Genomic DNA, 127657 nt, shown 5'->3' on the forward strand with positions numbered 1-127657 from the left:
CTCTCCGTAGGCACATCCCCATAAGGGAAGGGAAAGGGAAAGGATCTTGACTCATGGTGGTGGGATTATTGTCCCTTTATGCCAAGTAAAGTACCAAGTGGACATGGCTAGAGATGCGTGTTCTAGCATGGCTATCTTTGAGAGCCAATGCCTAACTTATTGATGGACAACTAGACATCTAGGCTAGATGCATGAAGTCAATCCGTCATTTTTCTGCATAGCTCTCATAGATGCACATCATTTAAGCTCAAAATGCTATTGAAAATGCTCAGAAGTTCCCATCTTGCAAGAACAAGTCAAATCACGGGAGGCTCAGATACATGAGACCTTGAAGTCCAAAGACGCTCAGATACATGAGACCTTGATTGTGGAAGGCTTAGATACATGAGACCTTGAAGTCCAAAGATGCTCTACTTTTAACTATTTGGGACATGGAAAGGACCCACTCACAAGCCCAATTATAGAAGCAGAGTTGGATAGGCTCACATCACAGCTCATGGCTAATCAATCCATTCTTACAAAGAAAGACATGACCAATGGCACTCTACAGAAAGAAAAGGAAGCCATCATGGCATTGTTAGGGCAACAAGCTAAAGTGAGCCGCATTAACCATGACACTAGTGCACTACATGTAGTATAAAGAAAGATGCCATTATCAGAGAGTTGTAGTAGCAAGAACTTGCAAAAAGAACGGGCTCAAGAGCCAGCAAAAGCTTGGTCTCAGTAGAGTCAAGATAGGAGCTAGTGCTGAAAAGGACTGATTGATCCTTGAGCGGTGTTGTTAAACTTGCCAAATCTATTGTTGCAACACCATAGTCCCGCCCAATACCTCCATATTTGGCACTCCAGCAACAAGCAGGTGATATCCCACATGTTGCTTATCTTTAAAGGGGACATTTACCTAGAGCAACTAGCAAATATTTACATTTAAAAGGTGCACCCTATTATGGCTAATTATTGATCATGCAGAGAGCTGGGTGCATGGAGAAAGACTTGCCCTCATGCAAGAAACCTACAAAGTGCTTCAAGCAAGTCCATTGGCTTACTTATTATAACCCCATGTGAGTAACCTATGAAGTGCTTTAGGTGACTCCATTGGCTGCTACCTATAACCCCATCGACGTTGCCCTTTTCTTTGCTACAATGCAAGTTTCTTATTCAACATTTGATAAGATGGAAGGGGATGATGAGCTAGATAAGCATAATTATTTTTATAAGTACCATAAGTTGAGCAGATGAGGCTCTGAAGGCTCTAGAGCAAGGATGTTGAGGATGCAAGTAAAGCTAAAGAAGAAGGAGACATAGAGGAGCCTCCATCTGGCACTATCTCATGGAAGAACAACAAAAAGATGGATACAAGGTGCTACCCTCTAGCACTGTCTCACAAAAGAACATCAAAAAGATGCCAAAGCATTCTAGAGAGTTGAGTATAAAGAGATAAGCCCCAAGATGCAGACTTTCCCAATCTTAATGCCGATGCTTTTGAGGAGCCACCATAGCCACAAGATGGCAATTAGCCAACAAGAAGGAGGTGAGGTCTCGCCAAACCCGAATTAGAGGACCACACCACAATGGGCACGTGACCCCCTACCTGGCACTTTTAATCCCCCAACTTGTTTTTTGAAGAAAAAGAGAGATTTCCATAGGTTATCCCCAATGATCTCTCACACGTACCAGCCATTCATGATTACTACGAAACAATTTACAAATCTGGCAAAGAGTTTTTCCCATAGAAAGCCTATCCATGGAACTCATAGCCTCGAGCTCCTAGTGATGGGGATGTACTTAGAGCAACCCTTCACAGTGGGTTGGAGAGTATCCAATCAAAGAGCGAAGTGGATAATACAGGAGGCTGGCTGATGTGATAAAGCCTTCAATAGTGCCGAAATGGAGAACCAACCCAATTGGCTGCTTTGCTATTTGATTGGGTAACCTATTGTGCAATGCCTGTCAATTAGTAACTTACTCCTATGTACATGCCACTATGCAGGTGCGTGAGGTGAGTATGAGGCAAAGAAGAAGATCAATCCTCTACCCCTCAACTTTTTGGATTTCGAATCCCTGCCCTTTGGCATGATCTCAACTCAGGAATGATCCTCACCCTTTGGCATGATCCTCACTCAGGAATGGATGTGTGGGCTTATTGTACAATTCATCACTTCCTTCCTCTATCAAGAATCCCCCACATGTCGCAATCCAAATAGCCATCAAATTCCTAGATACGATCAAAATCTATTTACAAGACTTTAAAGAAGAGAAAGGCCCCATGTAATGGTACAAGTAGTATGATGAATCACATTTGCAGGACCTTACCTTTGATATCAACATTGGGCACACACTGTACTCATGCAAGGTTGCCTGCAATCTTTTCTTCATGGTCAAGGAGATGGCTATCTTGGCTTCCTCCCCTTCTTCTTCTTCTCAACTCTGACAGTCCTGGGTGTATTCTAGCAGCATCTCCCCCTTTCCTTGTGGTCCAGGGGCAACAATACTCTGTGCCATGAGCTACCCACAGATACCAGCGAGACGAGTGGTAACCCAACAAGGTAACACACAAAAAACTCTTTGCTCTCTCAAACACCATCTGCAGCAGCCCTATTGCCATCGCCATCACTTCGAGAGCAATACCTTTTTAGCCCATTGTCTCAACACAACAAGGATCATCCTGCAGATTAGCCGCCACCACTGGTTCTTGATCAACTACACCATAAAAATACCAAATATGGCTACTGCAGTCGGTGCCATGCACTGCCAACCATCGTCACATACTTACTAAACATGGCCAACACCCACATACTATAGGCGCCAAAAAACGACATCCAAAATTAGCCCAGGATCAACCAGCCATCATGCCAATTGTAGTTCCCATATATTTCCACATGGAGGCATTACCACCAAGAGCTCTTAAAAGGGCATGAAGCCACCCTGTTCCAACATACATGCATCAAAGCCCAAAGGCTGCCAACATCAAAGGCCTTTCGTAAGCTTTCCACACATTGGAGACCAATCTTCCCCAAGGCCATACGCACAGCTACAATGAAAAAAAACTTCAAACCTCAAGCACCTGCTCCCAGAAAAAAACCATGCATGTACTAGCCTACTACAAAGCCATCCACTCTGTACACTTGCCAGCGCATTCAGGGTAAAGCTTTTTGCATGCCATGCATCCCATATGTACACAAGCCCAAAACACTTTTACAAAATTTTGCCTGTGACAACACTAGAATATATAAAGCGGCCTTACCTTGTGCTTAATGTCAAATAGGGTAAGTCTACGGACTTCGTGCTTAAAACTAATAATAGAGACCATATCATTTTTAAGTTATCGACCTAGTGTGAAAATTAGTCACTTGTATATAAGTCATTTTTTACAAATAGGGAAAGTCTACAGACTTTGCGCTTAAGAGTAGTAATAGAGGCCGAATCATTTTTAAGTTATCAGCCTAGTGTGAAAACTAGTCACTTGTATATAAGTCATTTTTAAGTTATCAGCCTAGTGTGAAAACTAGTCACTTGTATATGAGTCATTTTTGTCAAACACAATCATTCCCTTACAATAGAATACTTGTGAGTCTCCCTTGCTTGTGCTTTATTGAATCCTACACTTGATGGATAGTTCCTAGATAGGCTCTATTGAATCGTGCACTTAATGAATAGTTCTTAGATAGGCTTCTTGTAGGTTTTCTTCTTGCATGAGATTTGTCTTCTTGCTTAAGACTAGTAATAGAGGTCGAATCATTTTTAAGTTGTCAGCCTAGTGTGAAAACTAGTCACTTGTATATAAGTAAATTCTGACAGTACACAATCATTCCCTTGCAATAGAATACTCGTGAGCCCCCCTTGCTTGTGCTCTATTGAATCGTGCACTTGATGGATATTTCCTAGATAGGCTTCTTGTAGGTTTTCCTCTTGCATGGGATTTGTCTTCTACCCATGACTTTGTAAGACAGAACCATAATAAAGGATCGTCTCTAGTTGCCTCCATTAGTGCCAAGAGAGCTCTCCCTTCACCCCATTGGTAAGGAGCATTCCGTTGTGAGACAACAGAGTGAGGATGCCATATAGGTGAGATAGTGCACCCACATCGAGAAGCTCTAATTGTGGCTCTAAGGCAAGTCCCAAATGACACAGGCTTAGATAAGGCTAAGGTAAGCTCTTGACTTGAACACCATCCAAAACGTTATATACTTCCAAATATGCAATTGTTAATGGCTCACCCTAAACCCCCTTGAAACACATCCATCAAAAGATTACCTGGTGAACCGCAATTATCGTGAAGATCTTTCCAATGTCGAGCTGGTAACCCTTGAGGTCTCCAAGCTCTACAACTCCTTGAGAAGATATTCCACCACGTCTCTCGCGAGATGAGCATTGTCGCTCCGCTACATTGCACTACGTGTACTCGTCCCTCGTCTCACCTCACTTCACTCACACACACTCACTAGCATGCATTAGAGAGAGAGATTAGCAAGAGGATTCATAAGAGCAAGACTCTATTGCACAATGGAAGAGTATCCTTGTATTATGACAGATATTCACTTATATACATGTCCATAAGTGTTTACACTCTCTTAAACTTTGGCTAACCGGGCACTTTAGGCTCATAAGAGGCCTAATGTTATTACAATGACTACTCTCATTATATATCCATGAAGTACATCACTTGGGACTTCATCCTAACTCGGTACCACATGCTCTTGAAGCGGTAATTGCCTTAGGTATTCCATCGGACCATTACAAGCACTCGTCCAAGCTATAGATTTGGACACCATTGCTTCATATATTGAATGTATGACCTTTTGGTGTATCTACTTTGACTCCTTGATGTAAGATAATGGTGGTAGCTCTTGTTAACCCTAGGCATGGGTTAATATTCCCCCCGTCTGATGCCAATCGCGTCCTCGTGATCACGTTGAAGACCTTTGTGTGGGGAGAATTGATAAGCTTGTAGATGGCTTTGATGTTGAGTGACATCCAATGGTCGTTGTTCCTCTAGAAGGAATAAGAAAGGCGAGTTAGTAAAGGAAAAGGTTATTAGTTTATTGGGAAATCCTAACGGGGTGGGGTTTTTGCGAATGATTGCATTTTATATTTTTAAGAGCTTTTTTTTTGCGAATGATTGCATTTTATATTTTTAAGAGCTTTTTTTTTTGCTCACTTTGTTTTTGGCAATCATAAGCAGGGTTACATGTGATTTGTGTTAGTGGGAAAGCTAAGAGATGTTAATAATGAGGGAGAAGAGAAGGAAGGATCCAAAGGAAAGTAGACAAAATCATCAAAACTAGATTACGATTCTCAGTTCCTCATTTGATTCATTGAAGCGACATTCATCATGTGAGTAATTTAGCCTTCAATGAAGTCCCTTCTTGTGGCAGGATTCTTGCCAAATGTTGTTGAATAGGACATGTTCTTGCATACTTCTTTCCATGTGCTTTTTATGCTTTTATGTATATTTAAATGCTCTTATGAAGTAGATATACATGAAGTACAAGATTTAAGTTAGATACACTCTTATTGAGCTGCTCTTATTGAAGTAGCCACTTGTTGGTGAGGTTTGAAAGAATTACGTCAACTTGTTGAAGTCGCCACTTGTTGGTGAGGTTTGAAAGAATTACGTCAACTTGCAAGGCTTTGATAGATATCTTCACTCATGAAGGATTATATATCATTGTGTTGTGAAGACTCTAACTTCGTTTGGAGAGGTTTGCAATTTGAAAGAAAGTGCCAAGCGATGGATTGAACCATTGACCTGGATTTCGCCCACCATAGCCCCCCTATCTAGAGATGTACCTAGAAGTTGTCGATGGTGGTAAGGCATTGGTGCAATTGTCCTCTAGTGCATGAGTATGGATATGTACTCATGGAGCAGCTTTTTCTACATTAACTCAGCCCAAAAGAATAATAAGCTATAAGCTTAACAAAGATGTAATGGGTATTAAAGATCGTTGGAGTTGCTTGGGATATTCCACCATTTTTAGGTAGGCCATGTGTGTGACTCCCTTGTGTGTTTTTTTTTAAATTCTTTTCTTTTCTTCTCTTCTCTTTTTTTTTTCTACCACCCTGCAAGCAACAGGTTCTTTTGGCTACTCTCTTTTATGAGAGAATGGATTCTTAAGTCTGTCGCGTAGCTTCTACACATGCTTCACATCCATAGGGGTGAAAAGAGCATTGTGAGTTTTTCTTTGATGTGCTCATAAGTCTCCATTGTGCAAATGTAGGAATTGATTCTTGAATTTGTGGTTCAAGTGTTATCGAGGCGATAAGTAAAGCTTCTAGTTGGTTATTATTGGGGTTGATTGAACACACAAGCTCTTGTGTATTTATTGAGTGGCTTTCTTAGTGTTGCTTGGGTTTCCATTCTTATCGAACTTTAGGTGAAGCTATTGGGGTTGAAGTCGATGGCAAGGATTTCTTCACTTTATTTGATTTTGGCAACCAAATGAAGGTATTACCATCATAATACCTTTGATGTTGAAGCATACTCACAGCAGCAGGCACCCATCTTTGATAAACATTATAAATCGGTGGCAGGTGCCTTTGGTGCTGAGGTTTCTTTCTTTGTGCAGGCTTAGGGGACTTTTTGATGCGCTTGGGAACCCAAGCTCTGGTATTACCTTTGTAGTACCCGTCTGTTGAAAATACAAGTGAATAGGGTGTGTGCGAGAACAAGCCCTTGGTTAGAGGCTGTAAAAGAGAATGAGTAAATGTGAAAGAACCTGTGAAAAGGTGAGAAGAATCTACTGGGAGAGAATAAAGGGTAGCATGAGAAGATTTAGGAAGTGTGGAGATATTCTGGGAAGTGTGGAGATATTCTAGGAAATATTCTGGGAAAAGTGAAGAGGTGGAGAGAATCAAGGAAAAGAGGTGGAGTGAATTATGGAGAAATCAGTGGGATTTGATGCTTGATGTAAACTCTATAAATTGAGGTATTGCCCTAATGAGAATTTGCTGGTTTTTGAGTATCCAGGCTTACATTAATCTATTTGCTAATTACCTACTAATTACGTCTTAATTATTTACTAATCACTTTGTTAATGATGTTGATTCTAGTGTTTGATCCACCATAGCTCATCACAATGCTCAAATTTCAACATGGTATCAGAGCCATGCCTAGAATCCATCAAATTTATGAGCCCATTAAATAATTAATTAGGATTAGTAGATAATTAGAAAACAATCAAAATTTTAGTTATTTTTCACTCCACCTCTGTACCCCCAGCTAGTGGAGGAGTCCATTCACCTTGCACACTCACAATTAGGGAAACCCTTCTAGCATATGGTAGCCACTTCAATGCTCTTCAAGCTCATCAAAACGGCGCAGCAAACCACCAAAGAAGGAGGAAGGACCTTCACTTGCCACAAATGTGGAAAGCCAGGACACATGGCGAGAGACTGCTACAGCAAACCCAGTGGAGAAGGAACGACATCGGCAAACTTCATGGAGGCTCCAAAGGAAGTGGAGTCGGATCATCTTTTCTGAGAGAGAGAGAGAGAGAGACCCCACAACCCAATGTAACCTGCCCCAACAAAGTAAAACCACCTCTGAGCCACCAATGATGTAGGCCACGTGTTAGATGTATGTGTGAGCACTTTAGTCAAGGTCACGGGCACTTATAGTAGCCTTTGGACACATAGAGAGAGAGAGTGTCAAGGACTATGGAGTTTAGGGACTTGAGGCACTAGTCGCGGACTGTCAAGTAAGAGAGAAACTTGATATAGGGTCCAGGTGTGCTAAGATAACTTGAGGGGAGGAGTAGACATTGGTCGCGGGCTATCAAGGGCTATCAAGTAAGAGGGAAACTTGGTATAGGGTCCAGGTGGGCTAGGATTATTCATTTGAGGGGAGGTGTTGAAAATACAAGTGAATAGGGTGTATGCGGGAACAAGCCCTTGGTTAGAGGCTATAAAAGAGAATGAGTAAATGTAAAAGAACCTATGAAAAGGTGAGGAGAATCTACTGGGAGAGAGAATAAAGGGTAGCATGAGAAGATTTAGGAAGTGTGGAGATATTGTGGGAAGTGTGGAGATATTGTGGGAAGTGTGGAGATATTCTGGGAGATATTCTGGGAAAAGTGAAGAGGTGGAGAGAATTAGGGAAAAGAGGTGGAGTGAATCATGGAGAAATCAGTGGGATTTGATGCTTGATGTAAACTCTATAAATTGAGGCATTGCCCTAATGAGAATTTGCTGGTTTTTGAGTATCTATGCCTACATTAATCTATTTGCTAATTACCCACTAATTACGTCTTAATTATTTACTAATCACTTTATTAATTACGTCTTAATTATTTGCTAATCACTTTGTTAATGATGTTGATTCTAGTGTTTGATCCACCATAGCTCATCACAATGCTCAAATTTCAACAGTCCTTTTGTTGACTTGTTGGAGGTCTTTGAGGAACTCGCATAGGCTTTTGTGGATGGTGTTGTGGAGTACTTGTATTTTTCCTTAGCCTCTGAGTGCTGCATTGAGGAAGAGGCTTTGATGATTGAGGCACCCAAATTGGATTAGTGCCTTCGTAGTAGCCTTGGGCTACAAGTAATTGCTTTTCTACACATAGTTTGATACCATTAAGATACCATGATTTTGGTTATCTTGGTGGAGTTTTCTTTTTGGTGGAAGTGGAAGGTTGTGGGCCCTCCTTCATAGTGGTTGGCTCTGACATTACGGGTTTGAGACTCATGGGCATTGTTGATGATGAGGCTAGAGTCTCATGCAATGTGGCTTTTGATAATGAGGTTTTTGAGCATGCATCCGTCTCCTTTGGTCGATGAAGAGGTGTTGGCTTTGGAGCTTTTTCCCTTGAGTTCCTTGTTAGATGGTTTCACTTGGGGAACTTCTTTAGGAATAGATGTGGATTGTGTGGTTGTGGTATTGGACTTTGTTGGCAAGGATGGAGCTGAAGGGGTAGATGCTTTCTTGGAGTCGGTCATTGATGCAGCTTGTAGTTCATTGTGTAGAGGGGCTTTTGTGGAATGTAATTTTTTGCGTTCAGCATCATAGAAATCCATTAGGGTTGGATCTTCTTTTGTGAAGTATGGTACTGTCAACTTTTTGTCATTGACACCATCATGATTACCCTATCGCTAGCGAAGCACAATGGTGCTTGGGGGCAACAATAGTGCATTTATTCCCTAATATCATATCTTCTTCCAACACATGCTCAACCACAAAAAACTTGCAAGTAAGGGGGCTAGTTTCATTATACATTGTATGTTCAAAGTACCTCAAACATGGCATGTTCAAGTCTTCTGTGAATGTAACTCTTTCAGGATGAGCCATGAGTGTTGGTTGACCTAATAGATCCCATAACTCGAGGGTCATGAGCTTGTGTTCTCTTTGTGGATAAATATGTGCTTAGATTGTGGTGATTTTATTGAAAAATTCTAGTCGAACCATAATTCTTGGGATATTCTCCCCGTAAGATATTTTGGAAGTTCCAACTCTTCCACCAAGGTCTCTTCCTCCCGAAATAGCAATTGCGGAGAGGAGTGTTCAAGGTTACTATTTGCATGGATTCATCAATTAAATACAACGAGTCACTTACCCAAGTTCCACCAAGGATGATATCACACTCAAGGGGATCTTGGGTAACATGGAATCTAAATTTCACATCTCTCTCGAGTAGCATAGCTAAAGTATCCTGGAACTTCAATGTTTTGTCCCCCATTGGGATCTCTTGCAAGACCATTGTCTTTAGGTATGATTTTAGGTTATCCCAATGACACACAAGTATCTATTGTCATGATGCTATGACTAGCTCGAGGGCTAATCAATGCACATTTCTGCTTAACATCATTGCCTTTAGGGAAATCCAACCATACTATGATAGGATCTTCAAGTGGAACCATGGATGTTTCAGTTTTTAATTCAGCTTCAGATCCCATTTTTGTTTCATATTCCCATTCACTTTCATCCTCTTTTTGGCTCTCAGCTTTTTCAAGAGTACCCAATGTGTACAATGGCACACTTAGTCCTCTAACAATTCTAACTGAGGTCTGTTTGGAGACTTGTGAATCCTCATAGTCTTGTTCTATGGAGCTCTTTATGTCGGTATAATTCATATTTAGCCTTTAAAGGTGCAAGTGCTGATGCTATGCTAGCTTCACCATGAGAGAAGAGCACTCCTCCAAATGAGGATTTGAGAGACTGCTTTAATTTCGTGAGGGATTCATCGAGTTCCTCACGTACTTTTTCAATTGCATAATTCTTGCAATCTTTCTCTAATGACTCTTATGTAGAGAGTATGTCTTCCTCTTGAAAGGGGAAGCGGTACTCCTTTCGGGTTTTGTATTTTGGTTGCTTTTTCAAGATTGGCATTATGAGGTTCAATCACAATCGGTGATCCTATATGACACTCAACCATGCTAAGCATGCTCTCCTAAGCTTGCTTTTTACATTCCTCATATGTCATGTGATCATGATTTTCAATTTGGGGTGGTTGGGCGGGTTCTAGTATCTTGATTGGTTTGTGAGGTGCACCTAGTGCCGAGTTAGAACTTGTTTCATCCACACTTAGCGACGTACGAGAACTTGTTTCATCTTTTGACTTTCTTTAGATCGTTGGGTTTGCATTATGTTTACCCATGCGACGAGAACTAATTTTCTTTCGGGCTTTTGTATTCTGTGTCGCACATATGGTGTTGTGGTTTGTGTGGTAGCCTTTGAGGTGGATGCTTCTGCATCATGTGTATCTTTTGGCTCTTTTGGGGCTATATCCTCCATAGGCTCTTTTTCCCTCCTGTCCTTTATTTTAGCTTTGGTTTCGATAGTTTGCTGCCCCTTGTCCTTCTTGGATTTAGAAGGTTTTGCCTTTTCTTTTGGTTCATGTTTTAAAGCATGTTCTTCTACCCATTTTGAAGTGTTTACTTTTGCATTCTTTTTTACTGTCTCTTGTGCCTTGGCTTGTAAGCGTGTAAGCACATTCAAGGGTACCGTGGAAAATTGCCCGTTTTGTACATTTAAGATGTTAAGAGTTGTATTTTGTGAGACAAGTTACATTGAAGCAACTCGCCTTGGGCAATCTTGGAATATGTGGTCAATGTTACATCGTTCACATCATTGATCCCAATGGCTCGAAGATGTCAGCCATTGGGTTCAGTGAGGGTGTCGTCCCACGTAGTCCCTCTATTGTTACCATGTCTGACGCTACCAATTGCTCCTTAATGAGAAAGCACACTCTTTTTCTTTTGGCTTTTTAGGATTTATGACAGCTTGTTTACAGCCCGTTACAGCCTCAGGAGGCCTAGCGTATCCTTCGTTGGGTTAAACGAGTATCTATTTGCCAAAATTAACTTAGATACTACACGCACATGAACTTTAGATTATTTTTCAAAAAAAGTGCATGATGGTAGCATTCTAGATGGAAGAGGAGGTCTTAAAACCTATTTTCCATCACTATCTAAAGACCAAAAAAAATCAAAAATCAAAATTTTTTTCTCTGTTTTCGAGCCTGTTTTTTAAGGTGTTCCAAAAAGAATTTGGAAAAACTGTGTATGAGAGAGTTGTAGTCTTTTTAGAGTACTACAACATTGTCTCTCTAAGTTTTTTGTGATTTTGTCATTTAGACCCTCAAAAAGTAACCCGAATATGGTCCACAATCATTTTCGTGCTGTTTTGGGTGATTTTTGTGCTTTTAGGGATGTTTTTTGCCTCGATTTTCGGGTCGAATTTTGAGGCGGTTAAAGGCCAAAATAATGGACTTTTCCCTCGGACCAATTTCGAAGAGCTTGTTGTTGGCTTTCCAATAAGCACTAGAGAGCCTTCAACGGATTCACAGTTTAAAAGATACGATTCTCCAAACATGGCTGTTTTCTAGATTTGATTTTTTTTTTTGGCCAATCAACCCCCTTTTACATCATGAAATAGCAGGGCGCAGTTCACGTCATGAAATGGACTTCATGAAAAGAATTAAATTTGATTTTTTTTTTTGCGGGGATTGTTTCACACCATGAGATGCTTAAGGGTTTCACGCACCCTTAAGGCGTGAAACAGACTTCACGAATTTTATCCAAAAAAAAAAAATTGCGTGGGGACTATTTCACGCCGTGAGACGCTTAAGGGTTTCACACCGTGAACCCTTAAGGCGTGAAATGGACCTCGCGGATTTTGTCATATATTTTTTGGCATCTAGAGGGAAATTCGAGTTTCCTTGTGTGGGGGGGATATTTTTTGAATTTTAAATTGAAAAAATATGGAAATTTTTCCAAAAAGGCAAGTGAAAATAAAAAAAGTCAACCTTTTTATTATGACACCCCCTTACACCCTTCATAAATGACTCTTAAAATGGACAATTTGACAACTCATTGGCATCTTCTCATTCGATGCTCATTAGTCTTAATGAGTTATGTAAAAAAATATTTAGAAATTAATCAAAGATTAATCCTTCCCCCTTTTAGACTAATCAAGAGCTCTAAATAACCACTAATCACTAATTAATTCACACCATTGAGCACATCATTAGATAGAGCATAAAATTGCTAAGGTATATGCATCAACAAATGTGTAAATTAATTAGATATTAATTAATCTCTTATCTTTAAGCAAAATTAAGCAAAAGAGAGGGAAATTCATCCAATTGATGAAGAAAATTATGTAATTAGGTGTTTTGATGCATCTAGATGCTCTCAAGATACTCAAAAACAGAAAAAATTTCAACAATTAAGCTACTCATATTGCTTGCTAACACTCTAATGCATACAATTCAAACAAAAAACACACAATTTAAGTAAAAATTAATGATTCTAGCTCTATGTTTAGCTCTAAAGTGAGCTAAAAATCACTAAAAATTGCACTCCCTCTCTTCATTCTCTTTCATTGCTTGAAGCTCCTCCTCGATTTGTTTTTTCTTTTCGGCATCTAGCTCCCTTGATGAACCGAAATCTGACATATACTCCCCCTTCAAATGTTTCAAATATGCCACCTTCTCCTCCTCAACACATGATCCTTTTTCCATGTCTAACCACCACAGGAATTTTCTCCTTTCATAATAAATCAACAAAAAAGTCCCATCCGGCTGACCATTCTCTCTAAAAATAGGCGAAGTGTACATACAAAATTGGGGAGGCTCATGGTTTGTCCATGGCTTACAAAACTTAGGCATTTTTATATTATGCTTATTGTCAATAAGATGCATTAAGAATCTGCACTCCAAGATGAGTCTAAACTTTAAATGAAATAATAGCAAAGATAAATGATGTCAACACACAATATCATAGAGTATTGGAAAAATATATTCTCCATTGATAGCAAAGTCATGTTATAAACTTACCTATACACCAAGTATCTAGCTGAATTTTGCATATCCACATGATTAGCCGTGGGAGTGGCCACATTTATCCATATTTCAAATGCATGAAATAAGACCCCTCTATACCGCACTACTATGTCACGGCGGTAGTATCTATCAAGTGAGGGCTCTTCTGGCAACACAATAGCAATGTTGGCCACCTTTGAGTTAGTAACCTATGAGAGCAAACGATTTGACTCCTCCAATAATTGATATGTCCAAACCTCTTTTGTAATATGTAAGGAAAGAACACATGATCACCCACCATTGGCCTCCCAAAAGACTCTCATATTCTCATCCATCCCAAGGAGAGTAAGCAACAGCATTTTCAACCCTTTTGATAATGCCGCTGGATGAAATGGAGTAGAGTTTCTCTATGGTAATCCTAAACTCTGTGCTTTCAAATGGTAGACCCCAAAGCACCTCAAACTAGTCATCCTCGTTTGAAGGGTTCACCCCACAGATAAGAGCTACATTCAAAATATGTTCAATATAATCAATTAAATCAAAGCTTGATTACCTTAAGCATACCTTTTAATTTTGACTTACTGAACCATAAGAAGATCTCAATAGGAAACCCAATCCACATACCCTTGTCATCTTTCGGGTGTAAGATCTTGTGTGTGTCTTCTTTGCCTTAACAGCTTGTCCAACATACTCTTCCTTTGGAAGTCCTTGAGGTATTTTTTTTGATAAGAGCATCAAGATCAGCATCCCATTTACCCTATGCACATACCCAGTATGCCAATGAGAATCCATTTCATCATTTATGTGAGAAAAAATATCAATCTATTTAAACCAACTTACCACCGAAAAGACTAACTTTCCAAGAATAGCTCGTGTCAATGGATACCAAACTTTTTTTCCAAGTTTTGCCTCATTCTCTTTATGTCTCAATCTACTTCTTTTCTTGTTCACTACAACTAGCCGAGGGGCCTCTCATCACCCCATGAGCAAACAATCATAGTGTGATAGAGGTAATCCTTTAAGTTTGCGGTCACAACAATGGCCTCTTCATTCATGCTGCAACAAAAACCACAATTGAAAGAGAAAGCCATAGAGGAAGCATTACCACATAAGAGGAAAAATTATTAGAAAGATACCACAAAAAGGTCTACACAAGTTTAAAACATTTGCAAGAGACCAAAAACTTACATGTTCAAGTGTTGAAGAGATGCCATCAAAACCAACTCTTCCTCTTTACTAGGTATGATAAAACCCGCTCGAACATAAGGATGTTTGGCTCTATTATTCTTGAACTCTTCTTCTATACACTCCATCCATGAAGCAGTTCTATGATTACCTTCCCACATGTACAACATTTTACCTTGAAGCATACACCACTCTTGAGGCACCATTGAAACATGTTTGTGAAGGCTGTATTTTGGGCAAAATGCAGCATTCTGCGTTTCCAAAGGATGGTTCTGTGCGGGCCACTCGCAAATTGCAACTTGTACATAGTGATGTATGTGGGCCTATGCAAACTCCGTCATTTGGTAAACACTTGTACTTCGTGACTTTCATTGATGATTACTCAAGGCATACATGGGTATATCCACTGAAGGCAAAGTCCGAAGTGTTTTTGTGCTTCAAACAGTTTTTTCTTATGGTTGAAAATGTATCCAATTGTACTGTGGGCACCCTCCGTACTGATCGAGGGGGGGAGTACATGTCTAAAGAGTTTGATGCATTTCTGGCTAGTCGTGGGATAAAACACCAATGTACAGTGCCGTATACCCCTCAGCAAAATGGTGTTGCTGAGAGGAAGAACAGGTCACTTATGGAGATGGCACGATGTATGGTCAAGAGCCAAGCTTTGCCACATGCGTTTTTGGCTTGAGGCTGTCATGTGTGCTGCATATGTACTCAACAGGTGTCCCACTAAGGCCTTGCAGTCTATTACTCCATACGAAGCTTGGCATGGCAGGAAGCCTTCTATTGGTCACTTGCGTGTCTTTGGTTGCTTGGCCTATGCTTTAGTGCCTGTGCAACAACGTAGAAAATTGGATGATAAGGCTGTCAAATGCATTTTTGTTGGTTACAGTGCTGAGAGCAAGGGTTACAGATTGTATCATCCGCAGTCAAAGCGTATCTTGATTAGTCGAGATGTTGTTTTTGTGGAAGATGCTGTGCAGCCTTTGTTATCATGTACCAAAGAGACAGGTGTGAGCTCACGGGATGTATTTGATACATTGTTGCCTCTATTTACAGGTGGGAATTCAAATGTAAGTCCTAATGAGGCAAACATTCAGCCTATGCAGATTTCAAACGACATCATAGATCAGCCTATTTCTGATGCAGATATACAGGATATAATTCATGAGGATAGGGCTGAAAATGAGCAGGCTAGAAATATGCCTAAATGGCTGGTGCAAACCTTGCGTGATAGTAAAATTGATGCACCTATATCTAGTCGTACTCGTTCAGGTTTTCAGCATGCCTCTGATGCATCAGATTGTTATGCTTTGGCTGTGTCTAGTATGTGTGAAGAGGAAGAACCTCTTTCATTTGATGAGGCACAAAATTCAGAAAATTGGTTGGCTGCAATGCAAAGTGAATATGATGCTATAATGAAGAATGGTACATGGTCTTTGTGTGATTTGCCTATTGGTAAAAAGGCCATTAGATGTAAGTGGGTTTTTAAGTTGAAACGAAAGCCAGATGGTAGTGTTGATCGCTATAAGGCTAGACTTGTTGCAAAGGGTTATGCTCAAGAAAAGGGCATTGATTTTGATGAGACCTTTGCTCCCACTTGTCGTATGACTACCATTCATAGCATTTGTGCATTGGCAGCTCATAATGGTTGGAATGTACATCAGTTGGACATCAAGACTGCATTCTTGAATGGAGATTTGCATGAGGAGGTGTATGTATCGCAGCCTCGTGGTTTTGTTCAAAGAGGGCAGGAAAACAAAGTGTGCAGGTTGAAAAAGGCTTTATATGGTTTAAAGCAAGCTCCACGAGCATGGTATGAAAAGATACATGCATATTTGACTGCACATGGTTTTCAGAATAGTCCAACAGAAAGCACTTTGTATGTTAAAAGTGTGGATGGTGTACATCTAATCATTGCTCTCTATGTCGATGACATGCTGCTCACAGGACCAAATGAGAGTCATATTGCTGATTTTAAGGCTGACTTGAATGCCTCTTTTGAGATGTCAGATTTGGGGCATTTGCATCATTATTTGGGGATACAATTTAAGCAGTGTGATGGAGGTATTGCTTTGTGTCAGACAAAGTATATTGAGACATTGTTGCGGAGATTTGACCTTGAAGACTGCAAACCTATTGCTACTCCAATGGAGACAGGTTTGAAGTTGAGTCTTCATGATGCTGGAGATCACTTTGATGTCACACTCTATCAGACAGCTGTTGGTTGCCTCATTTATGTATGCATTACGAGGCCGGACATTTAGTTTGCAGTCTCACAGGTGAGCAGGTTTATGCATAGCCCAGGGTCTCAGCATTGGAAGGCAGTTAAACGCATCTTTCGCTACTTGAGTGGCACCATACATCTTGGGTTGTTTTATCCCAAGGGGGGATCATTGCCGCCAGATTTACATGCTTTTTCGGACTCAGATTGGGCTGGTTGCTATGACACAAGAGTGTCCACAAATGGTTTTTGTTTCATGCTCGGTAGCTCATGCATATCTTGGTTGAGCAAGAAGCAACCTACTGTGGCCACTTCTAGTTGTGAAGCTGAGTACAGGGCAGCTTTCACAGCTACGGTTGAGTGTGTGTGGCTCAGACGGCTTATGGCTGACTTGGGTGTTGGACAGGAGTCTGCCACCTCTATCTTCACTGACAGTCAGAGCGCATTGGCAGTTGCGAGAAACCCAGTTTTTCATGCTCGCACAAAGCACATTGAGGTGCATTATCACTATGTCATGGAGAGACTCTCAGCAGGAGAGATCAGCTTGGCCTATGTGCCAACACAGGACAACCTCGCCGATCTTTTCACAAAGGCGCTTCCTCGTGAGAAGTTCGAAGCTTTCCGCAAAGCTTTGGGCTTGCTCCCCTTTGTGGATTGATCTACTTCGGGCATGGCACTCCCCTATACATGAGTGCCAGCTCTTGTTCACACCATCACTCCCAGGGGGGATTTGTTGCCATATACATAGGCAGTGATGTGTGTGAACACACTTAGGACTGCCGGGGCACTTTTTCCCTCTTTAGAAGGTTTTTTCCCCCGGCTTGTATATACGCCCATCCTTCTAGGGCTAACTTATCTTTTGTATATTGACACAATCTAATACACTTTGTGTTGTGTGCATTCTTGCTTCTTCTTCTTCAAGCTTTGTGTGCTTTCCTGCAACCCTAATTCCAATACCTGAGCAACATCATTGTGTTTTCAATTGTGTGTGTACATTGGCTTTAAGATTAAAAAAAGGTGTTGAAAACATTAGTAGTGTTGGAACCTTGTAATTTGTCATGATTTTGTGCAGCTCTAGAAGTGCTTAAGTTGCATGCACAACTTCCTCTTGTGGTGTGTGGCATAAGTGGACCATGATAGCTAGGACTTAGAGAGATGATAGTTTGTAGACACCTCTTGTGTGTGGACCATGGCTTGCACAAAAATGGTATGGCATAGTAATTGTGCCAAGTGTGGTAGGATCGTTCAAGCATGCCTAGCAGAGTTTCCTATTGGTGTGTTCGTCTCTGTGGTTGATTTTGCAGCACCTTCAAAATTTTTCAAGAGATACAATCTGAGTATTAGTTCTTGAAGCATGTAATTGTTATATTTCATAATATTTGTTTCAAGTTTGAGCTATATTACATAATTGATTTTTTGTGTCCTAATTATCTCTCTTCCTTACCTCACGAGGTTGTTATTATGGTCCACACAAGCTATCGACATGCAGATGGGAGGATGAGTACCCCCGAGGCCCATGGTATTATTCAAGAGTATCATTTCTATATCAGTGTGATGATCGTTCACATTATGCACATTTCTATATCAGGGATGATTGTGGTTTTCAAAAAAAAAAGTAAGCTAGGAGTCTTCTTATTGTGGTTTATATCAATACTCATGGGATTACAAAACCAGTTGGATGGGTTTGATCCATTTAAATATCCACGTCTTCCTAATGACTCAAAGGATCAGATTACAAAAGTTTCCATCAAGAAAGCATGCAGTGACTCACTTGAAGTAGCCCATCTTATTGAATGCGATGCCTCTTTTTCTCTTAATTACTTAAATGGATGACATAAACATAGAACAAAAGATGAACATATTTGTCTTCAGAAAAAAGAATTATGATGTTGCTACAGTGTTGCTAATAGCCATTAGAAGTATCTTAGCAAAATGTATATTAGCTAATTAGTTGTCGCTCGATATAAGATATTTCATTAAAATGTATATTATATATTTTATTAAAATGTATATTAGATATTCCACTAAAAAGTTTCTTTACTAAATATCTTAGCAAAACATATATTAGATAATAAGTTTTCCATGAAAGATATTTTATTTAAAAAGTTTATTGATATTGGATATATGTTTAAAATCATTTTTGACATAATTTATAAGTAAAATAGTTTGATCAAATTCTTAACATGCTTTTTTTAGAATACTTTTCATTAAACTCGTGAGTAATATTGTTGATGCGATATCTTTGCTACCATCATTACCATCAATGTACAAAATAATTTGATAGATTCACCTCATTGCCATTATTACTAATTCACAACTCATAACTAGTTATGATTAAACCTTTTTGGTAGAAGTTTCAGTTGGAGTTTCTGTCTTGGTTAGCAAAACTATGGAGTTTTCTCTGATTAGAGATGAAAAATTAAATAAAAGAGATAGAGATTGCTAAAGAGTTGACCACAATGAGCAAACAGTTTCTGTGTATCAATTAGTTGGGGGGGAACAAGATGGATTTTCCCACGAACTTCCTAGAATCAATAAAAGCTCTGGGGGTGCTTTCCACTTAGACATCTAGTTTGGTAGGTGCTTCATTGTCTTCGGGAAAAAGTTTCTTGTAAGTGATGGTTACAAGGTGGAAGCAACGTAAGGATGAGGTAACTTTCAAGGTAGAGATTGGAGAAAGCAGCAACGCCAATTGGGTTTGCAACTTTGAGACCAAGGAGGGTTTCAAAGCATAGGAAACATGCATGGTAGAAAATGAAGGATATTTAGAGTCATTAGAGAGGCAAGGAGTGAGCAGTGTGGGCGGTGGTTCAAAGAGTTCATACTTAAGTGTTGTGAGTTTAATTAGAAACTTGCCCAAGAAAAAAAGCCTCCTTTTAAGCGTCCTATTAGTAGGCAAGATAGAGCAAGTTTCATACTTCAGTGTTGTGAGTTTAATTAGAAACTTGCCCAAGAAAAATAGCCTCCTTTTAAGCGTCCTATTAGTAGGCAAGATAGAGCAAGTTCAAGAGCTCCCGTCTAGGTATGATGGGAATGTGATATTTGAGCTTCCTTCGATCAAAGAAGGGTGAAACACATTAGGGATGGAGACCAAGTTTGATGGGAATGTTTGGGTTAATGAGGTCACCTCTAATGTGTCAAGCTTTCAAGGCAAAGTGAGAATAAGAAAATGTGATCGATACTTGCAATGTACAAATGCTTCTTGCCAGGGCTTTCAAAGAACAAAAATAAGAAACAAAACTCATTGGGTTGGCTATCTGTCCAAGGTTTGTCCTATTGGTGTGTCTATGGAGAACTTTGGAACTATAAAGTGCTTTTTCTATTGTGCCCCTCCCAAATGTGTGTCTGAGTGTCCTTGCAAGCTTATTCTATGCTACCTAAGGGACATTGGTGAGCACAAGTATCACGTGGAGTCATCGATATTGGGTTTCAAATGCGTCCGGTTGCAGAGGGAGATGCCAAGAGCTTAATGAATGATGTAAAGAGTAGAGTAGAGAACATGGTGAGAAAGGAACTTCAAGGGCAACCAAAGGCCATACAAAAAAAACTAGCAAAAGAAGTAGTAGTGGATTCAGCTTTGTTTGGAGATACATCGGGTGGCAAGCAATTGTCTAACAGTGTCTTGGCTGACACACTTGCTAGGCTTATACCTCTGCTCGGGTGGAGGAAAGAAGCAAAAGTAGAGAGGGGCCAGAACTTTGGAGACATGGAAGCAATATTGGACATGAAGTGGCAGTTTCTCTTTGACTTCTTCAGAGCATGGTGTTTCCAGGTCAGTTGGATTTTTTTTCATTCTAGAGATGTCATGTTTTCAAAATGTCTTCTTAAGGGCGTGGAAATGGAGTTGAACTAGTAAACAAAATGAGACCTAAGGGAGAACTAGGAGGTTGTTGGATCTTTTTGACTTTGTGAAGAGAATGAAAGATTGGTCAACAATGATGCCAAGTTTACAATCCTTTTGTCCAAGAGATACAAACAATAACCATTGAGGAATTCAAAGTAGAGGACACTAAAGCACAAACATTGTTTTGAAGCTTCTTAAGCAAGTCATGGAGCGAGAAGGATATAAAAAGACACGATTTAGGGGGTTTATCGGAGATGAAGCTCAAGCAAACTGGCATGCAATAAGAATAGTGTTTAATGGTGGCCCAGGCAAGGAGATGAAATGAAGAGAGCACTCTTCCTCTTTCCATTGGGAACAAAGTCTTCACAAACATGTAATTGCATGTATTCCACCCCATTTGCAAAAAGAGTTCAAATTCAAATTTCGGTAATGGAAGGTGAACCATCGGAATAGGCCACAGAATTTGAACTTGATGGTTTGAGGAATTGGCTAAGGAACGGGTATGTGGACAAATCAAAGATAACCATGTTGGAAACATAGCTTGTGTGGTGGTTGGCTAGAGTAGCACACTAGGGAGAATACATGGTTGAGGTAATGACACAAGTTGCTATGCATTCAGATTATTGTTTGAGAAACATGCATGTATACTTTATGAGTTTTTTATTTTTTTTGCAAGCTAAGAAATACAATGACAAGTTTTTGGTGCCTTGGGCTAATCTAGCGAAGCTAACTAGCAGCAAATGATGGTGTGAAATACATTACACTATTTGATGCCTGTGAGAATGACCTCACTGCTTGCCTACTACTGCAGAGTATAGTAGATGATGCTTATTTGAGAGGTGGACACTAGGGTATAAGGCCACGTGTTGAGAACCTAAAAAAAAAGGAGAGCTTCTACAGAGTCTACCTAAATTACGCCTCATATAGTAATTGACCTCACTAATGAAGTGTTAGCACTAAGTCCAACTTGTAGTCCCTAGCCTTTTTAATTATTTTACATAGGATATATTTTAGTCTAAGATCAAAGATGTAATCCAGCACCAAATGCCATAGCAGTGATGTCATCCTAGAAATGTATCTAGTCATTCTATTTATTTTCTTTTGGAGTTTTCTATTTTCTTTTTGGAGCACCCACCATTTCCAGTTTTGGAGTTTTCTATTTATTTTCCTTTTGGTTCCTTTTTGCAGCTCCACCAACTCCTTTTCTATTTCCTTTTTACAACATGTGCCCACCATCACTCCTTTTTCTTTTCTTTTCTTTTCCCCTTGGACTCTTCTAGCAAAAGCGTGGAGGACTGCAGCCCCTTTCGTTATGTGCCAACCCATATACTGCACTTACATGCATTGACTGAAGCTCCTCTTGCTATGCGTGGGCACATCGACTACTCATCTATACTCACTGCCCTGCTGCATTACAAGCCAAAGATGAACAAGCCTTGGGAGTCATCATCACATCATTTGAAGATAATTTCGTACACTACATAGATGAAGTCAATACAACTTCCAAAGCTTGGGAAACCCTAGAGAGGATATTTGGAGCTAAGTCTAAACATTCCAAAATTAGCCTTAAAATGCAACTTTATGGGTTAAGTATGGAAGCTAATGAAGGCATATCTAGTGTGTGTTGTAAATAGTCTCAAGAGCCTTATGACACAATTAGTGTATGTTAAATCACCTATTCCAGAGGAAGACGCCATAGCAATCTTACTCAAAAGCATGCCTCCCACTTTTTCTCAAATTGTGACCGTTCTAAAGGAGCAAGAGCCCATCCCTTCTTTAGAAAGTATTATTAACTCTTTACAGGAAGAAGAGAAGAAGGCTTCACATATCATAGAAGGGGCATATGCTATGTCCCACTCCAATAAGAAGAAATCTGCTCATTGTGGAAAAACCAATCACTTATCCAAAGACTACTTCATCAACAATACATAGTCCGATTGTGGGAAAACCAACCACTCATCTAGTAGGTGTTACCTCAAGGAAAAGCAAGAGAAGAAAAAAGAGACATTGTTGAGGGAGAGGAAAGACACTATGGCATTGACGATTTTGATGATTCTTATGCATTTTAACTCTTTTGTACACTCCCTTTTTGGATTATAAGCCTTTGTTTTTATCCATTCCTTTGATTATTGTAAGAGAAGAGTACACACATCCTATTGTTATAAAAAGAGAAGGGGGGGGTCTATCTCATTGTTTCAAGAAGGATAGTTGTAGGGTGTCTTTCACAAGTTTGGCTTAAGGGAGGGTTTGTTGGCAATAAGCCCAACTTGTAGTTCCTAGCCTTTTTAATTATTTTGCATACGATATCTTTTAGTCTAAGATAAAACCAAATGCCATAAGCAATGATGCCATCCTAGAAATGTATCTAGTCACATTGAGTGTATCTCTCATGGCTATATAAGCACTATGTACAAGATCATTTGACAATGGAATCATATCCTTTTTATCTACTTAGAGAGGGTACGAAATGTGACAAGGCTATTGATGGGAAATGGAGAGACAGTTTGGTGGGTGTACCAACACACCGTTCTTCGAGGGACTCATTCTATTTCCAGGTGGTGTTTGAACGTAGATTGTGTGGTTTTGTGGTTACAATTTGCGTCGCATTGAGAAGTGTGCTCTAGGTCGACAGAGTGGCTACAAGCACAAGGCACAAAACTTACAAGGGCAGAGATTGAAGGTTTATGGGATGCACGGTTTAATTTATTGAATATTGGTCCTTCAAGGGGAAGGGCTATTGGAACAATCCATGACGCAATGGAGGGGGAAGCAGGAGACTTGCATGGTATGGATGTTAGACCAACACGTTGTGGAGGTAAAAAGGTTGTTGTTTCAAGGGTCATAACAAAAGATATGGGCGCAAAGATGATCCTGGCTGCCAGCCCCGTCAGTGTCAAGTTATTGAAAGGAATGTCATTCAAGCCAATGAGGACGTGGAATTTCTAGTATCAACCCCAGGAAGTGAGGCTTGTGGGAAGACATATAAGGTGAAAATTTGTGCATTCCCATCGTGCAAGTGTGAAGATTTTAAGTTTAGGATGGATAAGGGCAAAAAGTACGTGCCTTGCAAACATCTGTACTACATATACACAAATGAACGAGGACTTCAAGTGGCTATGCATAGGTTTGTTCACCAGGTAGCTTTAACAAAGAGGGAGTTGGGGCAGGCACTCAAAAATTTCGTTTGGGACAAGAGAGAGTGATGGGTAATGGAAATCTTTTGGGATGGTTTTTGTGTGTCTTTTTTGGGTTCATGGTTTTGTAGAAGCTGAAACAATTTATGTGCGCATGTTTACGTAGGTTCATAAAGATTGGACTACAAAGATACAAGTTTTTGCTTACGAAGTATGCATTTTTTGTGCACATATTTGAACGATGGTGTGGGGTCCTCCAATGTAATGAAAACTGATTTCTGTATAATCCATGCAGAAAATTATATTTTTTTCTCAGCAAATATGATTGGTTATATACAATGGGTGTGCTAGAACATATGTGGTGCTACAATTTTGTCTCTTTGTTCTTAATTGCATGTTTCACTTGACTGCACCATTGTGCATAATAAAGCATAGCCATGCTGAAGGTTTTTTATTTAAGATTTCTTGTAGGGGTGTTTCTCCAAGAAACTACAATAAATTGGACTATTATTTTTCCATGTGTGGCTTTTGCATGCATTTTTTTCCCCCCAAGCTCGGACGATCGGAGGTTTTTGCTTGGAAAAATGGACATCCCCACTTGCTCTTATATCTCCAGCAACTTGATGCTCTATGTTCTTGAAAATCTCATAGAATATAGTTAATGGAAATGCCAAAAATATTTTGGTGCCATATGGGCTTCACTTTGATGTTTTAGCAATTTGATGAGGCTTTTGGTTGTACCCTTTGGAAACATTTCAGCCTTTACACCCTAGATGGGTCATGATGAGGCTTCTCTTTGCAACCTTTGAAGTTTGGAACCCAAAATGCTGGATGGCCTCATCGTGCCGTCGGTATATCCCCGTATCCATATATAAATTGAAGTTATGAACTGGAGATTCTGCCGCAGTAGTACTAGTCCGACACTCCATGGCGGAGCTTACCGGAAAGTAAAACGATGAGGTTTTCGCGGAGGAAGAGTAAAGCCATACAGCAACATTTACATGCATGCTAGTGGAATCTCAGAGAGCCTTTGCGGAAGAGGGTTCTTCTTCTAGCTCACTGGACGCCACAGAAAGCTGCAATCGCCGGTTGTTGTCCTGGCCGAGTCAGCAGCGCCCACATCAGAGATTGCACGAATCACCCGTTAGAAATACGGCAAATCAGCAGCGCTCGCATCAGTAGTTGGGCCAATCAGCAGCGCCCACATCAGTAGTTGGGCGAATCAGCAGCGCCCAGATTAGATTTTGGCGAATCTGCAGCGCCCACATCAGAAAAGGCGCCCCCCCCCCCCCCCCCCGCGCCCACACACACACACACAATCAGAAAAGAGGTCAGCAGCGCCCACATCAGAAACTTGCGTTGAAATAGCTCGATTTCTGTGAGCAGATCAAGGATCCCTCTGCAAAGTTCGGGTTGCATGCAGGAGACCCCACAGTGATGAGAGAGCTTGGTGGGCGGCAATGGATTCCAGAGGTGCTGCGGGTGCTGTAGTTGACTATGTGGTAAAGCTGGACCAGGTACCCCGCTGGAGTGATGCAGATTACCATGCCCCTGATGAGCTCTCCTCTCTGGTAGGTGATCCTCTTTCTTCCAGTTCCAATGGGCTTATTGAAGTCTCTAGTTCTAGGTTCCCCCTTGACCATGCCATCAACTCCAAGCTTTACCTCTGGCGCGGTCACCCTTGGAACCTCGATGTCGATGCTGTTGTCAATTCCTCCAACGAGGTACTGATATTCCCACTCTGTTGTTCTTGCTTCCCAACTGTGAGTTGGCAACTGCCATAGTTGCTTTTTTCAATTGGATTTGTGATGATGCATTTGAATTATCATAGCAGCATCCATCAGTGTAGGTTTTGATTGTTACAGTCTTTAGAAACATTCACTGAATAATAGCTCGCTGGAAACATCCAAGGGTTGTTTAAAATTTTTTTTTTCACCTAGAATTTTCATAGCTAGTTTAAGTGGAAGTAAAGTTGTTTCTAACCTATGAAAGTTGGCAATATCAACAAGATAGAGCATGGATGGTAGTAAGCACTTATGCATGTTGGGCCATGTAATGAAGGGAGTAGCAGCTGGAGAGACAGGAACAGAATATGGAGGCGGAAATCTAGATGAGAAACACGCTTTTCCACCAAAAGAAAAATTCACGACCTCAGCTCCTTCGCAGTTTGTTCATGCAGATTTGTGTGAAAAAATGGAGACTCAAGTGTTCTGAGTGTCAAACTACTTCCTATGGTTGGCTGACGTGTACAGTAAGAAGATTGGTGTATACTTCCTCAAAAAGTCACAGGCATTTGGAAAGTTCAAAGAGTGCTAGGAATGGTTCATTATGAAACAAGCACTGTTCAGTTATGTTCATTATGAAACAAGCACTGTTCAGTTATGTTCATTATGAAACAAGCACTCAGATATGTTCAGGATAGGGAGAGGAGGAGAATTCACCTCAGAGGAACTCATTCATCATTGTAAGGGGTGTGGTTTATATGGCAATAGACAACACTTCATACCCAGAGTGCAAGAATTGAGCAATCAACGATATAACGAGGAGTTTGCTTAATGAAAGAGGACTTCAATCTTCCTTTTGGGCCAAAGCAATTAATACAGCAAGCTGCAGTCTCAGGTGGTGTGTTGATGAAGATGATCAAGGGTATGGTGGTGTCTATCAAGGAACATTAAGTATTGACGCTAATGGCTAGTGAAGAAAACATAGCGGAAGACTAACCCTATGACTAACTCCATATTACTAAGTTAGAATTTGTGCATCTCAGTGTTTTGGGATCTGGACCTTTTATCTGGACACATGTATTTTCTCATGTTTGTCTAAGCCATATGTATTTTTGCTGCTGTTGGCGAGCTCCTTGAGGGCAGTCGGCCAGGTTTACTTCTCACTATATAAAGGGCTCTTCCGTTCATCATTTGTAGCTCAGTTCATTCATTCACAGGCACTTGTTCTACATCATCTACTGGCTGGTATTTCCATTGTAAAGCCTCATGCTACATAATAAGACGTTCATTGTTTGATGTCTCTCTCTCTCTCTCTCTCTCTCTCTCTCTCTGTGCCTCGCTCCCTCTCTCCTATGTTTTTCTTCCGCATTGTGCAACTTTATCATGGTATCAGAGCACTAGGTCCCTGCTGCCCACCTCTGCATTTTACTCCCTCTTCTGCGTTTTTTCGCGGAACTCTTGCTTGAGAATTTTGTTACCAAAGAATCCATGAGTGCTTAATGGATAGGATGGACTGTACTGCTCTTCTTCAACCTTGCTCTACAGGTGATGGAAAGATAGCTGCAGCTTGTAGTGAAACATTTGATGAGGTCTTGCCAATGTAAGGAGCCCAAAGGAGGGGGACGAGGGATTTGGACTTTTATTAGACAATGGTCAATGTGGCTTTCAGTGGCAGGCGATCTACTCAGTGAAGTGGCTTATTGGGCTGGTTGGGTTTTTGTCATAATCAAATCTTAAATGGTGTTTCATGTTTTTGGTAAACAGAATCTCGATGAGATGCACAGTAGTCCAGGCTTACATGCTGCTGCAGGACCTGGGCTTGCCGAGGAGTGTGCAACACTGGTTAGTTGCATGTTGCCGTGTTGGAATTATACATCTTTAAGTTTGTGCATAATAAATTGAAACTTTGTAGACATCTATCAAAGAACTTACAGACATGATAAATTCAAAGAGTTATAATGCTTGTCTCATCTTTTAATAACAGGGTGGTTGCAGAACTGGTATGGCCAAAGTAACAAATGCTTATGACTTGCCCGCAAGGTAAGAAGTCACACATTGCTTGTTTGTTGGCATGCAAGGTACTTTGCAGAATGCATGTATTTATGTCATAGTAATAGGAAACAGCCATCTCCTAGCCAGAATTTGTTTCTCCGGACGTGCCATTTTCGTTTCTTGTTTCCTAATTGTATTTAAAATTTATTCCACATATTTCCTCAAAGTTTTTTTTGGGAAAAAGATCCTTTTATTAGCTAATGAAAGATTGCCACAAAGGGCTAGATACAACCATGAAGGGCTAGATACAAACTCACCTCGTATAAGGGCGGCAATCCAATGATCATAAGGGGAAGAGACTTCTCCTCCGGCTGGCCGCTCTGTGAGGAAAAGGCTATCTCATACAGGGGGAGGGGGGTGGGGGGAGGAACCAGTGGGGTCACCACCTCTATCTGTGAGAAATGGGCCAGGCCTCCGGAGCCTCAAGAAAGCTTCCCGCCACTTCCGCATGCGGTCAGAACCTCCCTGTAACTACCCCCCACTGACCGCGGAGGGTGTGAATGATGTCGAGCCAAATGCTCCTGATGGACTCAACAGGCGGAGTGCGGGTACCCTCGATGGCCTCGCTACATCTAGCGCGCCAAATGTGCGATGCTACTGCAAATCTCCCATCTTTGGCATGAGCCTGGTCGCCAATGGTCAGTAGGTGGGGCTGTGATTGGTAATGCCGAAATACGATGGTGAGAGACCTAAAGGGCTAGCCCTCCCCCATCCTCCTTATAAGCCCTGACCACTCTAGCCTTTGTGGCCCAAGCGACAGTGTCCCATGTAATGATCCGGGTCGAGGCCCTGTCCATAGTGAGGATGCGGAGAATCCGTTGCCAAATCTGCTGAGCCTTTGGGCAATCCCAAAGACAATGTTGCTGAGACTCCTGAGGGTGGCTGCACCGTGGGCAAGCTGCTGGCCAACCTCCAACTGCCAGTCAAGTAGTGATCGACAAGCTCCTGTGTGCCATCAGCCAAAGAAAGAGGGTGATCTTTCTAGGCCTAAAATTGTCCCAAAGCCTCTTCTAGAAATCTAAAAGAAAATGTTGTGAGAGGCCCTGTGATTGCCAATGTGTTGCTGTGTTGCCGGGGTGCCATCAATCTTTGGCATTTGGATCCTGCGGCCTAGCCGCACTGTATATGCAAAGAAGGGGGCATCCAGAGTCTCCTCCTGATCTGTGGGGTCATGCCAAGTCCACTCTCCCAGGTCCCACTGTAGGCGCGTGAGAGGTCGGCACTCCCATATCCATAGCCGCTAGAGTCTCTCCCTGGCCACCTTGGTTGGTGGTGGGTCTATGTGCCACTCCCATACCCAAAAACCAATCACCCTCACCCTTTGCAAGGTGCAGCCCATTGAAATCCTCTAAGGGAAGCTCCGATCTCTCTAGTCTGCCATGGGATCCAATAGAAAAAGTGAGCAGACCACTGCCCTCATCTGCTCCGTGGACCACCACGAGAATATCATGTTTGGTAAACACACCTAGCCACACTAGGGGAGTTGGGTTTGGGATAGGGGTCAGCCACTCTCTTGAGGGATAGCTGAGTCGATGCTGATGCTAAGTTGTCTCTACCTCGGACTCCTGCCGGGCCTCTCTCTTGCACCTCCGAGAGTAACTGCCTGTGTGCGATCCAATCTCCAAGGGACTTGGCTGGTCCTATGCTCAAGGCGCCCCATGATACATGAGGTCGGGCTCCCAACATGTGACCACTGGGTAAACGGATTAGGGGGTTCCAGACCAAAGGTTGCCGAAGCTGCTCCTCTGAGGCTGCCGGAGCTATCTGCCTAAGGGCTGGCCTGAGGCGATCCCAAGCTTGAAGTAAGCTACCTGCAAATTTGTCCTCAAAAGGTGGGCGAAAACCGTGGGCCCGCATCTTTGTGAAAATCTATTTGGTACTTTGCGACCAAGGGTCCCCTAGACTCAGGGTGCGGGCTGAAATCCGGGCCAAGAGGAAATCCTTCCAGGGCTCACCACTCGAAAGAAGTCCTCTAATGATCAGCTTGCCCAGCAAGGCACGATTCTGAATAGCGGGGTCAGTGAGGCCTAGCCCCCCTCTACACGTGGCTGAATGATCACTCTCCATGCCACCTTGGCCCTGTTTGGCCTCCCATTGCTGTCGGCCCATAAGAAGTTCCTGATCAACCACTGTACTCGGCCAATACATGCCCGAGAGAAGGCCCTTCACGAAGTGATGTATCACATGGTGGCAAGAAGAACCTAATTTGCCACCACCACTCTGCCTCCTAGGGAGAGCCTCGCAGAACTCCAGTATAAAAGTTTTTTCCGAATACTCAGAAGAAGAGGAGCGGGGTGCTGCTTAGGAGAGATGTCAATGCCAACCTAGCAACCAAGATAGCAAACTGGAGTGCCCCTTGGGATCCACTGGAAAGCCTGAACAGGGTGTCAAGTTGAGGTGGGTGCAAAGCCTAACCAATAACCACATGACTTGTGCCAGCCTGATGCGTTGCAAAAAACCTTGATCGCCTCTGCGAATCTTTGGAGATTCCCCACATCACCGGAAAGGAAAGCTGCTGTGTCATTTGTAAACTGAGTCAAGCAGCTCCTCTTGCATGCAGAGGGGGAGACGCAATCCCTGAAATCCGGTCTCCTGGGTTGATAGAAAACTACTCATGGCCTCGACGACGAATAAGAAGAGGTAAGGTGCCAAAGGACAGCCCTGCTGTACCGAACGGGAAAGGGGAAATCTGTCGCCATGGGCTCCCTGAATGAGAACCTGGTTGTGCGAGGCTGAGTAAAGTCCTGACACTCCACGAATCCACTCCACGGGGAATCCCATCCGGCTCATGCCCTCCAGAAAGCTCCAATCTACCCGATCATAAGCTGTCTCAAAGTCTAGGGGTAGCACTATGAGGTCTTGTTGCCGCATCTTGACCGAAGTTGTCGCCTCCGAGAAGGTGAAAATGTTGTTCAGAATACTTCGATCTTGAACAAAGCCGGTCTGAGTGTCATGAATCAAGGGGTGAAGTCTCCTGCTTATGGCCTTGGCCAGGATCTTATAGGCGGTCCCTAGAAGAGTGATGGGTCTCCATTGTCGGATCTCCAATCTGTCACCACCCTCCTTAGGAATCGAGTGTATCAAACCCTCTGAGAGCCTCTCTGGCATTGCACTTGCTATCATAATCTCATTGAAGGCAGCTCGAAGGTCGCCTTTCAAGAGGTCCCAGTGACAAAGAAAGAAAGAGACTGGAAGCTTGTCCGCCCCCAGGCATTTGCCCTTGGGTAGTGCCGTCACTGCCTCTGCCAACTCCTCCACAGTGAATGAAGTCAATAAGGAGGACCGAAGAGAGGGGGGAGCCACCTCTCTTGTGTGCCGCCAGACCCTCTTGCGCGCGTCCATCACCTGTGGGGATAATGGGGCACGTATGAGAAGAGATTTGAAGAAATCAGTGGCGATGGCTCTCACATGGGGGGAATCAGAAACAATAGCTCCATCTTGGCCACGTAGCCTACGAATACCATCTCTCCTCCTGTGGGGGCCGGCTAATCAAAGAAATCCCCTGTGATTCTGTCACCAGCCTGAGTCCAGAATGAAGCTCTGGCGTGGTGTCCTCCACCCTTTGCTCCTCAATGGATCTAATCTCCGTGCGGGCGGCAGCAAAGTGACTCTCAATCCATGGGCTTCTTGGGGAACGCTCCTGAAGCTGTTGTAACGAGGCCAGACCCCTCCTCAGACTCCACTCTTGCTCCCAAAATCCCTCCAATCTGCTCTAGGATGCCTCTTGCAAAAAACCATTGATCTCCCTTAGGCCAGCATCCAATGTGCACGCAGCAGAGCTTGTGGTAAAGTCCAGTCCCGCCCAAATCTGCTCTATCCTGTTAATCTGCAGATCTTGGGGTCTTGAATGGGGCTGTCCGGAATCCTAGAGCTCGCATGCTTGTCATGCCTCTAGGGGTCCTCTAGGGACATAATAACTGGGGCATGATCTGAAAAAGTAGTGCCTGCCAAGATACCAATCATGGCCCCACGGCTCCAAGCCCACTCATCAACGTAAAACCTGTCAAGTCTAGAGAGGTTGGGGCTGGTGCTTCTCCTATCTGATCGCGAGAAGCTAAGGCTCCTAGGGCTATGTCCAAACTTTGGAAGATGCCAAGGGTCCTGTCCCCTAAGTACCGGTATCATCTCCTCCTAGGCAGAGTACTCTGCTCTTGAGATTGCGGCCGTGTCTCCTCCAAGTCTGTCTTCTGCTGCCTCTATCATGTTGAAGTCACCATCCATGCACCAAAAGTCAGCATGGGGAAGGGTCTGCCGGATTGTGCTCCAAAAGTACCTGCAGCGGAGTTTGGGGCATAAACATTGAGGAAGCCAACGCTATCCTCTCCAATCAAAATGGTAACCCACTGTGCTCGCCCCGGGGCTATAACTCCTAGGCTTGTCACTGTCGGCAAAAGCTGCTCACTGACAGAATTTGAAACCGGCCTTCAGAAACTTGACGGGCGGTGATACAAACACTCGCACACATTGTATAAATAGAGGCCAAGGTCCTTGTATTCAACAACATCATCTTGGGTGAAAGCTTGAAGGAGATCTCTTCCCCGTGGATCAAGGAAGAATCTTCTCGGGAGTTGTGCAAGGCTACGCCGACTTTGAATAATAAATAAATACCTGCGGGGGCGCCACGCTTTGGGACCAATTGGTCTCTTGTGCAGGAGCACTCTAGCTCCACTTAAATATTTTCTTTTACTTCCAAATTTATTATTCCAGTTCATAAAGTGATTAAAGTGTGATTAAGTGTGTTCACCGCCCGTCAAGTTTTCTGAAGGCCGGTTTCAAGGTTCATTGCCGGGATACATCGTCAACTTTTTCAAGAGGGCGAGCTTTGGTCGACACATTTAATCTTATGGCTGGAACTAGTGCGGAGATGAAGGATTTATCTTCGGAAGAGGACGACTACTACTTTGATGAAGACGAGGAAAGCGAGCAAGAAATACCTTCCGATATGCCAGAGCTTGAAGATGATGATGCCACCTATGAAGCAAAGATGCAGAGTTTGATGGAGGAATTAATGGAACTCGCGAAGGACTCACGTTTTCCCCGAAACTTCAAAGTTGATTCCAAACCACGGAGGCAAGGGTCTGAGAAGAAAGCTAAACCTCAACATTCGACTCCCATCCACCCAAATTTTCAGCCATACCCTGATTCTTCTTCTTCTTTTCCCCCACCTATCCATGGGAACCCTTTCAATACTTCTCATCTTGGTTACTTTGGCGGAGGCTCTGTTTTTCATTCCATGAACGGGTGTACCCAACATGGGTATGACTAGGAGCTATGGCATGCAACCAGGTATGCATGGAGGTATATATGGAGGTATGCTAGGAGGTATGTATGGAACTTATGGTGGCGGTGGTGGAAGTGCTTTTGGTATGCCTGGTATGGGAAGTGGTATGATGGGCATGGGATCTAATGCTGTGGGCAATTCTTTTCTCAAACCACATCCCTATAATAATCTTGTTCAAGGCGAGAAGCCAAAAGATTATAAAGAGGGTGGTGCTGTAGGAAAGTTTGATACTTTTAGTGGTGCAAAGGATCGTTTGAAGGCCCTCACCTTCATTCAATAGTTTGATGCGGCATTTTTTGGTGGTAACTTCATTGAGACATCTAAGGTACAAAAGGCAGCTTCTTTCCTAAAGGGTAATGCTCTTCAATGGTGGTCGACACTTCTTCATCAAGGAATAGCACCTAGCACTTGGGTGGAATTCAAGCAAATGTTCTCTTCCTTATGGTTGACACTGACTTTTGAGGTGGATGTTATGACAGCTTGGCATCGATTAGATTCCAGAGATTGCAACAATCTGGAAGAATATAACAAGAAATTCTGGGATGCTCTGCTACCGGTCACATCCTTTAGGCCTGTGTCACTGGTTGAGCAGATAGAGACTTACTGCTGTGGGTTACCCAAGGAGCTTCGAGATTATTGCATCAAAACAAAGGTCATTAATATGACTCAGATGATAGAAAATTCTCAGACTAGATATGCCATGCTTACTGGTCAAATGTCTGGATTCAAGGATCAACGTCTCTTCTCCAAGAAAGCATCAAAGGAATCAAAAGAGACCAAAAACACTGAACCACGAGAGAAGGGGCAATCCAAGAAGAGAAAATTTCAGCCTTTACCTCAAAGGATAGATGAAGAAAGAAAAGAGCTTATAGCTGGCAACAAATGTTTCTCCTGTGGAGAAGCAGGGCATCGGTATTATAGGTGTCCGAAGAGAGCACCTAAAAACGCAGATGATTCACAGGAAGAGCCTAAAGCAAAGAAACAGAAACTGTCTGCCGGACTAGTACCTGACTTGATAGGGATGAAGCAAGGGGATGCATCTTCAGAGTTATGCAGAGCATGGGGAAGACTTCGAGATCAGGAGGTTTTGATCCTCTTCGATCCTGGGGCTCGTGCAAACTTTATCACCCCCGAGCTTGCAGCAAAGTTGGGCATTAAACCAGAGGAGATGGGTGTGTAACATGAGGCTACTTTGGCTTGTCCTGGACATTCGATTGAGGTTACACCGATCATTGGGAAACTGCGTCTCAGTGTGCAGACTTACACGGACAGAGAGGATAACTTCTTTATTATGCCATTAGAGGGTTGTGATGTTTTGTTGGGTATGCCTTGGTGCCATAAGGTTAAAGTGGTGGTAGATACTTTCAACAGGAAAATCTCTCTCACTAATAGGAATAAGGAACACACTCTTGATGTAAAGCTTAAAGGGGAATCTATTCCTGTTGTATCGGCCTCGGCCATTTCTCGTCTAATAAAGAAACATCTTTCTGTTTACTTATTGTTTGTTAAAGAGAACTAGGATACTATGGATTCTAACTTATCTGAGTTGGATAAGGAAAGACTGGATTTTCTCAAAGGTTTTCAAGATTGTTTTTCAGAGGCTTTGCTAGGGGAATTGCCACCTGCCAGGCCTGAGGATCATAGGATTGATTTGATTCCTGGAAGTTCACCACCGAATAAGCCACCCTATAGGGTGAGTGTAGCCCAACAAGAAGAGATTATGAGCCAAGTGCGTGATCTGTTGGACAAAGGGTTGATTCGGCTGAGCTCTTCACCCTATTGTTCACCAGTGCTTTTGGTACAAAAGAAAGATGGTTCTTGGCGGATGTGCATTGACTACAGGGCACTGAACAAGATTACCATCAAGAACAGATTCCCTATACCTTGAATCGATGATATTTTGGATCGATTACAGGATCAGCTTACTTCAGTAGCATTGATCTGAAGAGTGGATATCATCAAATTCGCATTGATCTGAAGAGTGGATATCATCAAATTCGCATCAGGCTAGAAGATGTGCACAAGACAGCTTTCAGGACAACTTTTGGACTTTATGAGTTTTTGGTCATGCCTTTTGGTCTTACGAATGCTCCAGCGACTTTTAACAGGATGATCGATCGGATTTTTCGACCCCACCGTTCTTTTGTGGGCACTTTCTTTGATGATATGATTGTGTTTTCTCACTCAGCGAAGGAGCATCGGGAGCATTTGACCAAAGTCTTTGAGGAACTCAAAAAACATAGGTTGGTTGTCAACGGAAAGAAGAGTGAATTCTTCATGCAGGAGATTCACTTTCTTGGGCACATAGTGTCTAAGGATGGCGTCAGGATGGATCCAGCAAAAGTTGAAGCAGTAAAGAATTGGCCGGATTTACAGAATATTCATGATGTGAGAAGTTTCTTAGGACTTTGTTCATATTACAGGAGGTTTATCCGATTCTTTGTAGAAATTGCTTCACCTTTACATCACCTGACCAAGAAGGATGTAAAATTCCGATGGACAGTAAAGGAAGTGGAAGTTTTCAACAAGCTTAAGGAAAAACTAACCTCTGGTCCAGTTTTGGTTTTACTGGATCTTCATAAACCTTTTGTGGTACAGTGTGATGCATGCGAGAATAGCATTGGAGCTGTTCTTATGTAGGAGGGACATGTTATTGCTTATGAGAGTAGAACTGTGTCACCAACAGAAAGGAATCTACAAGTGTATGAGAAGGAGCTTCTTGCAATTATTCATGCTCTTTCTACTTGGAAGCATTACCTTCTTGGGGCAAATTTCATTGTTCAGAGTGATCATCAGACTCTTCGATATTTCCTTACCCAAACGAAGCTCTTAGAGAAGCATATGAGATGGGCAAACTTTTTGTCCATGTTTCACTTTCAGATTGTTCATGTAGATGGCAAAAAGAATGTGGTAGCGGATGCCCTGTCTAGGAAACCACATGTGGCCGCCGTCTCCATTATCTTCCATCATGAACTTGATGATATGCGAGAACAGTATGCTAATGACTCAGATTTTGAGCGGATTTTTGATCGTTTGATCGAAGGAGAGCGAGTTGATCATTATTCTCTCAAGGAAGGATTCTTGATGATGCATGACAAATTGTGTGTCACATCTCAACTGAGGCAGAAGGTTTTGACAGAATACCATGCTCCGCCTTATGCAGGCCATCGTGGTATTGAGGCTACAGTGAAGGCTTTGGTGGCATTCTTTTATTGGCCTACTATGCGCAGGGATGCTGATGCTTTTGTTCATGATTGTATCATTTGTCAGAAGGTGAAGTATGACCGACGAAAGACACCTGGGTTACTTTATTCTTTGCCTATTCCAGATAGACCGTGGGACAGTATTGCTATGGATTTTATCTTTGATCTTTCTAGAACAAAGAGTGGGAATGATGGCATCTATCTTCCAGATAGACCGTGGGATAGTATTGCTATGGATTTTATCTTTGATCTTTCTAGAACAAAGAGTGGGAATGATGGCATCTGGACTATCATAGATCGTTTCAGTAAGCAGGCTCATTTCATTCTAGTTACGAAGAAGATTAATGCAGAGCAAATGGTGAGGATATTTTTGACAAATATCTTCAAATACCATGGGATGCCCACATCTATTGTCAGTGACCGAGATCCTCGAATGACGAGTTTATTTTGGAGAGCATTGTTCGAGAACATGAAGACTTCGTTGAAGTTCTCATTGTCTTTTCATCCACAAACAAATGGGCAATCAGAAATTGCCAACTCAGTTGTATTGGATCTTCTAAAGTGTTATGTTTTGGATCATAAAGAACAATGGGAAAAGTATCTTCCTTTGGTGGAGTTTGCTTACAACAACACCATTCACACTTCGACAGGAAAGGCACCTTTCGAGATTGTAGAAGGCGGGAAGAAAGTACCTCCGATCCTGCACACAAAAGATAAGATCTTCGAGGCAGATCGTTTCGTGGAGAATATGGATGAGGCGTACAAAAAGGTCAAAATGGCTCTTCAAAGGACTCGAGAGAAACAGAGAAAAGTAGCAAACCTTCACCGTCGATCATTGGTTTTTGATTTGGGTGATTGGGTGCTTTTGAGATTTAAGAAGGCTAGACTCAAGAAAATGAAGGGTAAACAGAGCTTATATCCTAAATTGAGTATGCAGTACTATGGGCCTTTTCAGGTGATTGAGAAGATAAGTGATGTTTCCTATCGTCTTCAGTTACCAGATCTTTGGAAGATTCATAATGCATTCCATGTGAGTCTTCTTAGACCTTTCAGAGGTGTGGTGCCTACAGAGCAGGTTGATGAGCCACAACCAGTGGTAGAAGAACTTGATGAGATTCTTCAACCGGAACAGATTTTGGCACATAAAGAAAGAAAAGTCAGAGGGAAAGTTTCACGTCGATATCTGGTGAAGTTTGTGAACTATTCACCTATGGATTCGAAGTGGATGGAGGAGGGTGACTTGGCAGATTCACCGAGGGTACTACAACTTTACCTCGAGCCTACCTTACAAAGTGCTTCAACAGGTTCAGCTATGGATTCTGGAGTACTGCCTGTTACTCAAGAGGGGGGTGACTCCGCTCCTTTGTCACAGAGTTCATTTGGATGAGATATGGAAGTTGCTTGGTGTTCTTATCAGCACACCCGAGATACTGACCTGACAGTATAACTGCCTACGGGATTTCTACGATATGTGTGTACTAGTCACATGGTTTGATTCATGGATATACGAATATCTTCAGAGAATGGGGATGCCTATTCTAGACTTTCGTTTGATATGCATCAGTGTTTATGATGTATTGCTGATCGTGGGTCCTATGGGATGGCCATGAGCGGAGCAGGTAAAGCATCCAAGGGGACATGACTATTCACGAGGTGGATGCTCTTGATTTATGTTATTCGGATGTTCTGTTTCAGTTGGCAAGACATAGTTTTCTCGTTGCTCTCTTGGGTTCTGTTTTAGTTGGCAGATCCTTTGAATGAACAATCGAGGACGATTGCTTTGTTTTAAGAGGGGGGTATGTTACAAGACTGAGTATTTTACCTCTTTATCTTAAGCATTGTAATTATGTTTTAAGCATGTTTAACAGTCACTAATCATGTTTAATCAAGTAAATGCATGTGTGTAAGTTTGTACACGTGTGTGGATACAGATACATGTTTGGTGTGTGTGTGTTCATGTGCATGCTTTTGGTTTTTCTCTTACCTTGTTGCAGGAAATAGTAGTTGAGGCACCTTGTGATTCAGCCCAATCAGCAACTGACACATGGCACAAATGACGCAGCTGACACGTGTGCAGGTACAACAGGCTGCACAGGCTGGACTGCACGTGTGGCTGGCTGTTGCTCAGGAGCTGAGGCGGCTGTAGGTACTGCCACGTGGGCAGCCAAGCATGGGCAGCAGCCAAGCGCCAGGAAGCAGCAGCAGCCAAGCACAGCAGTAACAGCAGCCAAGCGTGGGCAGCAGCCAAGCACCAGGCAGCAGCCAAGCAAGCGCAAGGCGGACGGCTGGCTGAAGCGATGGCAGCTGGCTGCCACATAATCGGGCAAGCGCACGAGCAAAAGAGGAAAGCAAGGAAATGCGATGGGCATCCAGGCGGCAACTAATCGCACAAGGAAAAGCGAAGAGAAGAAAACGCCGGGCAGCCCAAAATTTTTTTATTTTTTGAAAAGAAAAGCTACTCGATGGTTTATGAATAAAAGCCTCTCTAGTAGATTTTTCTAAGGGGAAATCCCCCAAATTTGTATAAATAGAGGCCAAGGCCCTTGTATTCAACAACATCATCTTGGGTGAAAGCTTGAAGGAGATCTCTTCCCCATGGATCAAGGAAGAATCTTCTCGGGAGTTGTGCAAGGGCTACGCCGACTTTGAATTATAAATAAATACCTGCGGGGGCGCCACGCTTTGGGGCCAATTGGTCTCTTGTGCAGGAGCACTCTAGCTCCACTTAAATATTTTCTTTTACTTCCAATTTTATTATTCTAGTTCATAAAGTGATTAAAGTGTGACTAAGTGTGTTCACCGCCCGTCAAGTTTTCTGAAGGCCGGTTTTAGAGTGGGAACCTGAGAAGATCTCCTCAGACCGGATGAAGGAGTAGAGACCTGGTCATGCAACTGACTGTCAGAAAGGCCAGAATCTCGAAGTAATTGCTGGACCCAACGGGGTGGACCAGCCCTCCTCACAAATGTGGAAGAGGAAGTATCCGCAGCTGTAATGGACGCACCCGGGGTAGCCGGGGATGAAGAAGGGACGTCCGAGCGTGTGGGAGATGATGTAGAGGCTGTCTAGACTGGCTAAGAAGTTCCGGAAGACGGTCCAGCACTCTGTATGGGGCTGGAAACAGCAGAAACAGGGGCTGAAACAGTAGCAACAGCGGGCTAAATCGCTGCCGAAGTCACCGGAGGCACCGGGGGTGATGAAGTGCCTGATGGGAGCAAAGAAAATTCACCGATATCGGGCGGAAATGGATCAATATCCTCAGAAAACTGCATGGGTGAAGAGGAATCAAATCCAAAGAGGGTCTCATCAAAGCGAGCATCACGAGATATGATGATGTCCGCCAACGCAGGATCCCAAAAGCGGTATCCTTTCGACTTCAAACTATATCCCGTAAAGATCATCCTCTTCGACTTCGGGGAAAGTGTAGTCCTCTTTTGACCTGGCACATGTACAAACGCAACACAACCGAAAACTCGTAAGTGAGAGACGGAGGGCTTATGTCCAGAAAACGCCTCCTCTGGTGTCTTCCCATCGACCGCCGTTGTGAGAGAGCGATTGATGAGATAAACTGAGGTAGCCACAGCTTCACCCCAGAAAGAGGGAGGAAGACTTGCATGATGCAAGAGGGATCGAGCCATCTCCTTCACTGTTCGGTTCTTCCGCTCCACTACTCCATTTTGCTGAGGAGTATAAGGAACAGTCGTCTGCCGTTGGATGCCTTTAGAAGTAAGAAACTCATCAAAAGGTACAAACTCACCACCATTGTCAGTTCGTAAGAATGAAACGTTGCTTTGAGATTGGTTCTCAACCATTGGAAGCCAAGACCTGAAATTGGCAAATGCATCAGATTTGCGTGCCAAGAAACACACCCATACCTTCTGTGTGAAGTCATCCACCAAGAGCATATAATAAGGGGCCCTGCCAAGGGACTGAACCTCCATAGGGCCAGCCAAGTTTGCATGGATCAACTCAAGTCTCCGAGTAGCTCTGTGTGTAGCCTCTTAGCCTCTTCTGGAAAGGACTCCCTATGATGTTTCCCCATCATGCAAGAGGAACAAATGTGTGGGAGAGCTCTCAACTCTGGAAATCCACTAACAAGTTGCTTGGAATGAAGCTTTTGTAGAGCGGCAATAGGCACATGACCAAAACGTGAATGCCACGAAGTATCTGCAATAGAAACTAAGGCATGGGAGGGAGAGAAAAGTTGATGAAGATGAGATTCCGAGGAAGCAGTTTATGGATTGGGTTGTTGATCGAGCTTCCATACTCCTCAAGCTGCCTCTTGATTCTTGTGAATTCCCCAATCTTATCAATGATATTATCTGAGTCACTGATGGTAATCTTCTCAAGATCCGCCTCCAACTTAGCAATCTTCACAGAAGATACTCTCTCGAACCTCCTCTGAATCTCATTCCACATCTGACTGGCATCACTCCGGGAAGATATGAATTGTGCCTGGATAGATGGTGTCATACAATGGATGATTATGAGACGGGCCCGTGCATCGAGAACTCCACGAAACGCGGGATCCACCAAGTGAGGAGTGGTATGGTAGTTGGTAGCAGTCAGCTTCATGGAATCACTCACTTGAGGGGGTGAATAGGATGGCACATGGGAAGGGGTTGGGATGAGGGTTTGTGGGAGGGGAGTAACAAGAGAAGTGATGGTGGCGGGGAATATGGAAGGAAAAGAAACAGGAATCTGGGAATAAGGTAGAGAAACAGGAAGCTGGGAAGAAGAACCCTGTGAATTTGGGGCTTGGGATCGGGGAGAAGAAAAGAGAATCCCCGAGTGAGAAGAATGACTATGACCAGAAGCCATATCTCCGATAATGCAGCAGAATCCTCCTCTTCAACAGAGCTGATCAGAAAATCAGCAAACTCCTCCTCGAAAGCTGAGTGCAGCAAAGAGAAAGGAAGGAGAAGAAAGGGATGGGAGGGTGGGAAACCAAAAGGAGAGGTAAGAAATGACTCCCCTGGGTTAAAACCCTGTTGTAGCACCAGAATACGGGGTTGAGATCTGAAAACGCAGATCTCAGGCTGAAAACGTAGCACCTCAACAGAAAACGCAGCTCCTCGGTGGAAAATGCAGCTCCTCAATGGAAAACGCAGGTCCACAACAGAAAAAAACGTAGCTCCTCAGTGGAAAACGCAGCTCCTCAATGGAAAATGCAGGTCCACAACAGAAAACGCAGCTCCTTTGTATATGTAGATGCGGTGGATCTTTGCCTACAGTAGTAGATGTAGAAAACGCAGGTCCCTTTGTAACACTGGGCTCAATTACCATGAAAGAATGGCTGTAAATCAGAAAAACAGCAAATAGATCTTGCAAAGAAACACACGTGCAAAAGAACTGAAGTAGAAAACTTGTTATTTGCTGAAGTAGAGCACGAGGGCTGCCCGTAGGTGCATACAACCAATAGCAATAGCTGAATAATGATGTGCTAATGATGCTAACCCAAGCCACCTATTTATAGGTTGGACAAGAGCTGGTCGGCCAGTATAAAAACAGTGGGCTGGCCGACTATGCAAAAAATACTAGAATAATGTCTAAAAAATAGACAAAAATAGCAAAAAAATATCTAAAATAAGATGAATGCATGGCCTCATAATTGTGGCTAGATACAGCATGAAATATGCACATATATGCCCAATCTGGAGATGATAATGCCAACAAAAATACCTATTTACCATAGAACATATGAGGGCTGTTTTCCATGAAACTATCATCATGTTTCCACATGGACCCTCTTTCCTGTTTCAATATGGAACTCATGAATACACCATCCAAGAATGGTGCCAAAACAAAGTTGTTTTCCATAGCACCAAGTGAGAAAAATAGAGAACCTGTAAGCAAATCCGTGAACACATAAGTTCAACAGGAAGAGAAATCACACCATCTCTCCCATGAACATCGTCCCGTGCATCTATAGCTTGTTCTCCTGTTCAAAGTCTCTCGTACTTCCATGGCACACAGAAGAGAAAACACGCCAGGCCCTTATGATGAGAGAGAGAGGTTATACAGTGGTCGGCTGTCTCTGTCCAGCAGCGCCCCCCCCCCCCCCCCTGTTTCTCCTGCAATCTGCCACCTTCCACGAGAGATAGAAAGCGTGAGAGATGTTCTATTCGCTGTTCAGAGCTGCCTGCAGTTCTGCACCTCAGCAGCCCAGCCCGCCATAGCCTTCCAAAGCAAGAGAGAGAGGGAGAGACTGTGTGCGCTGCAGCTCAGCCTCTCGCAAGTGAGAGAGAGAGAGCATAGTTCAACCTTGCGCTCCTTGCTGAGCAGCCCACCTCCTGCAGTCCAACCCGCCTCCTGCAGTTCTGCGCCACTTTTCACGAGAGAGAGAGAGAGAGAGAGAGAGAGAGAGAGAGAGAGAGAGAGAGAGAGAGAGATGAAATGAAATGAAATGTTATATTAACGTCTTCAAAAGGCCATAATGACCTATGAGACCAAAAAGTTACATCATGGTGGATGTGATACAATGTCTGGATAAAAAACCAGAAAATGAAAAATAGAGAGAGAGAGAGAAAAAGGCCAATGCAGTCCAGCCCGCCTTCCACCAGAGAGAGAGAGAGAGAGCGCCGCCCTGCCTTCGGCTTCTTGCAAAGGGACCCTTCCCGCCGTGCTTTTTATCAAGAAGGAAGTCTCTTTCTACAGCGGCCAGCCCCTCCATAAGCGTGAAAGTCCAAGATCTCCTCTCCCCTTTTAACCAATAGGGAGGCGCCTCAAAAACGGCCCGCCACCCCCCTTTTCTCGTAAAAAAAACTAAAGCAATAGCAATAGCAAAAAGAGCATCCTCCAAATTAGCTTCTTTTTAAATCATCAAAGGTTATAAAACCTTATAAATTAAAATCTCTTTGTACCAAAGGTTATAAAACCTTTAAACTTTAATTCTCTTTGTCCGCTTCACACTTGGGGTTGTCCACACATGGGTTTCCTTATCAACTCCAAACCAATGCCATTCACATTGTCCACAATGTCCCCGTGCCCACCTGCATACGGTCCAAAGAAAAACACAGGGTCGTAACACTGCGTCCCTAAAGGGCTGAAGGATGGAGACCGGAAAGTAGGACTTGTGCTTGGTAAAATCTTCCCACATTGGCGGGTGCGCCCCTCAGAGAGGTGATGCTCATAGAGGAAAAGAATGTCGATAGGTCCCCCCACTATGGTTCTCCGAGGATGCCTCGTCTCTGAAAGCACTGAGGCCCCCCTAAACCTTGTATGTTCCAGGAGACTATCCGCGAATCAATCTCTGTGTGAGGCGGAACTCGCGGAACTACCATCCACTCGAAGAGTCTTGGGCGAGGGTTTAGACGGGGAATAATCACAATCCGTTCTGGGGCGAAGGTGCGCCAAGTGGGTGCGGATCCCGTCCTCCATGTAACGCCACTTTGTCCGAGCGTGAGAGTATGCGTACTCCGGACCCCATCGATCACAATGGAGGTACTTGTAAGAAGGGGCAAGAGGTATGCATGAACACAAAAAGCAGCACCTCCAGGCTGGAGGCCACCATCTCCCCATCCTGGTCTTTGTGGCGTGAGCCTCCAAGCTCCATCCTAGCCAATGGCCTAAGATGGGTGAGTACGTCAGTGATGCGAAAGTCGTGAAGATGATGGGAGAGCTCAACCGCCTGACCCTGGATGGCGGAAATCACCGACTCTGAGTCCCACTCCGTCCTCGAGGCTGCACTCAAAGGGAAAGAGAAGATCATCGCGCCATTCTCTGGCGTAGAGGGTTTGGAGTGGTGAAAAACCCCACACATATCCGAATAGGTGCTACTGTCTCCTCAAACATACCTGTCCCTTCCGTTGGAAGACAGATGATGGGAGAGCTCAACCACGTGACCCTAGATGGCAGCACTCACCGACTTTGAGTCCCACTTCGTCCTCGGGGCTACACTCAAAGCGAAAGAGGAGATCATCGCGCCATTCTCTGGCGTAAAGGGTCTGGAGTGGTGAAAAACCACACATACCCGAATAGGTGCTACTGTCTCCTCAAACATATTTGTCCCTTCCACCGGAAGACATTAGAAGAAACTATAATCCACAGGCTGCCTCAAGATCTTAGGGGGCCCACCTGGGGACTCTGGCGAGAGAGCCCTAACCGGGGAGGTGGCAGTGGTCATCTCCACTGGCTCGGAGAAGTGGTGGACGGAACTTGCCGGCTGCCTCCACTCTAGGTCGGGGGCTGTTGGGGTCGGCAAGAGTGCTCTGAGAGGCAGAAAGGGGGGAGGGGGAGGGCGGGCTCTGATGTGGAGGATGGGGCGAAAGACGGGGGCAAGGATGGAGGAGGGGGGCGGGGATGGGGGAGGAGGTGGAGGGGGTCAGGGGGGCGGAGAGGCCTGGAGGGGGGCGGGGCTGGGAAGGATCCATCGGGGAGGAAGGGTGTTGGGACAGGCACATCGGGGGCTCAGTGGGGTCTCCCGGCATCAGGGGGGAATCTTGACGGGGAATCGGCCGCCAAAACGGAGGGGTTGGAGGGGCTTACTCAGCGACTAGAGGGGGCCCATCGCCAACGGGTGATGTTGCGATAAATGCTCATTACGGTTCTTTGACAGAACTGAATCATCATGTGCTTTGCCAGCTTGGCACGCACGGTGATGGCGCTGAACCCTGGTGGTCGGTTGATGGCCCGCCGAGCGCGGGCCAACTGTCCTTGGCACTCTCCGGCAGCTGTGTCGTCCGCGGTTGGGACCTAGTGCTCCGCTGCCTGAGAAACTTCCTCTCTCTCTACCCCGTGTGGTGAGGATCTGAATGGGATTCAAGGGGGAGGGGGGGGGGTCTCCTCGATTGACGCCGAGGGCAAGCTCTGGCCAGATCGCCCATCTGCTTGCAAATGAAACATTGGCCTTGAAGGCCTGAATATTCCACTCGCTGAAGGATGGGATCTCCCTGCATGGGATAGATATAACATGTGGCAGTGAATCTGACGATGCAACATAGATCCCGAGGGATGGAATCCCAGCTGCCCACGCAAGGGCCGAGGCAACAGTTGGGGGGGGGGATTCCATCACTCTCTTGATGGCACCACCAATCACTGGGAGAAGAGGAAGGCATTCCTTCCTAAGACCTGGGAAGCAAACTGTCACTAGGAAGCCCGACACGCCAACAAGTGGGTCAGATGCAGGGTTGAAGCCGTGCTTCCACCGCACAAAGAAGGCCTGCGCCATATGCAATGCAAGGGGGCTCAACGTCATGACTCGGGGTGACGCCGCTGGCCAGTTGAACTCCACCTAGTAGTAGCCATACCCTAGAGGGTGAGTGTCTGTGATCTTTGTAGGCTCACAAATGAGGCTCGCCTGTAAAAGATCTCTGAGTTGTCCGCGCGCGGGGTGGCTACCAACAATTTTGCAAACGAGGGTGGAGGCCTCTAATGCTGCAACAGTCGTGGCGAGAATCTGAAGGTCCGCTTCGGAAAAGGATAAGCAAACAACGGCGGCCTAGGTCGGGGATGACGGAGCGGCTGCCATGGAGTCCTCCTGGGAGGGGGCGGTGTCCTCGACTGACGCTAAGGGCAAGCTCTGGCTAGATGGCCCATCTGCTTGCAAATGAAACATTGGCCTTGAAGGCCTGAATACTCCATTCGCTGAAGGATGGGGTCTCCCTGGAGGCATGGGATAGATATAACATGTGGCACTGAATTTGACGAGGCAACATAGATGTCGAGGGATGGAATCCCAGCTGCCCACGCAAGGGCTGAGGCAGCAGTGGGGGGGGGGGGGGGGGGGGGGGGAATTCCATCATTCTCCCGATGGCACCACCAATCACTAGGAGAAGAGGAAGGCATTCCTTCCTAAGGCCTAGGAAGCAAACTGTCACTGGGAAGCCCGACATGCCAGCAAGTGGGTCAGATGCAAGGTTGAAGCCGTGTTGCCACTGTGCAAAGAAGGCCTGCGCCGTATGCAATGCAAGGGGTCTTAGTGTCATGACTCGGTGTGACGCCGTTGGCCAGTCGAACTCCACCTGGTAGTAGCCATGCCCTAGAGGGTGAATGTCTGTGATCTTTGCAGGCTCATAAATGAGGCTCGCCTGTAAAAGATCTCTGAGTTGTCCGTGCTCGGGGCGGCTACCAACAATTTTGCAAACCAGGGTGGAGGCCTCTAATGCTGCAATAGTCGTGGCGAGAATCTGAAGGTCCGCTTCGGAAAAGGATAAGCAAACAACGGCGGCCTAGCTCGGGGATGACGGAGCGGCTGCCATGGAGTCCTCTTGGGAGTGAAGACCAGAAAATGCCGAAAACTTGCCGAGATGAGAATGCCGCAAAGATCTTGAAACTCTACTTGTGGGAAGAGGGAGAGGAAAGAGAGAAAGAAACAGACATGGAGGCGGGAAAATGGGAAGGAAAAAGAGGGGGGGGGGGGGGGGGGGGCTGGGAGATGAGAGGGGGATGGGGGGCAGCAAAAAGGAAACAGGGAGAGGCGTGGGGCAGACACCACAAGGAAAAGGGGGGCAGGGCGCCAAAAGGGGCAGTGAAGGGGAGGGGGAAGCGGGTGAGGTTGGCGCGGGAGGGGGGGGGTTGGCTGGCAAGGGGGGGCGGGGCAGGCACAGGGAAAAGGGGGGGGTGGGGCAGGTACAGGGAAAAGGGGGGGCAGGGCGGCAAAAAGGGCGGTGAAGGGGAGGGGGAAGCGGGAGAGGCTGGCGAGGGGGGGCTGAGAAGAGGCAGGGCAGGGGCGTAGAAATGAAGGGGGGTGAGGCGGGCTGGACAGGTGGGCGCAAGGGAGACACAGCGGGGGCACAGAAAATTGCGAGGGGAGGGGGAGGTGCAGAGAAGTGCGAGAGAGAGGGGGGCGGCGGGCGCAGGAATCGAGCAAGGAGGGGGGGGGGAGGGGGAGCGGGAGCTTAGAGAGAGCGCTCAAGAGTTTGAACACCATCATTATATTTCCTCAATTTTCCTTGTTCTCTCTTTCAAATTATGATCTATCCTCTATTTCTTTCAACTTTTCTCATCATTTCTATTTACATCTGCTTTATAATGTTAAAGACGACTGTTTCTTAGTTGTTTCCATTTCCTAGTTTCAGGCCGTTTTCGTTGCAGAGACGTCGTCGTTTCTGTTTCTTGAAACTATGATTTATGTACGTATGTATGTATGCATGCATGTATGATTCCGTCAGCTGATAAGATTTTGATGCATCAAAATGTTGCACATTGCTTATTACTGGCAGTTATGCAAGGTTCTTTGCAAAATGTATGTATGCATGCATGTATTTAGGTAGGTCAGTATGTATGTATGTTTGCTTGTTTGTTTATTTGTATGTTTGTTGAGTGTGTATGTATGTTTGTTTCTTTGTATGTTAGCATTTTTATACGTATGTATGTATATTTTTTTCTTTATACGTTTGATTTATTTTTAATGTATGTATGTAGGTATGTTTGGATGAATGGCACATGCATGTTTCTATGTATGTATGAAGTTTTGTCAGCTGGTAAGCTTTTGCTTCATTCTGTACATTTTTGCTGTAACAGGAAAGTCATACATACTGTGGGTCCGAGATATGCCATGAAGTACCATACAGCCGCAGAAAATGCCTTGAGTCATTGTTACCGATCTTGTCTTGAGGCTTTGATTGACCTTGGCCTTCAAAGGTACCAGTGTTTGTGTTCTATCTGGTTGAAGGGAATTTTAGAGAGATTGAATCTAAAAAGTTTTCCCCCCCTTTGAGTGAAATGTTTCTCCTTTGTGTTTCCTTCAGCATCGCTCTGGGGTGTATCTACACAGAGTCAAAAGGCTATCCTCGTGAACCAGCTGCTCATGTTGCCATAAGTAAGGGTATTTTCAATCAAACAGCTGTGCCTGTGTTGCTTGCTTGCATTTATGGGCTGATTTATGTGATTGGAATTTCTTGACTGAAAAATATTCCAGGAACTGTACGCCGATTTTTGGAGAAACATAAAGGAAGGGTCTCTGCTGTAGTTTTTTGCACGTCTACAGCATCTGATACGGAGATTTACAAAAGGTGACATGGCACTGAAAGATTTAACCATATACATACATGTGTGTGTGTACATGTACAGATACATATTCGTATACATACGTGTGTGTGTGTGTGTGTACATGTACAGATACATGTGTGTGTGTGTGTTTTATCTTTTATGCAGCTGAGTTCTTTTTCTTCTGTTTGCAGGTTGCTTCCTTTATACTTCCCCAGGAACAAATCAGAAGAAGAGATGGCTCACTCAAAGCTGCCACAAGATGTAGGGGACGAGAATGGAGAGACGAGCATCTTGGAGCGCAGAATAAGAATTACAGCTCTTCCATCAGTTCCCGTATCAACAGCTTGTGCAAGAAATATGTCGACTGTAAATGATGGTGAAGCCAACGGAAACGATTTACAATTGGTTACTACCAGGTCTGCGCTCTAAGGAGGTTGCAAAGGACTTTTAAAAGCTGGTAGAATGTGAGTGTTTTGGCTGATGTGCGGGTTGTTTTGTTTCCACGTGTATGCAGATCTTTATCATTGGATAATTTGATCGATCCTTCGTTCATGACGATGACCAAGGACCCTGATCAGAGGCGTAAAGAGCAGTGGGAAAGAGTTGCACAGGCACAGGCAGGCTGGACATGGGCGAAATGGCTAGGTTTGGGTAGCATCGGAGGGCCTCCTCTCACGGTGGCAGAAGAGGATTCCCTTCACGCTCGATATCTTGCACGGTCTAATGCTGTCAACCTCATAGAGATTGCAGAAATGAAGATCTTGTGAGTTACCTTTTGTTTGTGTGTGTACATCTGTTCTTGATGGTTTTCTTGGGTGTGAAGTAGGTGCTCATCGCACAACTTGGTATGTTTCTTCTTGCTGGTGTTGTCTTTTAGCTATTATCGTACTCCCAAAGTATGGGGATTGATTGAGATAAGCAGAGCAGTACACTTTTATCAAACTCATTGTGGGTGGCCTTGTTGGAAGTATCTTCTCCCTTATCAAGTCATCCGATGCATGCCTGCCTGGCAAGCAGGGGATGCGGGAACCCCTCCTAAGAAGATTTCTGAGAGGGGCAACTCCTTGTGTGGAATGAGTCCAGCATGTGGCTATGTGCGATAGTCCATGTGGAAAACCTAGTTAGATAAGACAGACCGATGCCAAGGATGATCACTCAGGTAAGTACAGCTCCTTCCTATCAGACCGGTGGGCAATGAGGCAAGCTTTGTTATGTAGACTCTCCTTCTGACATGGTATGTAGTTCTTCTTGGTGGTTGCCTCATCAGAGATCGACAGTGTGATCCCTGGATGAAGAGGTGCCTACAAGATCTTTCAGACTATTCCCTTCTTTGGTCATACAGGCAGGCCAGTTTCTTGGAGGAGATCCCATTGTGAGAATTATCACATTTCTAGAGCCATGTAGGGGCCCCTGAAGGTGGCTATGATGCTATGGTATAAGCCAAAAGGGGTATGTAGGCATAGAAAAATTTAAATGCAGGCAGGCCAGTTTCTTGGAGGAGATCCCATTGTGAGAATTATCACATTTCTAGAGCCATGTAGGGGCCCCTGAAGGTGGCTATGATGCTATGATATAAGCCAAAAGGGGTATGTAGGCATAGAAAAATTTAAATGCAACCAAATACTCGTACACTCATTCTTTTGCTTGTTCAAGCCTTGTGTTGTGTTTCATCTTTCACTGCTCCAGTTTGACATTGTTCAAGCCTTGTGTTGTGTTTCATCTTTCACTGCTCCAGTTTGACATTTCTCAACAGCATATGAGGGTTGTACCCAGCACTTTTGAATGCCTGGAATCTTGAGGGTTTCTATAGATTATGCATGTATATATGTGTGTATGCGTACTAAAGTGGCTACTGCATGGTTCATTTACCTTTATCTGTTCCCTCATTAGAATGTTGTTATATCATGCTGCCACGTTTCTTTTCATTCACCAAAGATGGTCAATGGATGAACCAAGAGTTATTCTTTTTATAGGTATCATGGTGGAGTTGATGCTGAAGGTCGGCCAGTCATAGTAGTTGTTGGAGCACATTTTTTGTTACGCTGTCTGGACTTAGAACGTTTCGTGCTCTATGTTGTGAAGGTAACAATTTTCCCATATTAAAAGTTTACCGTAATGATTTCAAACATCATATACAGATGCGTGTTTAAGAACAAAGCAACTCCTCCTCCCTCCCTCTGGTGTGGGTGCGGGGGTTTAGATATATTGGGCAGTATTGGAGTCTGGGATCAGTTTCCTAGCAGAGAGATAGGGACAGAGGGCCCCAAGTCAGGCAGGCTTTAGGAGGGGAACTATTCTTCTCCAGACCACATTTTTACTCACGAGCTGTCATTGAGGAGGCGAGGGCGCAGAAGCAGTGGATCTATTGTTGTTTTGTAGACTTCAAGAAGACTTTTGATTTTGTCTCCCAATCTCGACTTCTGGGCGGCCTGCAGGAGCTTTGGTTTCCATCAGATATGGTAGGGGTGGCGATGGCTTTATATGAGGCTGTGATTGACAGAGTACGGGTACTAGAAGGCATTTTATGAGATATTAGTAGCACTGTTGGGGTCAAACAGGGCTGCCCGCTACATTGTTTGGGCTATTCATTGACGGGATTTCACTCCTCGTGGATAGGCTTGGAGGGAGAAGTTCACGGCATTGGTCTAAGTGGTGAACCGTACGAGGTTTCTCAACACTTGACCATTCTCAAAACTCAATCATTAATGACATTAAATACTTGTTTTAATGACCACAAAACTTGAAGAGCACCAGTAACTCATGCCGATACTGCTGTCATAAACTTTGATTTGCAGGTACCAAACAGGTACAGCATGTGCAATAGGCTGGTACAGTAGTTAGGACATCTGGTACAGCAAGTACAGAAGCAACTGGTACAACTGGTATGAAACACCACAGCTACAGCATGTGCAGGTACACCACAAGTACATCCAGATACAAACCAGCATGTACTGTTGGGTACAAAAATGGTGTCAACCACTAGGTACATCCATAAATGCAACAATAAAATCGGGTACAGATGGTGATACAGTACAAAAAACAGGTGCAGTACTAACAGGTACAGAATATGCTTGCTGTGCGGGTAGAAATGAAGTGTCAGGGAAGTATGGACTGGTGCGCCTCTTTTCAAAGAACAGCCGAAGTTGGCGAAAATCAAATCCATCAACTTTAGAAAAGGAACAATCTAGAAGGAGGGCGGGGGGGAGTGGCCATGCTCACACCCCCACGTGTTATATTTTAACTTGTCTCTTTAAATCACAGGGTCCCCATTTAATAAAGTGACCACCCTTGTTATATGTAAATGTGAACCGCTTTTAAAATGCCCAATCCAGGCCTTCGTTCACATGCCCATCGTTCTCTTAGTATCTCCAAGGCTCCAGACCAAATCTCAGGCCATATTCTCAATGGCAGGCACGCCACATGAAGCCAAGGGTGCCCATTGCCTTGTACTGGTTAAATTTCCCATTCCCAAAGCTTATATATTTTAATCTTGGCATCCATATAGGCCAATAATCACAAAGCTCATGTCATGGTTGGTGACAGGCGGTTGTTTTTATCAAAGTATATGCAGATGATATAGTCATGATCTCAGATTTTGTGGAGTGGTTGCAGAGACATCTACATGCATTGCAGGAGTTTTGTGATGAGAGAGATCTTATGATCAATCTCAGCAAAACCAAGATTCATGATCTTTAACACTTCATACCTGGAGGGAGCTGGCCTGTCTTTTCTATATAGAGGAGTGCATGTGGTGACTGTCTCATCTCCTGTATATCTTTGAGTGACCTTCAGAGGCCTGTTCTTTTCCATGAGACCAACTGCTGTGGCTCGCTTGGCAAGAGGTTATGCAGCCTTAGCCCGTTTGGAGAGAGAGTGTGTCCAGGCCCACCTTCAAAAGGCCCAGGCCCACCTGGGTGTATCGTGCATCAATCTTTTTTGGGGACTAGATCTAGGAGTGGAGGACGATAGAGAGGTTGCAGGTGATATGCTTTCATGGATGATCACAAGTAGGCCGTCCGTGCCACATGAGGTTGTTTTAGTAGAGTTTGGGCGAGACTCCCGAGTCTGTGATGCCCTCTTCTTCACTATCGACTACATCTACCGTGTACATACGCTTGATGGTGACTGTCTCCCGCAGTTGGTCCTTCAGTCCTCACGATGCAGGTGGATCGAGAGGGGCAGAGTCGATCTTGGTACTCTTTTGTTGTTCGCTGGTTTGATCAACATGGCCTTCAGATGGACCATCTCCCTTCCTTCTAATATAGCCTCAACACCCTGTTTTTGGATCTTCTGCACAGTAAGAGGTCAATCGCCTGATTTGACTGGATCTGACAAGGCTTCATATGGACATGGGTGTCCCCATCTGAGCTTCCCATGAAACTTGAGTTTTACATACATCACTTCCTTATAGTTTCAGAGGATGGATTCATTGAGAACCCTGGATACTTCCATAGACACACATCACATGCCATGAGGATTGCCATTGGCCAACTGAGGGTACCGCCTCTGGACTGGGCAGAGGGCATCCCAGGAAAGGCACAGATATGCAAGGTATGCACTAATGATAGAGGAGCACTATTTGTTCAATTTCCCACCCTACTATGAGATTTGAGGGAGACTTTGTTGCCTTTTTCGAATTGGATTTCGCCCTCTCTCACAGGTTATGGCAGTATGAAGATCAGAGATGCCTGGGCCCTGTACTTACTGGAGCTTTGCCACCATTAAGAAGTCATTGTATGTGCATCCCGCACCTGGATGCTATGGATGTGACTGCCCCACTTGGATGCCGTGGACATGACTATACAAGAAATGTGCAAGACCCTGTGGTTGGACAATTGGTCCCTTGCGAGCCCTTGTCCAGGGGCATGTCAGCCAGTGTGCCACCATAGGTGTTTGTCAGATTTTCAGTCGTGCATGTCCCACACATGTCAGTTGTGCTTGTCCCGCGCACGGATGTAACCCTCTAGAATGATGTATTGGTGTCCTGAGCTTTTATTAGGCTTGTTGGCCGGGTGAATGGGCACCTGTGTATGTCAGGAGTCTTAAGTCTAGTGAGCACAGGTGTGTGTGAACCCATGAGAGGCATGGAACTAACACCACCAATCTTGGGATTGTGGACTATGAGGGGCCATGGGCTGATTTCAGCCTATTGTCCAGGCCATGGGGAAGGGAGAATGCCATAGGGGACACCTAGGCATAGGTGCCTAGCCCCAAGAGGCCACACGTATGAAAACGCATGACATATATTTATACGTGTCCTCTTTTCAAGTCGGCCAGCCTTCTACTTGACTTTGCCAGCATGAGAGGGTCCATATCCCCTATATAAAGGTGCTCTATCCCTCAATAATATGGGTGCTTGCAGAAGCGTGTTTATGAATTGATTGATTGCAATTAGCGCCTAATTAGAGTCTTAAACCCATGCACAACAAACTGCTTCTTCTTTATGCCCAATGTAAGAGAAATAGCAAAGGGAAAGTGTATTAGTGTGGGTGCGTGTGAACACCTCTTGTTAAGAGGGTGGATACTTGTAATAGGTGTGAACATAAATCTAATAATGTGTGTAGAATCAGCCACCTAAGAGGACACCTCAATGGACACTTGGAAGCTTTGGATGTGACACTTGTCAAAATGCATGCATCTCCATTGTACTAGTAAAAGGCTATTTAAAAGCCCTTGTACTTCGATTGTAATATAATTTAATGCTCTCCCGTGCTTAGAGTAGGTTAGAGTTTATTATATTCTTAACCTTATTTTAATCCTTCTCTCTCTCAGTCCCGATTCCCTCCTCCCACGTCAACAATTGGTACCAAAGCCTGTCGCCCTCCTGCTGTTGCACTCCCCGGCCTTGCTACTCGTGAACCTGCACGGTCCAATCTGGTCGACGTTGCAGCCACTCTCTCGAGCCTCCGTCCGTGCGCTACCCGTGGCCTTTTTGTGTGCCCAGATCGTCCGTGGTCTCTGGCTTTTCCAGATGCTGTTCGCCCCGTCGACACTGGGCAGCACTAGTGCCCGGAGCTCCACTTCCACCTAGCCTGGAGTAGGTGGAGCTGGGATTGGCACTGCAGAAATACGAAGGTGAGAGACCTGAAGGGCTAGTCCCCCACCCTCCTCCTCATATGACATGATGGCCGTGGGCTCGGTGGCCCAAGCAATTGTGCCCCACGTAACAGTGCGGGAGGGGGCCCGGTCCATAGTGAAGATTCGCAGGATCCCCTGCCAAACCTGCTGAGCCTTCGGGCAATCCCAAAGACAATAATGCTGGGACTCCTCTGGGGATGGCCATACCTCGGACATAATGCTGGTTTACCTCCAACGGCCAACCAAGTGCCAACTACCAAGTAACATTAGATAGAGATTCCAAGTTTACCTCGCATTTATGGAGGGCATTATTTGAAAACTTCGGAACCAAGTTGCAGTTGTCTAGTGCATTCCATCCCCAGACAGATGGCCAGACAGAAATTTATAACCAGTTGGCCTTTGATGTCCTCAAGTCATACTGTCATGACCAGCAGTCCAAATGGGAGCACTATCTTCCATTGGTCCAAACTATCTTGAACGACACTCATTCATCCAGTGTCGGACGGACTCCATATGAAGCAGCCTTTGGTCGCCGTTTATTTTCTCTCTTGACGAGAATGGTGTCTCCATCTTTAGAGGCTAATAAAACCACGGAAGCATTTTCCGAGATCATTGAGTCAGTCAAGAACCGCTTGACCAAAGCTCAGGAAGCATATAGCAGACAGGCAAATAAGTCTAGTCGAGATGTCCACTTCAAGGAAGGGAATTGGGTCTATTTGCGTATCATGAAACAGAGATTGAAACAAGTGGGCAAACGTTGTCCCAAGCTTTCATTCCGTAGTTTTGGCCCTTTTCCAATAGTTAAGAAGTTAAGTGATGTCTCCATGAAGTTAAAGTTGCCTGCTAGTTGGACAATACATGATGTTTTCCATGTTTCTTGGCTAAAACCATATGTTGGTCTAGAAGTGTTTGATGTTTCAGATGAACAGCAGCCAGACGTGGTGACGAGGCAGAAGTGATTGAGCCTGAGCAGATCCTTCTTCATCGATGGAAGCATGGTTCCGGTCGACGGATTCGTCAGTTCTATACTACGAAATTCCGAGATCGAGGCACCCACGAAGCCGTATGGCTCGACGAGGAGTTCTTCCAGGAGTACCCCTAGTTATTGGCGGACTACTTGGAAGCCATGAACCTGCCGCCAAGCTAATCAGGAGGGAATGTCACATGCACTCTGCACTCAGTGCATGGTGACAAGATGGCTCATCATCAGAAGTGCAACAGTTGTACAGTATTAGAACCCAGTAGGATGATATTTGTCGTACGCCGTGACCCCATTGTACATCCTCAGTCCAGGATAAGTCAGGCACGAGCTACGTAGGTCATTCCTCAGCCTTAGCGGATCAGTCAGTCAGTCAAGTCCCTTAACCCACTTGGAGAGAATCATTCATGCATGTAGAGTCAGTAGAAGCCTTAGGGTTTGCATCAGAAAGCACTCTGCATCCTGCATAATATGCATTCATATGCCTGTGCATCATTTAGAACATCCCAGAAGCCTTAGGGAATTTACTAGGATTTATCTGGTATTTTTTCCATATTTTATAGTATTTATTTAGCATTTATTGTCATTTATAAATATAAACTTTATTAAATGACCAGACAACTTGACCAACCTCTAGTTAGTATAAATAGGCTTGCATAGGGCTTAGTTTCTCATTCAGTCTTCAGTGTGCTAAGAGCTTTCCTCCTCAGCCCTAGGAGTTCCCTTGCCTTCAGCACTAGACTAGTCTCATCCAGCCCTTGGAGAGCTTGAGTTTGCTTCAGCCAACCTTGGTTCTCCAACGCATGTAGTTTAGCAGTCCCTACAGCACTAGGCGCTTGCCATCAGCATCCATTCAGCCCAATTCAACGCCGCAGCCCCACAGAATTCAGCAGTTCAGGTTCAGTCTATCTGTGCAGCCCATAGGTGCCTGCAGCCAGCCTGCGTTTTCTGTCCAGCAGCAGCAGTACACTTGTGCGTTTCAGTCCAGCAGCAGATCAGCCTGCGTTTCTGTCCAGCAACATCAGTACTTCCTGCGTTTGAGTCCAGCAGCATCCCTACAGGTCTGCGTTTCTGTCTACAGCAGTTCTCAGCCCTGAATCATCAGTTTGCATCAGTATCCAGCCTTCTGTGCATCATCCATACATGCAGCAGTCATCTGGTGAAGGTAACACAGCATTCATAAGCATTTACAGCATTCTAACATAGCGTAGAACAGTCCACCATCTTCTTTTCTCAGCCTCAGGTGTGCAGCCCTTCCTCATGCCCTTGGGAAGAGTGCATAGGCTCGAGATCAGTTCATCGAGGTGTTTCTACAGCCGTGTACAGTTCAGCCAATCTCCGATCCTTTGAGATCTTGCGTTTGGCTTATCTACAGTTCACAGTCATTCTCTCTAAAGAAATAAAGCAAAGACTATCTCGTTATCGGGATAGGGGGCCCCTCAGTGGGTAATTCGGGACCCAATCTGGTGTACAGTTCTCATATCTCTCTCATATCTCTTTAAAGTTTGAAGTATTAAAGTGGATTGCTAAACTCACGAAACTCAGGATACAGAAGACGGTGTGTGCATTTGTGTGACAGGATCTTCCAATACAAAGACTTCCGCTGCATATCACATCCTGCTTGGGCTTTCACACCTCTCTCAACTTCTCTATGAGAGGAGGCGGTGATCCCGTCACTTTTGAAGAGCTGGTGGGTTTACTTTTGCAGGAAGAGTAAACAAGAGCAAACCTATCTAGCAACCGTGGTGGAGACAAGGCATTTACAGCCAAGGATAAGGGTAAAGCAAAGAGCTTTAAGCATGGGGGACAACAGTCTAGTAACGCTGGTCATGGACAGCCCTCTTCTGGTGGTGAAAAGTCTGACAAAGGGGATGCAAACGAGCCTGAAAAGAAGGGCAAATGTCACTACTACCATAAGCCTGGCCAATACATCAATGAATGTAGAAAGCGGATTGCAAAGGAGAAAAAGAAAGATGCAGGCAATGCAGTAGCAGACTCCTTTGATGACAAAGCACAACAATCAGCTAATGTAATTCAGGAAGAGTACACTTTTTTGGTCACATGCACTAGTGACACACCAAGTGCTTCAGACAATGATATGTCTTGCATTGCATGTGACAGACAGGATGTATCATGGTATTTTGATAGTGGTGCTTCGAGCCACATCACTTCATGCAAAGATGTATTTCAGCACTTGGTTTATGCTTCAAATGGCCGCACTGTATCATGTGCAGATCATATCACCTATCCAGTAAAGGGAATTAGCTTTGTCATACTTGTTGCAGCCAATGGTGCCGATATATGTATGAAAAATGTGTTGTATGTTCCAGGGATAAAGAAAAATCTGCTCTCCGTCTCAGTCATAAATGACCAAGGTTTAAAGGTTGAATTTTGAAGATGGGAAGTGTTTAGTAAAAGACCCATCAAAGGGTTATGAAATAGTCACTTCTGGAACATGATACAAAGGCTTGTATAAGCTGGACAGCTATGACAAGCGTAAATACAGTGGCTGCCCACACTCCTGCTATGCATGATGCAGAGCTATGGCATGCTCGTTTTGGGCATGTAAATTTTCGGAGTTTGATGCTTTTGCAGAAGCATCATATGGTTGATAATATGCCGCCTCTTGAGTCTCCAACAAGACATGTATGTGAGGGGTGTATTTTGGGAAAGATGCATCGAAAACCATTCCCCAAGGATGGAGCTATTAGAGTTGAAAGTAAATTACAACTCATACACAGTGATGTATGTTGTCCAATGCAGACACCATCCATAGGGGGGACATCTTTATTTCGTCACATTCATTGATGACTACTCCTGGTTTGCTTGGGTTTACCCCTTGAAAGCGAAAGCAGAGGTGTTTACATGCTTTCGACACTTTGTAGCAATGGCTGAAAATATGTGTGGATGTAAAGTCCAAACACTCTGCTCAGATAGAGGTGGAGAATACATGTGAAATGCATTCAAGGATTATATGCTTCAAAAGGGCATGAAACACCAATGTACTGTCTTATACACCGTAGCCGAATGGTGTAGTTGAGAGGAAAAATAGATCTCTCATGGAGATGGCAAGATGCATGGTGAAAGCACAAAAGTTGCCTCACAATTTTTGGATGGAAGCTATAATATGTGCAACTCACGTGTGGAATAGGTGTCCAACAAAAGCTTTGAAAAACATAACACCATTTGAGGCTTGGTATAGCCGAAAACCAAGTGTGGATTATGTGCGTACATTTGGGCGTTTGGCATATGCACATGTGCGAGAACAACTCTGAACAAAGCTAGATGATAAAGCAATGAAATGCATTTTTGTGGGCTACAGCAATGAGAGCAAAGGATACCGTCTTTATAATCCAACAACACGCAGGATTTTTGTCAGTAGAGATGTGGTATTTGCTGAAACTTCAGTACAGTCCATGTACAAGTTGTATAAAAGTCATGATACAGGCATACATGACATGTTTGATGGACTATTACCCATTGCAATTAGGGGGGATTCAGATCAGCCAGCCCCTACACAAGAGAATCCTCATGTAGAACATGTGGAACAGCCAGCAATTCAGCCCCCTTCTATGGAAGAAGTAGAAGATCTTGTCAGGGAAGAGCAAACAGCCATAGACACAGCCAAGTCGGTGCCAAGATGGTTGCTAAAAACTTTGTAAGAAAGCAAACTTGCAGCTCCACTCACAGGTAGAACAAGGGCTAGTTCGAGCCATGCATTGAATATGCATCACGGGGAGTCTGCATTAGCCATGGGTGGTATCTTTGATTCCGAAGAGCCTTCTTCTTATGAAGAAGCACATGAGAATGAGCACTGGGTGCAAGCCATGCAAGATGAAATCTCTTCTATCATGGAGAACAATACTTGGAATCTTTTGGACTCGGCGAAAGGCAAGCATGTCATTGGAACAAAGTGGGTGTACAAAGTCAAAAGGAAGTCTGATGGTACTATTGACAGGTACAAAGCAAGACTTGTGGCTAAAGGCTACTCTCAGAAAAAAGGGAATAGATTATGAGGAGACTTCTGCTCCTACTTCGAGAATGACTACAATAAGATCAGCGATTGCATTGGCTGCACATAAAGGATGGAAAGTGCATCTATTGGACATCAAAACTGCATTCTTAAATGGGGATTTACGGGAGGAAGTATATGTAAATCAGCCCATTGGTTTTGTAGTTTGCACATAATAAAGTACTTGATGTATCATACCAATATACATGCATCATACGACACATTCCAGAGTATTACCCAAAGTATTCTCAATGGTAACAGGATCCAATGCAACCAGAATACAATAATACCTCAAAAATTGTATGCATACATGTACAAATAGAGTTCGATCCATATATCCATGAATCAAACCAACTCTAGGACTGCTCGCAACACTTATGCCCTTCATAGAGTCTCGAACTGTTAGCTCAGGTGATTGCAGACTTTGAGCTCAACCCTTCCCCTCTTTTCTCCAGAAAGCAAAAACTAGAAGCAATAGCAAAAAGCGCATCCTCCAAAAATATTATTATTTTTAAATCATCAAAGGTTATAAAACCTTATAAATTTAAATCCTTTTGTCCCCTTCACACTTGGGGCTGTCCACACATGGGTTTCCTTTTTAACTCCAAACCAATGCCATTCACACTGTCCACCATGTCCCCGTGCCCACCTGCATACTGTCTAGAGGAAAAACACAGGGTCGTAAACCCCCCCACCCCCCCCACAACAAGGAAAAAGTAAAAATTCACTTCCTGCCCCAGAATCTTTTTGAGGGTGGGGGGCATGCCATCCATGAGAGGTTGATAGGGTTACATAATTGGTCAAGGATTTGACCTGCACCTACTCTTGGACACTGATGACTTGAGTAGGGATGTCATAGCACCTAGTCCATGCTATGCATGATGGAGTTGATGATCTTATACTTCATGATTGGACAATCTTTGAGGTAAAGTTCTTACTTTTTGTATTCTTGTTTTAGTGAATTAGTCATTTAAAAATTGTTTTGTTGTTGCTAAATCAGTCATTCAAAATTTGTTTAGCTTGCTTGTTAGAAATTCTTTTGTTGTGGTTCAATAAAGAATTTGTGTGTATGTGATTTAGTTATGTATTTGTCTAGTTTTGCAAATTTTTTTTTAAATTATTATTTCTTCTCGGGTGTTCTATATTAAGCTTTCCTATTTTTGATTTGTTTGTCTTTAGTGATTCTCTTCTTTCTTTTAAAATTATTCGTAAGTTCAGATTCATTTGGCCTTATGATGGTATGTATGTCTTCGTCCGGACATGCAGATTTCACATTGTGAAGTTTTTGTCCGAGTTGCGGCCAGCAGTTGATATTGTGCTAATTCTTTCTATCTTTAGTGGTGCATTTGCCCTATCAACTACTTATTTGTTGTGCTAATTCTTTCTATTTGCTACTTCCCTTAGTGCTAGGTTCATTATGGTTGAGTTTGCCCTGCATCTCCGGAGGTTTGAAAGAAACTCAGTACGAAGGGCTTTGTGTGAATATATGCTCTTATGTGTGTGTGCGTGTGCGTGTGTGGAGACGTGTGTGAGAGAATATCTTGCTACAGAGTTCTACACCCACTATTGGGCATTGATGACGTTAGTGGGGATAGCTATATAGTGTTGTGGGTTGACTACCATGAGTATATAACATGCATGTTCCTAAAAGGTCAATTTGGGCATGTTCCTGGATTCATCTAGGTATATATATATATATATGTCTTCTTTCCTATAGGACCGTCCAGGTGTGAGGTACAGTGCATGTCTTTTGGTGTGGTGTGGAGTTTTTTTGTTATATTCATCAGCATGCAAAATCTCGTCTTATGCAACGTTCTTGCAATGCAGGAATTTGAGCCATTGATACAAAGGCCCTACTCAATTGTTTACTTCCACTCTGCGGCAGCACTGCAAATGTGAGATGCCAGACAAGGACCTTTTTCGTGTCATTATTTTCCTCTACAACTGTCTTCATGCTATCATAGTAGGCTTTTAGCTTTTTAATGTGTTGAAATCAAAGTGTGATGAGGTACGTGTATTTTTTGGGGGCATAAATTTCTGCAAGGATGTTGGGTTTTTTTTTGGAGCACTGATACATGCATATTGTGTGTGGGTGTGACAGGCAGCCGGACTTGGGATGGATGAAGCGCATTCAGCAGATTTTGGGTCGGAAACATAGGAAGAACTTGCATGTATGAATTTTCATTATTGTACCTTTTTTTCTGTCCCTTAAAGCATACTATTTGAAAGGGGTAAAGCAGTTATCAAAGGGAACAAGGAAACACTAGTATTTTGTGAACGCAGTCCACATAAATGGCATGTTCATAGTTTGTTCATGATACCTTTGTGCGTGTGCGCATGTGTGTGTGTGCAGTAAATGTGTGTGAATTGGAGCTCGTGTCTGTGAACCGCCTACGCAGTGCCGACGACCACCTACTGCCCTTTGCCAGTGCCGGCCTCCTGTCGTCCTTCGCTGCCTCTGCAGTGCCAGTCACCCTGTGTCCCCCGCTGCCTCTGCAGCACTGGCTGCTACTCGTTCTACGCTCCATTTGGAGCACCTGCCGTCTTGCCTCCGTCAGTTGCTGCCTTTGCAGCGTTGTTTGCTTGCCACTTGCGGTCCAGCTGTTCATAGAACCTTCGTTCGTCTCTTCTGTGTGCGTCCTCTTTTCTTTTGGGTGTGACTGTGTGTGCGCACGTGCATGCGCATGCCTCTGTCAGTTGCTGCCTTTGCAGCGCTGTTGGCCTGCTGCCTACTGCCTACTCCCGGTCCAGCTGTTCATAGAACCTTCGTTCGTCTCTTTTGTGCTTTTCCTCTTTTCTTGTGTGTGCGCGCGCGCGCGTGCGCGCCCATTTTCTCTCTCTCCTAATCATTCTAGATTTTATAGTTGCCTTCTTTTTTCCTTGTTGCTTTGCCCCCCTCTCCTCTTGGCTGTGTGTCTGTCTTCTTGTCTTTTGCGTCTCTTGTATCTTTTGCCTATGTTTCTCCTCTCTCTTCCTTCATGGCCCAATCTGTAGCTACTTACCATAGAAGGGAATTGTCTGTTGATCCCAAACGCAGACAATTGCATTCTGATTCACAACCTTTTTGTTGTGACAATTCTGAATTGTAGTAGTTCTGTGACACTCTTGAGGAAGGCTTTGCAGATATCGGACAAGCATGGGATGCGTGTGTGCCGGATTTCCGTTTGAAAATCCGTGATCATGTACTCTTCGACCATGTTACAAGACTATCATAAAAAGCGGTAATTCTTTTTTCCTTGGTAAAATGCTTGCTATGTAGCAGATGTTTGCCAATGGATAAAAGCGATGCTTGGTGGATGTTTTGTGGAAGGGGTTTACTCTGCAACAAGAGGTTTCTATGAGGTCATTCTCACTGAATCTAAGCATAAACAAATGCTGATGGAAAAGTCACCCTTGTTCTTTGGACAACAAATGGTGCATGTGTACCCTTGGTCGCCCACCAAGGACTATCAGAATTTTATTAAACACAGGTGTCCTATATGGGTCGAAGTGGTGGATCTCGTGGTTTATCTACGCCTTGCATTGCCTTTTCTAGTTGAATCACTGGGTAAGGTTGTATGCCCTCCCAGATACCCTTGACAGGGTAGCAATGGATGTTGAAATGCAAGGGATTCCAACACATGAAGTTTTCTTTAAGCTTAAATGGGAAAATTTTGAAGGTTCTTGCTTTACTTGTAAAAGGTTTAGACATATGCAATTAGAATGTCCGTCTCTTTTGTTGCGCCCGTTTGTTGCAACCATGCCCTCTCCTCAAATTGCTCCTATTGCCATTTGTACAAATTCAAAAGGGAAAGAATGTAAATTATTCACAGCATGCAAGTTTGGATAAAGGAAAAGCAAAAGTTGCCTCGATAGGCTCTCATGGGATGAATGTGAAAGATAAAGACAAATCTGACTCTGATGCATGGCAGACTTCCAAAAAAACAATAACTCCTAGACAAAGACCTTTGGTCTCTCGTATAACTGGACAAAGGAAGCTTCTACATTTGCTTCATCTACCCCTGTGCTTGACACTTCAGGCAATATTGCAAGAGTAGGAAGGATGTGGGCAGTGGTGCTTCTTTGTTCGCACATGATGCAAAGAATTCAATGCACATAAATATGGCTGATGTTCAAACTGCAGAACGTCCTTTGCATGGTGACTTGATCGGTAAGGTTGCCATGCAAGTTGAGCCTCTACATTACTCATATTGTAAATATGTCTATACCAATCAAGTGTTTTACTTACAATATACAAGGCCTCTATGATGTGAATAAATGGAGGTTGCTTTGGTCATATGTAAATACTATGCATTCCCATGTAGTTTGTTTGCAAGAACATAATTAGCATAGTTTTGTTGGAAGACAAGGAGTCTTCTCTGGATATCAAATCTTCTATGCAAGAACTCGAACTTTTTTTGGTACCCTCGTAAGATTTACAGCCTGTATTAGCCCACAATGATCCGAATGGCCGTTGGCTTGTGGTACAATGTTTCATTCAAGGAGAACGCTATGAATTTGCGATTGTTTATGCTTCGCAAACTTCAGTATATAGAGGTAAGATATAGCACTCCTTACGTGCATACCCATGGATTTCGAATGCTTTCATCATAGGGGATTTTAATAATTCGCCTGACTTTAATGATAACACCTCTCACCGCTCTCATATGATGTCCTCTGAAAGGCAAGATTGGATGCAGACAATGACTTCTTTGGATGCATGTGATTTGTGGACACAGCTCATGCCGCATTCAAAGGGTTAGCAATATGATGCATACACATGTAAGATATGGATTGATTATACATTGCACCTTTTTGATCATTCGCCGGTATGGCTTGCCCTGAACTTTGGCATGGCTGACAATGACTGTCCCTTGCCTCATAAAAGTTTTTTTTTTTCTTTCCGAGAAAAGATCCTTCCATTAGTTATATAAAAACGCCCGTAGGGCTACAAAAGATCCTCTCCTGCTCACAAGAAAAACAGAGCAGTGAACAAAGCAAGGCAGCCCGGGACACTGTCCCTAGGTGCTGAAAAGTACAAGCATCAGTACAAAGAACTGAGGGGCTAAATCATACAATAGGCGGGGGGAAAAGCCAAACAGGTGGCCTGTAATGCCAACGGGGGGACCCCGCGTGAAGGGTATAGAAGGGGCCGCTACGCCAGGTGGTGTGAAAGGTCTGGCGCCGCAAGATCGCCTCATCCGGATGCGGTCATACTGTTCTCGCAGGGTGTGGATCAACTCCTGCCAAATCCCTCGTACAGTCTCTGCTGGTGGCTCCAGTCTCCCCTCAAAGGCCCTGAAACACCGGGCTCTCCAGGTGAACCAGATGGTGAGGCTGCTGAGGAGCTCCCATCGTAGATTCCTCTCCTGTGTCCAGCTGGCGGACGAGAAATCCGGTGAAGGAACAAGGCGAGGCTGGCCCCTAATGAATCTGATGGCCTGACTGTCCTGCTCCGTCTCATAGCCCTTAGCAGGCCCTGACGAAGTCGACCAAGCAGCGGCACCCCACGTATACATACCCTAATGAAGGAACAAGGCGAGGCTGGCCCCTAATGAATCTGATGGCCTGACTGTCCTGCTCCGTCTCATAGCCCATAGCAGGCCCTGACGAAGTCGACCAAGCAGCGGCACCCCACGTATACATACCCTCCGGAGAGAGGGGGGCCAGAATACGTAGCATCCGCAGCCAAATCTGCTGCGCCTGAGGGCAATCCCATAGGCAATGTCTCTGTGTCTCCATAGGGTGGCCGCATCGGATGCAGGCCGCCGGAAGACCGCTGTAGACAAGCCAGGTGCCAACTGCTGAGCCCTTGTGGGCGACCAGCCACTGGAAAGTTGAGATCCTGCGGGCCTGTCGACTAGCCCAGAGCCGGCCCCAAAAGTTCTCCAGGAACTCTTGTGAGAGTCCCTGTATAGCCGCCAGTGCCCCGCTGCAGTGGAGAGACCATCCTCCTTGCCGTCAAAATATGCCGCCCTAGCCGAACAGTATACTGGAAAAAGGTGATCTCTGTGGCCTCAAGGGATGCATAAGGATCATGCCACTCGTACTCCCCAGGGTCCCAATGTAGCCGGGCCAAGGGGCGCGCTGCATATGCCCATATGCGCCAATCCGAGAGCACATCTGCAGGGTCTGGGTCAATATGCCACTTCCGAGAAGCGGCGGCCACTACCCGTATCCTCTGAAAGGTGCACTCTGCAACCAAAGGCGACTCCACCTCCACTCTTTGAAGTCTGCCCTCATCCTGAATCTCATAGTAGAGGCATCTGCCATCCTCAGTGCAAGGTCTGACAGCAATCAGGATCTCCAACTGTGTAAAGGCTCCCATCCATCGTGGGGCCACAAGCTCGAGAGGCGTGAACCACTCCTCTGTGAGTGCCTCCTGAATGTCATCCCTCATAATCAACCCCCCTCTGAAGTGACTCAGCCTCTCCACTTGGATCTCCTCTGGGAGACTGCAAAAGGCCTGCTAGTCTTCAAAGCTGCGTGCTGGGCCTGCCGCCAAAGGTCCCCAGGCTAGACAAGGCCGAGAACCCAGCATATGACCCTGCTCTGTGCGAACCGTTGGGCTCCAGATGAGCGGCTGTCTGGCCCGCTCCTCAACACAAGAAGGAGGTCTCTGAGAGAGCCCCGGTCTCAGCAACCCCCAAGCTCTCAGGATGCTCAAAGCAAATCTGTCCTCCCAACCTCTATTGAGGCCTGTCCTCCTCATCTCTATGAAGATCCATCGAATCTCCGGTGCCCAAGTGCCCCCTGCTGGGGGAGCCCGAGCCTACAGCCGCTGCAAAAGAAGCTCTTTCCAAGGCTCAGCGCCTAGAAGTAGCCCCCGAACAATAAGCTTCCCCAATAAGGCTCTGCTCTGATCGACTGGATCTATAATGCCCAAGCCTCCCTGGGCCAGCGGAAGTGTAATAACTGCCCAAGCAACCTTTGCCCGAGCTGACTGACCGTCCCGCCCGGACCAAAGAAAGTTACTGATCAGCCTCTGCACCTGGCTGATGCAAGAGCTCGAGAAGATCCAGCAAGACGTAATGTACCACATGGACGCTAAAAGCACCTGATTTGCCACCACCACCCTCCCAGCCAAGGATAGCCAAGCTGTACTCCAATACAAAAGTTTCTTCCGAATGCTCAGAAGAAGCGGGGCAATCTGCTGCTCAGGTGACAAATCTAGTCCAATCTGGCATCCCAAATATCGCACTGCTGTGCCAGGAGGAATCCATCTAAAACCGGGGTCTGGGCTCCATGCCTGAGTGGGAGCGCTACTGATCCAAAAGGCCACTGTCTTGCGCTAATTGATCAATGCTCCCGAAGCTGCACTAAAAACCTGGAGCGACTGCTCTGCCCGAAGAAGATTGGCCTCCTAGCCATGCAAAAATAAGCCCGTGTCGTCAGCAAACTCAGCATCGAGCAGGTCCTCCCCTCGGACTGGGAGCTGGAGTCCTCTCAAACCAACCTCCTCTGCCGTCAAATACATGCTCATAGCCTTAGCAAAGAAGAGAAATAGAAACGGGGCGAGAGGACACCCTTGGCGGACTGATGTGGTCAGCTCAAAACTCGGCCCCCGTCCTCCTGCAATCAACACTTGGCTACGAGTTGTGGAATACAGAGCCGCCACCCCTCTTATCCAACCTGGCTCAAAGCCCAGGCGAAAGCATAGTGCCCTCTAGGAAACCCCAATCAACTCTATCGTATGCCTTCTCAAAATCGAGAAGCATCACGACCAAGTCCTCACCAAGAAATCTAGCTCGGGCCGTCGCCTCCCAGAAGGTGAAAATATTGTCAAGGATACTACGCTCCTTGACGAATCCTGTCTGGGTAGCATGAATCAACTCCCCCAGGAAGGGCTGGATCCTCAAACTCAAGGCCTTTGCTAAGACCTTGTAGACAGTATTGAGGATCGTAATAGGTCTCCAATGCCGAATATCATCTGATACTCCCTCCCCCTTGGGGATAAGAAAGATCAAGCCCTCTGAAAAGCTCTGTGGCATCACCCCAGTGTCCAAAACATACTGAAAGCCCCTGCGGAGGCCTGGTCCCAAAAGGTCCCAATAGCGCATAAAAAAGGCAGGCGTTGATCCGTCCTCCCCTGGGCAACTATGGCGCGGCAGGACCCTCAAGGCCTCAGCAAGCTCAACCTCTGAAAGAGGCTCACCCAGAACTGTACGCATACGATCTGTGATCCTCCTCTGCACATGGGCCCACACAGTCTATCTGCAAGCATCCCGAGCCTCAGTGGCTGGCTCCGCTGAAAGCAGGTCTCTATAGAACCCAGTGGCAATGTCTCTGATCTCCCCGGGCTCAGTAGCTACCGATCCGTCCGGCCTCCCAAGCTGACGGACTCCTGCTCGAGCATGGCGGGGTCCAGTGATCTCAAAAAACTCCCCAGTCACTCTATCACCAAGCTGCGTCCACTGAGAGGCCTGGTGACGATAATAAAACTCATGTCTCTGCTCCTCTGCCTCTCCAACCTCCTGGCGTGCCTGGCTTAGTTGGGACGCCACCCACTCACATGCAGGCTGCTGCTCCTGAAGGCGCTGAAGCGAAGCAAGGCTGCGTCTCAGCCGATGCTCCGGCTCGCGAGTCTCTCTCAGCCGTGTCAAAGTTGCAGAGTGCAGAAAAGAGCTAAGCTCGATAAGTCCCTGGGCACACTGGCCTGCTGCATCCTGGTCATAGCACTGACTATCATGCCAGATCCTCTCAATGTCCTCAGCGAGACTAGGATCTGTAAGTACCCTCTCTGGGATCCTCAACTGCAGGCTGGGCTCCCGTGTCCGCTCCTCAAATGTCAAAATAACTGGCGCATGGTCTGAAAATGAGGTGCCAGCGAGAATGCCAACGGAGCCCCCTCGCTCCCCTAACCAGTCGCCCACATAAAAGCGATCAATCCGTGATAGATTAGTCCCTCCCTGCCGGCGATCCGACCGAGAGAAACTAAGACTGTCCGGAGAGCGGGAGAAGGTCCCATGCTGCCATGCATCAGTGATCCTCAGTGACATGCAAAATCGCTCCCAAGTTGCAAGCTCCGTGCCGTGCATTGTAACATGACTGCCTTCCACCCTATCGGCCGGGTCCTCAAGCATGTTGAAGTCTCCCCCGACACACCAATGTGCGGCCTCTGGCAATGCATTCGTAACCTGGGTCCAGAACTCTGCTCTGGCACTAGCATGGTTGGGCGCGTAGACGTTGAGCACGCCCAAGAGCACATCATGTATCCTCAGAATGACATACTGTGCTCTACCAGGCACAATGATCCCTCGATCCACAATGGCCTGCCGCCATACATCTGCAATGACCATGCATACTCCTCCCTGTCCACCCAAAGGGCCAAACCCTGCAGACCAAAAGGTGTCCCATCTATCAGGCATCACCGAACCATACCTCCGGATCCTGCTCTCACCCAAGTGGTGCTCCTGCATCATCAAAATATCAATACTGCCACCAACCAGGCATCTCTACAGCTCTTGCCTCAAGCAACCACGATAGTGTATATAATGTGCTCCGCCAAGGCCCTGTACATTCCATGAGATGATCCTCATGGATGATCTGCTGAGGTGGATGCTGTCTCAGCCATACGGCGGGCCTTCGCAAGCGGCTTGGATGGAGAATAGTCCCCATCCGAGCGGCTACGAATCTGCCCACCCGGTGTGCTGCAAGAATCACGGATCAGGCTCCAGTGGCTGTGTCCCATGGCGACTGCCTCCCACTCAGACAAAGCAACCTCGTGTATGCATACATATCCAGGGTGGCGTGCTAAGTCTGCCACTATGCGAACAACCAAATGATGAATCCCTGAGGTATCCACACTCCCGGGATCCAAGAAAAAATGAGCCAACTCCCATAGTCGGCCGATCACATCTGTCACCTCCAGATCGCTCACATGGTGGGAAAACTCAACTGCCTGAGTCTTCAAAGTGCTAAGAGCGAGCTCTAGAGTCCACTCCCGGTCGCATGGGCCACAAAGAGGGAACGAGAAGGCCACGGCTGACTCAAGTGCCTCCTCCCCGCGGGCTGGTGGGATCACTACATGAACTCGGATGGGTGCTGGGTCATGGGGGTCCTTTGCTCCAAAAAGCCGTGTGAAGGAGTAATCAAAAGCCTCCGAGCGCTGTCTAGTGCTGAGGCGACTCAGCCGACTGCGGATAGATGATATCCGTGAAGCCCCAATCGGCATGGTAAGTCTCCTCCGCGGTGCTCGATCAAGGTCAGTGCTCAGAGCCCTCCGGATTGCAGGTGAACGCCAGGCGGGCGGGGGGGGGAGGAGGGGGGGCGATGGGGGTGAAGAAGGAGCTGCTGCCGAAATCGGAGCGGGGGCGGGAGGCGGCGAAGGTGGAAGCAAAGCGGTAGGGGGGGACGGGGGTGGGGGGGGGTGAAGGAGGGGGTGCTGGCATCTCCTGGTCCTCAGTCGTTGCAGGGGTCTCCTCCTGGAGGGGAGCAAAGCTGTTCCTCACGGGAACCCAGTGATGCTGAGACTGTGGATGCTGCTGCATCGGTCTCTGGGCGTGCTGCTGTGGCTGTCTCCCTCGACGGCGCCCCTGTCCAGGCTGCCACTGCAAGGTCTCGATGGCCTGAGCGGGTGTCCCGGAGGCTGCCTGTCGAGCCGCATCTGTGGGCGTGCCATCAGGGGCCTGCTGCTGCGGTGAGGGTCGGGGTCTCCTGCGAGGACAGGCCTTGGCCAGGTGGCCGACCTGCCTGCAAATAAAGCACTGGTTCGGGAGCCCCGAGAACTCCACTCTCTGATCAATCCATCCCCCCCCCCCTATCCTAGGTAGCTGAATGACCTTCGGAAGGGAGGAGATGTCAGGGACCAACACTCTGATCGACGGTAGCCCAACTGCTCTGGCCACCACTGAAGCTGCCGTGGGGCCAGTCTCTAGCACCGAACCCACCAATGCTCCTAGCCTAGAAAGGAGCGGCAGGTACTCGCGGCAGAGTCCAGGGAAGCAAACTGTAACATGGAAAAGGCGCCCTCCCTGCTCGGCCGCTGCTGGGTCAAAGCCATGCTGCCAAGGTCTGAAGAATGCTCGAGCACCCCTGATGTCTAGGGGACTCATGGCTAGGATCTTGGCTGCGCTCTGGGCTGTCTCGAACTCGATCTGGTAGTGACCACGGCCCAGTAGCTGAACGTCCAGGATCTTGCCCACATCTGCAAGAAGGCGGGCCTGGAGAAGATCCCGGATCTTCCCTCTGCTGGGGCGAGTGCCGACTATACGGGAGATGGTGGAATGTGCCTGGAGGCGTTCCACCTCTGCGGTGAGGCTCGCTTCCTCTTCTGGCGAAAGAGAAAGCCTGATGGGGGTATCCTCAGGGGCGGGCGAGGGGGCTGCGGGAGAGTCCCTCTGAGGTGGGGCGGGAGGAGCCTCCATCAGTGTCTGAAGCTAAGTCGAAGACAGAGTAAAAGCGGAAAGTCTTGCAAGAGCCGAGCTGCACACAAAGGATGGAGGGGGAAGGCGGAAGGCAAAAAAGAAGGAGACCCCAGGGGGCGAAAAAATCAGAAAAAAAATGGGGGGGAGGCAAGGCGGCGAAGACAAAAAAACACCTAGGGGGAGGCGGAAAAAGCACGAAACAGGGGGGGAGGAAGATAAGGTGACGGCAGCGAAAGGGGGGGCGGGGCGCTGAAGGAAGATGGGAGGGCGCGAAGGAGAGGAGAAAGAGCTGGGGGGCGGCGGGCGCTGCAGCGCAGGGTCGCGCAGGGCAGCCAGGTGGGGGAGAAGGGGGCAGACGCGAGAGCAGGCGCCCGGGGGGGGGGGGGGGGGGGGGGGGGCGTGAGCTTCAGCGAGCGCAAGTTCACTCTTTTCCTCAGGAGAGAGATTTGCCTCATAAAAGATTGCTTATGATTAATAATAGTTATTTGTCGCATGCTGTTTTCGCTGATTTGGTATATACAACTGTGCATCCCCTTCTCATGCACATGCAAGAGGACATAGATTTCGCTTGGTTCAGCTTTGTATAGTGAATGCAAATTGTAATATAGGACTATGGAAGGTGGTATATGGGAGAGAATAGAAGACAAATTGAACAAGCAAAATTGGCAATACAAGAGTACACTGAAATCAGCCATCCTAGAGAGCTGAATAATGATGAGCAGTAGTTGCTAACACAAGCTGAAATTTGCCTTCGTCATGATGATGAGCGCAAGCTTAATAAATGGCAAACTAGGGCGAGGCATAAGCATTACTTGATAAAGGCTCCTCGTCGAAATCTTTTTTCAAAGGCCTCCATGCTTCCAAGCAAAAACAATGCATTACAAGAGTCAAAAGAACATATGTTACTTGGACATGCACAAAAACATAGCTTGCAAAGGCTTGCCATGATTACTTTTCGTAGGGAGGGGAGGCAATCAGGCAAGGAAAATGTAGGGTGCTTTGATTGTGACTAACTCTCTTATTCTCTCACACTGTGTCACATGGGTCACCTATGAAGAGACATGTCTTATTCAAAAGACATGTCACATAACTATTCATTCAAGAGTCACACAGTTTCATTAGGGATGTGCCTCTTCGTTTGTAACTTTTTAGGAAGGCCTTGTGTCTCAACGCAACAACACAACTTTCTGCTCTTTGTCTCATGTTTACTCAAGTATTTTAGTATTAAGATCTTTAATTATGTTTAATAATGTTTAATTAAGCTAAACGCTTAACAGTGGTATCAGAGCAAACAAACTCCAACTTGTAGTATGCCCATAGCAAAACCATAACCCTAAAATAAAACAATCAGCCTTAGCAAGCCACTGAGGTGATAGCTCAAGTGGTGAAGGTGTTTGCCTAGGACCAAGAGGTCCTAGGTTCAAAACCCCCCTTGATGCGGCATCACTTACTGGTGGATAATTAAGCGCCTACGGGCGGTGAAAAATTGGTAACTATGGGAGGATCTTGGGCCAAAGGCTAGTCGAAAATAAATAAAGAAATAAAAAATCAGCCTTAGCAAGGGTTGTATGGAAGAGCCTTTGCCAATTTTTTACCCCTGTGCCCAAATTTTTCTGATTTTACCATTTCTCCAATTATGCAATAAGCCTCTTCTACAAAAAAGATGATGGAAGGCTGCAGACTAGATGCTTAGCTGGTCCCTTCAGGCTGAATCATCACACTTATGCGTCCCTTCTAGTTTGAATCATCATATTGATGAGGCGGTCCTCCTCCAGTTCAAGAGCCATGATCTTTTCATAATATTATACCTAAATATTTTTACACCAAGGCTTTAATATTAAGCCTTATAAATCAGCCCCAAAGTCCACATTTGCAATAGTAAAAAAAAAAACAACATGACGTTTTGTGCTTAACTGGCTAGCTGCACCCTCTCCCCTGCGCATGCATAACCCAAAAAAAAAAGAACTGGTGCCGAATTGTGCAACTTTATCATGGTATCAGTCGCTTAGGTGCTGGCTTCCACATCTCGTTCCCTCATCTGCTGAAGTTGGCGTTTTTGCTCGAAGAGGAAGCCTACGTTTTTTTTTTCTTCAACTGGTGGCTGCAGTTTGCTGCTGTGTTTTAATCCAGGTGGCTGTGTTTTCATCTTGGGTGCTGTGTTTTTGGCATATCGACTGCGCTTTGGTGGGTGGCAGCAGTTCTCTCTCCTTTCACCATCTTCTTCATCAACGTTTTTCTGTTTGCTGGTGGTGTGTGGGCTGTGTTTTCAGCCCTGGACAGCAGTTGGTGGTCTACTTCGAGTGTGGAGCGCTCCTGACTAGTGGCATTAACAGCTTGCCTCTTCTTTGGCGGTTCTACCTACTTCGTGGGTGTTTTAGATTTGTGGGTTTGTTTGCTACGGTCCAGTCCCACTCTACCTTAGTTCTCGGAGGGGGCTAATCGGTCCTTTCCTTCCGTGGCGTTGGAGTTTGTTGGAGAAGTTTTTGGAGATTGGTGGCTTGCTTGCAGAGGTTTGCTATTGCTGTGGATATGGCTTCCCCTTGTACGAAGGACAAATTGGACGGAACCAACTATGCCCATTGGAAGCTGAATATGCGGATCTGGTTCATCCATAAGGGTTTGTGGGAGATTGTTCAAGGTAGTGAGAAGAAGCCTGAACATCCTCAGAACTCGAGGTGTTGGACCCAGGTTCCTTGTGGAACTACAAGACTAGGAGGATCGTGATTCGAAGGCACACTCGGTGCTTCTGCAGACCATTGAAGGAGGTCTCACCGGCCGTGCAAACTCTTACCAGTGCACATCAAGTTTGGTCCAAATTGGAGGATCTCTATGCTTGAGATTCATCGATGCAGGCAATTATTTTGCTTGGGCAACTCTATGGTTTGTTATTTCCTACTGGTAGTTCTATGCAGTCGTTCTTTAGGAAGGCCAAGGTTATCCATGACCAGTTACTGGCAATGGGTGCTGCCTTTTCCTCTGCTCAGTTGGCTGCACTTATCCTCACCAAGCTTTCCTTGCAGTATGATGTGGTTTCTCGGGCTTTGAGGTGCCACATCACTACCACTCAACTAGATTTTGATGATCTTAGCTTCCTTCTCTTGGAAGAAGAGTTCGTCCTCATTTCTTAGGGTAAGATCAAGGTGTCTCTTAATAGTTCAGATTAGGCACTTACTTTAGTATAGAAGAAAGGTTGGAGTCGGTGCTTCTCGTGTGGAAAGAGAGGACATTTGTCTAAGGACTGCTTTTCCAAAAAGAAGGACAAGACCAAGGGCAAGTCTTCATCTCAGAAGAAGGGCAAAGACACCACCCAAGACAGTGATAAAGATACTACTAGTGACTCATCTAGGGCTCCAGGGCGCTTCTGGCTCAGGAGGACGAGGATGGTGTTCTTCTCTAGTATACAGATAGTTTCCCCCATGTGCTTCCAGCTAGAGGAGGCTTATGGACGGGAGAGGCAGCTCCATTTTTTGGTGCATGGGAACCGTGAGTCGGAGTTCCAAGCATTAAAAATCTGGCAAGACCAGGTTAGCTTTGGTGTAGCAGAGACTATGGACAAGATCTGTTCCGAGCTCATTGTTCGAGGTGTTGGGACGTGATGTGTTGATAGTTCACTGTTGGGGGATAATGGACGCGGTGTGTTCGACATCTCATCATTCTATTCTTGGAGTTTACTGTACACTGGTGTGGGAATTCGGAGCCAAGAAAATTTCTTTGCTATTTGTGGTGGCATTGTGTTTCGAGGAAACAGGTTGGTGGGTGCTCTCTCGATGTGATTCCGATATCTGTAGTACTGGAGGGTCCATGGTTGCATCTTCATTAGTCTATCGTCTTCAGACTTTTGCACACTTTGAGCTGCAGAGGGGATGCTAGAATATTGTGCATCTTAGTGTTTAGGGACTCTTCTTATTTATTGGGATTTTATGTATTTTATAATATATATATATATATATATATATATATATATATATAGATAGTGATAGATAGATAGATTATTAGAGAGAGAGAGAGAGAGGGTGTCACTTGGGTGTGTATGAGAGAGGGAGAGAGAGTGTGTGTGAGAGAGTGAGAAAGTGTGTGAGGGGCTGCCTTGAGCAAGGTTTAAGCCTTAAGGAAGGGGGAGAGAGTGTATGAGAGAGGGAGAGACTCGAGAGAGAGTGTGTGTGAGTCTTGAGAGCTTAGAGGGGCCCTTATAGCCCCCGTCTAGAGACTCAAATGGGCACAAACGGGCAAATCCCAAATGGTTAGAAATGGGAAGAATCCAGAAATAGTAAAAAAAAAAATCAACTATGCCCAGATGCCTCGAATGCCTCGGAAGACTTGTACGCCTCGAACACCTCTAACTGTTAGAGGCGTGCCTCGTAACAACTATGGTTGTGGTATCCATTTCCTACACATTGTAATGCTCTCTACTGGTGGCTGTTGCCATTGTAAAAGCCTCATGCTATAATAAAGGTGATCTTGTCAACAAGTGCTCTCTCTCCTTTGCTCTCACTCTCTCCTTTGTCTTGCTTCCGCATTTTGCAACTTTATCACCCTCCTGGCAGCAGCTTGCACGAAGTCCAGCTTCCTCTCGGGTGGTCTCTTTAGTGCACAATTTTCCCTTGTAAGAGCCTTGTAGAACAAGTTGCAATCATGGATAATCAAGTGTGCTCCGAAAATTATTGAGTACGTGCTTTCATTAAAAAAACCAAACAAAAACAACAAACTAAACAATGTGGCACTTTGATGTTCAAGAAATCCACAAATTCATCATCATACGTACACAACACACTTTGGATGCACGAATTGGGACTTATGGTTTACAAAAAAGAAAAATTTCTTCTCCTCCCTCTTCGTCGGCAGCCAATCCTAGAATCTCGATTTCAGCTGGCTTCCTCTATATACTAGGTGGTCCATGGCCTCCCCAGCCTGCGACCTACCTTTTCCGATTCATAGTATGCCTCTGTCTCACCCACTTGCCGATTGTTCTCACTAGGACCCAAAGGTGTCAACAACCACAATCCCTGGGTGTATTTTCTTCGGGATAAGGTTGATGCTTTTGGAAATTTAAAATATGGCATAGCTTAGAGAATGAGATAGGAAAGAGACCGATGAAGTTTCAAACATATCGAGGAGAATTCACATCAAGTGAGTTTAATGCCTATTGTGTAAGGAGAACGGGACCAAGAGAGATTTTCTTGTTGTAACAGCAACAATTCCAGGAGCAACTTCTGGCCACATTGGCTTCTCAGATCTGACATTTGCAAACATAGCACCCGTGTCCGTGCCCACCTACTTGTTGTCCAGAGGAAAACACTAACAAAGACATTAAAGAATGATGCCAGAACTTGGGAACTAGCATTTAAAGCACATTTTCAAAAGTTCTGAGTGCGAGCTTCACCACAAGCATAAATGGCATAGTTGCCAGACGTTTTTTGAAACGCGTTTCATAAAAGTTTCTGAGACATTTCTTTCAATTCAAAAACGTTTCATACAAGGGGGAGAGGGGGGGGATACATGTCCCAAAATTTATATTTACTTTTATAATATGCAAAAAAATATGTTGCGTTGCTTGCAAAACAATATTAAACATGCATCATTTACACATTAAAACATGTTTACAAGGTAAAACTAAAGATTCAAGTTGATCGAGGTACAGTGGACACCCAACCGACCAATTGGCATAAATAAACTGGCAACATAAAGAATCAAGATCCGGATTCCATCATTAATAATAGCAATTTCTCAAAACTCAAGAAACAATATATAAAGCAGGCAAGAGTGACACAGTCCACTGAGCACTCAAAGTGATCACAAAAAGTCTGAATCCTGAGTTGATACAAAAAAAGAAAATTGAAGTCTGAAATACATAAAGTAAAGCATGCTAATAGATGCATGACAAACTAGAGGAGCCTAATGGGCCCAAAGACTAGAGTCCTCAATATGGAGTTTTGGACACTCAATCCACGATATCCTCATTAGTAGCCACTTCAGTTGACTCAGCATCATTCCCAGAAGAGGACGATGCTGCCTCAGTGGCCACACTCGTCTCAGCTGCACTGGTACTAGCACTTGTTGATAATGCTCGTGTGGCATGAGAAGGTGCCATCAACTCCTCGTACAACATGGCATATATGGAGTCCATACAATCTACGGGAACTCATCCTTGAGCATCTGTCCCATAGAGACACAATTGCTACCCTTGTTAGTGACTACCTTCACTATGTTTTGTGGACTTATCTCCATGATGGCCTCCCGCAGGTGTGACCATATAAACTCTCCTCTTACCAGTCCCAGGTATAGATGCATCAATGGTACGCAAAAACATAGTGCCCTTGCAAGAGGATTCCAAAACATTGTACACATTCCTCTTGCATATATCTGACTACCCATGTGCAACCATACTTGGTCCAAGTGGCTTTTAATGGCTCCATCTCCACCTCCACCTCCACTGCTTGTTGCTCTCTTCTGAGCTCTTAGTGCGTAAGGTCTCGTAGGAGGGTCCTTCCCACTCACATCCAATGCGGCTGATTGCCCTCATGGTCTTTTTCCATCGTGGGGTGCGCACAATGTGAAAAAACAAAGCGCATTGGATGAAAAGCCTAGTGAGTTCCCTAGTTGCATCATTAATTACCTGCTTTTGCATGCTTGTTCTCTTTAGAGAGGCTCTAGGTCCTGCAGACAAAGGGCTTCGTGTTACTATGGGAGTGGAACTTCCAGCACCCTCGAATCTTGCTTGGCTATGTGCATCCTCTTCCAAGCCATAGTTGCGAGGGGTTTTTTGAAACGTGTTTCAAAAACGTTTCTGAAACGTTTCTTTCAAATCCTAGACGTTTCGAAAACGTTTCATATAAGAGAGCGAGTTACACAAGCCCCAAAAATTATATATAAGTATATAATATGCAAAAAATATGTTGCCTTGCTTGCAAAACAATATTGAACATGCAATGTGCATCATTTACACATTAAAATATGTTTACAAGTTAAAACTAAAGATTCAGGGTGACCTAGTTACAGTGAGCACCCAACCGACCAATTGGCATAAATAAACTGGCAATATCAAGAATCAAGATTCGGATTCCATCATCAATAATGGCAACTTCTCAAAACTCAAGAAACAATATATGAAGCAGGTAGGAGTGACGTAGTCCACTGAGCACTCAAAAGTCTGAATCTTGAGCTGATACAAAAAAAGAAAACTGAAGTCTGAAATACACAAAGTAAAGCATGTTGATAGATGCATGAAAAACTAGAGGAGCCTAATAGCTCCAAAGATTACAGTCCTCAATCTAGAGTTTGGGCTCTCAATCCTCAACATCCTCGATGTCCTCATCAATAGCCTCCTAGGAAAAAAAATGCCCAAATTGTATTGATAACAGGTGGGAGAGAAAGAAACGTTTCGTTTCATAAAAAAATGAATGAAACGCGCTTCTTTGCAACTATGCTCCAAGCCCAACCTTGTTCTCTTTGATGCATCTCATGTATCCTCACTAGCATTCAATATTCTCAGGCAGAGGCCCAAAACCGTGTCTTGCCAATTGCTGGCTTTTCCATTCTTGTAGCTCGGCTTTGATGTTTGCAGGCACCAATTTGCATGCACCAATGCCTTCCTTGGTTAAACCTGAGAAATGGACCTTAACACAGATTATGGTACTTCCTTAGCAAACGCCGCAAAAATTACATTTCCACGTTTGGGTGCCTAATGAAAAGATGCAGGGGGGAAGAGAGCTTGAGCTCTTGCAAGCACACACACACACACACACACACTCACAAAACCCTAATAGAGAACACACAAGGTGAGAGGCTGAAATCTTCTTCTTCTCTACTCAACACTCAACACACCATATACAAGATAAGAGTACACATAATATGAAAGGTACTCAACCAATACATACACGGGTTCTCTATAGTGTGAACCCGACTAAATGAGCTGGCGCTATAACTATGCTAGTCTCTAGAATGGCTGTCACACAGCCTGTCATCCCATTGGCCGCATATCTCCCATGATCTCACCAACCATGCCAGTGGTGTAAGTGTGGGGCCTATCCCCCAGGCGGGTCATCAGTGGCCACCGCCTCACTAGACGAGCTCGATATCTCAACACTCCCCCTCGAGCTCAACTCCATCTCATGTACACCAAGCGAAGCCCTGAATCTGCGGAGCTTCTCTGTACCCAATGCTTTGGTGAAGATGTCAGCTACCTGATCCTCTGTGCTGACATAAACAAGGTCAAGATCTCCTGCCAAGACCTTCTCTCTGACGAAGTGGTAGTGGACCTCTATGTGCTTCGTACGAGCATGAAAGACTGGGTTCCTGGCCAACTGTATACTGCTAATGTTGTCACAGAAAATGACAACCTGTCTATCCACTGATAGACCCAAATCTGCAAGTAGCTTTCTCAACCAAGCTACCTCACATGCTGCCATAGCAGCTCCTCTGTACTACTCGGCCTCTGTACTCGATAGAGCAACTGTAGGGTGCTTCTTGCTGCTCCAAGTCACAGCAGCACTCCCCAAAGAAAACATGAATCCACTGGTAGATCTTCTATCTGAGATACTACCAGCCCAATCAGCATCTGTGTACCCATGTACGTATATCTCTGTCCCAGTCTCATAGAATAGTCCACAATGCAAAGTAGACTTCACATACCTCAGTATGCGTCTCACTGCATCCAAATGCGGTTTCCGTGGAACCTGCATAAACTGACTCACCAACCCAACAGCATAGCTCAAATCTGGTCTGGTGATCGTCATGTAGATCAAACTTCCTACTATGCTCCTGTACATAGTAGGATCCTCCAAGATCTCTCCTGAATCTGCACTCAACTTGCCATTCTGATCCAATGGCACAGAAATAGGCTTACAGCTTGTCATACCATACTTGGACAACATGTCCAAGCCATACTGTCTCTGCAGTAATCCAATACCATGTGGTGACCGAATCACCTCAATGCCCAAGAAATATCTGAGCTCCCCGAGATCCTTCATCTCAAACTTTTGTCTAAGCAAGATCTTTACATCAAAGATCTCTGCATCATGGTCCCCCGTAATGATCAAGTCATCTACATAGATGACAACAAGCACAACTCCTCTATCACCATGTCTCACATACAATGAGAAATCTGCATTGGCTACATGAAAGCCAATAGTGACAAGATATTCAGAAATCTTGTCAGACCATGCTCTTGGTGCTTGCTTTAAGCCATACAAGGCTTTCTTCAACCTGCAAACATACTCAGGGTGACCCACATCCTCATAACCACGTGGCTGCAACATATACACCTCTTCTTGCAAATTCCCATGCAAGAATGCATTCTTTACATCCATCTGATGTAAAGACCATTGCTTTGACGCAGCCACTGCTATCACAACTCTCACCGTTGCTATCTTGGCAACTGGGCTGAAAGTTTCCTCATAATCAATCCCATATGTCTGCGCATATCCTTTGGCTACCAATCTAGCCTTGTACCTGTTTATGCTTCCATCACTATTATGTTTAATTTTGTACACCCACTTGCATCCAATGGCTTTCTTGCCTTCAGGCAATTGCACTAAGTCCCAAGTTTCATTTCCATATAGTGCATCCATCTCCTCATCCATAGCTTTCTCCCAACACACATTTCCAATAGCCTCATCAATGCATGTGGGCTCTACAACCTGCACAACCTTTGCCATATATGCATAGTGATGTGCCACATAACCATCATATGTAAATCTCTGCACAGGGTTCTTCACTCTCCCTGATCTTCGCAGCTTTTCATTCATGGCTTCCATAGCCTTCTTTACACCAGGTGTTCTCATTGCTGGGATCCCAAGCTCCTCATCAAGGCTCATATCTGAGCCACTAGACTCTTCATCAACATGAGAATGCCCTGCAGAAATGTCAGGCATACCAAGGGGCTCAACCACTTTCTCTTTTCCTTTACGCGATGTAGTAATCACATTTGCAGGACTGGTATTATGACGCAGCCTGCCACTCCATGGTCTATAAACAGACCCACTAGATGAGGACTCTCCTGGTCCACTCAAAGACTGTGATTGCTGACCTGCATTCTGTGCAACCACACTCATCAGCCCCAACAGCTTCTTTCTCAGCAGCATACCAGCTGCTCATCTCATCAAAGACAACATCCCTGCTTACCCTCAACTCACGTGTAGCAGGGTTATAACACCTGTATCCCTTTTGCTCAAGGGAATATCCAATAAACACACATTTTTCAGCTTTCGGATCCAGCTTAGTTCTCAGCTCATCTGGCACATGCACATATGCAATGCATCCAAAGACTTTCAGATGAGACAAATCTGGTTTTCTGCTAGTAAACATTCTTCTCTTCCATCAATGCTCGCGCAATCTCAGCAATGTGCCTGTTTTTCCGCTCAGCAACTCCATTTTGCTGCGGAGTGTATCTGCATGTGAACTGTCTCCGAATACCATTCTTCTTCAAATATTCAGAGAACTCATTGGAGAAGTACTCTCTCCCTCCATCTGACCGTAGGCACTTTACATATTTCCCTGTTTGCTTTTCAACCAAAACTCTGAAATTCTGAAAGTGAGTGAACACCTCACTCTTCTCCTTCATGAAATATACCCACACTTTCCTTGTGTGGTCATCAATGAAAGTCACATAGTACCTGCAGCCTCCCATAGATATGGACTTCGTAGGACCCCATACATCTGAATGCACAACATCTAGTGCATTTCTGCTCACATATCTGTTACGTGGAAACACATGCTTTGTTTGCTTCCCAAATTGGCATGCTTCACAGATTTTATGCATACCTTCCACTTTAAATTTTGGCAGCCCTGTCACAATTCCTTTTGTCTGCATAGACTTCAATCTCTGCACATTCACATGTCCAATTCTTTTATGCCATATGTCTGTGTCTGCAACAATTCCTGAACCATTTGCAAACATCGCAGCACTCATCTCAGGCATGTCTACATCCAACGTAAACATTCTGCCCACTCTGTTGCCTTTTGCAACCAACCTGCACTTGTCTTTAAAATCTTCAACATAACATCCATCAGGGTTAAACCGAACCTGCAAACCCTGCTCAATCATCTGGCCAACTGAAACCAGATTCTTTGTTATGTTCGGTACATGAAGTACATCTGCAAGGTACTTCACTTTGCCATCCTGCATAGACAATGGCACATCTCCAACGTGGGCAATTGGATGAGCAGTGTCATCCCCTGTTTCCACAAAACCTGGTCTTTCCGGGTTTTTCATCTCCTTGAACCACTCCTCATGACTCGTCATGTGGTTCGAAGCGCCTGAATCCACATACCATACATTATCTTTTTGTGCTGCATCAACATTTTCAGACATGGCATTCACAACATGCTGCATAACAAACAACCTTTCATTGTCCTCATTATTTCTGCTCGAGGATGCATAGTTGTTTTGCTGCACTTTCCCATTTTGCATGTCAGCCTGCTTCTTATAACATTCTGACTGCACATGTCCAGGCTTACCACAATAATAGCATTCACGTGCATCATTATATTGCCTTTGCCAATTTCCACGGCCTCTTTGACTCCCCCTACCTCTGAATTTGCCTCTTCCACCTGCGTGTTGTTGTTGTTGTTGATTCTGGGACTGTTGTTGTTGCTGCTGCTGGCCATAATTCTGATTACCTGTTCGGCCACCTCCTTGACCACGTCCACGGCCTCCTCTACCTCGTCCTCTTCCTGAATTCGTGTAGAAGGCTTGTTGCTCTGAACTGTTTTTGCTTTGTGAAGACTGTTGGTCTTCACCCAAGTTCTTCTCTTCGATAATCAGCATAGACACCAAATCTGTAAAGTTGGGAATGTTTTCCCGAGTCTGAATAGACGTCTTAAACGCCTTGTATTGTGGTCCGAGACTACATAGACAGACTTCCACCTTGTCATCATCATCTACTGACACACCAATAGATGCAAGGGATTCCACAATGCCCTTTATCTTCAACGCATAGTCATTCACAGACATGCTCTTTTTCTCCACAGTATGAAGTTCATTCTTCAACTGTATCTTACGTGCCTTGGTATTTGTTTCATAAAGCTTTACCAAGGTGTCCCACGCCTCCTTGGGGGACTTGGCATCCTGAATGTGCCCAATCATGGTGTCCTGTATACTAATGGATAGCCAATACATAACCTTCCTGGCTCCTTGGTTCCAGTCTTTAAACTCTTTCACATCTGCAGCAGTAGGATTTATGTCCGGTATCTCCGGTGCCTCTTCATGTTCACCTTCTATGTAGTCCCAATAGCCTTTTCCCATCAGGAAATTAGTCAACCTGAACCTCTAAGCATGGAAGTTATTCTTATCCAGCTTCTCAGCCACAATCTGTGTTATGCCATCATTAGACATCTTGCCAAACACACAATTTTACCAGAAACTGTACTCTGGTTTTTCCTGCACAACTGCTGTATTTTCTGCACAGCGGTACTGCAGTCCACTCAAATGTCACAACCAGTGACCTCAATGTGCATACATACACCCAATGGTAACTGTAGACCTCTTTGCAGCACCCACAGTGTCTGCACAGTCAATCTGTCTTCCTGCAGTACTTAAAACAGAGTTCTGCAGAGAATCGATGACTTACCCGCAGTGCTCGAAATCGCCTGCTTTCTGAAAAACGGAGGTCCAGACGCGCCCGAAACGCGTTTTCGGCCCAAAAATTGGCGTCCGATAGGACAGTATAGATACCCTATAGCTTTACTCCCGCGAAGAAAGCTCCTCAATCAGAGATCGTTGCCGGTGCCTCCCGTAGAGCTCCCGACAAGGGTGTAGTCACCAACACAGGGAAAAGTAGTTGAAGCTCTTACCCTCGTACCGCTTCTTGTGGTTCTCTTGCTTGCAGCTCAGCCCTTAGCACAAACCAGGCTCTGATACCATGAAAAGATGCAGGGGGGAAGAGAGCTTGAGCTCTTGCAAGCGCACACACACACACACACACTCACAAAACCCTAATAGAGAACACACAAGGTGAGAGGCTGAAATCTTCTTCTTCTCTACTCAACACTCAACACACCATATACAAGATAAGAGTACACATAATATGAAAGGTACTCAACCAATACATACACGGGTTCTCTATAGTGTGAATCCGACTAAATGAGCTGGCGCTATAACTATGCCAGTCTCTAGAATGGCTGTCACACAGCCTGTCATCCCACTGGCCGCATATCTCCCATGATCTCACCAACCATGCCAGTGGTGTAAGTGTGGGGCCTATCCCCCACCGCCTCACTAGACGAGCTCGATATCTCAACACCTAAACCACTATATCTTGATACAAGAGTGACATGGGCCCACATGGCATCCCTAGTGCTAGGCATCTTGACATAGCTAGGGCAAGAATGCCACCTTGGCATGAAAACCCCTAAATTTCAAAATCCATTTTTTAATTTTTTTGCAAAATTGAAGAAAAAAGGCACAAATCAGCACAAGCAACTTGAGAGGGAAGCTGAGAAGTGTGGGAGAAATTGGAAGGGGCTGATTTTTGTAATGTAGTAGCTTCTTCGTTGGTTTTCATAGGCGTAGGTAGACGTTTTTTTCGAAAAAAGAGCTCTTTGGATAAAAAGACACCCAAATCGTACTGATAATAGATGGAAGGGAAAGAAATGCGTTTAATTTGAAAGAATAGTTTCGTTTCATAAAAAATGAATGAAATGCATTTCTTTGCAACTATGGGCATGATGACAAAGAACTTGACTCTTACATGGTGAAATAACTCGATTGTGACATGGCGAAATGATGAAGATCTTCAACAACATTTACCAATATTTCTGGAACTCTTTCAACCTCAGAAGTCTCTTATTTAGTGGGGGTCTTATTTTAAGTGGGAGGGAATGTTGACTAACTCTCTTAATCTCTCATTAATCCATTATTAATTGTAAGGACACCAGTGAAGGGTCACACCCTGTCACATGGGTCACCTATGAAGAGATGTGTCTTATTCAAAAGACATAACTATTCATTCAAGTGTCACCACCCTTCCGTCAAGGATGTCTCTTCATTTGTAACTTTTCAGGCCCTAATTAAGAAGGCCTTGTGTCTCAATGCAACAACACAGCTTTCCGCTCTTTGCCTTATGTTTACTCAAGTATTTTAATATTAATATATTTATTTATGTTTAATAATGTTTAACTAAGATAAAAGCTTAACGCAAGGGGGAAGGCTTCAGCTCTTCCTTTTCATGTGATGAAGCTAGACCATATTCCTTGACGGGGCAATTCTTAGGCTAGGCACTAAGAATTCCATCCCCCTTCCCCCCATTTTTCCTCCCTCTCCTCCTCTCTTTCAGACTAACACTTAACATCTTTCATAATGGTTTTGTGCAGGCGATCTATGTTCTCCATCCTACTCTAGGTTTGAAGGCAATTGTTTTGGCATTGCAGCTGTTTGTTGAGCCTGAGGTATGCAGCCACCTCTTATGTTTTACCAAGTGCTTAGGAGAAGAATGGCTCATATGAAGGTCACAAATGTTTGTTGCCCTGGGTTATGCTTGTGAAGGTGTGGAGGAAAGTAGTGTATGTGGAGAGGCTTTTGCAGCTGTTCAAATATGTACCTCGGGAGCAGTTGACCATCCCTGATTTTGTCTTCCAGTAAGCAGCATCTCCTTTAATGGGTATAAATTGTGATTGAATCTGAAGCTAAGAACTGAATTTCTGGTGCAGGCATGATCTGGAAGTCAATGTTGGGAAGGGCATTGTCATGGATCCTAGAACAAGATACATCACTAACAGTCCTTTTTCGAGTGTGGGCTAGCATTTTTGGTTACTGTCACCAGCATTACCAAAACTATGTGATAAAAGTAGTTTATAATACCATCTTTGTGCTGTTGATTAGGTCCAAGGTGTTTGGTATTCTTTTACAACAAGGTACTTGTTTGCAGCATACCATTGTGTATTACTTAGCTGTCGGGTGGCTGGCAGGCAGGTGCTTCTAATAAGGTCTCAAATCTCTTTTGAAATATTTAGCAAGCTTTGGGTTCTTTTTGTTGCTGATAATTATTCTTATAAACATAGGCCATTTCTAATGAGAGGGTTCAAGTTCATAGAAATTTGGATGGTAAATATTAGGTTGGGATTGCATAATACCTGCCCAACCTCAAAGGGTCTACCTTGTTGTTGACATAGGATGATTCCTACACAAGAAACAATGCCTTCAATAGTTTCAATTTAGGTCAGGCAATCAAATTGGACACTCAATGTCTAATCACATGCACGATAGATTGACACCACTGCGAAGCTGCATAATGTTTGCAGTCTCTTTTATGGTCTTGAATGGCAGGGGCTTAACTTAATGCTTCACACAACTTTATTAATTAATGTTTTCCATCTATGCCAGTCCTCTTCAAATTAAGCTCTGGAAATGAAGGTGCCAATCACTCTGTTAAAAGCTTGATTGGTGTATGTAAGGGCTCTAATACCTAGTTGTGAGTATAGCACCCAGACAGCTCATGCAGATATGTTAAAGCAAGGTTGACACTTGGAGGAGTAATTCCTAAATAGGGTTTGGTGGATGGGAGATATGAAACTCGTTCTTAATCTAGCAAGGTTGAAAGAGTCATGTTTTGGCACTCCTAGTCTTCTATTCTTTTCCATGAGTGCAAAAAAGGTATGGTCCAATCCTTTGCCTTGAAGGTGTCATTCTATGGCTAGGTTTTCAATTAATGTTGTTAGATGAGCTTGAAGCATGCATTCTTTGTATTAAATAAATTTTCTCCTTTGAACTTTCTTGGTGGTTCTGTAGAGCTTTTGCTTAAGTTACACACACACTGACAGTTGGAGCTTTTTGTCACTTCCTCTGAAAATTCATGTTTTTGGATTATATTTCACGAATATTGGGAATTCCTCATGCATGATCAAGACAAGAAATGCTTGTCCTAGAACCATTTCAAAAGTTCAGAGTCTTGGTGCCCATAGGCTTGTCTTACCATTGTTGGCTAGTTCCTTGATCCCTTATGTCTTCCATTAGAAAAGAGACTCCCTAACAAGTCTATGCATTATTGTTTGTAAGCATTTTCTCAACTCCCACATGGATCTTCTTCTCCATTGTAATGTTAGGTGGTTACATGTATGTCTGTCCACCTTGCATTGCTCTTCTTTGAATAATGATCCCTTTTTACCTTGTCCAATGGCACTATGGTTGGCTTTGTTGTTTGTGTGAGAAAGAACCAATTTTTTAGTACACCATGAACTTCTACATTATGTTCTTTGGCACTAAATAGTTGGATCAAACGCCACTTAAGTAAGTCCATAGCTTTCCCAATGTAACAAGGCTTACTCCTTGCCTTCTATCAATGAATGGTTAATATACATTTTATTTGTGGACCTCAAGACTCCATTCAAGGATGGCATATCCATCCGTAAAACCTATTGACTCATTCCTTGTACGTACAAAGATAGAGTCGATAGTTTTATGCTTTGTGAGTAGACTCTCAAGGAGCCAAGATTGCACAGTGGTTTTTGTGAAGTTTGGAAAATAACATGGACTTAAGATTTTGTTTTTCATATTAGTGGACATATAGATTCTTTTGAATTCTTTGGGTTGCAGGCAATTAGTTAGTCGTTTCTATCCAAGTGATGTAGGTTAGCCAATTATTGTGCGTGTGTGTACTCTCTTTAGCTCTACTCTTCATCATGGTCAAGTTTTCCTTCACATACTAAGAAATGATAGAAACTCAATTCAATGGTTTATCCATGAAGATTTGTCTACTAAGGTAACAAATCTTTATGTAAGAATTTATAACTTGTGCACGAACGCAAACAAGAAAATCTTCATGGAGAATAAGACTCAACTAGAGAGAAAGATGATGAAAAAGTTGAATCAATAATGCAAAACAAAATTGCAATTGATGGCGAGTGCATCCCATGTAGGTGCTCTGATGAGGGAGCGTTAATGAGGACAATATGAGATCGACACTAAGATAGAGATTGTATGCACCTCAAAACAAGGGAGCATATGTATTGATTGTAGATCTCAACATGATAGTTTGAATCTGACAGAGTTGCCAAATGTGTGCACAAAGTACTAAATTGCAATCAAACTCGAGGACAATCTTGGGAAGATCTTCCTCTAACCTTAGTGCGGTTTGATATGGGAATATTAGCACACCCTTCTATGTAGCCTATCTACCATGATGTCAAATCTATCGAAATTGTCTCATAACCATCTACCCACATATAATTCCTTCATGGTGTGCAAATTGGAATTTCTTGGACGCTCATGTTGATTAAACATCTAGCCACATGTAAATCCTTCATAGTGTACAAATTGAAATTTGTTGGATGCTCATGTTGAACAACCACAAAGTGCCTTTTGCTCATAAAGGGGGTCTTACGAATAGAGCTAGCTAGTACCTACACAATTATAATGACGAGGAAGAACATTGACTGTCCACATTTCCCTCTCAATTTCCACTCATATGTGAAATAGCTAGTACTTGCACAGGGATAATGATGAGGGCGATTCATTGGTTTTCCACTCCCTCTCATGTCCACCCACATGCGAACTATCTTTTCGGTCGAAAGCCGAGTCGACGATGGTGTCATTCTAGAAGATCTCTGCTAATGTTATATGTGTTGCAAAAGTGTGTTCTTGATTAATGTTAAGCAAGAGAGATTAATGCTAACTTATGTGTTGCAGAATTGTGATCTTGATCTATTGTTTAATAAACATACAAAAATCTATTATATATTCCAAAGTGTGAGTATGCACAATGTTTCTTGAATATAGAATTAGATTCTAGTTCATGTGTGCTAATCTACTATGCATGTAAATGACCAGATTTTTGTGTTTATGCATAGAGCTGCCTTGGCCTATCGTCTCTATGTGGGGGTTCTTTTGCCAACACTATGCCTAAGAGATTCATGAGATATCTACCCTCCTACATCTGATGACAACACGTTAGTCATCCAATTTTCAGGTCATAAACCTTTATAAAAATATACCATAAAACATGTTCATATTATGTCCAACTAACATTGGGCCATGTGGGAAACTTTGGGCGCCTATTAAGTTGTCCTCCTAACTTGCGTAAGAGGGGCCTAATGCAGAGGCACATGACATCCCTTTCTGCTAAACACATGACATCCCTTCTTGCTAAACTTGGAGCACAGGGGCACATGATACACCTTTGCTTCACACTCCTTTGCTCCTTGGGTCTCCTTGTGATTGGTAAGCTTTAGCTTAGCTCCCAACACACCAGTTGAGTGACCAACAGAAATGCTTTTGAAGTGAAAACCATGGGAGTTATTGAATCACATATTTTGTCCTCTTCCGTATCAGACTTGGATAGACTCTTCGGAATGTCCTCACCAACACATGTTGACCTTTTGCAAACGAAATTTGGAGAACATTACTATCCATGTTCCAGTTTGGTTTCGAGTTCTCATGTTAGGAAATGGCACCTTTGCTCAAGTCTCCCTGCTGCCTATGGTAGTGCCATCTAGGAGCTCCTCGTACCTTGGATGCTCTCCTTCACTTGGATTAATGCCTTTGGTCTTGGGTTGCTTCTAAACCCTAGGGGAATCTACTTTGGCCTTTTTCGAGCACCCATGTTGATCTCATGCTCCTCCATAGCTCCACTTTTGTGCATCTCTCTCAAGATTGCAAAGCTTGTGTACCCAAATGTCTCATGCCATAGACGTTCCACGGGCAGCAAAAGCTTAAAGTTTATAGAATTGTTATGCGTGGTTCCTCTTCTAATGAGATTGCCACTTTCATCTAAGATGAGTGCACCGTCTTAATCAAAGTCAACTCTCAAGTCTTATTGATGGTTGTCTAGTACATAGAGAACACCATTCCTTAAAACCAAAGAGAGAGTACATACATCTTTGGCTAGACATTTGACATCATTCTCGACCTCAACCATCTTGTTCACTTTAAGGATACAATCCTTCTAGTTGGTTATGTGTCAAGATGTGTTGCAATTTGTTATCAAATAGCAAATAATTATATGGTTGTTTGTTTTAATACCACTATTGATGGTTCAAGATCCATCATTTGTCGTTGAACGGAATAGCTGCACACAGATTTGTTTAATTGCCCACCACAAAGAACTCCATATGCATTTTAGTACTTTGTTGGGCTTCAAATTTCACTTTATCTCATGTTCTCATCTCTTTTCACATTCATTCTAAATATGACTAGGTTTATTGTAGCAAAAACACTTCACGTTCTTTTTTTTGTTGAAGAGTGGTTACTAGAGTATTTACCCTTGCCTTTTTTATGCTGGCAAAAAAGAATCATTCCGTGTTCCCGTGAGTGAACAGTGAGATATGGAGATATCGCCTAACACTTGTGTGTAACTTCTTTTTCTTGACACATCTCTCCCTCCATTAGCATAGTATTAAACATGAGAAGGATCAATGACCTGCTTATTATGTGAAGTGACAACACCATCATACTTTTGGGTAGGAGTCTTTCTGTACCTATGTGTAAGATCTTGTTTAATCATCGTAGTCCTAATAGCTAAAGGATCACACATATTCTTCATTCTTATGATAAATTGATGTGCTGCTTCCCCATCCAAAATCTTCCCTAAGACGAGACAATTCTCAAGGTTTTGAATCCTTCTTTAATTACTTGTGTCATATTGATTCCTAGAACTAGCCTAGGGTTTTCAACCGTAGACATACATAACTTATTTGGTGATATGGAGCAAAGGTGATAGTCCAAGTATACTACCAGTTGTAATAAGACTGATTCTAAAACTGACCTTGGGCTTAGTTATGAAAGAGACTCTTCTCATCAATATGGTCTATTAGAGTTTATGTTGATCCTACTCTCCATCAAGAAATGTAAAGAGGGTAGACCGCATACCTTCCTAAACCATGTGCAAGAGCCCATCCTGGTCTTGAGAAATGCAATGTGTGAGGGTGCAACATGTGTAGACCAAGGGGAGGAGCATGCACATTTGGAAAGGAATAGACTAAGGGTCCAATGTCAAAGGTTGATTTGTATGGTCATTTGTAAAAAGGTGAAGTCAAAAGTCAAAAAGGAAGCACGTGGAAAGTGCAAGGAGGCACATGTAGTCCATAGTTGTTGTTAGGTACGAAAAGTTCAATTCGCTACGATACATTCAAATACGGTCTCGGAACGCACCATTAAATTTTGAAAATAAAAATACCGTGGATGTACAATCCATTAAAAAATACTTAAAAATATAAATATAGATGCAAAACTTAGAGAAGTTACAAGTTACAAGTTACAACTTACCCAAAACATAAAAATTTAGGATGTTGCAACTTGTAGGTTGCATAGAAAATGAAAGATAGACAAATGTACATGTGACATGCCAAAGAGAAGGGTCCCGACGAGAGAAGGGAAGGGAGAGGGAGGGAGAGGCTTGAGGAAGAGGGGAGGGTTGAGCCATGAACACTTGTGAGGATGGGGTTGGAGGAGGGCCTATTATGTATATAATAGGGAGAGGCTCAAGGCTCAAGCAAAGGCAAGTTGGCCAATCGCAAATGAAGGGCTAAGGCAAGCAAAAGATAAGCAATGAACAGCCCCAAAACACCCAATAAATGGCTCTCCAAAAGGTAAAAAACGGGCAAATAAAAATGGGTAGAAAAAAAGGCCGCGTGAGATCTGGATCGAACTACCGGCACACGTACCGAACCAAAACGTACCGAACCATTCGTATCGAACTTGGGGGGCAGTGTGCGAACCGAATGCAACTATGATGTAGTCTGACCATTTACTTACACATGAAAGACACAAGGGTGCCCACAAAGCTCCATGGAGCTCCATGAGAGCTATAAAATGATGTACTTGGATTAAGCTAATGAGATAAGATTGTGTGTTTTTCTTGGAATCTATTGCCTTGATTAGTAATCTTTAATTAAGTGTTAATTATTATTATTATTCTCCTAAATTATGAATCTTATCACTTACCCTAGATCCATGTCTTTTTACATGGTATATGAAAGCCTCTAGGGTTGGTAATTAGCAAGTGACTTGAGTTTTTAAAGATACTAGTAATTAATCTTATTTGGTTTGCCTAGGTTAAGAAGGTGTGACATTTAATCTCTCACTCTCTCGCTTCATGTCCATTCACTAGGTTTAGGAGGGAGTGATTATACTTTTGGTTGTGTGTTTTATCTTGCAAATTAGATCAAAGTTTGTGATCATACTTTCATCATGTCATTCTTCTTTTTCAAGTTATAATACCTATTGCAACAAGGAGCACATGATCAAGAGACATTTGATAATTTCTCATAGTAAAATGGTGTTGCAGAGCATTAGAATCACACAGTTATGGAGATGGCACAGAGTATTCTCAAAGGCAAAGGAATAAAGATTATTTTTAGACTGCCTGAGGTAGTTAACAAATTTTGTGCATATCCTTAACAGGAGTTACACAAAGGCAATACAGGTCATGAAACCTCAAAAAGCTTATTTATGATCAAGAAGCACAAGATCAAGAGAGATTTGACTGCTTCTCATACTAAAATAGTGTTGCAGAGAATAAGAATTACATAATTGTGGAGATGGTGTGCAGTATACTTAAAGGCAAAGGGATGCATAATTCTTTTTGGGCCAAAATAATTAACACTTTAATGCATATTCTTAACTGGAAGTACACAAATGCAATGAAGGGCACGACACCTCAAGAAGCTTATTCAAGAATAATGATTGGGCTACAATAGTATGGAGTCAAGGGGTTACCGATGATTATACAACCCAAAGGAAAAGAAGATAATTACATGCCCTGATGTGGTGTTGGAGAAATAACCTCATTAGGTGGGAGTAGAATGCTTTGTCCACACTATCTTTTGACAAAGAGGTTGCCTAACATACATTAACATCACCAACTCCACAAGAGGTGAATTCATTAGATGATGATGAAGAGAAGTCTGGAAAAACTACAGAAGTTGCCATATCCTAAATGTATGAACCAGATCTTAGATGGGAAATCTTCGGTGACAATCATAGAAGAGCCAGCTGTTCACACATCCAAGAGAGTAGAGGAGCAAAAGAGAGCATCAGATCATATTATGAATATGGCCTTGAGGGGTTGAGATAACGAAAGTATAGAAGCTAGCCAACTTGGAGGAAGCATTAGCAGTTCAAACTACTAGTAGAGAGGGGCCATGAAATTAGAGTATGATTTAATTTTAAGAAAGTGCACTTGGGATCCTATGGATCCTCTTGCAAAACTATAGGCTATTGACACTAAATGGGTTTGAAAGGCCAAGTAGAAGTCTGATGATACATTGGATAAGTACAAGGCAAGTCTCATGGGTTAAGGATTTTGTAGAAGTTAGAGGGTGACCCATAGCTGATTGACTACTATTCGTACACCGGTATTAGCCTTGGCTACTCATGAGAAGTGGCTGGTATTGTAAATTGATGTGAAGTTGGCATTTTTGAATGACCAAGGAGGAAGTTTGTGTAGTACAACCACTTGGTTTGAGATACCTAGTTTAGAAAACGTGTAAAGATGCCAAAAATAATTGTACATGCTAGAATAGGCTCCTTAGGCTAACGGTGGATAGATGCCTTCTTTGTAAGTATTGGTCTTTATAAAATCCCAACAGAAGAAAATTTGTATATTTTCTTTGAGAAGGACAAGTAGATGATCATTGTTCTATATGTGGATGACGTTATTATGATGGGGAACCACGAAGGGAAGATCTAATAGACATAGGAGATGCTGAGTTCAGAGTTTGAAATGATAGACCTTGGGATTATGCATTTCTAAGGTCTATCAAGAGCTAAATGGAATCTTCAATCCTCAACAAAAATATGTAGGAGAAATTATGAAGGCATTTGACATGGCTGAGTGCAAGTTAGTGGTTATAACCATGAATATTGATGCGAATCTTTCTACACAGAAGATGCTTCTCCATTTGGGGATATGAAGGAGTACATGAAGTTGTGGGAAATTGGCTCTACCTATGCATAACACAACCTTACATATGCTTTGCAGTTGGTGTCCTTAGCAGGTTCTCGAATCATCCCCAAGATTGGAAGGCAAGGATGCGGGTGTTAAAGTACATCAACGGTATCATTGGATATGACATCACTTATATCATTAGGTATGACATCTATTACATCATTGTGACTCAAATTAGCAGGAGATTATGATAGAAGAAATACATCTTGGATTAGCAAGAAGTAGAGTCTACAATGAAACTTCCTTCTAAAGAGGTTGAGTATAAGGAAACTTGGATGAGTATAAGGAAGCATGCTTTGCTTCACATGTGAAGAAGTTTGATTGAGAAGGACTTTAGGAGGCATGGTTGTTTCTCAAAAGGGAGTTGTGGGATAATCAAAGCTGCATGATGATTACCAAGAATCCAATTTTTCAAGCTCGCACGAAGCACGTTGAGATATACCATCATTATATGCATGCACTTATCATGGAGCTCCATATCTATCCACCAACCATAGAGATGGAGCTTGTCTACTACCCAATGATAGAGAATTGTGCATATATTATCATTAAGGCTTTGGGGAGGGATTTGATGGAGTGACATCTTCATTGACTCAATGCTGAGTCAAAGAGGTAGTTCACCTACAGGTGGACATTGAACATTGAAGGGGGGTGGGTGTTGGAAAAACATTTTCTCAATGCTCCCCCCTCATATTGCTATTGTGTGGGTGACAGCGGATGTGCTCTATTTTATAAGGCCCCGTATATGTTAGAGATAGTTTACCTATGGGGGTGGACATTGAGGGGGGGTTGTTTGAAAAACATTTACTCGATTCTCCACCCTTGTTGTTATTGCGGTGGGTGATGTATGTGATCTATTTTGTTGGACCCCCCTATATGACATTGTGATGGGCACCCAAGCACTTGCCAGTTCTGGTTTAGACACTAGATGTAGTGGCCAAATATGGCTAGATGGTTAGAACATGGCTTATATCAATTTGGCACTCTACGAAAGTAGGATGTATGCTTGTGCAAGCTATGTGACTACATTAGTGAGTGCTAGACAACAAATCGATGACACATTGTTCTCGGGTTTCAAGCCTCGTTTGAGGGTCCAAATGGTCTCATATGGCCACAGGAGTTGCACTTAGTCCGTATAGGCCTATGTTGTAGTTTAATTAGATATATTAAAAAACATGCTTGTCTTTTATAAATAAACATCAGTCTTGCAACTAAGATTGTAACCATAAATAATTGCACACTCACAAAGTATAACACGCTTGAATAAAATGGGCAACATCAGACAACAACAAAATGTTAGCACTTGGTTAGCTAAATAAATGAAGTAACTCCACATAATACCACAAATGATAAATATGTACTACTCACAACTCTTCTTTCATATGATGTTCTGATGAGGTATGGAAAAGTGTAAAAATATTACTCATGCATTCATCAAGAATCTTCTATAGGATGATTCTTGAAGGTCAAAAGATACTTGGTGTATATGTTTCTTGTGAGTGTGGTAGTGTGTTGATGATCAATGATTGTGTCAAATAGCTCAAGTATTTCATCTTGATTAATAATTAGAGATGGCTATTTGTAAGAAGGATGTGAAGGAAGTGGTTCTCTAAATGACACTTCATAAGAAAGATGTGAAAGAAGTAGTCGTCTAAATTCTTTCAACAAACTTGTTGAGAATCATGGACATCATGTGCATAAGCAAGGTGATTATTAGTGCTAATACTACACATAATCTAATGTGTGATTAGAGTGAATTAATCTAAGGTGGGTGTAATCTAAGTTTACTCATGATGATGAGTATGTGCAATAGAATCAAGCACAATTAGGTTACAAGATTAAGACTTGTACTTATAAAGAGGTTTAAGATGTGTGGAAGTGATATGATTTCATTGCTTGAATAGTCCCCTTTCATATGAGGAGGTACACTCTTGGGCTTGTACATCAATGTGGGATAAATCCCTTTGCTCATGTGGATGCATGCTATGCTTTTTTCACTTTCTTGGCTACTCATTCTCACTTCCTATGTCTTCCTTGTGTTCTTTGGCACCACATTTCTCAACATCCCTCCCCTTGGTGCCAAATCTTTGGGCTACTTAAGGTGGTTGGATGTGAGGCCTTACAACATATTTTCACTCCCCCTTGATGGTGACTTCACCTATCTTTGAGGCCTAGAAATCATCTCTAAGAGTGAGGTCGCCCCCTTGATAGATACTTGACCTATCTTTGAGGTTTCTTCTAAGAGTAGGGTTACAATAATCATTACCCCTCCTGGGTGCTCAACACAGGTGGTCGGGTAGATACACATAACAAAAGATTTTTGGCCTACTCATTTGATGGCCTTTACAATATATGATATAGGTTAGGGTAGTGGTTGGTGGCTCGATGTTGCTTAGTGTTGCTGTTGGCTCGAGATCTCCTTGCTTTTTCTTGATGAAGATCCCTTATTTCTTCCTTCATTCTTCATGTCGATGACGTGTTCTTTTTCTTCTTTGCATTGTTGGATGCTTATTGGCTCTTGGTCTTTGCTTTTTGGCTTGACTCTTGGCTCTTTGATAGCTCCTTTGGTTTGGATGTGGTTCTTCTTGTTGCCCCTTGATGGTTGGTGCTTTGATGCTTCCTTTGATGCTTTTAGTGTGGATGCCATGTTTTGTGCTATGATCATCTCATGCACTTGTGCTTTGAGCATGCTCATGATAGTGTTTAATGTACCTTTCCTTTGCTTTTGATGCTTATGCACATTTATTTTTGCATGATGAGCTTCCCAAGGATTTAACCCTTCCCTAACTGATGCTTTGAAGTGCAAAATGCTTGCCATTTGAGAAGGTCTTAACAATAATCTTGTGTTTTGCTTCATTGGTAGTGTCTAATTTGATACAATATTGGTGATGTGCTCTAGTTTTTCTTGCAGTTATGATTCCAAGCTAATGAAAATGATTTTAATGCAAACTACGTACTAAAGTTAAATCGAATGTATTAAAAAAATGCTCAAATTGAGTAATGCAAATGGATGCGATGAGTTTTGATGCAAAAGAGAACTGCCCACAATATATTGACACTCCAATTTTCTAATTTTAACATTAATTTTGCCCAATGTTTGCTAATGAATGTTAATGATAGTGATTAGTGCTTAATCATAATTATTAAGCATAATGATTAGTGCTTAATCATAGTGATTAACACAGAGGATTACTCGAGGCTTCAATTGAGCTTGAGTAAGCAAGAATTGATGGGGATTTAAATATAGCTTTCTTGCCCTAGTTGAGGGACAAGTGGCTTGTTCCAAAAACTAGCTCAAAAACTAAAAAATTAGATGGATTTACGGTTCTTCCAATGACTGGTTTTTTGCTTGGTTTTGGACGCTGCATGCATTGTTCGCCATGAGCTTTGAGCTGTGGAGTCCTTGTAAGGTAAGTAGCAAGCATACCAAAGGGCTTAGACTAATTTGAAGCACATAAGGTGAATGGGTTAACTAACGAGTTGCTAAAAATTCAGCACATATGGGCTGTAGTAGCACAAGATTCAGCATGAATCCTTGAAACTATAGCTTCTCTTAGAGATGGATAATGTGTGGCTAAGAGGGTTTCTCCAATGGTTGTGAGTACAAGGAGAAGTAAGAAAATGAATTTTTAGCCACAAGGAGGTAATGGAGGATAAGATTATGGTTAGTGAGTTAATGTTTATGATTAGTGATCCAAGATGGATCATTATCATTTAAGCAACTTGTATGGAAAAACCCGTCATTTTGGCCCCATCGCTAAGGGGGGGTGTGTGTGTGTGTGGGGGGGGGGGGGTTCTAGTAGTGACATCTCGACACTTTTCTAGTATCTTTTATAAAAGCCACGTTATAAGCACTACTACCCTCTCTTTTTGTTGTATTGCATTGGTAAGGTTGAAACCTTAATACAATAAAGTTTCAAACTTATATTAATTAATTGTACCCACTTTTAACACACTAGAGTGTGTGTATGCCTTATAAATGGTAAACAATGACAAATACAATACTATAACACGAGACTAATGTATGCCCAGTTAAAATGCAACCTAGTAAGAAAAACACAAGGAGTGTTTATTATACTACATAAGATTCGATGATGGAAACTTGAATTTGAAATTATTGGTTAGGTTGTACATGTTCACAATGTTGAGATAGCATAAATGAGTGACTCTCTATCTTAGCCAAAATCTTGTATAATTGATGCTAAAAATCCAATTGGATGCTTCTTCGTGGTTGCTTGAGGACCTTCATACACATCTTTAAACCACTTGACATCTAGTCTAAAAATTTAGAAAGTCTTGAACCCTCAAGCATTACTTCACTCTTTTTATTTAAACTTTCCATGATCCCACAATGACCACTTCCCTTCAAATCAATAAGTTGAGTGCGGAAATGCCTTCCCTCACCACATGGCATTGAATGTTGAAATCTGCAAGTGAATGGGTGTGTGTGGGAACAAGCCCGCTTAGCAGAAAGAGACTATAAAAGGGAGTCTGTAATTGAGTGGGTAGTAGTGAAAAGGTGAGAGGTATCTACTGCTGATGAGAGAATCAAGGGTAGCATGAGTGAATATAGGGGTGTGGAAAGATTCTAAGAAAAGGTGCCCCCAATGTAGGGGAGGTGCACAAATCAAGGAGAAATCAGTGGGATTAGATGCTTGGCATCTTGTGGATGTACAACCTATAAATTGAGGCATTGGCCTAATGGAAAATTGCTAGTTTTTGAGTATCCATGCCTATAGCAAGCTATTAGTTAATTGTGCACTAATCTCATATTAATAATCTTCTTATATCACATGCTAATTATGTTGATTCTTGCATTTGATCCACCATAGCTCATCACATTGTTGCAAATTTAACATGGTATCAGAGCCAGGTTTAGGATTCACCCAATTTTTGAGCCTAATTATCTTGCTAATCATCCTAGTAATCATAATTAGGAGATAATCACATTTTAGTCTATTTTTCAACTAATCTCTGTACCCCCAGCTGGTGGAGGAGCTCCCTCTCCCTCTAGGCTCAACATTAACTCAAAAGACTTCAGCCATAGCTAGCCACAATCCCCAAGCTCCAACCCATCACCTCAAATCATCAAACCGCCACCAGGAGAGCTGCTGCATTTTGCGATTTCGCTCTAGCGTCTTCTTTCTAGGAGGAGAAGATCTCAGATCTACACTTACACAGAAGGAATTGGCCTAATTCCTCTTAGCCTCAAGGGTTTTCAAGGGTGCTCTACATACTGGTGATGGACCTCATAATCTTGAAATTCCTCAAGGAGAAGTGGAATCAAGCTTTGCATCAAATCTGAGTGACTTTGGTAAAACAAAGATTAAGCATTCAATGTTTGGTCAAATCTTTTGTTTCTTGACTTGATCCACTACTAGACTAACTGCTATTGATGCCTTTGAAAGGATTTTGAGCTCATTTGAACTCTAAGGCACCAGATCTGGCCTCCCCATACACTCTATTTTTTGCACACAAAATAGTGGATTATTTTATTAATCAGTGATTAATCAACACTAATCACTACATTTTGGTGCAATTGAGGATTCAAATTTACCATTTTGGTGCAATTGAGGATTCAAATTTACCATTGGGTATCTGATACATATCCCTATCACTTCAGATTGCAATTCGGAGATGGTTTTATATCTCAACCATTCTTTACAGATCAGTTACCCTTGGCTTTATGTAATTTTTGGTGAATTCATGTTGTAATCATCATTAAACATCAGATTTGAGTTGTAAAAGGGTAGACACTGCCCTTGAATCTTGGATTGGATCAAGAGGTAAGAGCCCCTTCACTGCGTCATGAGCAATGCACAAGAAATAGCTAAAATTAATGGGGAGCAGTTCCATACATGACAAACAAAGACCATGTATTTTCTCATGTGAGGAAAAATCCGTGGGGGCTAGTTGATGGAAGAGATGAATGCCCAGAGGAGCATGGGGAGAATGAGTGGAAGAACAAGAATGATAAAAGAGCTCTACTAGAGCAAGAGACCAAGGTCAAAGAGAAGAAAGGGTTGGACCCTACAACTGGAGAGGAGAGAGCATTCTACACCCAAGGAGGATTCTCATGAGGACGAGGATGAGGAAGAGGTAGGGGAGGAGGAAGGACCTTCACTTGCTACAACTGTGGGGAAGCTAGGACACATGGCTAGAGACTGCTACAACAAACCAAATGAAGAAGGATCGGCATCAGCAAACTTCATGGAGACTCCTAAAGGAAGAGGAGTTAGGACATCTTTTCTGAGAGAGAAATAGAAAGAAACCCCACAACCCAATGTAACCTGCTCCAATAGACTAAAACCACCTCTGAGCCACCGATGATGTAGGCCATGTGGTAGATGTATGTGAGACCTTTAGTCAAGGTCATGGGCACTTGTAGTAGCCTTGGTGGACACATAGAGAGAGAGTGTCAAGGACTATGAGTTAGGGACTCAAGAGGCACTGGTCGCGGGCTACCAAGTAAGAGGGAAACTTGGTATAGGGTCTAGGTGTGCTAGAGTTATTCACTTGAGGGGAGGTGTTGAAATATGCAAGTGAATGGGTGTGTGCGGGAACAAGCCCTTAGCAAGAGACTGTAAAAGGGAGTCTATAATTGAGTGGGTAGCGGTGAATAGGTGAGAGGTATCTACTGAGATGAGAGAATCAAGGGTAGCATGAGTGAATATAGGGGTGTGGAAAGATTCTAGGAAAAGGTGCCCCAGATGTAGGGGAGGTGGCACAAATCAAGGAGAAATCAGTGGGATTAGATGCTTGGCATCGTGGATGTACAACCTATAAATTGAGGCATTGGCCTAATGAGAAATTACTGGTTTTTGAGTATGTACTCATGGTGTATCTGCTACATTAATTTAGCCAAAATAATAGTAAGCTATAAGCTTAATAATTTTGCCATCCTTGTTGAGGCGGGTGATAACACACTTTTCTTAGTCTGCTGCCGCTCACTACTAATGTGTCCACCTCTTCTTATTCTTGACCTTATCTCTTGATTGACTCCATGTGTCAGTATTGAGGTCAATCGGACGTGTGCTCTTCTTATTTTGACCTCCCTCCTATATTTTTCAACAAAGACAAGATTAAGCTATAAGATTGAAACCAACATGTCAAGTAAATAAACTTTAAAAATGTGATTAAAAAAAAAAATTTAACTAGCCACATGATCCCTATACATGCTCACATCATCACTCTATAGGAGGGGATTTATAGGCCATTTATATGATAGTGATGTGTGGACATAGACTAATAATGGGATCAGCCAAGGTAATTTTTCCCTCCTTAGGAGGGTTTTTCCCCCTACACACTACTGTGTATACACACTTTTATGAGTGAGTGTGTAAAAGGTGTGTAAGTTACCTTATCCTGTCACTTCTCTTGTATTTCATCCATCCTCATCAATCTACTTTCTTGCTTACTACATTTGTGTGTGTGTTACTACCTTTGTCTTCAATCCAACATAGATATTAATAGAATTTGTTACACTACTGCAAATCATAATGATATAATCTGGACTGTATTGAACTACCTTAGTAAACAAGTCTATTTTATTCCAAGCAAAAATACATTGACATCCCAACAAGCCACACACTTATTTATCAATAAAATCCTTGTACATCATGGCTTACCCCAAGTCATTATGTGTCTAATCATATTTCTAATCTTTATAGATTTTTCTAATAGCACCACACTCTTTGAGAACTAAGAAACTAAGTTGGATTTGATGACTTTATTTCATCTAGAATCTAATGGACAAATGAAAGTTACTCGTAGTACAATTTTGGATAGACTTGAGCCTATGTGTCATCCCAACCTAGAATTTGGGATAATACATTCACCTTCTTCAATGTGCTTACAATAATATAACTCATTTATGTATGGGCAATGTACCATTTAAGATTATTTATAGGAAGGCTTTACACATTCCTATCTCTTGTTGCTTTCTCATAAAGAACAAGTTGTTGATAAGTTTACTCAAGATTTTGAAAACATATCTCATCAAGCATACCAAACCATATGAAAATCTCAATAAGAGTATGCTAAACAAGTAAACAAGATTTTACTCGAGATTTTGAAAACGTATTTCATCAAATATACCAAGACATAAGTAAATTTCAAGAAGTGTATGCTAAACAAGAAAATAAGAAATATAAAGCAATATCTTTAAAAGAAGGTGATTATATTCTCTTAAGAAACACTTAGGAGTGTTGAGAAGAATTTGGTAGTGAAATTGACACCAAGGTTTTATGGATCATTTAGGGTTATCAAAAAGATTAATGACCTTTCATATCAACTTGCTCTACCATCACACTGGCACATTCACAATTCTTTTCATATTAGTTTGTTGAAACCATTTAGAGGACCACTTCCTTCACATCCTACTTATTTGAAGAGCCATTTAGAGGACCACTTCCTTCGCACCCTATTATGAAGAACCATTAGAGGAACACTTCCTTCACATCCTACTTATGATGAAGAGCCTTTTAGAGGACCACTTCCTTTGATCCTATTATGAAGAGCCCTCTCTAATTTACAATTAGCTCTTCCATCACACTAGCACATTCCCAATTATTTCCACGTAAGCGTTGAGAAATGTGATGCCAAAGAGCGCAAGGAAGAGGTAGGAAGTGAGAATGAGTAGCCAAGAAAGTGCAAAGCATAGCATGTAGTCACATGAACAAAGGGATTTTTCCCACATTGATGTACAAGCCCAAGGGTGTACCTCCTCATATAGAAGGGGACCATTTCAAGCAATGAAATCATATCACTTGCACACATCTCAAGCATCTTTATGAGTATAAGTCTTAATCTTGTAACCTAATTGTGCTTGAGTTTATTTGCACATACTCATCATCATGAGTAAACTTAGATTACATCCATTCACTTGAATAGACCTACAAAATATTATCATATAAAATCAAAACATTAGTTCATTATGCATAATAGGGCTTATGCATAATAAGGCTATGCATAAGCGAGCTATGCATAAGAGGCCTATTGCATAAGAGGGATATGTATAGCACTATGCATAAAGAGGGCTATGCATAATAGATAGCCCTATGCATAAAGAGGGCTATGCATAGCCTAAGCTAGCCCTTATGCAGAGCCCTAAGCATAAAGAGTGCTATGCATAAGCCCTATGCATAAAGAGGGCTATGCATAGTGTAGACCTTATGCATAGCCCTATGCATAAAGAGGTCTATGCATAAAGGTTGCTATGCATAAAAAGGGCTATGCATAAGAGGGCTATGCATAGCCTAGCCCTATTCATAAAGAGGGCTATTCATGGTAAATAGTACACGTAATTACTATGTATGTAGGTACATACATAGTAATTACTATGTATGTAGGTAAATAGTACACGTAATTACTATGTATGTAGGTACATACATAGTAATTACTATGTATGTAGGTTGTGAGATCCCTGTTCCCACCGCGCAACGGATTCGGGGTGCTAGCAGCGGAAGTAACACATCTTGCGCGGGTCAGGGTCTCACACTCGGGGCCTCGCCCCCACGGATATCCGGACAAGAGACTAATTCGTCGGTTTTTCCAAAACCGAACCTGAAAAAACTTCCCTTATCCGGAAAGCACGGGCGATTCCACCAGGATAACTCTTTACTCTAACGTAATCAAGATCATTACTGATCAAACTGATCCGACTGCACCTCTAACGGTACTTGGTCAGATCAAGGAAGAAACTTGCACTTGGATCATTGGGATCAACGCTTTTTTCCCCATCAAGAGGCACAGCCATTGATTCCTATCCATAGAACAATTACTATACGGGATTTACTTCATCTATCGTAGTAATAGAAATTAAATCTCGATTTACGGATCCATCAGTCCAGCCTAACCCCATCCAGTCCCATGGGTTAGCCAACCTCCCAACCACTGTAGTGATGGGATCCAATTAGAAATTTGATTAGGTTTTGTCTCGGGTACCAGGGAAAAGAGTTCCTAGGCCCCCTAGCTGGAAGTTCATGCAAACATAAAACTAGTCACACCACTTACACACCCAATATGAAATTGCCTTTTTCTCAGCATCAACTATCTTTCAAACAATCCTTTAATGAAACCATTATGTCGCTCTGATGACAATCCTCGAAGTCTCTGGTTGAATCCTTATTTCCCATCATTCATTCATCGGTGTACTTATGGCATCATTGGCAACCAGAACGCTCACCACCTGTTCACTCAGGGGCCTTTTCCATAGTTCCTAGCTCATAGTAACTGGCAATATATTCATATAACAGAATGGAATCTCCGTGGAAGATCAGCAAGATCAACCCACAGATCTATATAAAAGAGCCATGGACTCATCCGTTGAGGACCAGCAAGGTCAATCAACCAGATCCATGCCCGGTTTCAGAAAACAACTCTTACTCCTTGTTCCAATATCTTCCTCGACGCACGTGTGGGTATCTTCGGCGACCCAGAGCCCGAGCACCGTATGGTCAGCACCCTCTAGGATCCTTCGCAGGTGACCTAGCGCTTCACTCATAGGCCGCTTCCTTGGTCCCTAATCCACCGTACCGGAAGCTCACCATTTAAATCGAACCGAGGCTGGTCAAGACCTCGGCCGACCTTGCTATGCGAGACGTCCTCCATTGACTCTCCGTCAGCAGTTGCAACTTTATCAGTTCGGTCTTCATGACCTTAATCCTCAAGACGGTCAAAATGCTTCCCCAGCATTCTTGACATAAAACAGTCATTTACAAACAGTCACAAAATACAGTTTCTATAATGAATTCTCGTCTTTCCACATTATCCACTCTCGGACCACATTACTTATTCCCTATTCCATTCAATGTGTACTCATTCTCATCCATTCACTCATATAGACTACACATTATTTCACATACACATTCACATTCATTATTCTACATACATATCCATGTTCGTACGTCCACATCATACATGCAATTTCACATTCATACATACGCATCTACATGCATACATCTATTTTCACATCCTCATTCATACATCCACATTATACATACATCCAATTTCACATTCATACATACGCATCTACATGCATACATCTATTTTCACATCCTCATTCATACATCCACATTCACATACATACATCTACATCCGAATCTACATCCATACATCCACATCCACATCTTCATTCACATTCACATCCATACATCCACATCTACATACATACATCCATTTTCACATCCTTATTCATACATCCACATCCACATACATACATACATCTGTATCTATATCCATACATCCATACTACATCCTTTCTCGCCCTAACACATCCCATATACATCTTATCCCATCAGATACACTCTCTACCTCGTCCCATACACATCTTAACACATCCTAACTCATCTTAACACATTTTATCACATCTCATACACCTCTTATCATATCCTATCACATCTCATACACATCTTATCACATCTTTTCACATCTCATACACCTCTTATCACATTCTATCACTTTCCATACGCATCTTATCACATCTTATCACATCTCATTTACCTCTTATCACATCCTATCACTTCCCATACGCATCTTATCACATATTATTACATCTCATTTAAAAATCAATCTTTTATGCATCTTCCTATGCATAAATTCATTTTAAATGAAAATGACACTTTTGAATTAAAATTCCATCTCTTATGTATCTTCCTATGCATAAACTCAATTTAGATGAGAATTGACACTTTTGAATTAAAAATCCATCTTTTATGCATCTTCCTATGCATAAATTCAATTTGGATGAGAATAACACTTTTGAATTGAAATTCCATTCTTTTATGCATCTTCCTATGCATAAATTCAATTTAGGTGAGAATGACACTTTGAATTTAAAAATCAATCTTTTATGCATCGTCTTATGCATAAATTCAATTTGGTAGGAATTACACTTTTAGAATAAAAGAATTTCTTTTATGCATCTAAGTTATGCATAAAATCCATTTATGATGAAAATCACACTTTTAGTATAAAAAGAATATCCAATATGATAAAAGTAACACTTTTACAATAAAATAACCAACTTTTATGCATACCTCTATGCATGAAATTCAAATATGATAAAAGTCACACTTTTATAATAAAATAATCAACTTTTATGTATACCTCTATCCAAATATGATAAAAGTCACACTTTTATAATAAAATAATCAACTTTTATGCATACCTCTATGCATGAATTCTAAATATAATAAAAGTCACACTTTTATAATAAAATAATCAACTTTTATGTATACCTCTATGCATGAAATCCAATTATGATAAAAGTCACACTTTTATAATAAAATAATCAATTTTTATGCATACCTCTATGCATGAAATCCAAATATGATAAAAGTAACACTTTTATAATAAAATAATTAACTTTTATGCATACCTCTATGCATGAAATCCAAATATGATAAAAGTCACCCTTTTATGATAAAATAATCAACTTTTATGCATACCTCTATGCATGAAATCCAAATATGATAAAAGTCACACTTTTATAATAAAATAATCAACTTTTATGCATACCTCTATGCATGAAATCCAAATATGATAAAAGTAATACTTTTATAATAAAATAATCAACTTTTATGCATACCTCTATGCATGAAATTCAAATATGATAAAAGAAACACTTTTATAATAAAATAATCAACTTTTATGCATACCTATATGCATGAAATTCAAATATGATAAAAGAAACACTTTTATAATAAAATAATCAACTTTTATGCATACCTATATGCATGAAATTCAAATATGATAAAAGAAACACTTTTATAATAAAATAATCAACTTTTATACATACCTCTATGCATGAAATCCAAATATGATAAAAGTCACACTTTTATAATAAAATAATCAACTTTTATGCATACCTCTATGCATGAAATCCAAATATGATAAAAGTCACACTTTTATAATAAAATAATCAACTTTTATACATACCTGTATGCATGAAATCCAAATATGATAAAAGTAATACTTTTCTAATAAAATAATTAACTTTTATGCATACCTCTATGCATGAAATTCAAATATGATAAAAGAAACACTTTTATAATAAAATAATCAACTTTTATGCATACCTCAATGCATGAAATTCAAATATGATAAAAAAAACACTTTTATATTAAAATAATAATTCTTTTATGCATACCTCTATGCATGAAATCCAAATATGATAAAAGTAACACTTTTACAATAAAATAATCATCAATTATGCATAACATAAAAATCAATTTCTCCATGATTACAATAAAATTCTTTCAATTAATCTAGGATGATAATTCCTAGAATATGGTAGGAAGTTCTCTTTTCATGCTTTGAATAAAATTATTTTATGTGTAATTTTTATAAAAATTTTGCCATAACTCCGCTACTATTACTGATAAATCTCAATTTATTTTGAAGGATAAAGCTTATCATTAAGGAAATGATTAGAATGATCCCTAATTGGATCATTAACCCAATAATGGGTTGAATCATCAATATTCATGAAATACATAAACTAAAAGCATAGAAAAAAGCCATTAATTTGACCTCAAGCATAGATTAATCTTGGATTAAGGAAAAGCTTTATGAAAAGCTTCATTTGGATTGAGAATGGGTCATGAGTATGACCATTTCTTGAGTGAGAGAGAGAAATTACATAAAAACTATTAGAATTAAGCATAAATGGAAATTTATGTAATTCTTAACTATCATTAATCAATTAACTTCAATAGCATTCATCAAATTATGTAACTCTTCACTACCATTCATCAATTAACTTCAATAGCATTCAAAAACCATTCCAATTAAGCTTCTCAAGCTCGAGAGGGTTTGAGAAGAGAGAAACATTGAGAAATTATAGAAAATGATCAAAATTCACTAATTACCTTACAAATTGCTTGATTCTTTGTTCACGGTAGAGGCCCCCAACCAATCAATTGGTTAAGCATGTTGATGGAGCCACCAATGGGGATTGAAGAAAGAGGGAAGCTCCAATTTCTTCAATTTAGAGAGAATTTTAGAGAATAATAGAAATTAGCATTATTTCAGCATAACTCTAGTATAGTAAAATTCTTCTATTTTTTTCAAAGGACTCATGTTCTATTTATAGGAGAGGGAAGCTCTAACCAAAGCTAATTGAATTCTAGAATTTTCCAAATTTAATTTGGTTGAATTTGGACTAGATTTGGATCTAGTTTGGTTACTTTTTAATTCGGTTTGGTTTCATTTTGATTTGGTTTGGTTCAAGAGAGAGGAGAGATAAAAATATCACATTATTTTGAGTTTAAAACTCATTCAAGCATGTGAAATATGCACCTCCTTTAAAGAACTCCCCTTCCTGACATATGTGTCAAAATGGAATCATTATATCCAAAATATCTCATATTTTTAATATTGCTCATAGTTTTTTACTAATAAACCTTGTACATTTTCAACTCTTCATCTTGTGTGAGCATTTACTTATTTTTGGATACCCAAAATATCTCATATTTTTAATATTTCTCATAGTTTTTTACTAATAAACCTTGTACATTTTCAACTCTTCATCTTATGTGAGCATTTACTCATTTTTGGATACCCAAAATATCTCATATTTTTGATATTACTCATAGTTTCTTACTAATAAACCTTGTACATAGTCAACCCTTCATCTTATGTGAGCATTTACTCATTTTTGGGTATCTTCTTTTACAAAATTGGATTTATCTCCTCCCTACACATGGATTGATGCTATTGGCCCATACGAACCTTAATTGGAGCATAATCCAAAAATTTCTGAAAATCTAGACCCTTAGGCTAAGGTCCTTCATACTCATTTCCAATTAATTCCAATTGCACATTGGAAAGTTCTTTGTGAATTTCTGTTTCAGGGGAACTTATTTTAATAAGATGAGAAATTTTTCTATCTACATATATTCAAAATCTGAATATTCTCTCTCTCTAAGTCAAAACAGTTAGAAACAAGGTCTTTTATATTTCTGAAGAGGGGATTGATTACAAGGGAAGATGGTGGACATTTTGAGAGGCTGGGGAGGAATCTTACATTCTCTCCCACTTGAAAAACGCGAGATGTCCTTATCTCGCAAACTTGGGATAATTTCGCAAGATGCACGAACATGAGACTTAGAGAAAAATTTAATTAAGATTAACCACTAAATAAAAAAGTCTCAAAGAGAGTAAGGGTCAAGACAAGAACAAGATTTAAACTTTATTCATTCTTGGAACATATACAGTAAAGATAGAAGAACTCTTTACACTTCCATAAGTCCGTCCATCATATGATCACAAAAGCAGCACTCACAAGCTGCGCACGTATAAGGTAACTCATCTATGGGAATAATTCTGTTGGTTATTGCCGCACCTATCTCAGTGGTATGAGGTGATCTAACAAAAGGACCTCTGAGAGGCAAGCCAAAAACGGGGTAAAGGCATATCTTCTGATGAGGAAGAAAACAGGCCAGTAAGAAGACCCGCTCAGAAAACCCAAGATGTCTTGATCTCATGATGCAGTAGTATCGGGGACCCAAACCCAAGGCTTCAATAACCATGGCCAAGCGGACATTGTTACGAAAGTGCTGCTGACCCCAGGGTGTTACCCTAGTTATGTCTTGATAGGTCCGCCATTTGGTCTGAGCTACAGAAGTTCCCAAGTGAGGAAAAAGTGAGCGCTCATACTGTTCTATAAAATCCTTCTTCACAGACTCGCTTGCGTCTTGAAGGTGAGAAATCATCATGGATAAAACTAATTCTTGTTTCCAAGCCATGAAGAAGATTAAGAAAGAAAGGATATCGATGGAAGTAAGATTACTGTGAGCGACAAGTAAAAGTTACGACTTATATAAAGGAAGGAGCTAGCGTAACCTAGAAGCCAACGGTATCTTGCCACTGAAGTTTTATTGTCTTTCCATGATTTGGGTTTGGCACATTTTTCTATAGAAGGCATTAAGAACTTTGAGATGAAGAGATAAAAGAAGTTCGTAGGCTAAGTCACCTACTTTCTTTGGTCCACAATATCTGGGAGATAACTACTTATACTCCCCTAGAGATAAAGAAATTCTTTTGGTCCATATTCAAATGAAGACTATAACTGCGTCTTTGAATTCTCTAATTGTCCTCTTCTTATCTGTATATTGTCTCTGTCGATCCTGGGCAGTGTTTTATCTTTATGAATTGCCTACATCTGTCGCTCTAAGTCGCCAAGCATTTGACTGGTCATCTCGACCCTAATCAATGGGTCGGACCTAGTTAATGGAGTTAAGCAATCTTGTCCGAGAGACGGACCCTGATTAGATTGGTATGAAGGAATTGGTATCTGAATTTGGGTTCTAGACTTCCCTGTGCCCTTTTCATGGTAGGAGTCGGGCAGTCTTTTTAACTGATGACCAAAACCTTGGTTTCCAAAACATCGGTTCTCACTTCTGAACTCATCGTTCTGAATCCTTAAAACAGGTGGGCTCCTGAGAAGGTATTCTGGGGAAAGTGTCTTCCCTTTTTAAACAGAATCTTTCTTTTATTTTAGAGAGGGAATAATTATAAGATCAGAAAGGGAGATTCTTACTCCTGTATACCTCTAAGGCTGGGGGAGGAATCTTACATTCTACCCCACGTAAAAGGTGCAAGATGTCCTCATCTCGCAAGTAGAGGACAACTCTTTTGCTTAAGATCCAATTTATTCTGGGGTTCCTTATATTCCGGTCAATCCAACAGAATATGGGGATAAATATCCCTTATATAGAACTCATCATTAAATAACAATTCATTCAGATCATATCATTCATATCTTTAACACGATAATGGTCCATTAGACCGAAAAAATTTCCTTCTGAACATTCCTCCACGGGAATTTTAGTTAAGCAAGTTCTCAATTTGTCATCCCTTAACTTCATCTACCGTCTCAAGTATTAACAGTAGCAATTTGACAGCACAATCCACTAATCTCATAGTGATTTGCTAAATCATTTTCATCATTTATCATTACAGGGACTCATCCCAATCATCCACATTGTGGTTTCGCTCAGCTTATTACATTTCAACTCATTTTCAGGGATCATCATTTTTCAATCAGAATCCAAATCAATTCATGAGTTCCCAAACAGAATTAAAAATCATATCAACCACATTCGAATTCATCAACTAGATAGCATTAATGATTATAATTTCAAGTCTTAGATTTACTCGTATATGCTGCCGGTAAAGTCCAATTAGAAATTTGATTAGGTTTTGTCCCGGGTACCAGGGAAAAGAGTTCCTAGGCCCCCTAGCCGGAAGTTCATGCAAACATAAAACTAGTCACACCACTTACACACCCAATATGAAATTGCCTTTTTCTCAGCATCAACTATCTTTCAAACAATCCTTTAATGAAACCATTATGTCGCTCTGATGACAATCCTCGAAGTCTCTGGTTGAATCCTTATTTCTCGTCATTCATTCATCGGTGTACTTATGGCATCATTGGCAACCAGAACGCTCACCACCTGTTCACTCAGGGGCCTTTTCCATAGTTCCTAGCTCATAGTAACCGGTAATATATTCATATAACAGAATGGAATCTCCGTGGAAGATCAGCAAGATCAACCCACAGATCCATACAAAAGAGCCATGGACTCATCCGTTGAGGACCAGCAAGGTCAATCAACCAGATCCATGCCCGGTTTCAGAAAACAACTCTTACTACTTGTTCCAATATCTTCCTCGACGCACGTGTGGATATCTTCGGCGAACCAGAACCCGAGCACCGTATGGTCAGCACCCTTTAGGATCCTTCGCAGGTGACCTAGCGCTTCACTCATAGGCCGCTTCCTTGGTCCCTAATCCACCGTACCAGAAGCTCACCATTTAAATCGAACCGAGGCTGGTCAAGACCTCGGCCGACCTTGCTACGCGAGACGTCCTCCATTGACTCTCCGTCAGTAGTTGCAACTTTATCAGTTCAGTCTTCATGACCTTAATCCTCAAGACGGTCAAAATGCTTCCCCAGCATTCTTGACATAAAACAGTCATTTACAAACAGTCACAAAATACAGTTTCTATAACGAATTCTCGTCTTTCCACATTATCCACTCTCGGACCACATTACTTATTCCCTATTCCATTCAATGTGTACTCATTCTCATCCATTCACTCATATAGACTACACATTATTTCACATACACATTCACATTCATTATTCTACATACATATCCATGTTCGTATGTCCACATCATACATCCAATTTCACATTCATACATACGCATCTACATGCATACATCTATTTTCACATCCTCATTCATACATCCACATTCACATACATACATCTACATCCATACATCCACATCCACATCTTCATTCACATTCACATCCATACATCCACATCTACATACATACATCCATTTTCACATCCTCATTCATACATCCACATCCACATACATACATACATCCGTATCTACATCCATACATCCATACTACATCCTTTCTCGCCCTAACACATCCTATATACATCTTGTCCCATCAGATACACTCTCTACCTTGTCCCATACACATCTTAACACATCCTAACTCATCTTAACACATCCCATATACATCTTGTCCCATCAGATACACTCTCTACCTCGTCCCATACACATCTTAACACATCCTAACTCATCTTAACACATTCTATCACATCTCATACACCTCTTATCATATCCTATCACATCTCATACACATCTTATCACATCTTTTCACATCTCCTACACCTCTTATCACATCCTATCACTTCCCATACGCATCTTATCACATCTTATCACATCTCATACACCTCTTATCACATCCTATTACTTCCCATACGCATCTTATCACATATTATCACATCTCATTTAAAAATCAATCTTTTATGCATCTTCCTATGCATAAATTCATTTTAAATGAAAATGACACTTTTGAATTAAAATTCCATCTCTTATGTATCTTCCTATGCATAAACTCAATTTAGATGAGAATTGACACTTTTGAATTAAAAATCCATCTTTTATGCATCTTCCTATGCATAAATTCAATTTGGATGAGAATAACACTTTTGAATTGAAATTCCATTCTTTTATGCATCTTCCTATGCATAAATTCAATTTAGGTGAGAATGACACTTTGAATTTAAAAATCAATCTTTTATGCATCTTCTTATGCATAAATTCAATTTGGTAGGAATTACACTTTTAGAATAAAAGAATTTCTCTTATGCATCTAAGTTATGCATAAAATCCATTTATGATGAAAATCACACTTTTAGTATAAAAAGAATATCTTTTATGCATACCTCTATACATGAAATCCAATATGATAAAAGTAACACTTTTACGATAAAATAATCAACTTTTATGCATACCTCTATGCATGAAATTCAAATATGATAAAAGTCACACTTTTATAATAAAATAATCAACTTTTATGCATACCTCTATGCATGAAATCCAAATATGATAAAAGTCACACTTTTATAATAAAATAATCAACTTTTATGCATACCTCTATGCATGAATTCTAAATATAATAAAAGTCACACTTTTATAATAAAATAATGAGAGGTTGCAAGATGAGGGTACTCACTTTTGTTCACTCTCTCTAAAATTGGGACATCCATGCATCTCGGGCGGAGTACCTCGATCGTGATAGTGCCGTGAATTAAAACACGACACGTGCCTCCCGAGTCTAAATCGACATATCTCGATCGAGATGCCAACTAATGCCACGCTAGTAGCAGGTCCGGGTTTCCAGGCGTCATCCATGTCACCATTACATGTCACCGCCACCACAATATCTCGATCGAGATATCTATGCCACTCGGATCCACATCACGGCCACGGTGTATCCCCCTAGGCGTATTTGACTAGCACATCTCCATCGTCCATGTATCTTGAACGAGAAATGAATAGCAAATCGCGACCATTCATTGTTCGAGGTAATGGGATACAATCTTCACCGTCCCCATATCTCGATCGAGATACTGAGATCAAATCTCCACCATCCAAATAACTCGTTGTTCGAGATACAGAGATACAATATCCACCGTCCAAATATCTTGATCGAGATATATAGATGCAATATCCACCGTCCAAATATCTCGTTCGAGATACGCAAACGCAATCTCTACCGTCCATTCAGGTACGTTGGAAGATGCGATCTCAGCCGTTTAAATATCTCGATCGAGGTATTTAATGAATCTTGACCGTCGACATACCTTGGTTGTGGTAATAACTTTAAATCGTAGCCGTCCATGTACCTCGAACGAGATAGTAATACCAAATCTCAGCCGTCGATCCTTCACTAACCCTAAAATTAAGTGTGTATCTTGGCCGTACGTTGCACTAACCCTAATATCCAGAGCATTAATCTTGCAAACCCTAAATTGCATGATTTTACCGAACCTCGATCGAGGTTATAAAACCGAAAAACTTTTTTTTTTGCCTCATTGTCACAAGTCGTTTTCACTCTCCTTGCTCTCTTGATTTGGATTAGCATTAGTGAGCCCATTAGCATTGTTTTATAGCTTCATTAGTGCTACTTAGCACTAAGCATTAGACCCTTCACATTGGACCCTTCACATTTGGCTTAGGTTTTAGCATGGAGGGCCACGAGCCGCTCATCTATTTGCGGATCTCATCGCGGAGATAGACCGCGAGTTAGCGGCTATCCGTAGGAGTGCTAGAGACACACCATCTACATTACATATCGTGGCAGACTTGGAGGCGATGCTTTCGTCCCTTCGTAGCCTTCACGATATTGTTTATGTAGATGAGTGGATAGCCCACCATCGCACTGCTCCTGTGTCACATGGCCTGACATATCGTCAGGTCTGTGATCTTGCTCCGATTAGGGATGGAGCGTACTTAGATCTTTTTCTCGATAGTCGTGGGATGAGGCCTGGGGCGGGCAAGCCCCTTACTATTTCGCGGTGTTCGCATCCTCGTATGGCAGCACATATCTATAGTCGATATGTTGCCGCATATGGGAGGATGCCGAACAACCGCCAGATTCCCATATACTTCGCAAAGCAATTATATGCGGAGTTTGTCTTAGGGGAGGAGGTGGATTACACCAGCCATATCGGCCGGGTGGTGGTGCTGGCCGAGGCCGTCTCTAGAACCAGGGTAGGCGGCCTCCACCCGCCCTTCGTGTAGCACCTACTACAGATCCTTCATTTGTGCCATTGTCGACAGTAGAGGCACTTGGCACCCAGGTCGGCATCGACGTACGGAGTACCACGGAGAGCATCCAGCACGTGGTGCGCCTGTTCTCACGATCTATACCGACAGATGTCGAGGTATTTACATATATATTACTTCTTAAGTTTTTTTGTCATTTATTTACATGTTTATATGTACTTTTCTATATTTTTACATGAGCGGCATGGTTGATTGTGTCACATAGGGTCCCACACCTACCACCACTGAGAGACTCACTCAGGAGTTGGTAGAGGTGAGAGCGGAGATTGACTGCCTCAGAGCTGCATTACAGACGGCAGAGGCAGCTACTGCAGAGGCACAGCATCTGAGAGAGTCTGACATCCAGCAGGTAGGTTTTTCTTGCACGTAAAAGAGTTATAATTAAGGTCCTAAGTTATAAATTTCTTTAAGTAATACCTAATGAGAGACTAATGAATTATTTTAATGCTTTACTTTTTTGCGTAGGCTCGGACCGAGGTAGAGAGCTCTAGAGCTGAGGCACAGCATCATCAGATTATGGAGCGGATTGCCCAGCATAGGGTAGAGCAGTTGATGCTGCATGTTTGAGAGTTTAGCAGATCCTCGGACGTGACAGTGCCATACCTACCTTTATATCCACGGCCTGTCTCACAGAGGTTTTTTGACGACCTCTCCCGCAGGATGCACCACCCTTCCTACGTGATGCGTGCTGCGCTTTATGTATCGAGGACATTGATAGTACTGGCGGATATGCCCTAGGATGTGGACATTTTTTCCATTTGTCTTGCATCACCCAGGAGCTAGTACGTTTCTTAGCATGCCCCTCCTGCCGTGCACGCGTCGACCTAGGGACATACAGAGTTCTGGGTATCGATGATCTTCACCCAGGCCTCGTTCGAGTAGATGCTAGGACAGGCAGGCCTATTGATTTTACATCAGCTATTGACTTGGGATTCGACGCCTTCGACGATAGAGATCAGGAGCCTGAGGTGCCTCCAAAGATTGAGTGGAGCTCACATGAGTTTGATGCATACCAGAGAGTCCTACATGAGAGCCAGATCACAGCATATGAGCGCGTGGGTGGTGCTGGTCCCAGTGGCACCTCGGGTGATGGTGCTAGTAGCAGCAGTGCTGCTTCTCATGAGCAGCGTGTCCTTACAGCAGAGGAGCTTACACGAGCAGAGTGGCAGACACGTACTCTTGCAGATTATAGATTTTGGGTTTACAGACAGAGACGTCTTGCATTAGCACGACGTAGAGAGAGAGAGAGAGGGCTATAGCAGCTTTTGGGACTCGTGAGCTCCCGAGTACACCGGCACCAGCTCACGATCCTGCCTTTGAGGCAGACCTCCCCGCAGACATTCGACAATCCCCGCAGTAGCCGGCACAACCTCCTCGACGTGCACAGCAGCCTCGACGCGCACGTTGACCGGCAGTTAGAGATGACGATTTTGATTGGGTTGCCGTTGATAGTGACTAAACTCATACTAGCTGAGTTAGATCACTTACATTGTACTTAGATTTTTGGACAGTGACTAACCTCAGAGTAACTGGGGTAGCTCATTTTCATTCTGATGTACTTATTTGATGTTTATATCATTTATGAGTTTTTTCATTATTGAGTATCATTACATTTTAGTTGATGTTCTTGATTTTATTATATTTTTTAACACTTTGGCTATCATATTGTTTGTTGAAAATCTCCATGCCATCGTACCCAAACATGCTCTGATGGGGACCAAACTTTGCAAGCATGGGGGGGGACCCACCCGCACATGCTTGCAAACTTTGGTCACAATCAGAGCATGTTTGGATTGGTAATTAGCGCCCAGTGTGGGTTTTTGAAGTCTCTTGGTGCTTAAGAGGTTAAGGAAAATCCGGGCCTTCCCCATACCATCGTACCCAAACATGCTCCGATGGGGACCAAACTTTGCAAGCATGTGGGGGTGGGACCCCCCCACATGCTTGCAAAGTTTGGTCCCCCCATCGGAGCATGTTTGGATTGGTAATTAGCACCCAGTGCGGGTTTTTGAAGTCTCTTGGTGCTTAAGAGGCCATGGAAAATTCGGACCTTCCCCATACCATCGTACCCAAACATGCTTCGATGGGGACCAAACTTTGCAAGCATGTGGGGGTGGGACCCTCCCACATGCTTGCAAAGTTTGGTCCCCATTGGAGCATGTTTGGATTGGTAATTAGCACCCAGTCCGGGTTTTTGAAGTCTCTTGGTGCTTAAGAGGCCATGGAGAATCCGGGCCTTCCCCATACCATCGTACCCAAACATGCTCCGATGGGGACCAAACTTTGCAAGCATGTGGGGGGGTCCCACTCCCACATGCTTGCAAAGTTTGGTCCCCATCCGAGCATGTTTGGTCCCCATCCGAGCATGTTTGGGTACGATGGTATGGGGAAGGCCCGGATTTTCCATGGCCTCTTAAGCACCAAGAGACTTCAAAAATCCGGACTGGGCGCTAATTACCAATCCAAACATGCTCCGATGGGGACCAAACTTTGCAAGCATGTGGGGGTGGGTCCCCCCCCATTCTTGCAAAGTTTGGTCCCCATCGGAGCATGTTTGGGTACGATGGTATGGGGAAGGCTCGAATTCTCCATGGCCTCTTAAGCACCAAGAGACTTCAAAAATCCGTACTGGGCGCTAATTACCAATCCAAAAATGCTCGGATGGGAACCAAACTTTGCAAGCATGTGGGGGTGGGTCCCCCCCATGCTTGCAAAGTTTGGTCCCCATCGGAGCATGTTTGGGTACGATGGTATGGGGAAGGCCCGGATTCTCCATGGCCTCTTAAGCACCAAGAGACTTCAAAAATCCGGACTGGGCGCTAATTACCAATCCAAACATGCTCCGATGGGGACCAAACTTTGCAAGCATGTGGGGGTGGGTCCCCCCCATGCTTGCAAAGTTTGGTCCCCATCGGAGCATGTTTGCGTACGATGGTATGGGGAAGGCCCGGATTCTCCATGGCCTCTTAAGCACCAAGAGACTTCAAAAATCCGGACTGGGCGCTAATTACCAATCCAAACATGCTTCGATGGGGACCAAACTTTGCAAGCATGTGGGGGTGGGTCCCCCCCATGCTTGCAAAGTTTGGTCCCCATCGGAGCATGTTTGGGTACGATGGTATGGGGAAGGCCCGGATTCTCCATGGCCTCTTAAGCACCAAGAGACTTCAAAAATCTGGACTGGGCGCTAATTACCAATCCAAACATGCTCCGATGGGAACCAAACTTTGCAAGCATGTGGGGGTGGGTCCCCCCCCATGCTTGCAAAGTTTGGTCCCCATCGGAGCATCTTTGGGTACGATGGTATGGGGAAGGCCCGGATTCTCCATGGCCTCTTAAGCACCAAGAGACTTCAAAAATCCGGACTGGGCGCTAATTACCAATCCAAACATGCTCTGATGGGGACCAAACTTTGCAAGCATGTGGGGGTGGGTCCCCCCCCATGGTTGCAAAGTTTGGTCCCCCCATCGGAGCATGTTTGGGTACGATGGTATGGGGAAGGCCCGGATTCTCCATGGCCTCTTAAGCACCAAGAGACTTCAAAAATCCGGACTGGACGCTAATTACCAATCCAAACATGCTCCGATGGGAACCAAACTTTGCAAGCATGTGGGGGGGACCCATCCCCATATGCTTGCAAAGTTTGGTCCCCATCGGAGCATGTTTGGGTATGATGGTATGGGGAAGGCCCGAATTTTCCATGGCCTCTTAAGCACCAAGAGACTTGAGAAATCTGGACTGGATGCTAATTACCAATCTAAACATGCTCCGATGGGGACCAAACTTTGCAAGCATGTGGGGGGGACCCATCCCCATATGATTGCAAAGTTTGATCCCCATCGGAGCATGTTTGGGTATGATGGTATGGGGAAGGCCCGAATTTTCCATGGCCTCTTAAGCACCAAGAGACTTGAGAAATCTGGACTGGACGCTAATTACCAATCCAAACATGCTCGGATGGGGACCAAACTTTGCAAGCATGTGGGGGGGACCCACCCCCACATGCTTGCAAAGTTTGGTCCCCATCGGAGCATGTTTGGGTATGATGGTATGGGGAAGGCCCGGATTCTCCATGGCCTCTTAAGCACCAAGAGACCTTAAAAACCCACACTGGGCGCTAATTTCCAATCCAAACATGCTTCGATGGGGACCAAACTTTTCAAGCATGTGGGGGGGACCCATCCCCATATGCTTGCAAAGTTTGGTCCCCATCGGAGCATGTTTGGGTACGATGGCATGGAGATTTTCAACAAACAATATGATAGCCAAACAGGTTAAAAAATATAATAAAATCAAGAACATCAACTAAAATGTAATGATACTCAATGATGAAAAAACTCATAATGATATAAACATCAAATAAGTACATCAGAATGAAAATGAGCTACCCCAGCTAGTCTGAGGTTAGTCACTGTCCAAAAATCTAAGTACAATGTAAGTGAGCTAACCCAGCTAGTCTGAGTTTAGTCACTATCAAGAGTGAGATCTAGTCAGTATCACCCTCTCTAGCTCTCAACTGCTCTAGAATGCTCTCATGGTCATCCACTCGAAGTCGAAAACGAGGGTGAGAACTGTGTTTTTGGCTCTGTACTCGAACAAGAGTGAGCCTGGTAGCAACCACTAGATGAGAGAACTAAAATGCCTCTAACTCCACTTCCACTGCTGGAACTCAAGACACCCCCCGATGAAGTCGAATCTGCTGGTAGAACCGGCCTGCCACAATCATGCTATGGGCGTCATAAGAAAACCCATGATCATCCACTGTATCCTGGTCAAGGATGCACTTTGGCCTAGTTCAACTCATCAGATAATAGTCTACTCCCTCGCTATTTCCCTCACTGGCAATAACAGCAAATACATCACCCTCCTGTAGCAAATCTGTGAGGTCATCATAACTGACCATGAACGTAGGACCTATGTGCTCATCAGACAACACTTGGATGTGAAGGATGCTCGGGGGAGAGGAATGTCTGTATCCATGCATCTGCCCATCCTCTCAAGGCACAATGTGACCAATCGCCATCCATACATGCTCCACAGAAGCATGCAAACCGTCATGTGTAAATCGTGGGGGCTGCCATGCACGTGCTCCTGATGGAATGTAAGCCCAAGGTGCCAGGTACTGTGTCACAATCATGGGAGGCTCTACGGCCAATCATGCCACCATCCACATGCCAAAAAAATCTCCTGATAATCCGAGCATCATGTTTGGGGTACGATGATGCTGCACTCCCACACAAATGTTGGGAGCACCACTCGACTACGTGGCCCGCATCTCTGAACCGCTGAGCATCCTGCCGCAACTGATGATGCCTCAAGGCACGTTTCACACACGCACCCGCACCATCATGCTCTCCCTTCCCGTGACCAGTCTCAAAGAATGACCAAATCACTGGGATACTAGACTGCACATGCCACCTATAAATCCATAAAAGATAGTCTTAGTTATTGTTTTCTTTAAGATGTTCTAGTGAATTTAGTTTAATTGTAAATGTAAGAAATGAATAAGTGCTACCTGTAGAGCCAATAGAATTGTCGTGATGACTTGAACTGTGCGCCACAACCATCCGACCAAACCCATTGCTGGACATGTCTGATCCCACAATCTCCTAAAAAATCGTCATGGAGACGAAAACAGTGTTGCACAAAATGTGCATCATGTGAACGATCATCACTGATATAGAAATGATACTCTCGAATAATGACACGTGTCTCGAGGGTACTTGCTATCCCATCTACATGAGCCTCTGCATGTCGATAGCTAATGTGGACCATAATAGCAACCTGGTGAGGTAAGCAATACATACGTTTAGGACACAAAAAATCAAATAAGTAATGTAGCTCAAAAATAAAACAAATATTACAAAATATAACCATTACCTGCTCTGAGAAGTAATACTCAGATTGTATCTCCTGAAAAGGTGTGAAAGTGTAGTTCTCTACAAAATCAATCACAGAGACGACCACACCAATAGGAAACTCTGCTAGGCATGCTCGGAACTGACGATCCTGCCACTTGGCACAATGACTGGTGCCGTATGTAGGGGTAGATCTGCTCCCTAAATGTGGCTGTGAAGTGACAACGTGGTGTATGTTTGTCCACGAGCTGCAACTTCCTAGACTGTCCACCACTCTGGAGCTGGTGTGTCACATACTCATAACGTTGCCATGCCACTATCTCTTGGTCACTTGCATCAAGATCTACCATCTGTAGATGTGCAAGTGAACCACATGATGTGCAATTGCTCTCCACACAAGGCATCCTATGGAACTGGGCATCCTCCGTGTTGCACACAAAAGAGAGTGGATGAAATCACGTGGACTACGAGGCAACTCTCTATGCCCACTAAGAGAACGGAACACATCATAAAAAAGTTTGAACTCAACATGGTAGCGACAACAACATGTGTCACGCTGATGTGAGTACCTCACAAACCAAGGCTTACACCCCTCAAATGACCTTTGCCCAATTTTAAGCTTTGGATACCAAGCCACAAACTGAGAATACAACTTAGTTTGGGTCATTTCAAGAAAGCAAGCACCGTGCTCAATGAACGCTCCTCTTGTCACTCTCTTACGCAAAGCTTTCTTGAAAACTGGCGAGGCACGACAATTCTCCTCCCAAAAACTTTCTATCAAGGTTCTAGTGGTTTCATCTAGTAGGCGATCATGCCTAGCTACACGACCACTACTCGCCCACAAAGCACCAACCTCATTGGCATCTAAACTTTGTCGTCTAATAGACCCAACTCTAAGTGCATGTGGTGCTATGGAAAGGATGCGAGATGTGGCACTAACCTTACCCTTCATTTGGGAGCTACTTATGGCTGCCACAATAGCCCGTCGAGCAGCCAAAGCGTCCGCAAAGTTCCTCTTCTTGTTAACTATATAGGAATGACGAACACTTTGTAGCACCGCCATGCCAGCTTTCCTCTCTCTTCGACCTCCAATGTCGGAAAGCGCCCTGCAGTTGCCCATGTTGGGCAGATCAATCAAAGCATCAAGCACACATGCCTGTGATGAAGGCGTGAGGTCTTTGAAATAGGAATGGAAGATTGCATGGGCACGACGATGTGCCCCTGACTTTGATAGTTCTTTTCTATCCACACGAAGGGCGCCCAAAGGAGGGGGGGTGGGTTCTTGTAGAAGAAGGGCGGGTTCATGTGGATTATCTAAACTAAGGGGTAGTGGGGGGGAAGACGGCGAAGGGAGAGGAAGTGGAAGAGGAGGAGCAAGGCTTGGATCATGGCCAAAACGGAAGGTGTTGCTCGTTGACGTGCTCTCCACTCTCTCTTTCTCTCACGAGCTACCCTTCTCCTCTCCTCCTCTTGAACTTGGTGGATGGGGGGGAGTCTAGTCCTATCACGTTTCCGACTCCTACGACTTTGAGAACCCATTCTCAAGGAAGCTAAGAGAGAAAATATTATAAAGGCTCAATGATGGGATAGTACTAGAGATAAGTGTGGGATAGTACTAGAGATGTGTGATTATATAGAAAAAAATAGGTTATCCACTTCAAATCTCATTGGATTTTCTATCTAAGATTGATTGGATAACTAAGATAAACATAAAGATAATTAAAGAAAAACTATTATCCACTTAAAAATTAATATTATTAATAATATTTATTAACAACTCTAAATATTTATCATTACTAGATATATAAATATATCTTTAAAGATATCTTTTATTTTATAATTATATAACTGCTTTTTTTTAATAAACTATTTTTTTAAATTTTATTCAAAGGTTTATTCTACTTTAAAAATTTTCAAGAAATATTAAATTAAAAAATTTATTTATTTAAAATTATATGAACTTTAATAATAATATTATTGATCTAATCCCAAAATATAATCCTTTAAAATTAGTTATTTTAAATTCTTTTATTTAATAAGTTATATATATTTTATTATTTAAAATTCTATATTCTATTTCTCTAAATTACTAAATTAACTTTTTCAAAAATATGTTTTTGAAAAAAGAGGGGAGGTGGGAAGGAGGTGCTACGTGTCACATGCGTGCATGACACGTGGCATTCTCTTGACATGTGGCACTATTATGGTTGATGTGGCAATTCCATGATGTGGCACGCCATGTCACCAAGTGCGAGGTGGCATGCAAAGGTGGCAAGATGATGTGGCATTAATGATGACTAGGATGATGAGGTGGGGAGTCAACTAGGTTGACCATGATGACATGGAGGGTGGAGGTGGCAAGCTGAGGTGGCAAGCTGCTTATGTGGATCCTCTCGATGCTCATGTGGACATAAAGTGGCATGCATATATAAGATTTGTGCCTACCCAAGCCTCACACATGGAATGAAACCTAAGCTGTGAAGTTTACCAAGCCTAGATTTCCAAACCTAACTAGGATTGGTTTTAGACTTGAAAAGGGGAGAGTGGACACAATATGGGAATTTTCACTTGGGAGGATTGAAAATGGACCTTTCCATACTCAAATCGAGCCAATTTTTTTTTAATAAATTCATGGCAACAAGAGTATTGATCCCTTGAGTTTTTAGATTGAAAGATTCAATATTTAATTTTCTAGAATTAAATTACTATTGATTTAATGGGTCTCTAACAATCATAATAAATTTTCCAAAGTAAATCTACAAAAATCCAACCGTTAGATTTGTAATTTTACCTTATACCCACATTATACTAATCTTTCCCAATCTAATCATCACTAGATCCATACAATTTGAGCATTTTAAATGGTAGATGTGGTGGGAGGATAAAATAGTATGTTTTTTAACAATTCTAATACCTTTTAAATAATATAGAAAATAGTAGAACACATCAAAAATTACTCGATAAATCAAGTTAAGCTCTATGTTATTTGTATTTATGAAATGCAAAGTGGGAACATCATATGAGTAATAATGTAAAAGTTATAGGCAATTTACTCACATTCACTGTACCTGTCTAAACCTAGGACAGGGCCTGTATACAAACTTGGTTCCCAAAGAAAAGGGGATTTGCAATTATTAGATATTCGATCAGATTATAGTTTTAGGTGCCCAACTTTGCATATGATGTTTCGTTAGAAGACCTTGAAGTGAAACTCCTTGGCTAACTATGAGAGATTGGCTATTCTTCTTGAAAAAATGCCTGTTTTCCAGCTAAAGCCAAGGGCGCCCACTACATGAAACTAGATAACCTCATCTTGCAACCACCCTAATCAACTTTTATGCATACCTCTATGCATGAAATCCAATTATGATAAAAGTCACACTTTTATAATAAAATAATCAATTTTTATGCATACCTCTATGCATGAAATCCAAATATGATAAAAGTAACACTTTTATAATAAAATAATCAACTTTTATGCATACCTCTATGCATGAAATCCAAATATGATAAAAGTCACACTTTTATAATAAAATAATCAACTTTTATGCATACCTCTATGCATGAAATCCAAATATGATAAAAGTCACACTTTTATAATAAAATAATCAACTTTTATGCATACCTCTATGCATGAAATCCAAATATGATAAAAGTAATACTTTTATAATAAAATAATCAACTTTTATGCATACCTCTATGCATGAAATTCAAATATGATAAAAGTCACACTTTTATAATAAAATAATAAACTTTTATGCATACCTCTATGCATGAAATCCAAATATGATAAAAGTCACACTTTTATAATAAAATAATCAACTTTTATGCATACCTCTATGCATGAAATCCAAATATGAAAAAGTAATACTTTTATAATAAAATAATCAACTTTTATGCATACCTCTATGCATGAAATTCAAATATGATAAAAGAAACACTTTTATAGTAAAATAATCAACTTTTATGTATACCTCAATGCATGAAATTCAAATATGATAAAAGAAACACTTTTATATTAAAATAATAATTCTTTTATGCATACCTCTATGCATGAAATCCAAATATGATAAAAGTAACACTTTTACAATAAAATAATCATCAATTATGCATAACATAAAAATCAATTTCTCCATGATTATAATAAAATTCTTTCAATTAATCTAGGATGATAATTCCTAGAATATGGTAGGAAGTTCTCTTTTCATGCTTTGAATAAAATTATTTTATGTGTAATTTTTATAAAATTTTTTCCATAGCTCCGTTACTATGACTGATAAATCTCAATTTATTTTGAAGGATAAAGCTTATCATTAAGGAAATGATTAGAATGATCCCTAATTGGATCATTAACCCAATAATGGGTTGAATCATCAATATTCATGAAATACATAAACTAAAAGCATAGAAAAAAGCCATTAATTTGACCTCAAGCATAGATTAATCTTGGATTAAGGAAAAGCTTTATGAAAAGCTTCATTTGGATTGAGAATGGGTCATGAGTATGACCATTTCTTGAGTGAGAGAGAGAAATTACATAAAAACCATTAGAATTAAGCATAAATGGAAATTTATGTAATTCTTAACTATCATTAATCAATTAACTTCAATAGCATTCATCAAATTATGTAACTCTTTACTACCATTCATCAATTAACTTCAATAGCATTCAAAAACCATTCCAATTAAGCTTCTCAAGCTTGAGAGGGTTTGAGAAGAGAGAAACATTGAGAAATTATAGAAAATGATCAAAATTCACTAATTACCTTACAAATTGCTTGATTCTTTGTTCACGGTAGAGGCCCCCAACCAATCAATTGGTTAAGCATGTTGATGGAGCCACCAATGGGGATTGAAGAAAGAGGGAAGCTCCTATTTCTTCAATTTGGAGAGAATTTTAGAGAATAGTAGAAATTAGCATTATTTCAGCATAACTCTAGTATAGTAAAATTCTTCTATTTTTTTCAAAGGACTCATGTTCTATTTATAGGAGAGGGAAGCTCTAACCAAAGCTAACTGAATTCTAGAATTTTTCAAATTCAATTTGGTTGAATTTGGACTAGATTTGGATCTAGTTTGGTTACTTTTTAATTCGGTTTGGTTTCATTTTGATTTGGTTTGGTTCAAGAGAGAGGAGAGATAAAAATATCACATTATTTTGAGTTTAAAACTCATTCAAGCATGTGAAATATGCACCTCCTTTAAAGAACTCCCCTTCCTTACATATGTGTCAAAATGGAATCATTATATCCAAAATATCTCATATTTTTAATATTGCTCATAGTTTTTTACTAATAAACCTTGTACATTTTCAACTCTTCATCTTGTGTGAGCATTTACTTATTTTTGGATACCCAAAATATCTCATATTTTTAATATTTCTCATAGTTTTTTACTAATAAACCTTGTACATTTTCAACTCTTCATCTTATGTGAGCATTTACTCATTTTTGGATACCCAAAATATCTCATATTTTTGATATTACTCATAGTTTCTTACTAATAAACCTTGTACATAGTCAACTCTTCATCTTATGTGAGCATTTACTCATTTTTGGGTATCTTCTTTTACAAAATTGGATTTATCTCCTCCCTATACATGGATTGATGCTATTGGCCCATAGGAACCTTAATTGGACCATAATCCAAAAATTTCTGAAAATCTAGACCCTTAGGCTAAGGTTCTTCATACTCATTTCCAATTAATTCCAATTGCACATTGGAAAGTTCTTTTTGAATTTCTGTTTCAGGGGAACTTATTTTAATAAGATGAGAAATTTTTCTATCTACATATATTCAAAATTTGAATATTCTCTCTCTAGAATATTCTCTCTCTAAGTCAAAACAGTTAGAAACAAGGTCTTTTATATTTCTGAAGAGGGGATTGATTACAAGGGAAGATGCTGGACATTTTGAGAGGCTGGGGAGGAATCTTATAGGTACATATCCTTAAAGGATATAGATCCTACATCCATTGAGATGGCTCGTCTCAATGCTATTGAGGCAGTGTGTATGATTGAGAACAACTTCCCTATAACAATTCTCACTAGCCAATTGCATCTTATGGTGCATTTGGTTGATGAGTGGTGTTGTTCATGTTTGATGGATGTTTTTCCTTGAAAGGTTCATGAAACCTTTGAAGGACTTTGTGAGACAAAGAGCAAGGCCAGAAACAAGCATGGCAGAGGGATGGTTGATACAAGAGTCTCTTGTGTACATCTCAAAATATCTATCTCACATAGATCCTTCCATGCCACGATTATGGAGCAATGAGGAGGATGACCGACTAATCACTAATGTGTCTCAGGGGGAAAAAGGAAGGCAACGAAGATTGGATGAAGCATTACGCACAAGGTAATTACATTCTGCATTCTAAATAGTCCCATCATGGAGAAGTGGATTGGGAGATACAACGATACAATTAATAGACGAAAGGATGAGAGAAGAGCTTTCCACAAGAGCAAAAAGATGCTTGCCATTTCTGCCTAGCTTGGAACCTCTACCAAATATGATCAATATAGAATGGCTTCGTAGATGGCAATATCGATGGTATCACAAAATGGAGAGATGATCATAAGAGATGAGCATGAGTATGCAAGAGGATGTGACCCTCAGGTAAGTACATTCTTCATCTCTATCTCACGTATATACCTTGTTTAATGCACTATATATACTAAAAGTCATGCTTTTGTTTAATGTTAGTACAAACTATAAAATGCAATATAGTCACAGGGAAGGCACTTTCGCACAGAGCGTGTGGATTCTAAAAGAAACACCTTTGATGTGATGGCAACTTTTGATCAAGAAAGTCGAGCCACTAGAAATGATACCAATGTCATAGAGGACAATCTTGAGTATTGTGGAACTATTCAGGATATTCTTGAGGTTGTATTTAGAGCATTTAGTAATAGTGTCGAAAAAGGCATCGAAAACTTTTTTTAATTATTTTTTGTTTCATGGGATTTTTGAAAAAATTTCAAGTGTTTTTGGTTCTTATAATCCTTATCAACCTAGTTTTTAGTTACTTTTCAAATAAATACAAAGATATGTAATAATATTTATAGAAAATTAAGTATCATTATAATCCACGATATAAGCGTCGCTATATCCCATGATATAAGCACCAATATATCCCCGCTGATACTATTAAAAAACAAACAACACTATAATCACTACTAAGTAGTGCTATTAAAAATAACACCGCCGCTATTTTTCCCGCTCAACGGTGCTTAGAAAAAAATTTAGTACATATTGAAGCATTGTCCCTAATACGCCCCATTTTAATTTTAATTCAATATATTGAAGACTAATCTAATTTGTATATAGAAACATATCCACATATGAAAATAAATTTAAAACATAGTAACTCCCAAAATATTCTTTATATTAAATCCAAAATGCCATACACTACAAGGGATTGGGCTCATACCCGCGCTCTTAGCCGCTAAAAATGACTTGTGAAAAAAAGTAGCGGGCCCGTGTATCAGCGCGTGTATTCTCGCGGCCAGAGACATG

General features: G+C 42.7%; 1 protein-coding gene across 1 annotated transcript; it reads left to right on the forward strand.

The window, feature by feature from the left end:
• The first annotated feature begins 24395 nt into the window (after positions 1-24395).
• Positions 24396-85217, forward strand: LOC147622621 (uncharacterized). Its single transcript, XM_086822164.1, has 14 exons — positions 24396-25367; positions 27132-27209; positions 27352-27407; positions 47365-47484; positions 47592-47662; positions 47762-47855; positions 48024-48248; positions 48347-48595; positions 49806-49914; positions 60729-60796; positions 61003-61072; positions 84554-84628; positions 84726-84817; positions 84890-85217. The coding sequence occupies exons 1-14, from the start codon at positions 25104-25106 to the stop codon at positions 84978-84980; spliced, it is 1662 nt and encodes a 553-aa protein (XP_086678290.1). The 5' UTR covers positions 24396-25103; the 3' UTR covers positions 84981-85217.
• Positions 85218-127657: the final 42440 nt, after the last annotated feature.

The sequence above is a fragment of the Cibotium barometz genome, chromosome 28, assembly GCF_041138505.1.
Source record: "Cibotium barometz isolate CiBa-2024 chromosome 28, ASM4113850v1, whole genome shotgun sequence".
In the NCBI taxonomy this organism is placed as follows: Eukaryota; Viridiplantae; Streptophyta; class Polypodiopsida; order Cyatheales; family Cibotiaceae; genus Cibotium; species Cibotium barometz.

Bases quoted from the DNA above. Each gene is read 5' to 3' on its own strand.
- LOC147622621 (XM_086822164.1), top strand. From the start codon at position 25,104: ATGGATTCCAGAGGTGCTGCGGGTGCTGTAGTTGACTATGTGGTAAAG. The intron at 48,596-49,805 runs GTGAGTTACCTT...TTCTTTTTATAG, and splicing joins ATTGCAGAAATGAAGATCTT to GTATCATGGTGGAGTTGATG. The intron at 84,629-84,725 runs GTATGCAGCCAC...ATGCTTGTGAAG, and splicing joins AGCTGTTTGTTGAGCCTGAG to GTGTGGAGGAAAGTAGTGTA.